Genomic DNA, 123,063 nt, shown 5'->3' with positions numbered 1-123,063 from the left:
TCTTAATCTGAAAAAGAAGTTGTTTGCTTTCATTCAGTTTCACTAAATAAGGAAGAAGGTCTCAAAGAATTGAGACCAATTTAGTTTATATATTGCTTTCCTGTGGAATTTTAAACAGTGCAATCCTTCACAGTCAAGAAGAGATGAAAACCGTATTTAAATTGTCACTAGACTCTTCTGAAGTCAGTCATCAAGTTCTTCAGGTTAATATTGCTTCCTATAGTAACAGTCACATCACAGTGAAGATGCAGCTTGTATTACAGCAATTTTTCCAACCTTTAGGAAGTGGTGCAGAAAATTAAGGGATTTATTTTGTTGAATATGCCCTTCTGTAACAAAGCCACATCATTTTTCTTAGGTACATTACATATATAGATATTCCTTGCATGAATGGAATTAACACAAATTAACAGTATTTCCATACCTGTAGATAGAAACAAAGGTTTTGAAACTATTCCTAATCTTTGCCATATATTTTACAAACATTGAAGGAAGACTGGCATTTTCTTTCTTCTTTCCTATATATATATATTTTTTTTTTCAGTAATGGACATAAATTGCAATTGTAAGAGTCTTAGGGCAGAAGGACTCCTGTTGCTTTAGACACTGTACAAATACAGAATAAAAAAGATGATGAGTTTCCTAAAAGCTTTAGTAAACCATTTGACACTACGGATCTGAGTCATAATGACATTCACAGTTTCAGTTTCTGAAATTATTTTAATTCTGCTCTTCATTCATTTTTCTCAGTAACAAGCTTGTTTTACAGGAAGCATTTTTGTTAACATCAGAACCCTGAGCCTAAATAAGTGCTATGTAGCCAACCAATCTTATTTGATCAATGATGCTGATTGATACATCAATTTTTACTGGTTTTTGTGTAATTATTTTTAAAATCTGGTTAATGTTCTAAACTAGTTCAGTTTTGCTCCATAGCCATTCAATATTTATCTCATAAATCCCTGTAGTAGCAGTGCAAGGTATTCCAGAAGGCACCAGTAATCTTTGGGTGTATATGGACCACTTAGACAATTACGACAACCTTACACAATTATAGCAATCTTCTCCAGAGGTTTGTGTGCAAGGACCAATCTCAGCTGAAAATAACTGAGATCCAAGAACACTTCTTGTTGTCAATGTATACTGTATGAAGCACTGTCATATAGAACTGCAGGGCATCACTGTGAAGCCAGAGCACTGATTCTTGGAACAGAATCCTCTGGTTAATCTTCAGCTGTGAATGTTTTACACCAGGCCAGAGGTTCTTAACTGGTTCTTAACTGCTGAACCAGGAACAGAATATTTTTGTTAGTGAGCAAACCCTAGCTAAAATTATGTCAGGGAGTAAAGATGAGTTGCAATGGCAAAGAGTATTTCCTGCTGTGGATTTAGCCTAGAGGTTCACCTGAAACTGAGCTGAATTATTCTCTAAGCTCCAGAGTGCATTATTTAGATCTGTGTTTTCTGTACCAGGAGCTAAAATTTGTCTTATTTGTGCTGGGATTTATTTGTGGGCATGAAAAATGAAGGAGTTTTTAATCTGGATGTGGCTCTCACTGGGACTGTTACTTTGAAGACATGATTATTTTTTGTCCTATGGGCAACAGAGTATCCAATTAAGGAAAGATTAAACTGTAATTGATATTAAAACATCCCAACTTACAGTGTAATTGTTTTAGTCTGTTAATCATAAAAATGTAAGTCTCCAGCAGTTCCAAGAATTATCTGTGAAATAAAAAGCTCTGTAAGAAAAAGTTATACCAAATACTATATTTCTATTCTTTTATAACATCAAATATGGAAGATAAAGTGTTTCACTTCCATTCTTGAGCAGCAATTTAGCATCTTTTGTAAAAGAAACTGTGACTCTTCGACAGCTTAAAAAAAACATAAACCAATCAAAGAATATGTTAAAAATCCTATCATTGCAATGCTTCTGAGCTATCTAATAATACACTAGTAGTATCATCCTAAATCAATTCAGAAACATGCATTAAAAAAATTGGTGCTTTGAGAAAGTGTGAAAATTAAAAATTAAAAACCAATTTTTGACATTGCTCTTTGAAACATGTTAATCTACACTGGAAGTCATAGCAGGAAGCCACATCATTTCTTGACATGTTTATTATCTTGACTCCATGAATATTCATTAGAATTTACAATCTTTTCTTATTTAGCTCACTGAATTAGACATTTGCTTTTTCCTCCCAAGATCACGTTTTATGTATGTGGGTTTAAATAAATTAAAGGATTTTATATATATATATATATAACTACTGTGTTGTATCACTATTGTATTACTGAAACAAACCATCAAAAAACCAATGGCTGAATGATGAAAGTCTTACATTTGTTTACAAATGTTGTTACAGTGTTCTAAGGGAAACAAGTTCCCAAATTATAATTTTAAGAAAAGCCCATAGATCAACATCACTGTATCAGTATATGATGCTGTACTATGGCAAACTGAGGTACCAGTTTGTGTTGTAATGCAATAGTCTTTCACCAAAGGAAATAAAATGCCAAAATCTGTCAATCCCTGCTTGGCTCACTGTGCTCTGGCAATCTTGCTGAACTATGCTGCAAAAGAGGTTGCTGTGTCCTGGAAACAACAGCTCCAACAACTCATAAATGGCAGACCAAGCATATAATTGGTGCCTCCTCAAAACTCACAAGTTTTATCATGATGCATGGCAAATAAAACATGGGCTGACTTCAGTGGTTTGCCATTCAGAGAATTTCCTAATGACCTATCATTTGTGTGCATGCTTCCCTGACTAGCTAAGGATCAGTATGCCTGAGGGGGAAAAATGATAGGAGCAGTGACTCAAGGAGAAAGCTTTTGCCCTGAAGCTGTGGTGAGTTTTACTTCGAAAGTCATCCATATAAATGCAAAAAAATGACATGTAGCCTTATTATGCCTGCATACTCAGCAGTAACTGGAGGCAAGGAGTCCTCCAGGTACAGAGAGAATAATAAATGACTCTCATACTGTTTGTGAGAGGAACAGAAAAAGCCACATCTCATTTCATGTCCATTTTTAATAACATGAGGCTTTATGTCAATACTCTGATGTTACACATGGCAACTATAGAACACATGGACGCTCAAGTTTCTGATGCTAGAAGATACATCCTTATATTTTCATCAAAATTTGTCACTGAAGATGAAAAAAAAGTGGGGTTAAGTAACACAACCACATTTTGTAGTACTAATTGCTATTGCAAAAGTGTTTATAAGGTGAAGAGAGCAGTGATGCAGCAATACTTGGACAGAACAGACTTTAATTCCTTTACAAGGCAGGGTAGAGGAGTATCCACCTTGGATGCAGCAGACCAACCCTGATGGTAGGAAAATAATTTAGGAGCTGTGCTCTAATGTGCCTGTTCTAAATACCTCCTCCATCAGGAGGAGCCCAGTTTGCAACAGCCATCTACATCAGCCAGGCATGGGTTAGCTCAGGGACTTGAAGCAAACCGGACCCCCACCTGCCAGAGCAGTGCCAGGATCTGAACTCATGTGTAGTCAGCAGCTCCATACAGAGAACAAGAAGCAGAAGCTGACTTTGACTGGTCAAGGGTGGCCTGGGTGGCCCTACTGAGCTTGCTCAGGGATGGCAAACGGCCTGTACAGCTGTTCACTGTCATGAGCTCTATTACTCCCACCCTGTTTGCTCCAGGCCCTCTGACCAAAAGGTTACCCTTTTCTAGCTCAGTGCTGGGTGCTGCTTCCCTCACCACTGAGTCATTACTGTCCTGCACCCAAACTGTTGACAGGTGCTCCTGCTGTGTAGAATCCAGATCCCAAACTCAGGAGACTGGGGAATGATGTACCTTTGGATAAACCTGCAGGGATCAACCTGGGTAAAGCAGAAAATTGCTGACCTTTCAGGGACTCCTCATGGAGTCAGCTTCATGACTCTGTTCAGCCTCCCTCTGAATTCCAGAATTAAGAATGAGGTTCTCAAGACTGGCTCTGCACAAGAAAGAGCACATGGACGTATGGAATTAGGTCAATTCTGTGTAAATAAAGAATAAACATATTGCTTCTAACCAGTCTGCCATGTTACAGTGAGACCCCGGGTGTGTACTGCAGGTAGGCCACCCCCACTGCTCGGTTGATTCTACTGGAGCACGATACAGAAGTCCTTTTAACATTAATGCCTGTCAATCATACAAAGATTTGCTTCAGGAGACACCCAAGCATGAAAAAATAGAGTAGCTAAATGTCACATGCCCAATGAGAAAGAAACTGACTAATATTGTTCTTACTTCCTTTAGGCAATCCCAGTAAGCAAGTAGATTGTGTGTCTTTTATCTGGCCACTTTTCTCCCCCTAATAGATGCAAATTTCTGCTTCTCACTATAAAAAACAGTAATTGTATCTGACACAGCTTTCATATTGAATCTGCTATTTTTTTCAGAAGTTTAATTAACTTTTGATTGCTATAACACATTTCAGCATCTGTTTTGTAATTGTATGAAGGACTAAACAAAACACTAATCTATTTTTAATCATGTATTAAATTTCTGTAGCTTTCTTTAAACACAACTAGCGGATAAAATCAACTGCTCAAATCACAGAACTGTACTTCCACAACAGGAATACCAACCTTCACTGCAAACAATTCTGACATTTGTGGGGACACTAAATTGGCTCTGCTGGAAGAGCTAGAGGTGGACCGATTCTGATGCTACAGAACTGGAGCTGAAGAAGCCATGACCTTCCTCAGAGGTATGGTGCAAAGCACAAAGATAAAAACCACAGTACCATCCTCCTCTCAACTTCCCCCAGAAGTCTGCAATGGTTCTTTCAAATGCTAAACAGACCTGGGGGGCAGTTTGGAAGGCAAAGTGTATGATAGTCTTCATTCTGTGTCTTCTCTGGAAGAGCTGTTTCTGGTAGTCTGCACAGGCATTGGGCAATAATTGTGGTCTTTGACTGACAGGACTGTTTATTTCTGCTGCCTGACTTGTACTAGGGAAATTTCTTTATGCCCTCTTTGCTTTTCTTATTTAAATACCTCTGGAGGAAGGAGGATGATGGTTGGGAGGCAGACATAGTCCTAAGCTCTGGACAGTACTTCGAATAAGTCAGTACTAAATACAGTCATCATAACGTGTCTTAGACAGTAAAATTATTCTAACACCACCCGCTAATCCTCTCTGCACCCACACCGCTGTTGAGCAGTACCTTGTCTCTTCTAGCTAATCAGCATTTCAGCTAACACTTCTGAGGCTGCAGTAGGCTTAACTGGGTCTTGAACTAGACTGTGAAATAGGCTACAAAAAGTAATCACCATATATAGGAGCCAGAGAACCTATTTGTGCCATTTTTGATAAGGCAAGTAGCTCAAAAAGAGAAACAAAATTAGTAAACTGGGAGAAAAGAGGAAGAAAAATAGGTCATCCATCAACAGAAAGCAAAGGACTTGACTCAGTTCAAGATGTATGAGCATAACGATCACTTCAGAAATAAATCACACTAACATTCTGAGCTGTCCTATGGCAGTAAAAACATCTTGAACTAAAGATAAACAATATATTTTTTGATTTCTTTGATCATTGACCTGTTGTTTCAACATGGCCAAATTAAAATTGTACTTTATTTCAACATTCATCTTAGTTTACAAATTATTTTGTGGAAATATCTTTACCTTAGAAATTTGATAGAAATTTGCAATTCATTGTTGCAAATTCCACTTTCCAGGCCATTCTCTGATGATGAATCTTTTAACAGCAATCTTTAACAGCTGGCACAAGGACATCCATCGATTCTGTCTCACCCTTCACACCAGTTGTGGCCCCCGCCCATGATTTTTACTAAATTATTCTAAGTGATTGAAATTTTTTGGTTTGTTTTGGAAGGGAAGAGTTCCACATTTGGAAATGGAGAAAATGAAATGTTGAAATCTAATTCTTCCCTTGACACTGGAACCTTTCAGCTACATCTGTCCCAAAGGAGGTAGTTCTTCCAAGGCATAAGCCTTGCCAGCAACCTACTTTGTATCTTTGCTATCCAAGTGCTGCTGCAGCTTTGTATAGTTTCTCTTCAAAACAGATAGGGCCAACTCTGTTGATGTGATAGCTGCATGAAAGACCACTGATCATGTTTCAGACACCATAAACAAAGGAAACATCTTGTCCCTTCAAAGGTCCAGTCAACTCCTGCCCCTGCCAAACAGTATGCAACATCAAACTTAATAATAACAACAAAAACCCCCAAAAAACATCCCCAGGGAAGAATTCAACCACTTGAGATTATTTTAGTAACGAAAGAGAAGGAGAAAGCCAAATCCCCGCACAGGCAGAACTTCCTTCCACCATCCACCCACCTCTTGACAAAAGGATTTGTTCCAAATATGCACAGAATCATAGAATCACAGAATCACAGGATATGCTGAGTTGGAAGGGACCAGTTAGATTTTCCAACTCCTGGCCCTGCACAGGACACCTCAAGAATCACACTATGTGCCTTAGAGCGTTGTCCAAACACTTCCTGAACTCAGACACCTAACCATTCCCACAAAGGGTAAGGGAAAACACACCTCCACTGCAATTTGTGAGATGCCATCTGCCCCTCTGAAGGAGAAATGATCTGAAAATAACCAGAAATGTATTCTGGGTACCATTCTCAAAATACTTACTTTCAGATCCAGTGACAACAAGCAGAGAGGATACAGAAAATATTCTGGGACAACTGTCAAATCCAAAGCATGCAGAAAAATGTCTTTCTATAGTACTTGATAAAAATACCAGTATATTTTACGCATGGATGTATTCTTTAGATGTCAGGAGATGAGATTTTATATAAAACCCACAGACAAACCCAAATCCACACCTAAATTTATCCAGTAAATTTACTATCATTCTTTGGCATAAAAAGAGAGGCCCTTAATCTAACAATAGGGCATTAAGATTCAAGAAATTCAAGGTGCAACAGAATTATTTGGCTTCCCAAGGAAAATACAACATAATTCCACCAAGAATCCACAAATAAACAGTGATGTTGTACTAATTTTTCCTATGCAATGTTTCACAGGCATTTGTATTGAAACTTGCACATGAATAACTGTTCTCCATCAAATCTTGGTGTAAATAATGGCACAGCACCAAACAACAATCAATATCCTTATATATTAGTATCTCTCTATAATCTGCTGATTATAATTTGCTCAGACCGTAGCAAAATCCATTTTCCTTAACAATCAATTTAAATCACAAATATATATGGAAAACCCTCTCATTTTAAATGGATTTCTACCTCATTAGTCTTTCTAATGAGTCTGGGGATACTGCTTTCAAGTAAATAAACAGGAGGTATTTTAAATAAAATTAGCTGAGTTTAAATAAAAACATATTTTACAATACCCTACAGCTAGCAAAAATGAGCTACTTCATACACTAACAACCTAGTGCAATTGTCTGTTCTTTCAGGAAGGTTTGCTTTGGGAAGAGCAACCTCACAGAGCACACATCAAGAATCTTCTTTTAAAATGACAGACAGAAGCTAAACATATCCCTATGTGTAACACTGATTGTTTGAAAGTGCATATTGGCCCTTGCTGTTCAATAGGGATCTTTGGTAATCTTACACTATGATTGACTCCAGGAACTAAAATTCAGCTTCTTACACTGCTATATATTAACTCTTTTATTTTCAAAAAAACACTATTTTTAAAACACAGTTGTAAAAATAAAATCTTCAGTCATAAAATTAATTTGGAGAGAGATACTGAACTCCATATCATTCTATCCTGACTTGAAGGAAGACAGAATTGTTCAAAACTTGTCTTTGTCATAATTCATGTATGGGAGAAAGACAAAACTCCTTCAGTTTTGGAGCTGTCCAAGGAGTATTAGGTTATATGGCCAAAAACCTGGAAGATAATAAAAGAACAACTTGCAGTATTTTAACCATCCCCATTAGCAGTGGAAGTTCATTTCAAATCTATGCACTTCTTTTTCCCTGATGATTTGGCTCACTAGCTATCCAGATCCCTTTTAACTTTTCCGTTCCCTCTGCTCCAATGCAGTATCATTGAAGAGAAATACTCCAACTTGATAGACTGATCTCAGCCACCCGAAACACAAACAAGTAATGAAATAACAAACAATATTCTAATTTTCTTTTCCGTGCATAAACTAAACAGCATGCTTCTCTTATCACAAACAAGTAACATTTCCCCACCAGAAGACAAGATCTTTAATTTCTCACCAAACTAAGAAACCAAAGCCCGCTTCCTGCTAGCTACTGAGGCATCGGTAAGTAGAGCTGCGGAAACATTTTGTTTAATTCTGTTCCAAAGTTTGTATTTAGAGCTCTCCATAAAGAGGGCAGGTCAGAAACCCCTGTTTAACCATCCGCCGGCTCCCCGGGCTCCAGCCGCTGCCGCTGCCGGAAAGGCGTGGCCCGACCCGCCCTCAGCGCTGCGGGCCCGCCATGGCTGCGGCGCGGCCGGCGCGGGCCCGGGCCCTGCTGCAGCAGAGCCTCTCCGCCCGCCTGCAGGTGCGGCCGCCCGAGCGCGGCTGCGAGGCCCAGTGGGTGGAGGTAACGTGAGCCGCCCCTGCCCTCGGCATCGCCCCTCTCCCCGCGGAGCGGGGCCGCTCGGGGCGGCCAGCGGGAAAGCGCTCCGTCCCCTGCGCGCGTGCGCCGGCGGGGAGAGGGTGGGCGTTCGGCCGTCTGAGGGGAGCAGCCTCCGCTCCTTTTCCGGGCTAGGCTGCGCTTCGGGCGGGTTTCAAACCTCGTCTCTTCCGCTCCAGAGCACTCTCCTCGCCCCCCGGTTATCTGCAAAGGTTGCGGTCAGCCCCTTCGCCAAAGGGACAAGCAGTAGGAGGCCGAGGTCGGCGCACAGCCGTTTGTCTCTGCTGCTCTTTCTCCCTGTCGTCTGCAAGAGTCCTCCGCAGGCAGAAGTCTCTTCAGGAGTACAGCTGCTCCATGAGCAAACACTTCCCTTCTAACTGTGTTGTTCCTTCTTTTCTTAAACACGCTTTCACAGAAACACTGCAACCTTGGCTGGTGGGCTCAGCTGTTGGCCTTGTTTGTTGTGTGGTAGTGTTAACTTGAGGAGAAAGGCCAGGTAGGGCAATGGGACTATGGCAGCAATAGTTCTGATGTTGTTTGGATTGTTGGTTTTTTTCCAGGACCCTAAGTAAAAATGAAATTTAGCATGTAGACCACTACGCTAGTTAAAGAAAACATTGTGGTTTTCCCCGTTTCCTCCCACAGTCTTCTGGGTGTTATAAATTTGTATTGTGATATTGGCTTTCGCAGATGAATATTATATATTAAATACTTTTTAGCTATGCTAACAAGTCTTAAGTTTAAAAGAATTTCCTAGGTACAAGGCAAGGAAACTCCAGAGGGCAAGGACAGTGGGGCCCAAGTTGTTATCAGGAGAACAATAGAGCCCAAACTGTTATCAGCGGAAGATATGAAGACCAGCTGCCCTCAGGGGAAGGATGAGGGGCCCAGGCTGTTATCAACAAGTGACCATCTGCAGCAAAAAAGAAACCAAACTCCAAAATAATGCTGACCAGCAGAAAATAACATGATCCAAGAAGGTGGAACCAGGGAGGGGACATGCTTGAATATGCATTAACCTCTCACAGCAAAGATGGGATAAAAAGGACACTCCTGAGATACCAGGGGTGTTCCTGGTAACCCACCAGGGCACCCGGCCGTTTTAACCCTTTGCTTTATTTCTTTTGTCTCCTAATTGTCTTTTGTTTATATTAAATTCTTTTTATAATTTATTAAGTGAATCTCGTTTTTAAGATGGGGAAGGTAGGTAGCTCTGCAGGCTCTTCGGTCCATGTGCTGTGCATGCAGCCCAGGGCTCTTTACCAAAGCATGGAGGCTGCCCTTTGGAATGCACTGCCGTGATGTAGTAGTCATTATTTGTGAATCACCTACACTAGAATAACTTATTGCTGCCACTGTCAGCTATTTAGCCCATGGGGGTTTTTTTTATTTCGTCTTTTGACCTTTTTAAAGACTATTGCGACAGAAGGGGCTTAATACAGTCATTTGCATAAATTTTAAAAAGTAAAGGTTCTGGCATGGTTAAAGGGTTTATGCATTCATTCAACACATCTGAAGAGAGTTCACTATTTGCCTTTCACATTAGCCTTAAAACATTTCTCTATTTGTTCAGAAGGGGCAGGTGGATCCAGCAGAACTAGTTTCTGCAGTATGGTCTGGGAAGCCAGAATGTTTTACTGGGAGGAGATAGATGTCGTCTCACAGGTACTGTTTTCCCAGACGTAGTGGGTCTGTGTATATTGCATTATTAACCTATCAGTATAAGGTTAATTACAATAAAATTCACTGAGCCCAGCATAAATTAAGTATAGGAGAAATAACCTATTTCTAGCTTGCTAATCACAGAAGTAATTGTAGATCTAGTAAAGAAAAGCAGAAATGCAATTTTGCTGTCTTTTATCTTAAAAGGTACATGTTGTGGTTGAGAGATATGAATAACTTTGCTTCAAGGAGGTTATATATCTCTAATTTGCAAAATCAATAGTAAAGTAATATCACTAAAGCAATCTGAAAAAGATTTTGTTGGCCTCCAGCAGATATTTTTGAGACATGAACCTTACTAATATTTGTCATGGGTAGTTGGGAATCTTTCCCAGGTACCTGGGGCTTTTTAACAGAAGTCTGTTTTAACAATAACTAGTTACCATGCAGAAAAAAAAGGCAATTTTAAGTTCATATTTTCTCTAGTATGACTAATTTAGAGGACATTGGAAGGAAATTTTGCTGCTGACATTTTCTGGTGGGGTAATTTTACTCCCTATTTTTGCATGTCAACCCAAAACCACAAAAATAATCCTCATCAACTATTATTTACATCAACCAGTGCAGTACATCAACCAAACCTGATGTTTTATGACCAATTAAAAGTAGGACCTCACCTTGAGACATTTCTAGCATACTATAAATGGCATATTATGTGGGTAGTTTTGAACAGCTTCTGAACTGTAAGAGACCCCTGTAGGTACTTTAGGAACTTCAGAGCAGATGTTCTTTATCTGCAAAAAGGTTAGGAGTGTAGTTAATACATTGTGTTTTCATGATTAAGTTTTTTGGCCTGTTGATGGTTATTGTGCATAGGATGTCTTATTTATGGAGCATTTTAGTTACATACCCTCCATAAAAGGTTTAGGTATACAGCAAAATAGGAATTAAAAAACGAATTATTCTTGTAAAGGTAGGGGTGAAATAAGGTAAGGTTTGGTGTATTTCATAACTGTGGGAGAAAAATAAACATAAAATGAATATTCAGCTAAAAAGTATAAGTGCCTACACTTTATGCAAGGAAAATTGTCTTTTCCTTATCTTACTTCCCTTGACTTGTTTTCTGGTTACTATGGCAAAAAAGAGGTGCAAAATACCAGGCACAGACTTGTTCTGTGACCTGTGGCAGATGATGTAATCTCTCTTTGCTGCACTGAATATAAGAAATATGAAGAAATCTTCCCAGGGGGTAGTAAAGCTGAACTTGAAATGGAAATGTCACAGAATAATTTATGTAAATTGGTTTCACAAAGTGACTTTCTAAGAATTACAAAGTACCACTGTTTTTATTAGCCATTGCACTTTCCTGGAGGAAAAAATAGTAAAAGGTAGAGATAATATTTTGCAGAATATATTTCAGTTTTGCTAATGAAATCCTGAGAAATACAGATTAATGTATTTAGTAAGGAGGGTAAGGAAAGAGTCAGTTGTTTGTTTTTTCCTGCAAAAGAACTAAAAAGCATCGTTTGGAGGCAGCATTGCTAGGCTCTCTGTATGGCATTGGGGCTGGGTACTTCAGCCCTTCATGGTGCAGGTTGCCTGATCTGAGGATTACTTAAGCCAGCTGAATAATAAATGCCAGTGTTGCACAGTATCTTGCTTTTCTGGTTTGTTCATTGTAGGTATTTAACTGCTCACAGTAGATCCACATAGAGCACAGCTTTCCTGTTCTGTCACTGTTAAATTCCTTGCAGTGGCTGTTTGTACACCAGCATGTTGAATTTATGATCTTGTGTTATTTTGCTCTAATTTTTGTGCATTAAATATAGGTATGAGTAGCAGTCAACTAGGCTTTGATAGGTTACAGAGGACCTGCAGCAATGGTTTTGCTTTGGTTCAAAAAGTTTACACATTACATTGACAACGAGCACGAGTTTTAGACACCTGGAACACTCATACAAGGTCAGACTGACATATGTTATTAGGTTTGGTCTTGTAATTGCATTCAATTTTACATCTTCTATTCAACTAAGAACAAAGTAAGACTTAACAAGGGGTTGAAACATGGCTGCACATGTTGAACCAGTTTTCAGTCATAATTGAAACCTTAAGTTTCAGTTTACAAATAGTTGCATAGCTTTTAACTATATCATGGTTGTAAATGTTCTAGAAGACCATAAACATGCACTATAAATAGAAGCATCCTCTATCAGCTTTAACTTATCTCTGAATTGTTTTCTCATTTAATCTCCTGTCCCTCTATTTTTCTTCAATATGTTTGCCTCATCCTTGTGATAAATAGTTTATTCAAAAACACCAAATAAGGGCAGAGGCTGGAAAAATCATGATTTATTTTACTTAGTCTATATCTGTCTGGCCTTCAGACTTGCAGGGGTCACGTCACTTTTTAGTGTCTTTAAACAAGCTTCCTGCAGAATGTCATTATTGCTGTGAGACTGAACAAAAAAGACTCACAACTCTCAGAATTAAAATGATTTTCTGTGATGTGTGCTGTATCACAGTCACTTATTTCTAATGCTGGAGTTAGACGTATGCAATATAAATAAATTCTGCCTATTTTATCAAAAATATTTTTATTAGTATCTATTTGTGCATTATTGTTACTTAATAATATCCTGACACAGTCTGTTTCTGAAACTAATATTTAGCTAAACGTGTAAGGATATCTAATGTATGTCAGTCTGCATTTCTCTCCCTTATTTGAACAGATGATTTGAAACGTCATTTGAGGTTCCAGCCATCAAATTTCTTACAGTGTTTATGAAATATGGCTATCATTTGGGAATCTGTATAATATTCTGCAGTGGTCATATTGAGTTTTGAAAGGAACCATTTAAAGCTGTTGAAAGTTCTCAGCATGTGACATTTTGGCCACAAAGAGCATTCTCTTTTTTCAGAAGTTAGTTATTAGAAAAATAGTTGAGAAGGCATAGCTTTTCTCAGTCATTGCCTTGAGCATTTCATTTAATCTCTGCAGTAACAAATGGAAAAAATCTCATGTGTATAGCTAAGATTTCTTCACCAAAAATCTTTATTGTGTAAAGAACAGGGGAAAAAACAAATAGAGGAAATTGTTTTTTAAAAAAGTGGTTTTTTAGAAACTATTCACATTTTCTATCCTTTTGCTTTGACAGCATTGATATTAATACCTGTCCCAACCTATTTAACATCTCTTCAGTGGTATTTCACAAGTTGACATTTATGTTTCCTCCAACAATATTAAAAGTATACTTATTCTGGACAAAGAAGTGGGGAGGTTACTTTATATCCACTGTCTGTGGGTACTTTGGGTTTTTTCCCAGAGAAGTTAAGCCATGCAGGTATAGTTTTGCGTGAGACAGTTGCTGCTGGCTGCAGAGCCTAACAGTTTGGCTTAATAAAGCATGGGTTGTTGCATGTGCATTCTTTATGGACTAACCAAGTGCGCAGAAAAACTACACATGAGTTTTCTTATGCTTTCTCCTCAGTAGAGGCACAATTCTTTCCTCAAATATATAATTCTTACAAGTAGCCTCTCTGAATGCTGAAGATGTGGCATGTCCTTTATACCAATCAGCTGAAAGGTTCCATTTTGCCAGTTAGATTTTATCTAAGCTGATAAGTAGTATTTTGAACAACTTTATCGTATTCTGAACAAGTTCACATTTGTTGGTCGTCATATTTAGATATTTAATTACCAGACTGTGTTTTTTTCAGAATTATATTGTACTAGATTACTTTCAACATCAAAATAAAATGCAGTTCTTTGACAGTTCTTTGTGTTGTTTTTCATGTTTCATAATTGGAAATAATATTATAATTCACACTGAAAATTATTTTAACTGTACGTTTGATAGGAAAAAGTTTAAATTATTTCTTATACTGCATTTAAGTATACTAATTCATCTTCTCAACTCATCTATGTTAATACTGTATAGTTTACATTCCAGCTAAATTTGGCTTCACATGGAGCTAATAAATTGTCTTAATTGTATGTAGAAGCACTGTGCAGATAATCAGTATATATCTTATCTTCCACAGTGTGGTGTGTAAACTTAATGTCTGAAGTTATTCTCAACAACTAAAACTACTCTTTCAACCTTTCTCTGTTATGTGGTTTTGTCACTTTTTATACCAGATTGAATAATAAGCATGCATCATAGATAATGAGAAATATTGACATAGTTTTCTGTAATCTTTTATAGATCCAGAGAGGGCTTGTTATCTACATATGCTTCTTCAAAGGTGCTGATGAGGATCTTGTCCCAAAAATTGGTATGATATAATCCATATACATTATTGTATTGTTTGAAAAAAGAAGAAAAGCAGTTGAGGCAGAGAAGGTAGCAACCATTTGGATAAGCCATGAGATGGCATTATTCTACATCAATTACCTGGCTGAAAGAACAGTTTGTCTGTTTCTTTTGACATTGTCCATGCCTCTTTGTCTATCTGTTCATTACCAACCTAGAAAAGAAATTCCCCCGATCACTTTATAGAAAACAAAGAAAATGTTGCACCTTCTGTTTGTGGCAATAGGTTCAGTCCAGGACAGAGCTGAATTTCAAATAGTTCATGGCTTGATTTGATAGTATTTTAACACTGATCTGACTGTATGTGCAGGATATTTAACAGCCGGTAGAGGGAGTTGTATGGATAATGAAACAGTATCTTTCCCATCTCACTTCAGCAGTGCTTACATAGTGTTAGCCTGTGTAGTTTTCTGGTTCAGATGCAATAACAGCAGCGTCTGCGGTTCTTACCTTCTTCTCCACATGCAATTTAACATTTACGTTGAAGCAGAGAAGATGCTGTGGATAAGGTCAAATAATAGCAATTTTTGTCTTTACCCAGTGCTGTTTTGGCTTGATTTTTTTTTTTTTGGTTCTGTTTTTTTGTTTGTTGTTTTTTTTTTTACTTTTATGTCATTGCTTCTCCCTCCTTTCCTCCATCTGTAGCACTTGTTCCCCTGGGAAATTCTGTGATGGCATATATTCCAGATGAAAGTGTCCCTTTTCTTCCCTGTGGCTGGCTGGTACTAGTGATTTGGCTAAAGGTTGTGTAACAATATTGCACTATTTCAGTCTGTTTCAGGCTACTGGCTGGGACCAGTAGTGCACAAGTACAGGTGCTATTAAAAATGCTAAGAGCAACTCCTGAGGGTTCTCTCTTGGTCTTGGGGGGCACAGTCCTTCTGTAATGCTAAATATTTAAATCTATGATATAAAAATTTATTTTGTGCTAGTAAGATTTTGATGAGAGTATTGCTTGAGAATAATTACATTTTCAGCTGTGGGGCAGCTAAAACAGGCCAGAAAAAGAAAGTTCTGTTTCCTGTCAGGAGATTCCTCTAGGACCATCCACCTTGAGTGCCTGTTTTAGAGAATATTGTTTCCTAAATATATTTTGAATCTGTTTAAGTGTGTGGGTCTGGTTCTTAAATGACAACTTAGCTGTTTTTGCTTCTAACAACATTCCCCTGATTCTAAACATTTGTATTTAGAGTTTGGAGGTATGACTAGTATCCTCCCACCTTTTACAGAGTTGGGGTAATGATTTGATTTGTTATAGAAACATGAGAAAATCTAAAGTTAGTAAATGCATTGATTTTATTTGCAAGTTTATATGTTCTGGCTTATAAACTAAATTGCATGTAACCTTCCTGCCCACCTCCTGTGTCAAGTGACAAACTGGTTGCTGCATATCTCAAAGTGGAGAGCTGAAGGACACTTGCTCTACTTGAGACCAAACTGTGTAGCTGTGCCTTCAACTCGGTTCAGTGCTGGGTCCTCCTGCAAACACCTGCAACCAGAATGCAAAGAGAGTCAGGGCAGAGCACTCTCCAAAGTGCACTGAGGATGCTGTGTCCTATGGACTCCTGTGGAGTGTTGTGCAAATGCTGCCTTTTTTGAATATCAAGCAATTAAGGAAGGCTCACTAATTGCATCCTGTGTTCTTTTGGGGGTGTCCAACTAGAATCAACTTTAGGATTTTAGATAGCAAATCGCTTCCCCCCAAAATAGAACTTCAGACATATGCTGTTAATATCCTTCACATTCCTCACAATACTCAGACACATTAGTTGGTTAAGTATTTATTGATTGTCCACATTCCAGTTCATTAATAAACAGTTTCTTTTACACAGTGGTTTGTCACACATCAAAACATTTGTTGGATCTTGTTCATGATGTCCTGTTTAATTCACTTCAGTTATACTAACTCTTATTTTGTTTTTATTTGCAGTTGATACACTGTTGAATGTTAAATTAAGTGAAAACGAAAACGGCGAGTTTGTCTCTGTTCTTGATTTACCAGGCGACGTACTCATCATACCACAAGCTACCCTAGGTGGTAAACCAAAGGGAAGAAGGATGCAGTACCATGCAAACATTGAAAAAGAAAAAGGGTTGGAACTTTATTCTCAGTTTGTGACTTTGTGTGAAAAAGAACTGGCTGCCAGTGCCAAATGCATGGAAGCTGGTGTTCTTGTCAAGCATGGCACATATGGAAACAGGCAGGTGTTAAAACTGGATACAAATGGACCTTACACTCATCTGATCGAATTTTGAAAAAATAAATTATATCCCAAATACAGTACTGTTTTTGGGTTTTTTCTCCTAAGCATTAAAGTGCTTGATTGCCTTGGAAGATAGTTTTAAAATGACTTTCACTCATCTGCACTGGTTTTCCCAATCCCAGTGAATTCCCCCTTGAGACTGCCTTGCTGTAATGGGTACATGTTTGTTATTCATATGCATCTGAAGTGTGCGTAAAATATTTGTTAATATTGATCCAATAATTCAAAACATTTATCAACAAAGATGGGATAATGCAATCATTTTTTACTAAATAATAATGAAAGAAATATTACATGTATAGCTTGAAGAAGTGGTTTATAGGTGAAAAAAGAATACTTTAGATGTACTTACATCAATTTTTACCTTTATGTTTTCTATCTATAAAATGAAAGTGCTTTCTAACTAACTAATGTAGTTAAAACAAATTCACTGAATTTTAGCCTCTTAAAGAGTAAGTATTAAATAAGAAAATCCATCCCCCTCAACCTCAGTGTGTAAGGGTGGAAGATTTAAGGTAGTACAGGACTGATCATGGGCTATGCAGGGAAGAATAAGTGAGGCACATCTAGAAACCATTATCACTGAATTGCTTGCTTGAAGTTTGCATTTTGAAATCTCTGATGTGTTTTGATAGGCTGCCTGCTATAGCTTGGTCTATGTCCTTGTTACTGTGGTCTTGCTGTCTACTCAATTCTTTCATAACAGAGCCTCAGGAAAAGAACATAAACATTCATATGAAAACAAAATAAAGATGGTACAGTGTACGCTGCCATCTCATTGTTCCCTCTTCCCCTATTGCTTCCTTCCAGCTTTTTATCCATTGAATCTGCTAGGCAGAGACTAGCTTTCCTTTTATAGAAAAATGTATTGGTACATTTGGGGCCCCTTTCCCAGCTGGCCCCCTATGCAGTTCTGTTATAAACATTATTAACAGATGGTGTTAAGAAGATAATATGGGAAATTGTCTTGAAAGGAAGAACAGAACAGCTATATTAAAATGTGGCAAATTCAAAACTGATTCAAATGTGTTCATCCTGTGAATCAAGTTTCTTCAAGTTTTTAATGCAGCATTATGGTTTAGAAGGGTTCAAAGTGAAATCAGACATTTATATGGTTTGCGGCAATTATCCAGAACTGCCATTTGAATACAAAGTTATTCTAGAAGATATGTAAAAACTTATGGTTAGTGAGGATGGCACCTTGCACAATCCTAAATTGTAGGCGAGTAGTTACAAATACTCTGTCCTTATCTTTATTTTGTACCAAACATTGAATGTGTAATCTGTAGGCTCAAACTGTGCCATAACAATCACTTTTTTTTAACAGAAGAACTTTATAGTTTTGGTAAGAGAGTAATGAGATGTTTTTTAAGGTTAGCATAATATATGGTTAATAATTATCAAATAAAAAAGAATATTGAATTCCTGGCAGCTGACATTCTCACAGTTGAAAACAACCATTTACACAAATGGCCTGGACATATTAGCTTTTAGGACCCAAATGACATATTTATTCATTAATAATTAACAGTTATGACAGTCACAATATGAGTCATGTTCAAAGTTCCTACTAGCAGCACTTAAATAATATTGTCCTGATGCAAATGACTAATACAAATTCATTATCATCTGTGTGCTTGAAAAAACATTGTAGTTCCTCTTTCTGTTGGAGGTCAAATCCTGAAAAATGCTGAGTAATACCACTTTTCACTGATCTTATAGGAATTGATCCTTTGAGGTGTAATACAAAGTCTGCAGCTTTTAATTTATTTCATGTCTCCAGAAAGATCTTTGGCAGCCTGGCAATTAATTCTCTATCTTTAAAAGTACTCTATTTTTCTAAGAAGGATAGGCTTGAAAATGTTTAGTGAAAAACACACTTCAAACCGAACTCCATCTCATTGTGGTCTGTCATATAAAGTACATAAAAACTAATGTACATTTCAGTTGTTCTTAAGACCAGTTGGAACTCTGAAATTTTTGTAAAAAGGTGGATATTTGTTTATTATCTGCCCATTTCTGATTTATTTGTGTATCCATCTTGGAATAGTGATTTCTGCCATCCTCTGCTCCAGGGATTGGCAGCTTGTTGAATGTTGGTGCCCTTTGTACTGCTTTATTTATAACTACTATTGATTCACAATCCATTTACTGAAGAAAGCCATTTCTGAATAACATGCTGGACCATACTGATAAAAAAATTGATTAAAATGAGTTTTTCAAAGCCAAATGCTTATTCCCTTCAAGCATGAATATACACTTTAAACAAATGACTTGACTCTGCTTTAAATAGTTTCTGTAATATGACTAGACAAAAACTCAGATAATTATCCTGTTCTATACTTAGAGAATATCTATTAGAAGATGCTTAATATTTCCCACTTCCTTGAAATAACCTATAAAGTGAGGAGTTGTCCTTATGTTATTATTTTTCCAATTCAACTGCCATACAGGAATTTGCAATATCGGGTTTTTGTGACCTTGTTTGCAGCACACACACCCTGTGTGTTGAAGCTGAGCATGTGTGGACTATGAACTGGGATCATAAACAGTCACTAATGAGTTCAGGGGCAATAATCTGTTTTCTAGTCTCCTTCCCATGCCCTTTCTGGAATTTTTTTACCTCTGCTGCTACATAGAGTATGCAACATATGAATGTACAACATATAAATTTTAATCCAGAACTGGAAGTTAACAGCATGTAACCCAGTAATACTTGCAACTGTATTGCTACTCTAGTGACAGTCCACAGGCTTTGTCCCAAGTGTTCAAAGAGCTCAGGATGGAGGTTTCTCACAGGAACTTTCCCCAGACTTCTCAGAGCTTTGGTTTTATTTGATTTGGCTGCAACAATTTTTTTTCTAAGAACAGAAGACTACGGATAATTTGTTTTCCTTTTATGTATAACCACAGTTGTTATATAGATATTAATAATTAGTATTTATTCTGTGTAGAATTATATATTTATGACTAACATAGTGTTACAGTGTAAAGAAATATAGGCCTATTAAAACAGCAGGAACTTTGAGAAGCAAGGACACCAACTGCAGTGTAAAGTAGAGGCACGGAATAGTAAGAGATGGGGCACTGGCTAGCACTGGAGACTCCAGGACTATAAGCAACTTGCCAGTGGTCAGATGAAGAAATACAAACCTAGAGCTGGGCAAAACTGGAAGATTATTGTTGTTATTATCATCATTATGCCTATTATAGGTATCTTATTACCTATATAGGTATCTATCTTAGGGATAAAAAAAGAGAAGAAATAATGAGTATATGAGATAAGCTAAAACCAAAACACTGAAGATGAACAAAAAAAAAATAAAGTAACTGCAGTCCAGTGAAGAAAAAGCAAGGAGTAAAACTTTATTAGAAAATGTATAAAAAGAACCCCAAGTGAGAGATATTTACAAAAAAAAAAAAAAAAAAAGAGAAAGAAGAAATCATAAGCATCATACTCCTGCAGGCACAGTACTCCAGATGCTGATGGTCCACCATGCTCCCTCTACCAGGCAGAGGAGGTGAAAGGGCAAGCATGACACCAGGAAGAGGGGTAAGGGTAAGTACTAAATAGTGCATACTTAACAATTTTTACTGCACTATTACTATTGAGACCTTCTATACAGTTTCTTTATTTTTATTTTCTCTGTTTTTCTGCAATAATTAGATTTGGACTGATAATATTTCTTTGATTAAATCACTAAGGTTGCAATTAAAATAAATTTGATGTGACTAAACATTGGGTGGATTTCTTTTTGGCCATAACAAGATTTTTCATATAACAGTTTCTGCAGACAGTTGCTTCCCCATGTTAAAATGGCAGCCACTTGATGGGCTGCTGGATATCAGCCAGCCTTTGTGGTGCTTTTCACCAGGTCTTTTAATGCATCTGTGATGTCTGATCTCATTTACCACAAAAGCTCCACAAAAAATCTTCATTGTGACTCAATGCAACAACTGCTCCTTAGCTCCTCTTTGAGAACGAAGTTCCATATCTACTTGGATTTAAAAGTATGATCTGCTGAACCTCAATCTTACCTCTGGTATAAAAATAGCTTCTTTGGAGAAGGAGGGGTGAATCTTTTAAGCTTCTGTCATTTTTTGGTTTTGGTTTCTATACTGTCTTCTATATGGACTCCTTCAAACACATTGTTTCTCTTTGGAAGCTGGAGTAGCAGTATGCCACAGAGGGCTAAAGTGCTCTCCACAAATGTACAGGCATTCATTACCTGAGGTCTGCTACCAAACTCTATTGTGACTGGCTTTGTTTCTTAAATTCTTTGCATCTCAATTATTGTCTAATAAATGGCTATCTATTTTTGTTTTCAGTGTCTTGATTCTTAAGAACATACATTGAACAATACAATGACCATCACTGGTTAATGTAGTGCACAGCATGAGTGGGACAGGACTGGATTGTCTGGGAGATCCACTAGCTGCTTTATTGTAAACATCAGAGTCACAATTGCTGGACAAGAACAGAAAACAGAGCTTCCTCCTTAATGATTTTCTTGGGAAAACAGCACCCAAAATTTGAGACACTCTCTCAAGAGTTTGATGAATTTCATATTTCCTATTTATTACTTCTTTGTTTCTTGAAGCTTCTTGAAAGCAACTCACAATTTTGGAATCTCCCTGAGATTCCCAAAAGATTTTGTTACCAGAAGTGCCATGCAATTACAGCTGAAAAGTAAACAGTGTATGTGGACAAGAGAAAGAAACAGCAGTTAGAATAGCCCAAATACTATGAATGTATTGCACATTTTCTATTTAAACCAATGCTGTCTTCTAGTTCAATTACTGCCAGTGTGTGGCTTTGGGCAAAGCAATTTTCTGCTCCACTTTTTCCATCTGTGATACAAAGAAAGAGTGAAAACAGAGGAAAAAGAGGTTTAAAACCACTGGGTTTTCCCCCTTTCACTAAAAGCAAAAAATCATCTCTGATCCTCTTTTTCCATCAGAAGGCAGTACGCTTTCACCTCTCTTCACCTTTGTTGGAGCTACAGGAACTTGCCTTTAACTGCCTCCTTCTTTAGCCTCTGCCTCACCAATGTGACTTTAACTAATGTTCACTGAGCATTTTGAGTACCACAGTGCACAGTGTGGTATCACTACAAATAACACCTCATAGTATTTGTAAAATAGGAGTGATCCAGACAGCAGGGGAAAGCAAATAAATGGCATTCCTGTCTTTCTGTTCTAGTATTATACGTATTATACGTATAGTTCATATGTATTTCATTACTCTGAATTTAAAATTGCTTTCCATTCCCTTTAATTACATTTACTGGCATAAGTGCCACAATAGATGCCCCATTACATTAGTATGTGTTAAAAATGTGCAAGAAAGGAGTTTAATGCTATTTAAATGTGTTCCATTAGAAAAGAGACTGGGAATGAAAGTTTTGGATTAACACTGAATGTAAAAGGTTTTTGGGATGCCTTCGTATTTAGCTGGCAATCCATCCCTAGATCTTTCTTATTTCCCCCTTCCATTTTGGTAGCTGTATCTAACATTATCTAGGCATGCATAATACTTTCATTTGCATTTTAGGATTTAAAATAACAGCAGGATTGTGTAATTGCTTGGTAGGAATTCAGGCCTTGGATTTTGTGATAATACAAAAAGGAACTGTGTTGGGAATAAAAAGAAGCCTAGCAGCATTGTAGCATAAATATATAAAGTATAATGTATACATAATTTTTGATATTCAATGTGTAAAAAAAGATGATTGGTACTTTAAGCATTGCAAAAGCTAGGACAGGCCAAAATGTACTGGGTTCTAAATGCCTCCAGAAAGTAAAAGTAAATGGTTAATCTTATACTTAATTTAAAGACATCCCTTCTTAATGACTTCAAAATATATTGGAATTTGGTTTTTTTGCCATGTAATTATCTAGTGATGTAACATTTGATTCAAATCAGGCCATTGGTCTTGTGATTCATACTCATGTGTGGACAGTCCCACAGAATTCAAAGGCATACATTCTTTTTTCTTCCTCTAGAGTCACTGAGGATTATAAAGCTGAAAGAATGAAAATATTTAGCTCAGAGGCAAATATGACTGTATAGATATTCTACTATGTCTGGAATTTGTATGGCAGAACTGACTCATGCTCTAAATCAGTCAACCCACTTTACCAAAATAGACTAATGAGAAGACTGATCAGTAGGTTTGAGCATTTCAATTATTTGCCAGTTGCTTATTTTATAAATTTTTTATTGAAGCACAGTCAGGACTAATGGGAAAAAGAAAAATTGAATTAATACATGGTGAATGCATCTAATTGTCCTATTTTTTCTGTTTTAGAACAAATTACTGCAAATTTGCACAACTTTTTTTTAAAAAAATTCACATTGAAAAGGGGAGAAATAAAAATGGCATGCATAACTGCTAATGTAGATGCTAATTTGAATCAGTGCATGGTTAACAGTCTGTTGACCAATTTAGGGGAAAATAATAGTAAAATCAAGGTTAGCTATAAATCCAATGAAGACAGACTCTTACCTTTTTGTAAGCACTGTTGGCACAAAGCAACCCTAAAGCTGATGTACCCAGAAACGGAAGGAGCATCCTGTATCAATATGCCTTGTTATTCCACTTGATTCATACCATTTTAGCATTAACAAAGCATTACTTAGATCTGATATCATGTGTCCTGGGGGGCTGGGCAAGATAATTCTTGGGAAAAACTGAGCAAGTCTTTACTTCTTAATGAATGATGTTTTGTCTTGTCCTGTGTTGATGTAACACTCAGCATTATGAGATACTAACTTGGAGTGGGACTCTGCCTGCTACCATAACAGAGTGAATAATAGGTATAATAATGATAATAACAGTAATAATATTCCAAAAATGATTCTAGAATTGGGTTGTTTATTTGCTCCTGAGTTGAACTGAACATGATCAATCCTTCACAAATATTGACAGGAGTTTCTGTCAGCCCTTGTTTTTCTGGAGTTCCTTATGGAAAAAGTCATAACAAAACAGTCTTTGAATATAAATTGTTCAGCTGACCTTTCTCACAAGTTAATTGCAAATCACTGTATTAGTAACAGCAATTCAGCTCCTGGTCAAAATGAGGTTAACTTAGCAAATAATTCTTTCCTGGGAATATATGTGATTTTTGAAAAAAGGTTAACACCTTTACATCACTATGAGTTTATGGAGTTGATTTCCATGAAACATAAAATGTAAATAATTTCCCGCTTCAGGTGTGAGGCATATTCTTCATTACCATATCCATTGCCAGAATTTTTTTTCAAAAGGTCATTGCATCGGTGCTCATGTTTTTTTATCACAGTCAGTTTAGTAAAAATGAAACCAGTGTCCATATATGGTAACACAGCCTGGTGCTCGGGCATCTACAGCACAATGTAATCAGGCAGCCCTGCATGTGCTCTTTGAAATATTTCTCAGCAGTATCATCTGCATAACTGAGTACAGATGTTCACAGAGGATCCCCTGCATGTAAACTTTACATATTGAACCTAAGTGAAGTCGCATGTACAACTTACGTAAGGTTTAGACATAATTTCTGCTCCTGTGGTTTGTGTGCCGGGCATTATTGCCTCACCACAACGGTTCCCTCTCTACAGCTGCCTGGAGGGAGGCTGGAGCCAGGAGGGGATCGGCCTCTTCTCCCAGAAAACCAGTGAAAGTACAGGAGGACATGGCCTCAAGCTGTGCCAGGGGAGGTTCAGGCTGAACCAGGAAGAGTTTCTCTATGGAAAAGGTCATTAAACATTGGAATGGACTGTTCAGGAAGGAGGTTGGGTCACCATCTCTGGAGATGTTCAAGAAATGTCTGGACATTGTGCTGAGTGCTATGGCTTAGTTGACATTGTGGTGATCATTCAAAGGCTGGACTCAATCTTACAGGTCTTTTCCAGTCTTAATGATTCCAAGATTCTGTTTGCACAAGTTAAAAGAAGATAGTCCCAGAAAACACAGGCTTATGGAGAGAATTCTGGGTCCTGGATTCCAAACATCGCTAGGCATCAGCTGGAAAACTACAATAAGATTATTGTTTGTTTATTTTAAAACTAAAAAAATACTTTCATCTTATTAAGAGAGAACTTAAACTGATCGCAGAACACATTAAAGAAAATACCTCCAGTGGATATTTTCTCATGACCAGTGAGTTCGCTAATGAAAATTTGGAAGGGTGGAAGTAATCCCCAGAGACAAAGCAAAGTCCTCCAGTTAGTCCACCTATGTAGTAGGAGAAACGAGGTGAAATTCCTGGAGGAGTTTTAGCCGACCTTGTCTGTAAGACGCAGAATTACTCCTTGACTTGGGATTCCATATCGATTTGGGATCACAGCTTACACTGATGAAACCCGGGAGTAACAACTTTTGCAAACGTTTGGTTTGAGAAACGCTTATTACAAAGGGCGTGTTCCTGTTACTGTCCTGTTACTGTGCAGCGCCCAGGGGCCCTCCCAGGGAAGTTCGGACGTGGATGCCTAAGGGGTGGAGTGGTAATCAGAAGCCATGGAAGACGCTGATCACAGCCAGGTACAAATCCCAGCAGCGCCAGCTGACCTACCTCCCCAAAGCATCACCAAGAGGGATCTTTTGTTGCTGTTTTAGGTGGGGCAGCGCTGAGCGCGAGCCCCCGGCTGAGCCCCCCTAGCGCAGAGCCGCTCATCGCCGCGGAGGCTGCGGAGCCTCGGAGCGCCCCCGGGGCGGTGACTCCGTCCCCTCCGGCACCGCCACACCTCGCCCCGGGCTGCGCGCTCCCCGGGCCGCTCCCGCCCGCCTCGGGCGCTCGATGGCTCCGGGCCCGATTGCACAGTCCTGAGCACCGGAGTCGCCCTCATACTCCTCCTCCCGCCTTTCCTCCCCCCTCCCCGCCGGCGGGCGGCGGCAGCTCGGGCGCAGGACCCGCCGCGCCCCCGCGCCGGAGGAGGGCGGGCGGGCTGACGGGGCCGAGCCCGCAGAGCAGCGCGGGAGCGCGGCGGCCGGCAGGTACCGCGGGCTGAGGGAGGCCGGGGGCAGCAGGGGCTCTGTGAAGCGGCAGCGCGGCCGAGCGGAGCTGGGAGTCCTGCGGGGCTGTGCTTACCCGAGGCCTGCGCCCGTAAAGTGCTGGATCACCCCCGGAGCCGGCAGGCGGGTGGGTGGGTGACACACACACAGCCAGATCTAAAGCCGGCGGCCGGGCGGCTCCCGGGCTCCTGCAGCCCGTGCCGTGCCGTGCCGTGGTGTCCCGTTCCGCGGGGCAGCTCTCGGCGCCGTGAGGGAGGGCAGGGGCGGCAGGCCGGGAGCCGCCCGGGTGGGACGGGAGCGGCGGCCGAGCCCCCCGGCGCGGGCTGGGCGGCAGTCCGTGTTCGCCTGGTGCCGGGCGGCAGCCCGTGTTCGCCTGGTGCCGGGCGGCAGTCCGTGTTCGCCTGGTGCCGGGCGAGACGGATCCCGAGGCTGCCGGCGGGCGTTCGGCTTTCGCTTGCGACGAGGTTCCATCATTTGGGGGTCCGGTTTTATATTTTCTTATAAACCTTGGTAATTAAGAATATTTGGGGAGGGGTAGCAATGTTGGACATTCTGATATCTGGAAATGTTATAGTAAGCTTTTGAATTCCTGGTTGTGTGGATAGGACGATGACTGAGTTTACACCATATAACTGGTAAAAACCTTGCACAGGGACGTAAAACGTGTAAAGTTGCATTAGTGTTGACATATTTTAATGTGGGAAAGAGTAATAGGTTTTGTAAGTTTAGTTAAGAATAAAGTTTATTGATATGGGTGGAAGGATGATAGAAGATGAGAAAGGCAGATAAAAGTTGAGTCCACTTCTGTGTTTCTGTAAGTGAAATTTGATAGATTTTGAATTTTGGATTCATTAATTGTAATGATTCCTTCTTTGTGGTGCTTGATTTAGTAGGATTAGGTGTTTGCAGTTGTGACCATGAACTGTACATGTATTTTAGTCTCACATGCCAGAGATATTTTCCCTGTCTTCAGAAATAGTCAAGCTATATTGTATGCTGTAGTGTTTTGCTACAGGATAGGTAATAGTCTCAATTCACGTATGAAATAACTGTTGAGATGAAGAAGATAGATTGCTTCTGGTTGTGTGATGAATGGAGCTTGGGTTTCTGTTCCTGATGGTTTGACACAATGAAGAGGATGTAGGGGGGAGGAAACCAGTTTACTGTTACACTAAGTCTAGCCAAACATTGAAAACTTGTGCTTGATTATTGAACATAGGATTGCTTTTGTAGTCAGTAAAATATCTGACTTACTGACTAGTTCATGATGTTGTATGCCTACACTTCAAAAACTTAATTAATCAGTGCAGGGTGATCTTCTGTTTGAAGATTCAGAACACCCTAATGAGGCAGGAGATTAGAAACATCTCACAAAAACATTTTCAGATTGCAGGATGTTTGTTCTATTCAGCTTTTGCCTGTGTGGCTTTTACTGGGTTCAGGTAGCAGAACCTTTAAAAAGACATGCAGTGTATCTATATCTACACTGCAGACAAAAATGGCTTGAAACCTCTAGGCAGTTACATTTTTTGAGCTGTTTTGGAGTTTTCTTTGGGAAAGCAGCCACGTAAAATAGCTAGAGAATGAACCATTGCAGTGAGGTATGTCAGTAGTTTGTGCCCAGATAGTGATCTCTGATCTGCCAAACAAGTCTCCTGCAGAGTTTGCATCTGTGAGGGCTTCTGCTGCTGCTAAATTTCTGTGTCAGTGTTTCAGTGCAGCTGAAGTCTAATCATAGTAAAAGCTATAGTGATTTTCAGAAAAAATATGTACCTTTTTCTGGATTTCAGTATATATTCAACATTTCCCTGTGGCTGAATTTTATGTTAAGCCAGACTGGATTCAGCATTTACCTTAACAGAAAATTCGTAGCTAAAATCAACCCGCTTTTTGGATAATCCATATACATATATGCATATATATGTGTATGGATATCCATTTCCATATACATATGATGTATCACCTACTCTCTAAGTAGGTAAATTTACTCTAAGTCAATTTAACATTTTAACAGATAATTTAATTTCCTGAAACTTTTGTCATTGTGACCAAAGAAAAACAAACAACAAAATAAACAACAAGCCCCACCCTGTCAGCATACTTAGTTTGGAATATTTTGTCTATATTAGATAAACAGTGTCATGTACAACATTCTCAGGACTAAAGATATGTTCAGATATATATTGAAATTGTTATGTATTATTGTTAGTAGGTGGATGTTTATACTTCTGTGGTTTTCATGCACTTGCCTTGCTTTGAAAGACCAGGTTTCAAATCTGCAAAGAAATAAACCCAAAGCGTTCTATGCATTTTTATTCAGACTGGAGCTAGTTACTGCTTTTTGAAATTTACTTAGTCCAGTTTTTGGGAAAAAGAAAATGTTTGAAACTCACTTTGTCAGTATCAGATATGATACTGCTTTTCTGACTATTAGAAGGTTGGTTAATTATTTATATGCAGTTTGCCTGGTTGACTGTAAACAAAATAAGGTTCTGAGATCCCTATTTATCTTTTGACTGAAACTTTAAGAAATTTACCTAAATAATATTCAAGAGCTGTGAGGACAGAGTGTGCCAGTAGTGCCCACTGTGGAGCCCAGGAAATGGCTGTTTATATTTCTCTGTAACTGAGTGTTGCTGTTTCTTGGTTTCCTGGAATAATTCTCACGTGGAGATAAAAATTAAAGTGATAATAAGAAACATGAAAGCAAAGTGTATGGACTTTTTAACACAATGAATGAATGAATGAATGAATGAGTGTCTTCCAATTTATTTTTTTTAAAATCTTTAATATTTTGTATTGCTAAAATAGCTGTTGCACTTTCAGGCACTTTGTTCAGGGTATTTTTTTTTTTCTCTAATTATGTCAAGCTTTGTCCTCAAAACTTCACAGAAATCATTCAGCATTCCTAGAAGACATTGTCTTGTTGTTTCTTTCACACTTCAGCAAATGTATATTGTGTGGTAGTTCTTTTCTATGTCACTGTTATGTGTGAGGATTGTGGGTGGTCACATTCTTTGAGTGAATATTCTTAAAACCAGGAAGCCCAGTGCAAAAATTCTGATAGATTTCACATGGGTCTTTGTTGCCTTTAAGCTTTATTGCACTTTCAGATATAGGGTAATTCCTCCAAAACTTGAACATCAATAACATTTGATAAGCATTTCGGTAGGAAAACCAGTCATTTGGAACTGTTCCTGTGGGAGTAAACAAGTACTTTGTGTAAGCATCATTGTTCACAAAACGTCAAAATATAAGCCCTTTGTTTTGCAACACAAATGGAAGTAGCTTAGAAGTTAACAAGAATTTTGTTTGAGCTGCATGATATTTGTTTTTTAGTAGAGGCTGAAACACTCTGGGGACACGGCAAGACCTACATACGTGGAGCATGCAATATATGAAGATGTACTTGGATTACGTCTTTAACAAGTCCCTGCATAAGTGCTACCAAATTTTCAGTGAGAGAATAGACACATAGCATTTCTGTGGCAATCTTCAGATGTGGCAGTCTTCATCCAGAGCACTATTAAGAGGAAAGACTGAAAGAAAAGTGTCTTGTTTCAACATCTATGATTTCAGAGTTGTGTTTCTAAGCAGAGTAATTGCATACAAAAATATGATGTAAGTGGAAGTTGTCCTAGTCTGAAATCTTCAGCCGTAATTAGAGGAAGTGGTTCTGCAATCATCTGTTATTTTTTGTTACTCATAGTCAGACAGATTCTTCATTGCTTTTTGCTGTTTGGGATAAGCATGTGATGCAAATGTGTACGTGTTTTTATTTTAAAAGGAAGATTTGTGAGGGAAGCTGAATCCCACTGTAGCATAGAATATACAATAAAGCGTATGAGTACTCATGAGAGTACTAACTGTAATAACCATGAGACTTTTTTGCTGTGTTTTTCACATGCTAATGCACTCAAAATTTGATATTAAGAGTTATAGTTCTGCTTGATTTAAAAGCCTCCAAGTTTTGGACCTTCTCCTCTGTGGCCTGGTTTTCTTTTCCATGTGCTCTGAGTTGTGGTCTTATGGTGACTTTCTCATGTGTCTTGTTCTTGCAAACTGCTGTCAAATGTTCCTGTTGGTCCCATCTTCTCTGTGCTTGGCTTCATATTTCTCTACTGCTGACCAGTGTAACATAACACTGCAAAATACCTGCATTTTTTATGGCTCTCTATTAATTTTGGATGAAAAGCACTTGTCAGTTTGATGCCAAGGGTAATTTGGCTCAAATTGATGAGACCAATCAGTGACAAATTCAGGTATGTGTGTGTATGCATTGAAGGACTGGGCTCTGGTTTCATAAGTTGTTCTTAAACTTTTTCATGAAGTATTGAATCAGTCAAAGAAACCAGTATTTCTGCTAAATAAACAGTTCTCAGGAGAGTTAAATTTCTCTTTGTCTCTTCCGCCCCTCTCTTCTTGTCTTGGTGCTGAAATGTCCTACATTTGCTCGTATGTTTCTTTGAAAATATATACAAGAAAGCAGTAAAAGGGCACATGAAATTCCCAGTTGTTTTATTTTTTGGTTGAATGAAAGGCCCAGAGTGATAAGCACTACTGAACATAAAATATGTACAGAGGGGTCACGGTTATGTTGGGACCAGCAGTTAGCTGCTCTTGCTTCGTGTACCTCTGTGGAGCAAAAATTTAAAGCTTGTGTATATAGAAAAAAGGTGTAAGTTGCCTGACTGATGGGGATCCTGCCACAAAAGGATGTGGAAGTACTGATTCATTTGCACTGATGCTTCTATTTAGCTTTGCCTTCTCTAACTGAGGATTTTGAGGCAGACTTTGCTTCTGTGAGTTAGTTGGTGATAGTTTGTAGAAGTCAGTAAGCAAACAAAAGCTGCTCTGTCTTTCCAGTAATTATAAACATATTTATGTGTTGAATATTTCCATTCTGATATATTTCCAGTGTCTAAACTGCAGACTCATTTAAGCTGAAATTTTAGTTCTTTTTTATTCCTTATGCAATTGCTGAGATTCTGTAATTGTTATTTATTTAAATCAGATTATTTCTGTGTGTGCTATAAATTTCCTGGGCAGTCATCTCTCCCATTGGAAGTTGCTGGAATTTGAACCTGCACTTTATGCCTTCTCCAGACCTGAGGGCCTCTTTATTTTTGTCTGCTATCATAAACAGTACCGTGTAACTGTTGGATTTTGGTCTATGTTTCATTCATTAGTAGCTGTATTTGGCTGGTGCTTTAAGGTTTTTCCTCCCAGCTGGCAAAGACCATCATACTCAGTTTCTCTTGTCAGAAGTAAGTCCAGGGGAGCTGGGCAGGAGTTTTGTTTATGTTTGGAAGGCACTAAACAGGTACGTGCAGGGGTGTAGCAAAGGTTGGAGCATCGATGTGTGTCCACGCAGTCAGCTCAGATGCACTGCTAACGATCATCCCATTAAACTTTTAAACAGTGCTGCAGGAGTAACATTGATCTCAGCTGTTAATGGCTGGAATTAAACGTGTCAGGCTGGAAGGCTTTCTCTTAAACGAATTGGTTCACTTGTTAGGCAGATGATAATAAATCTTGCTTTCTGAAGAAAAGAGTGTGGATTTGAAGTCAGTTAAAATAAAACAGCGGTGCAGTGAGAATCATCTTGAAGCTAGCAAATGTGCTTCAGCTCTGTTTTTCAGCAGTGGGATGGTTATGGCATTGATTGTGTAGTCAGCCCAATGGCAGCTGTTATGAAAACACTGGTTGCTATTATTACTGGTTATAATATTATTACTATATTATTATTTTCATCTTAATCATTACTATTATTCATTATTCTTTTTTTACTGTTACTCATTACTGTCAATGAGTAACAGCAGTTACTTAGAGGAATAATATGCAGTTGTGTCTCTACTAGATTAGTCATTGGTACAAAACTGAACCCAGATTTACTGCAGAATTATGCTAATACTTTTGAAATTAGAAAAATATAAATAATTATTATTAAGGTAAGTGGTACTTTATTTTCTTCACTAAAAAGTAGGTGTAAAGAACTTAGACGTTCATTTAGATTGTGCGTTAGATCCTCGCCTGAGCATCATGCTCAGAGAACTGAGGTTGATCAGATTTCTGCTTGAGCAGCACTTGTTTGTGGCAAAGAGAGGCAAACTGCTGGAACAGAGATTAAATGTGAAAAGTTTTAAAAGCAAGTGAATTCATAAGTATGAACTTGGTCTGTGTGGTAGTTTCCATTACTTGTGCCGATCTTCATTAAAATAATGAGCCCTAATTCTAAGGCTGATTTTTTAGTGAGGGATCAGTTAGGAGTCTGCTTTATTGCAGATTACTTTTTCTTGGTACTCATTTTTATGCATAAGCAAAATATGCCAAGAGTTGGAAGGAAGAAGAGGAGTGAAAGTCATTAAATTGCCATTATTGCTCATAGCTTTTTCATTGGTGATGTTATAATTTTTGACTTAGACTTCCATGTGAAAGATAATACAGCAGTCTATTGTCTGCTTCCCTCATCTTTTAAAGCCTGAGGAGATTACCTAACTTGGAATGGGCTTGATCCACATAACAGATCTATTTAGGTGTTTTAGTCTGTTATAACTTTATCATGGGTGGTCTGTTGGTTCTCATATTTGAAAGACAGCTGCTAAACACAGCTACTTAGATCAGTCTTACCCTGGATAAGTCACCTTTTAAATTAAGACTACAGATCCCTTTTTTCTCAATGTGGTTTGTCAGAAACTTCAAAAATACGATTGCTGTTGCCTTTTAATGCTTGATGTACCCTGTATTAATTTCAATTTACAGGGTGGCATTCCGTCTCGTGCTTGCTCCAAGAGCTTTTCTGAGCTCTTTTCTGACCAGTCTTAAACAATACTGCTTGTCAAATTGGCAGTTGATAAATCAAAAAACATTTTTTAAGTAGTAAGTAGGAACAACTTCTGCCTTGGTCAGTAAACATTGGTGCCAGTTTTGTAGCATAGTGTAAATTTTAAATAAGCTTAGCTCACAGGAAGAAAAAAGAGGGTTTTTTGATTGACTTGTTCTTCTAATACTGATGGGAAAGTAGTTCTAGTAATTGCTTCAGTTACCTAAAGACAAAACCAGAAGAATGGTGCATCATGTTAGCTGGCAAATGAAGATTTCATCAGGCATGTATGTCTTTTTTGGCTGATGGCATAGTATACATCTCAATTAAATTTCACAATTTTTCCCCAGATTTCTTTTTCATATTGAGAAGCATAAAAATTATAACACCAGGAGAAAAGCACTATCAGATAATTCCGCATTTCTAAACGTGGGCCTCTTGTAAATAGAGGTGCATCTTTACATGCTTGGGTTGTACTTGCATTGGTTTACTGGTGCTGATGATGGCCAAGGAGCTCCAGCTGCTGAGAGCACATCCACTCTTTCCTGATGCTTGACCAGCCCAGAGAGTGGCTGTGCCACACCTCCAATTAGAGCAGTCTCACCCGTGTCTGCAGTGTTTGATGGTTTCTTCTGCACTTAGAAATTGCCTAGAAACATCTTGTATACATAACAAGGACATATTCATTGTTATAAAATGCAGGTAGTCTCCAAGTTCTGTGCTTGTGTTCAGCTTTGCACTGTGAGCACTGTGCCTTTTGCTCTGTTCTCTGCAAAACCAGCATGCTGCAGGAGAATTTGTTGCCCTACATTCTTGCCCTGCTTCTCCCAAGTTTGTATGCATGTGCCCTTCTTTTATCACTACTTTTGAAACTTCATAAGTATCCCTGGTGTGCAGGCTTACAGCTTATTGAAGAGAACCTCAATAAGAGTTTGGAATGAGTTTTTTGTATAGGGTAGGGAGGACGCTGCTTTCTGTACAGGTTTATGGAATCGAAGTTTGCTTGTTGATCAGCAGTGGAAAGAGCAGGTCTGGGACCTTTTTAATTTTTTTTTCTTTTTTTCTGCATGGACAGTTCTATTTCTACAAAACTAATTCTTGCATAATAAGCAGTCAGCCTTTGTAATTCAGTCTTCATAGTCTTTTCTTTGAGAAGAAGTGTTTCTGACCATGTTAGCAGGTGTTCATTATAAACATTAGCAACTACAGTAGAACATTTTTTCTTTCTTTAATTTAGGCTAAAAACAAATAAATAAATTTATATTGGTTTTGCAAATGTGTGTTTATACAATAAAAGTGTTTCATTTAGAAACAAGTTACAATAATAACTTGAGATGGTGTTGCTTAGGGCTTTGTCCAGTCAAGTGTTAGAAACCCCTGAGGCTGCAGGTGCTGCAATTCTCAACATCAGTACCAGTGGCTGATAATCCTTACAGTGGAAATATTTTTTGTTTCTTTATCAAGAGGGAAGCTTCCTTGTTTTAATTATGAAGTAAAGATTTTGTCTTCATCCTCTTGGTAACAATCCCTTTTGAAGGGAAGGTTACTTTGAACCTGTTCTTCAGGAGGCTGAACAGGCAAAAAGAAGTTGGATTACTCTGATATCTACATGTGCTTTTTATTTGTTTTCAACATCAGTCTTTTGAAGAGTGATTGAAAAATGAATGCTTTTAAAATAACATGCAACCTGTATTTCATGTCTACCAGAGTAAGTTCAAGTTGAATGAGTTTTGAAAGGAAATGTTTTTGCCCAGGAATTCTAATATTAAAAGTATATCTGGAGGCTAGGAGAATGGATTGATAATCCTCGTGTCTTGTATTGGTAGTGTTGTACATTAATTTTTCAGAACAGTTGAATCACCTTTGTCAGTTCTGCTTGTTATTGGATAATCTTTCTAGAAAATTATTATTGTTATGATGCTGTTTGAACTTACTTTTTACTGGTTTAGAATTAAACTGAGTTAACAAAACAGAAATGAGAAAGGTGATTTCAGTAGTTAAATGAACCCAGTTGTATGGTGTACATGGTAGGTCTGCCAAATTTAAATGTAGCATAAAAAGAGCTAATAATATTCATGGAGGTCCAGTCTTTTTTGGGTGAGCTATTACTTAATAAACATTGTTGGTATTGCAAGACTTCAGAATTCTTGTTTTCTGTAGAAACACTTGTATCTTATGTGCTTTCATTCCTAACATTGATCTTTGTATTAATTATTTTCCTAGAAAATTGAATTCTTAACATCCTTTATCCAAAAGCCTGGAGCAGCAGAGAGACAGTTTTTACAATGAGGAGAAATTATCTGCTAGGTAAGTTAAGTGCCAATGTCTGGCAACAAACTGTGATCTTTTCAGTTAGGGAAAACAACTGTGAGTTGTAATCCTGAGATGGTTATGTAAATTGGATAAGTCACTGTGTTAGGTGGTTTAGAGATGGTAGACATTAGAACAGGCCTTGGGTGAGGGGCAAAAAGGAGCATTTGTGACCTATACATGTAATTTTCATGCTGAGCAGTGATGAAACTCTACACTTAATCCTACTTTTTTTACGCAGCACATTATGCTACGTGTGTTTAGATTTTCTTGTTGTTTTCTAGTGTGATGCTTTGTCAAGCTGCTTGGTATTTCAGGTAGATTTGAGGTGACAGTTCATCATAATAACTTATATGTGGCTAATTTTTTTTGTGAGTAAATTTTACATAAAAATGTGTAGAAAGTGGTAAAGGTAACCTCCTGCTCTGTGTTTGATGACAACCTGAGTACTGAATTATTTACCAAGGCTTTATATTTCACATCTACTATTTGAGGGATCATTTTACACTGTAATATTGTTACTGCATAAGAAAAACTGTGTTCAGCAGTCTTGGTGACCTCTGAAAAGGATAACTTGCATGGGAGTTTAAAATATGGTTGACAATTTACCAGAATCTTCCTGACTGTTTTTATTTGTGAAACCTACAGAATATTCTATTCTTTATTTTGAAGCTATGTGGCATTTAGATATTGGGGGGAAGATATCATTAGAAGTATTTTCCATCTTGGTTTGCTTATCCACAATGTGGAAATTCCCAAAATAGTCAGAGAAATATAAGTTAATATAATGTAAAACATAACTTCTTTTGAACTTTGTGTTTTGAAACAGTCTTTTCAGATTTGGGTTGTTTGGGGTTTTTTTTCCAAAAGAGATCATTAGAGGTTTGCTCAGCAATGAAATTCTGGGGGCTTTTTATGCCTTGCTTGGCACTGGGAATACCTAAAGTGTTTGAATAATCTGTCAGCATTTATATTTGTGAATATAATTAACAGGAGTTTGTTAATTCTTGGTTGCAGCTTTTGCTGCACTTTGTTCTTGATAACAAAATCATTATGTTGAAGGTCAGTTGGTCATTACTTTCAGGTAAATGATTAAGGACTAGAAAACCTCACTTCTTGCAAAACAAGGTGAAGGAAAATCAGTTCTGATAGATTTGGAAGTATATTTAACTTCAGCTGCCATATTATATCAATATCATTATCTCATTTTCAAAAACTTTTAGTATTACTGAGGACATCTAAATAAAACTGCTATAATTTCCTCTTTATATTAGGCTTTCCTTTGAAATTTTCTTTTTAGTAAGTCAAGCATGAATATTATATATGATATGATTGTTGTCTTTTTATTAACTTTTTTTTTCTTCTTTCTGTTTAGATGTTCAAACTTCTGATTTGCCAGATACTAATGAAGAAGAAAACTGATTAATATAGTTTTGGTAGTTTGTTGGATTTTTTTTAAATTTTTTTTTTTTCATTCTGCACTGTTGGGAGATTTGAGGAAAATTTCAAGGAATGGAGTTAGCTCACAGTTTACTACTTAATGAAGAAGCGTATAACCAGCTTGGTGAATTTCAAAAAGCAGAGTTCATTTTTGAATGGTTACAGTTTCTGGAAAAACTTTTACCAGTGACTAGCAGAGTAAGTGTAACGAGACTTGAGAAGAAAAGCCTGTCTTTCAGTTATTTTGTGTAAAATCAAAGAGCAGTATGTAATGTTATTTGCCTCATGTCTTGTATGTACAAGGAGTAAAAGTATATTCAGTGTTAGCAGCAGGTTTCTAAATGTTCTAAGTTCTTGGTTACAGCCCTTCTAGTGGCAGAGCCACTTGTCCAATGAAAGGAATTTTAATTATTTTTTAACTCCTATTATTACTGCAAGATTTTGCAGCCCCATTATGAAGAATGTCAGTAATGCTTCCATCTAGTGTTGCACAATTATTTAATGCTTCTCTACCAAGCAGGAATGTAACATCTTTCTCTGTTGTTTTTATAAAATTTTCCTAGTCAAATGATAGAAGATCTGTTTCCAGTCAACTCTGCAATTGTTTGATTCACTGTTTGATATATACTAACTAGGTTATGTAGACATGTTTTGAGCTATTTAAGTGTTGTTATTTGTGATGAAAATATGAAAATGAAAAACAGTGCCAGGTTCTTTTTTTATAAGGGTATTAAAAAAAAAATTATATAAGACTGGATAATTGTTTCAAAGGAAGCTCTTTCTTTTCTAATGCTCAAGTTGAAACTCAGCTTCTTCCTCAAAGTTCTCCTTTGCTACTAAATTTACTATATATCTATGAATTCTTTTATTTTAATGCAGACATAAAAAAGCAAGAGAAGGCAGCTGTGTTTGAGAAAGGTTTAAGTATAGACATGCCACAGGGAAAATACACTTGAAATGCTACTAGCAATGATTGTGCTCTGAAAAAATAGTTGGGTTTTTTTGAGAAGAATAAAATAGTCAGATCCTTAAAAAGTCTTTTCATTAAGTATAAAAATGCAATAAAATGTTCATTTGTAGCTCAGAATGTCATTGTAAGAATAGTAATAATGAAAAGTAAAGATAGTTACAGATAATTAATGTAAATTAACTTTTAAATTTAACTGACCTTTAACTGGTTACTGATTTTATTTCCAGGCTGATATAAGGGAAAACCAGAAGAAACTGGTTGAACAATTGACTTCTTTATTAAACAATTCACCAGGACCTCCTACCAGACGGCTTCTTGCCAAGAATTTAGCTGTACTTTATAGCACTGGAGACACTTTTTCTGTTTACCAAACAATTGACAAATGCAATGAACTCATTCGGAGTAAAGATGACTCACCAAGTTATCTGCCTACAAAACTGTAAGTGTGTTTTTAGCCTCAAGCTTCACATCCTGTAATAACAACACAGGTTTATATGGTGAGATGCATCTGAGTTCACTGCCACAAAATACTTAATAAAACAAAGATTGTGTTGGTAGTCCATGTTATATATGTGCATTGGGAACCAAAAGAGTAGAAGACGCTCCAGCCAGACTATTGAAAATCAGGCCAGGGAGAATACCAACAATGGATAACAGAGTTAAGAGAAAGCCTTGTTCAAAAACAAGGAAACGGTAATAATAGTGCTGAGAAGAGCAGTAAAACAGACAAGTAAAACTCCAGGTATAAGAGACAGTTGCTGAGTACTTTTCTTAGTTCAGCTGGGAAATTGGATATAGTAAAAAACACCTGAAATATTTGTAACTAAATACTGAAAACCTAGGCAGCAGAGCAGTGAAACATGAACTGTTATTTCAGAATGTGAAGCCAAATCTTTATGTGCAGAGATGTTATGAGTAATCTTCATTCCTGAAATTATGCACAATTCTCATTATAGTGAAGCAAATTAAAGGTAAAGGTAGTAAAGATGAGATAGTAAAATATCCATGTGCATTAATGATACGGTCTTGAAAGCAGAGCAGGATGTCTCTTCCTCCTTTACTTCACATGCTAAATCTGTTTCTGGCAACACAAGAAAAGATGCCTGAAAACAGATTTTGCAAGGAGTCATTTGTATTTTCTAATACTAGTTTTTTGTTTCCTTCTTGTTCCAGTTGACCTCTTGTGCAGTCCTTTGACTTAAGAATAAATTTGGTGTAAAGGGTCTTAGTCTTGCAAAGTAAATTACTGCTATACTACATTCGTAACAATGATATGCATTAACATTAGAGTTGAGGTGTAGTATGGGACAGAGTTCTGCAGGGCTTCCTGCTTCAGCTGTGATGTGCCACGCTGGAGGAAGTGGGATGATGTCAGCACAGCAAGGAGCATTGGGGGAGGCTGTTGGCAGTAAAGCAGAAATGGGAGATAACCAAAGCCAGAATGCAGGGTAGCAGCTGGGGGAGAGAAAGAGAGGTGGCAGTGCACAGAATGTTCCTGGGTATGTAAGCAGTGGAAAGGAGAGGAAAAAAGAGGTAGAGAAAAAGGTAATTGTGAAATATGATTTTCTTCAATAAAGTTTTGGTAAAGGGATTTCTGGTAGAACTGACACAGATACAATAGGCTACAGAAAATAATTGGAACTGCAGAACTGTGTGTTAAGTAAAATCTTTAATCCTAGGCTGCAAATATATGAAATACTTGGTGTTCAGTGTAGAAAAACTGCTTGTTTTGTTTTGTTTTGATCTTGGTTAAAATGTTGTCTTTGCCATCTGTCCATATTTAGCATGCATGTTCATGTTGTCTCGTAGCAACACTTCATCATCAGTGTTCACAATATGTTGATACACCTGGGAATTCCTTTAAATACAGATTCCAGTGAATTGGTCCCTTATCTCATAGATTATCACTTTTCTTCTTTCATATGGGTGGAAGATGAAAATGCTTTAGGCAAGCATTTTAAACACAACCTTAGTTAGGTGCTCATCTGCTGCTAAAACTCAGTGTGATGTGAATGCTCTATCAAATCAGTTAAAGAGGTCATGCAGCTTATTGCTTTATTAAGGAGAGTACCTGTGACCATCAGATGCTCAATTTAGAAGGGAAATTGGAAAATTGTAATTTTATGCCAAGGCATATAATGAAAAAAATGTAAATCCAAATTGTTGATGTGTACTGAGTTGGATAAAAGCAGTAACAAAACCAGGATTTTTGATGAAAATAATATTGTGGTATGATAAGAGATAAAGGATACTAGGTTTTTATTACTGTGCATTTAGGGAATTGCTGTAAATATTAAATGTATTTTTTAAATTAAGAATATATTCAGTGTGAGAATTTAAAATTAAATATGTGGAACTTGTATTCATTTGGGAATAAGCAAAATGTTGTTCTGTGGAAGGGGATGCTGAGTAATGTCTGCATATTTAAGTAGGTCTGGAAAAGAGCTGAAAGCTGATTAAACATATAATTCTTTTTCTCCTTGCATTCAAGAAATTAATTGGTTTAGTTATAGATCTGTCAATACAAAACCAAAGTGTTTGCATTAACTAATTATTCAAAGGAAAATGGTCTTTCATTAGGCACCTCTTTCTTTATTTTTTTTTTTTTCCTCTAAATATTAGCATTTTTTGCCTTTGCTAAAGGAAAGGCCAATGAGCACACAGAGTCCAGTTATCAGGTATTTCACCTGAATATTAAATTCAGAATCTGTCTGCAGTGAAAAGTACATGGGTTTATAGTCTTGTTTCCTTCAAGGTATTTCCTGTATTGTGATACATAAAACATGGCAGAATTGTAATTACTAGGCCATTTGCAGGCTACTGTCAACCATCAAGTTGTAAATAACCCTGTCCCTGACTACTTCTGGCAGCATCTGCTGCAGCATGACTCAGAGCGTGCTCAGTAAAAAATGAATGTTAAGGTTTAAAGGTGGATATGAAAATTGAATTCCTCTTGTAAAATGTACAGGAAGATTGTATTATCTGAATTCTTGTATTACCCAAGTTACTTTAGCAACTCTTGTATCTGCATTTCTTTGAGAGGGTATGTGCCACATACAGACCATTTTTTTTCCCTTTTGATGATCCACTTACATTTTTGGGACATTCTGTTCACTTATTTTGCTGTTTGCACATTGATTACTTCAGTCGTCTTAATCCCTTTCATCTCTTACTGCATCCATTTTCACGCGTCTTTGGATTTGCTTTTGTTTTAGTGCTGCGGTGGTATGCTTGGGCTATTTATACAAAAAATTGGGAAGAATTTTGGGAAACAGTTTTACTGACACCGTTGGGAATGTGCTTAAAGCAATGAAGAATGCAGAGGTATTGGAACAGCATGTTTAAAAAATGACTGGAAAAATAAAAGGATTTTTACTGTTGGTAGCTGGACCAATGAATAAGAGAAAATGCATGATAACAAAATAAAAAAAAAAAGTTGTGAAAAGTCAGATAAAAATCAGTGTCTAAATTCTAAAGAGGTACTGAAGTTAATGGATTATGACTATAAAAGGATGGATCACAGCTTTTCTTTGTCTGATTTCATGAAAGCAATTGATACATTTTCTAATATAATTGCATTATTAATGAGAACATTTTTTTCTCTACCTCATACTTTATGTTTTGGGTTTTATACTTGTAATTATTGCTTTTCAATAGAACATAGAATTACTATTTTCATTTGCTTGTAGAGTTTTGGGGCAAGTTATCTGCTTTAACTTATTTCAGTATAACTAGATCTCTAAAAGACCCAGCCATTTTTTACCTATTTCAGTAGTTGGTGTTTTGTATTTCCAAAGAGCTTAGGGTTACAAAACTTTAACATTTCTCTTTTTCATTTTTCAGTCTCAAGGACGTTATGAAATCATGCTTAGTTTACAAAATATATTAAATGGTTTAGGAGCTGCTGCTATCCCCTGCCATAGGGATATTTACAAAGCTGCCCGATCATGTTTGACAGATCGATCCATGGCTGTCCGCTGTGCTGCTGCAAAGGTAAACTGCTCCAAGAACTGTTTTAAGTAGCTCCCTAAAACATAAAATTCTGTTCTAATGATTAATGAATGCAGAAGTAAAAATATTGTTTGCTTACCTGTGTTTCTTTGATATTAACTTAGCAGGAAAAAATCAAGTAATTTTAGTACGAAGTAAGGTGCTTCTTTTTGTTAGGGAGAAATCAGTGTATTATGTAGCAAACTAAAATTTTTACTGAGTGCTTTTCCATGTCAAAACACTTTTATTTCTCTTTTTTTGTCTAGTGTCTTCTCGAACTTCAGAATGAAGCAGTATTTATGTGGAGTACAGACCTGGATAGTGTTGTTACCTTGTGTTTTAAATCCTTTGAAGGTTCCAATTATGATGTACGATTAGAGGTTTCAAAACTTCTAGGCACAATATTGGCTAGAGCTCTAACATCTAAGCAGATAACAGGTAACATATGTGCTTTCTTTGCTGATTTCTCATCTGTAAAAATCTGTCAGATGGTAAGAAATTTTCAAGGTCTGTTGAAGCCTGAAGTAAAATCACATTGTAAGCTTCTTCTGACTGTTCATATCTCTGGTTTGGTCTTTTTTCTTGTGAAGTGCTGTGCTTTTGGTTCATTCTATCTATCTATCTATCTATCTATCTATCTATCTATCTATCTATCTTTATAAAATAACTAACAATGGAAAGTAGTTACTAAAACTTTTTCTCTGCTATGAGATTGTTGTTGTATGGAGAGAAATTAGTAACTTCAGGAATTTAAGAGCAAGATTAATTTAAGCAGTTTAGAAATAACTAAGATCTGAGGCAGTCTCTCTGTCAAACTAAAAAGTTAAGGATACCTTCCAAGTTGTTTTTCTGGAGTAATTGATACAACATCTGGATTGTTGGTGGAATGCAGTATAAATATGATCAGAAGCAGAAATCAGCAGGCAGTTTTGTTCACACAACAGCCATGTAAAGATTTTTTTCGGACAGACAGTACTTGAATTAACTGAAGCATCCTGGCACAAAGATACCTTGTCCAATACTTTGTGTGATTCAGACTGAGCGGTTTTAGTCTTAGAAGCCCCAAGCTAAATATCTGACTGTAATCTAAGCAAATTATAACAGGATACAGGATAGGTGTGATTCAGACTGAGTGTTCTGTTTTTAATGGCAACAGAGAAGACCTTCAGTGCAACAACCAGCAAATGACAAAATGACGTGCCTTTAAGCCCACCTTCCAAAGTACTTGAGGCTGTGTATGCATTGTATGCAAATGCATTGTAGACTCTGAAGTCTTTGTTTACAATGTATTTCCCCCAGAAATTTTGGGAGAGATTTACTGTGTTACAGGAAAAAAAATCACTTATCTTTTCTCAATAAAATAAAAATTTCATATTCTGATCTCTTTATAGGCTCATTAGTTTCCTTTAATATATGTAAGCAATGTACTTGATATTTCTTAGACTCTAAGATAAGGTTATATAAGAAGCTTATAAATTATTTGGTTGGCTATATCAAGGAGTTTTGTCCTTATTTTAGTTATTTTTAGTTAAAAAGAAGTCAGAGCTAAGTGGGGCAGAAGCTATATGGGGACTAGAAGGGGCTGGGGGATAGGTGTAGGGAGCAGTACACAAAGAAATTTGTAGTCCTGAAATTTGTGCATTGTGTCTGATAAACTGCTGATGTGGAGGGGGTTTTGTTTAATTTTTTTTCTGGACATCTTTATCTCAAATTCTGTCATTCCTGTTCTCATTTGTATCCTTGACAGAGAATGAAAAATGCAGTGAAAATTTTAGGTCAGTTTGCACAGTGTGCTGTTATTGTGCTAAGTTTACACATACTTGTCCCAGCATGTATTTTAAATGAACTTTCTATCAAGAAATAAAGCATTGGAATAGGAATTGGGGATGGATGATTTTCCTAAACAACTGCAAGTGTATTTTATTTTTTTCTCTTTTTTAGAGAACTGTCTTAATGCTCAGGTGACTTGATATTTTTTGTAAGAGACCCTATAGCTTTGTCCTTACATGGCTAAGTGTAGCAGAGAGGGATCTGCCTGAGGTTTGGAATAGAGGTTGTCTTTGCTGGTAAGCTGGACTATGTAAGAACCAGGGCTTTCATGAAGCTCTGGGTGGTAGGAATAGACCTTACCAACCTTTTTGCAGAGGGAGCATAAATGGTAAATACTAAGGGAGGATAAATGTAAGTATGTGTATTAAGTAATGGTTTAAACTACTTTAAGGTAGTTAAAGCAGAAAAACTTGGGAAATATTGTGCTTTGCTGGAGCAATGAGAACTAAAATGTCCTAGTTTCTGTTCTGAAGTTATGATCAAACAGTATTTGGATTTGACTGTGCTACTGAGTTTGTGCAAATTATTTTTACTAAAATTAAGAGAGTTGAAACTCTGTTTCTAAAATGTAGCAAGATTTTTGAACTATTCCTCTAAAGATGTGCATCTATTCTTAGCCTCTACCAAGCAAAACTTCCGCAGAATCTCTTTGGAAGATGTGATGGAGCTATTGGGAACTGGATTTCTGCGTGGAAGTTGTGGATTTCTACGAGCCAGTGGTGATATGTTGAAAGGGACCAGTTCAGTCAGCAGAGATGTTAGAGTTGGAGTCACACAGGTTTGGATTACATCAGTTATGATTTTCTGAGATTGCTAAACATTTGTATAATTGCTTTTCTCTGTGTGTATCTCTTTTTTTGTCCTTTTTTTAGTATTTGTCATGAGATGTATATATTTGAAAATAAGGATTTACATCTTGAGTCAGGCTAGAAAGAAAGGAAGAAAAGATTTCTGATGTTGCTTATTGTTTACCCAAGAGTTTGACATATTAAAAATTAAAACTTCACGTGATATGAATTTCAGATGACTGAAATAAATAAATTCCTCAATTTTTAAAATTTAAAACTGATTTTGTAACAGTTGAAAATTAAAGGGAAAAGTTACAAGAAATGTTTGAACTTGAAATAGTTTCCTTCTGTGTAGGGAATTCCCAGTCTAGTTCTGAAAGGATGGTTCTGCTTTGAGTAAGTGCATGAGAAGTAAGGAAAACAGAATTTAGTGGAAAAACCCCAGCATCTGTTTTGCTGTGTTCCAGGATGCTCAAAGCATAGAATCTTGTAAACTGAAAAAGGCTGAAGGCAAGCCATGTAGTGCCTACTGGTAAAAACAGTATAAATTTTTCAGATAATATCAGGTTGGCTTAATCCTGCAAGTATTATCTTAAATGTAAATTGTACATAATTTATGTACCATTTACATTTATAAAGTTATAAATGCTGAATTGTACATATTCAAATGTGAAACCTGTGAATCAAGACTAAAGGTAATGAACATTTATGTATCAAATAGCTGTGATTATTTTAGTATGTTACAGTCCCCCACCTCTGTGATAACCACCTTTGCCAGTAAGGCAGTTTGTCAGTACATTGCAACTTCTGTGCAAAAGATCATTAAATTAGCTTGAATTACTGATACAAGCTGCCAGATTTTGCAGTGAAACAGCTACAAGGTGCTACAAATTGTCTTCTGTGCTCAGGTCATGCTGAGTGGAAGCATAACTTTCAGCAGAGAGAGCAGAAAAGCTGGGGAACAATAATACCTTGACTGTTATATGCCTAGAAATTGCATGCCAGGGATTTCTAGGGTGTTCTATATACATGGTAGTTTTATTAGTTTTCCAGGAATATATCAGATATCTCAGTTCAATGTTTTGACAATAGTTTTTGAAAGTTGCTCCTTTTTCAAGCATATCTATGTTAACACAGTAGTACCTGTGCTAGATGGTACACTCAAACTGTACCAGAACAGTTTAAATAGTGCAATGTCTCTACAAAAAAAAACTTGAAAAGTTGTGAATTTATCAGTAGTTGTGAGTAGAAGATGCTTGCAGATATAAAATGTATTAATTAGTGAGTTGCAGCTTATTATGAATATAAAAATAAGAAAGGCTCTGAAGATGACTTCTTACATATGGAAGATTTTATATTTGTTCATGCCAGGTTCAAGACAGAGTTTAAAATTAAGCCAAGGCAGTATCACTCTTCACAAGTCTTTATCCTGTTAAATTCTTCAGGTTTCAAATCTATAAAACCAGCGTAATGTACTGATGCATTATGAGGCTAAAGTAGTGTTTGTCAAGACCAGTAGGGTGCTAACAGGATCTAATAGTACAATTGTTTTGTCTACAGTAGTGCCCGTTCTTGTACATGAGTAATTTTGTTGTCAATGTTAGACACAAGATAAAGTATGTTTGAGGCAAATACAGAAATGGATTGATATAAGCAGTAGTTGTGAACTACTAACGAGGAATTCTGTGTGTTCATTTGCATATTCTCATTTTTGGTAATTCATTTGCTTGATCTATTTATTAAAAAATCCAACATATGCACATAGAAGGCAGTTGTAGGGGAGCTTATTATGTGGCAAAATAAATGGTCTTGTAGTGATCAGATTTGTAAAGTGATTCTGCATTCCTTCTCTGTGTGGTGACAAACATAGGCTTTTTATGGTACCGCCATTGCAAGGCAAACTATTAAAATTCATTGTAGAAGAGTGCTTGGGGGCTGCAAATATTCCCTGATTCAGACCCTTTAATAACCAAATTTTCTCTGGGTTATGGGTTATAGTTTTGTAACATAGTAGTTCTTAAAATGCATTCATACATTAAATTTGGGTTTCATGTGCAGAATGTTAAATAGCTGGAAGCTGTTGTTCAGTGGGACCAAACACAATGTTTTACATAACAAGTGCCTGTGCAGGGTAAACTGCCATTTCTCACACTTTGCAATGAGATGAGATGGGCAAGCAGCTTGAAATAACTTACAGTCAAAGCAGGCTGCAATATTACTAGTGCAGAATCACAGAATATGCTGAGTTGGAAGGGACCCACACCAATTTTGATAGTAATTTAAATTATTTTTAAAAATTAAAATAATATATAGATATAAAAAATTTCAGATACCTCACAGGGAGAACATATGTGATTTATGGATGCAGAAATGTATAAATCATTTCAATTTAGTATTCTAATTGTGACAATGTGAAGATTTAAAAAAATAAGTATGTAGGATAGTTAGCAGTGAATTTCTGGATATTTTGCTCTAAAATATGTTTATTTTCCAATCTCTTTCAGGCATATGTGGTATTTGTCTCTACATTAGGAGCACAATGGCTTGAAAGGAACTTCTCTGCCTTCCTAGCCCATATTCTAGATCTTGTGTCTCAGTCTCACCCTAAGGCTGTTCAGAGTCCCGTGGACGCTATCGGCTGTCGCCGCTGTGTCTCATTCATCCTTCGAGCTACAGTAGGAGGCCTGCTCGGGGAAAAGGCTCAGATTGCAGCTGCCAAGGAGATTTGTCAGGCCATCTGGAAACTGAAGAAAGTTGTAGGTATGGGTCTAACAAGATTATCCATTTGTGCCTCTGCTTTTCCTTTTTTAAGTGATTGTCTAAATACCTATTCCAGAATCTGCAGAACTAGAATATGTAGTGCTGCTTTATTACCATGATAATGTAGAGGGCTTTTGATGGGCTGCTTTGTTTTTAGCTTGGGCTGGTTATTTGCTTGTGTGTGTCTTTGTTTTCGTACGTGTGTACCCACACAAGTATATACAGATCTTTTAACACTCCATTCCTGGCAAATGTAATTTTAACCACTAACAAATGAAATAAATGCAGTAATAACATACGGATAGTATTGTAAAGTAAGTTTAGGTTGGCAGATGATGCATGTCTAGTCAGATCCTGCCTTCCTGTTCAGAGCAGTTGACACTACTAAAGGTTCGAAAAAGAAACATTTGTTCCTAAATGACAAATGAGCATTTCTTCTGCAGAAAACAGATCTCTTGCATGATAAGATCTTGTACATTGCTTCCAGAAAAAGCCTCCAATCTTCCACCATTGTCCTTATGGAGGAGAAGAAAGAATCCTGGATATAACCTGTTGTCTTCTGGTGTAGAGCTGCATGTTGTATCTGATTTAAATATGTAAATGTTTTGTTGTCTAAACAGATATAATTATTTGTGTCTCAAAAGATAAACTTTCAAAAAATAATATTTTTCCCTCTTCATCCCTTCTTCATCCCACATCTCTGCCTTCTCTCTCGTTGCTCTTGAAAAATTTCATTCTTTTCTTCCTTTTCTTTTTTTTCATAGGATGCAGTAAAATCTGGGAAGTTACATTGAAGTTTGTCTTCAAGTTACTTTTGGTAGGGCAGATGATAGGACTCTTCTTGCTAGCTACTGTTCTCCATCATATATAGATAAGCAATTTAATAAATTTTCCATTTATCCACACTCTTACCCTCACAGATGTTACTACAGCATCCTTTCAGTAAAAGAAATATATTTGTCTCAGTGAAGGTAACCCTTTATGAAAACAATAATAAAAATGGTAATGATTAAAGCTCATTTAGTAATATAAGCAACTTCTCTTGGCAAAAGCCTTTCTCCCATCTGGTTTTGGTAATGATTTCATGGCAATTTTCTTGTACTGTGTTATCAGATGCTGCAATGAGTGACGGTAACTTGGAAACAAAAATTAATACAACAGATGTAACAGCAAGTCAGCATGTGCTTGTATGTGCACTTCAGGAACTTGGAAGTCTCATTCATGGCTTAGGAACTACAGCAGCACCATTGCTGCAAGACTCCAGTACAGGTACAAGCCCTGAGTTATTTTGTGAGCCAGAGTAGAAATTTAATTTATATTCATTTGTTCACTGTGATCTTCTTTGATTTCTTATGGCTATTCTTCTTGTGCTCAGTCCCCTAACCAGGATCCTCCATAGTTCTTGTATTATTTTCTGTTTTCTTCCAATAAACTTAAAAAAAAAAAGGGGGGGAGGAGGGAAAGTTGACTGCCTTACATGCTGTAGGAAGATTTCCAATATTGCCCAGAAAGTTCTGTATCTTTCCTAACCTGTACAAGTATGTCAATTAAAAAAAAACAAATGTTTTTATCAAATTTTGCTTCATTAAGGGTTGTATTTAAGGTCCAACACTTCATAATGTTTATAATAAAACAGTTAAATTGAGATGGGTACCTTTATTATTCTCATTTAGCTGCATCCATGACATGGATCCTTACAGAAGCTTACAGCTATTTTCTATGCATTTTGGAGGATAACTGTGCAATATGTTAGGTTTCCTCCATAGTCTTACTTTTCATCCAGGATAGATTTTTCTAAGAAGAACTTAATTACTTCAATTTGTTACAATTACTTAAAAATAAAAAACAATAGTACTTTTTCAAGAGAAATATAGAAATTGGATTGTGTTATGTTTGCCAGTCCAGCATATACATTTTTGCTTCTTTGACAATCTGTTTACCTCTTTAAGTGTGTTTATTCTTTTGATTTTTCAGGTGTTCTGGAAGCAGTAATTTCTGTCATTCTTCATCCCAGCATTTCAGTTAGACTGACAGCAGCTTGGTGTTTGCGCTGTATTGCAGTGGCACTGCCCTCTTACGTGTCCCTGCTGTTGGATCGTTGCATTGAACGTCTCAGCACATTGAAACCCTGCCCAGAGGCAGTAACTGGCTATAGTTTTGCTGTTGCTGCTTTGCTGGGTGCAGTAAAACATTGTCCTTTAGGAATTCCACATGGAAAAGGGAAGGTATGGTCTGAATACTTTACACATAGGCTGTTATATTTTTTTGCAGTGGTATTTGCATGTTTTCTTTGAGATATGATCACAATACCCAGTGATACTGATGAGATACTTTGGTTCCTCGAGAAGAGGACTTTGAAGCATACCATGACCCAAATAAACATGTGTTTTTCTCACATGTGTCAGGAGCAGATATTCCTGTTTCTTGGGAATGACTTTCAAGTGTACAGTTTAGTCAGTGCTTACAGCAATGGCTGCAGTTACTATCTTGAAAATCTTTGGTCAAGTCCAACAAATGCACACTTTAATTTAGTTATACAGAATATAACAGAAATCAGCTTCTTGCATTAACTCAGTCTAAGATCTCCTCACTAGTGCAGATAGAAAATGCTGTGCTCTAAAGTTTTAAGGACATGCAACTGTAGGAATAAAGGCTGGGGGAAGGAACTGTTTCCATCTTAATGGAAACTTTATCCACCGAGTTACTCATGTTTGGAAAAACCATGGTGGATCACAAATGTCAGCAGTACATGCTGATTTTTTGCATAATGTACAAACTTGCATTCTTTCTTCTGAAAGTAACTATTTCAGTGTCAGTGGATAGTAAGAACATTCTGGACATTCAGAGTCCTGACTCATGAACTTTTCCTTGTGTTTGCTGAAAGATCATGTGGAGAGAACAAGATGAATGTAATTTGCCCCCTTCAATAGATGAGAAGTGCCATTCAAATACTATGCACCTAAGCCGAGCTGAATTTTCTGTTCAACAGGGAAACGTAATTCTTAACAAAGATTTCTTTTAGTGGAATATAATAGGATGAAATTGGGCTAGGGAGGAGGTATGGGAGGGCACAAAAAATATGGGAGGAACACTGTATTCTGTACTAAGTTGTCAGGGGGAAGAACAGAACAGTTGACAAAAGCCCTTTTCTGCTCTCTCCTAGGAACATTGCCAGATTCCAGACTAGCTCCTCTTCTGAGGAGTGGAAAGAGAGCAGTTTTGAGGAGGAGATATCAAACATAGACAATAGTGATCTGTAGAGAAGCTGTTTTATATAAATGGATTGTCCTTTGAGAGGGCAATTAGAGTTGCAGGTGGAACGTAAAGAAAATAAAATTAGTGAGTTTATGTATATTTAATATTGAGTCCTATTGCTTATAATTAAGTTTTAAAAAATTCTTCAGATATAAGGTATTCCTCCTAGTATGTGGAGAAAAATTGTCAGAAATCATTAAATTACATCCTTTCTAGCATGTATGCTTTACAGGTAGTTTAAGTATACTAAGTTTATAGTGATTTTTAGGAATAAAATTTTTAAAAGGTACCGTTTTACTTTAGAATCAAATGTGTTAACTCTATTAGGAATCTATACAAATATAGATTTGGTATGCATTATGGAATTGGGGAAACTAATACTTTCATATTGGAAAAAAAGATTTCAGATGAAGTTTTGGAAGTGTAAACATCTCAAACATTCATGAAACAAAGTTGCATGTGCAACCTTTCACAATTTTCAAAATTTAAGTGTGGAAAAATTTATATAAGGATATTTTCTATACTGAAGCTTTTTAATGATACTTTTGATAATGGCACTTCTTACTTGGAATGCTGACTCATGAGCAGTTTGTTTTGGAGACTGGACATAATGCAAGTTGTAAGATATTTTTTTGTGATATTTATATGTGAAACACAATTGAAGCCAACTACATGCAGAATACTTATAGCATTTGTAGCCACACTGTGGTAATTGTGCATGGACATAAGGATGTTCCTCCATGTGAGTTGTACCATGTAAGGTACCTTTTGGTAACAAGCAGAATCACCTTGTATTTAGCATATAATGGGCATGTGCAATTATACTGGAGCAGCTAAAATAGGATTAATTCAAACTATACTATTTTAATTTATTTGTCAGTTATACCATTTGTTGATTTGAAAAATGGTCAGAGAGAATTATAGGCTTTATTCTTAAACAAGGATAAAAAGATAATTATCACTCTCACCCTTTCTTCTGAGCTGTAATTCATAGATGTCATACACACATTGTGACATAAACATACTAGCAGAACACTTCTATCCTTCCAGTGCAATTTCCTGTGGAAATTATCAGTTATCATTTTACTGTTAATAAAAGAGAGGGTACAAAGCAGCAAAGTAACTTACCTAGTACTCCAGAGAACTGCTGAGGCCGTCCTAGACTAGTACTAAAGTCAGGAATTGCAACTTCATGAGCCTGAATTTGTTGCCATAGTGTAACAGGAAGATGGCATTCTCCTCTGGGAGCAAGAGAATAGGGTTAAGCATTACACCAAATAGTATAGGAAAAAGAAATGGTAGCTATCAAAATGTGATGCTCTTCTTTTTTACTTTTTTTTCCTTCTCTTTTACTTTGAAGGTAATCATGACAGTAGCAGAGGATTTGTTGTGTTCTGCTTCTCAGAACAGTCGCATTTCACTGCAGCGAATGCAGGCTGGATGGCTCTTGATAGCTGCTCTCATGACATTAGGTAGTAGCTTTCTACATTTTTTACTAATCTACATTAAGGTGTTCAGTGTTCTGTCTCTGATTTTTAGTTTGAGATTTTGTCTAATTTACTGCTGCAAAATAATTAAAAAAGCCCCAAATGTTGGAATATTTAGAAAAACTTTCTGAGATAAAAAATGTTATTTCTTTCAAATTTGCTATTAGTTCATTGAGAACAATTTCTGAAAAATAGTGATCGGAGTGGGACTGCTATTAATTAAATGTAGATAATAAATTTCAAAATGAATCTAACCAAATCTCCTAGTGGTGATGAAGAATTTTAAAATATTTGTCGCTGGAAAAAATGAGCTAGTCATTTATTTTTCCCTTGTGTCAGGCATTTGAAATCTTACAGAACTTTCTAAGATGTATTAATGGTCAGATTATTGACTGTGATCAGTAAATTGCTAATGAAGAATATATTTTATTTGCTTTGGTCATATTTTTAATGTTTTCATGTGCTACTTCTGCCCAAAAACTTCCCCTTCTTTTTTTCTTTCTTACATTGTTATACTTAATTAGCCTAAAACAAATGTTTGCTTTTCTAAACGGCACTATTGATCCTTGCATCTCTTTTATGCTGGTCATGCACAGGGTCTGTACTTTGTAGAACAGAGATTGTATTTGTTTTGGTAACGTACTAGTAAATGTGTCAATGGGTGTTTAGTTTTATATGAAAATGAAGTATCAAACCAGTAAATATTTGAGAAATTACGTATGAGAAGGCTGGGAAAACAGCATATGGTTTTGTTCATCCTGTAAACATCTTGTGAACACAATAAAAAAAAGAAGGAAAGAAAATTTAGTTTTATTAATCCTTGCATTAGCATAACAACTGCCAAAATTTACAGGTCCTGCAGTTGTCCAACATCATCTGCCACGAATGCTGTTACTGTGGAAGTGCATCTTTCCATCATCTCCTAAAGACCTAGAAACAGAGAAAACACGAGGAGATGCATTTACCTGGCAAGTAACACTGGAAGGTCGTGCTGGTGCCCTCTGTGGTAAGCCAGATTTACTATCTTTCTCTGCATATTTAAAATTGGGCTCTTAGTTAATTTCCCTTTTGAAAGGACAAGGACACTTCATATTGATTTTTTTTCACTAGATGGTAAGGGTTATATTCAGTTCCCAACATACTTGCTTATAGATCAATATTTACATATATGTTTCATTTTTGTGAAAACAAACAAACCAACAAACCAACCAAAACAAAAGCCCAAACAAAAAAACCAAAAAAAATCCCAAGAGTTTTTCCTCTACTTCATCTAATCAGTTGATTTTCAAGCAATAAATGATAATCGGGAAGGTTGCTTCCCTTGTTTAGCAAACAAATCACGATGACTGAAGGTCCAAAGCAGAGTGTGTTCTGTTGTTTACACAATCTGTTACATTTGGAAGTTCTGTTGCCTAACAGGTAACTCACTATAAGCAAAATAGAATTGTGGGTCATGCAAAAAAGTTTGTGAAAGTGAAAGGACTTGGGTAAAAATTACCATTAGGTAGTTGCAATTCTCAGGCAGGAAAGAGCACTTTGAATGTGGCTGCTCTCTGCTAGGTTGCAATTTTTTTATCATGAAGTACTGTGAATTTAAGTTTCCAGGAAATTGCCCCAGTGATCTTCAAATACTTAACGTGTTTCAGTCTTGTATTCCAGAGTACTAAAGGGTACTTGGCTTTCTGGAAATGTGAATGCTGCTGTAGTAAGCACCTCTCTCACTATTAAGATACATCACAAAGCATGGAATTCAATAGTAATTTCATTTTAGAAGTACCTAAACAATTAACCTTTAAGTATTTTTTCTTTAGAAAATAGGTCTGTTATACGGTATATTCTCTAGATGCTTTTGAAAATTAAACTCAAGTTTAGTTTTCTGTAAATTATACACATATTAATAGGTTCTCAGAGTACAATAATTGAACTAAATTTTAATGGGAAATTAGAAAAGTAAGCGCTAAGTCACTTGATCATGCTTCTGTTTTCTTTTTATTATTGTTGTTATAGAATTATCATGAAGTTGAATTACATACCATCACTTAGTGCATAACAAAATTTAAAAAATAATTGCATTTACATATGCAATTAAAAGTCAGGATATGAATGTCTGGGTTAAAACACTAAAACTGTGCATCTGAATTTTTTCATTTCTACTTTTATACATTATCAGTGATGTAGTGATGTAATTACTTTGCTAATGTGATTTTTTTTTCAACTTATCTTACACTAAGTAAATTGAAATCCAATTCCTTTTCTAGCTATTAAAAGCTTTGTTTCCCATTGTGCTGGTCTTCTTACGGATGAAGTTGTTCAGAGACTTCTTCCTCCTCTCCCAAGTGCTGTTGATTTATTGACACAGTAAGTGTCTGTATAAAACTGTTATTTGAAAAGCTAGAGTAATCTGTATTTGATTGGTGCACTTTATAAAGAGAGTTTGTGTTTGCAGATTCCAGTGTCATGTGAAAAATCTAAGGAAGACTTTCTTGCAAGGGTGTTTTTTTTAGTCAGTTTTTATGTACTGCTTTTTTAATTAAAAATATACGTTTGCACTTATACACCATTCTTTTCTATTAAATAAGAAACTAAGTTCCAGGATATGCTTGGAAAAACCTCTTTTAGACATGGATTTAATTTCAGATCTAAGCTGGAAAGGGTTTTATTAAACGTTTGCCTTTTGGATATAGAACAATTCAATGCATTTGTGTTCTAAGCTCTAACTTGGGGAAATATAGCCACAAAATTTTGTTGTCATAGACATAGGTAATTTCAAATCAAAGGAAATAGAAAGCTTGTTTATTTCTCCAGTATTAAATGAAAATTACACTTGGAAATGGACAACAGACATTCTGTCACAACGTGTGAAATAAATTGGTTTCCTTTTACTATTAGTTATGCAAATCAAAATGTACTTCTAGTATGTATAGATTTTAAAGGCATGTGGTACAAATGCAACTGGAGCGTTACATAAAATTTGAAGTCCCTGCTATCTCTGACATGTTTTTTTATATTTTAAGGCTTTCTTCAATATACAAATCATATGGAAATTCCTTAAAAACACCGTCAACCGTTTACAGACAGAAACTTTATGAATTACTAGCAGTATTGCCCCCAAAGTCCTATGAAGGTATGTATTTACGTACAAGGAGAAATCCATTAAAAATTCTATGGTTCATTTTTAAGTTTTTGTTCATCATGTATTCAGCCAGCAAAAATTAGTTCTACTTTTTCTAAAAACCAAATTTTATTCCCTCTATTTAAGTCTGATGAATTGTAGCAAAGTCACTGTGGTTTTGAAGAGCTAGTGTTCATGATCTTGTTTCCTGTCTAATACCAACACACACCTCTGTTAGAAACAGACATTTTTGCTACATTTTCGGTTGAAACTTGACAATGTTTCAATTTCAAACCAGTTGAAAAATTTCTTTCCTTTTATGCCTAATTAAAGTCTAATTGCCACAGCTGTAACTTTAGCTTAAACTAATTGTATGAAGACCATTGAAAGAATTCAAATTAATTGATTTAACAAAGCGTATATTACAGATATATTAATCTGATCCTGTGCAGATTGTGGATAAAAGGTTTGTATTTAAAGAACAATTTCAACAAAATCTGGAGATTGACTTACTTTTTATAGAACATCACAAAAAGAATCTAGGCCTCTGATCCATTAACTATGCACTGTAGTTGGATGGGTCTAGCTTTCAGCTCAAATATTTAATACATTTTTTGTCTTTAAATCGTTTGCTGTACAGTAGTTTGTGGACTACAGTAAGGAACTGAAGTGTTTTTGTCAGCTGTAAAGAGAAGTACAGGGTACTCTTCAGGGCACAGACAATATGGTGCAACAATGCTCTAAATTAGCTGTGTATCTTGGAGGGAATCCTTACTCAAATAGTCTGCTCCATCTAGTGGTAACTGCTAAGAGAACTGGGACAAATCCTTGACCTGTGCCTTAAAGCTGTTGTCACGTTAGAAGTATGTATATAATGAGGCATAGTGTATAATACTCATTTGTGGCTGAAAACTGCATCTTCACCCCTAAGAGCAAGTTATTCCTTTTGTTCTTGTATTGCAGGAGCAACATGTTACAGAATACAAATACATGGGTATGGCTGGGTTTGGCAGTTTCTTGGTGTGTTTGGGATTTTTGTGTATGCTCTAACTTCATTGAAAATACACAGTGTTTTAGGGTGTGACCTGCAAAATGTACCTCTTGTGAAAGAGCAGCCTAGCTGAGGATGCTGCATTCTAGTCCAATAAACAAAGAAAAAGCATGAAGAGTTTGTTATAAGTAAGTGAGCACACTGCTGAAATCTTGAAAACAGCCTTAGAATCAAAACAGGTGTAGTCTCAGAGGTGTCCACTCATGTGTAATACAGGAGTATGAGAGTGTGGAAGGAATGGAAATGCATACATTGCCGAAACTTATTTTTATGTATCTTAACATATAGGTATGCATCATTTAAAAATGCAGTGAAAAGTTTCCAAGGTAAAACTTGAAACAAATGCCATTCTTTCCATATCATTTCCAGTATGCATGAGACTTCATGCAGAAACTGTGTGTCTTTGCAGCTACTGGGAATTTTAAAAATAAAATGATTGGGGAAACAATATCACTATGGAACTCAGGATGTTTTTTTCAATGTCTAAATGTAATCATTTTAAACAGGGACGATATTAGGAGTATTCTTGTGTTGCACAGCAGGGCTCATTTTACATGGCTCAGAGCAACATGCTGATTGAGAAGCTTTCACCAGTTAATGATTTTATTTCTTTTGATTTTTTTTTCTTCAGCCCAGGTAGTTAGACAGATGATAGAAATGTGTAAATTGTTTCTTTTTGAGAAAATTGATGATGGAGACATTTACCAGGAGCTGTAACTCAAGATTTTCGTATTTGTAAATTATGTGTAAAACTTGTTTTCTTTAGTACAAGCAGAACAAAACAAAATAGCCAGGAAAATAAACAGCTGAAAACAGACTATTCATAATATATCCAAGCTTATTTTTCAATGTGTGCCTTTAGATTTCCGAGGCCTGAGATATTGTGACTTGTTTTGGCTCTGCTTGGTCCTTTCCTGCTCACTTTCTGCCTCTTTGATGTTTCTTGTATTGTTTTGTCATCACTAAAAATCATATCTGATCAAACAGCAGAATTTTACTAAGTTTTACCATGAGTGTGCATGAATCGTAATTGATTCTTTGCATTATTTCAGCAGTGACAGTTGTGAGAAGAACATATTAGGTAAACTTGAACATCAGTGAAATACATTAAGCATGCTTTAGTTGCTGTCTTCCATTGTGTATGAATTGTTAAGACCTGTAGTTTATCTGGTCCAAAGTATGAATTTGTTAAGCTGAGGAAAGCTGGTTCTAAGATGACTAATCATATTTGTGATCATTTTCATGTGTCATTAGTTTTGGATTATAATGTATTCATGTTTTCAAGACATTTATTTTTTGTGTGTTAATATAAAAAGTCTTATATTGTCCAAATAGCATTCAAGCTACTGAAATTATTTTCGTGAAATTTTCTATTAGATTTCTTGATGTTTGCTGTTGTCTGAATTTAATATGTTTTGTCAGATGCATTAGGGTTCTTTTCATTCTTCAGCTTTTTGTGCTTGTTATGCTCCACTGTTTAAACCATAGAATTGAATACAGGCATTCACTTTGCCTTTTTAATAGGATGAGATGAATAGCTAGAATGCTGAAACAGCATTCTGGCTTAAAATTTAGAACTTCTTTACATTGGGGTAATACTGTTTGAAGTGTTGAGGATTTTCAGCTGTCTGGGACTAAAATAAACCTTTATTTAGTTAAAAAATTCTGGGTATCTCCATGAAATTTTATTTCAAAAGCTGGTATTTTTCATAGGAAGGAGATTTTTTTAAAAAAAAAAATTGTCATGATGAGTAATAATGAAAGAACTGTTTCTAGTTGTTACCTGTCATTGTTTTTTTTTAAAAGCTCTATTTCTATTCTTTTCACATGTTATCTGTGTACCTTGCAATATATTTGATAATGCAAATATTTTGCATTTAGATTTGAGTAAAGTATTTTGGGAAAATTACATACTTGCTTAATTAGGGAAGCAGGCAAAGCAACAGATAGATATCTGCAGGGGAAAGAGGCTGATAGGGCCAGGAGTTAGATGGGTAGGAGAGAGAAAGTCAGTTTCTCAGAGTATATTCTGTTTCCAAGAAGGGTTAAGTAGCTGGTTGCAACTACCAGCTCCAACTGTGCTAATAACTTTGCTTGTGCTCATGAGGTGCTGAAAACTCTGTTGTCCCACTTTTTGAAACTTCCATGTGTTGAAAACTTATAAGCAGCTTTAATGCAAACATGTAACTGTGTGATCAGCTAACAAAACTGAATGCAAGGAATCGGTTATATGGTGTTAAGTGCCCATCTCTCCCCCCTCCCCACTTCTTAGTGCTCATAATTCCCAATTCAGGAGGACTTGACTTTTCAGTCCTAATGCTCTGGAGGTGAATTATACATAATTGTATAAAGACTGAGTACTTTCTTTAAGATCAGTTTTGCAGTGTTTTTCTACACAATTGCGAACCAGTGCTTTCTCATCATAAGTGATTCAGCACTGGAAATGTTCTGTCAGTACAAACACTATTTTAATGACCTAAATAGCCTGAGTCAAAATGCTCGGTGTTGTGGGGTTTTTTTTTTGTATTATGTACAACCTTGTCAGAAATATTATGTGAAAAAATATGTGGAAGTTTTAACTACCAGTGAAATTTAGCATGATGTAACCTACAATATACTCCTTCTGCCTTGGTTTTTGCATGCAAACTCCTAAAATAGGGGACTGCATTCATCAGCTTTTGCTTATTTATCAAGCCTATGGATGTTTTAAATTACTTCTGCTTGCCAAGTTCAAGTATTCCTTTGATTACATAATACATTCCACAGCATTAATTCTCAGGAAATAGAAGAAAATACATCTGTGTTCATAACTGCCATTTCCCCTCTACTTTCTTTGCAAATGTAACTAATTTACTGGCTTATCAGTTGTATAGCATTATGCCTTCTGTAAAGAAAAGAGTCTGTGTTTCAGCTTCTAGATTGCTGTGGGTGCTTAGCTTGCTTATGTCAGGTACTGTTCTGTGGTTCCCCCTCTAACAGTGAGTCTTCTCTAACTATTTGAAGATTAAAGAGAAATGTTACATGGATGTTACTATTTCAGTATAAATATATTGCTTCCTAAGTTGCTTGTGGCAAGTAACTAAACCATAGTTTTGAATATTTTTTCTTTAATTTAAAGGAAACTTCAGTGCTGTTCTAAAAGAGTTAGTGACTGACTTGACTGTCACAGATAGCCAGATTGATGCCTCTGCATCTTTGCTTCCATCCCTTTGTCATGAGAATGATCTCCTTTTACTCGGTCCCTTACTGCAGGAAACTGACCACCGATTTATTGAAGAGCAGGTACTTTTTGTTCTATTATAAAGGTATTATTGTATTTTCATACAGTTGTAGTTACTTAGGTCAGTGCTCATTTAGACTTGGTCAAAAATATGTCTATCACTCTTTTCCTTCTTACAGCTCCTTTTGGGTAACAGCATAGCTGGTGGCAGCCTGGAGTATGACCCTTATTCAATTTATGAGAAATTTGCAAAAGGGGATTCAGTACCTAAACCACTACCTCCTGCAGTATCTGTTATCAGTGCAGCAACTCGACTTTTTGGAGTTGTGTTTGCCCACATAACAGAATCTCACAGGTAAAGTAGTAACTAGCTGCTGGGGAATTTAGGAGATGTTGTAAGATGGTCACGGTGTTTGACATTGGATGCAGAAGGAAACTGTTCTGAGAAAATAATGAATTTCACAAGTGGAGTCTGTAAACCATCTGAATAGCATAATTCTGACCACCAAATTATTGGACTTTTCTCTTTAAAGTTGCTGACAACAAAAAGGCCCATCCAGCAAGAGGTTACTGTCATAGCAAATCTGTGGATGCAGAAAAAGAATGTTACATTATGATTGCCAGATCAAAATGGAGATATTACACAATTTTTGTGGTGCTTAATACATAATACATTCTTAATATAAAGTGGGTGGGGAGAAACAAGAGTGCATGTCTCAACACAGTTCGGTCAAGGTACAAGAATACTTGAAAGAGATCAAGACCTTCTCATGGGTTTTGTCTATGTATTTTCTCACTGCATACATGGCATTTTGGTTTGTTTCACATTTATAAGCATACTGATTGCTAAGGCATAAAATTTCTGAAGATATTTGAATGAGATTTTCTTCTTCTGTGTGTTTCTGTGTGATATTATTTTTGAATGCAGCTTTAGAGCAGATGAATTATTTTAAAATTAAATAGCTTTATATTTTCAAAGCCTGCTATAGTTAGACCTCGATTGTTAGATCACGATCATTGTAGCTGGTGAAGGTTTTATGGTTTCCTGTGTGGGGTGAATGTTTAGTCTTGATGAGTCCTGAGTCTTAATGTCTTCACAACTTTGAATGCTTGGGGTTTAGTGTAGGTTCCAGGCAGCTGTTTGTTTATGAGAATACCTGCCAATAAAATTGCCAAATGATTTATTTGTTCTTCTGATCTATCTTTACTTCTTTATTCTATCTTCATTGATTGCTTTTATTATAGATTTTTTTTTCGTCTTTTTTTTTCTCCCCCATCTGTCACCAGTTTCCTGGTTGGTTTTCTCCACTTATTTCTCAAGACCTGAATTAATTGCTGCGGATAAATGCCTTTTTATTTTCTTTTTCCTTTGCCTTTTCCTTTCTCAATTCTAAGTCCAAAATGCATTATTCCCATACATAATTCCTTTTAATAATGTCTGTTCAATGTTACTTAGATACAAGTGATTATATGTGAATACATATAAGGTAAAAAATATAAAATGTTCATGTATGGAAGTTCATATTCTAATATGAAATACACAAATTTTTTTGTAGTAGACAGGGATGCCAATTGAAGGAAAAGGCTCAAGAGTTAATTTGTTCCATGTCTGGTTTTATATATAGACTTTGTTATGAGTTTTAAAATGAAATTTAAAAGCTTGATTTATTTCCTTAATTGTCAATAATGTGGTTTCTTTTCTGTTCTTGTTTAAGGCTCCAGGTGTTAGAACAGTTGTTGAATTGCATAAAACAAACAAAAGGATCTCGACAACAAATAGTGCAACTACATGTTTTGTCAGCCTTTTCTACTTCCTTAAAGGTAATCTGTTTTCTCTCTCTCTCCTTTGTTTCTCTTTCTCTCTATGTCACTAAACCATAGCATCTCTTGGTTCAAATACATCAGTTGCTGTGGTTTGAACCCAGCCACACAGCCACTCATTCACTCTCCCCATAGTGGGATGGGGGAGAGAACTGCAAGAGTAAAAGTGAGAAGACTCCTGGGTTGAGATAAAGACAATTTAATAGGGAAGACAAAAGCCATGCACACAAGTGAATCTAAACAAGGAATTAATTTCCTACTTCACATCAGCTGGCAGGTGTTCTGCTGTTTCCAGGAAAGCAGGGCTCTACCATGCCTAACAGTCACTTGGGAAGACAAAAAATCATCACTCCAAACATTCCCTTGCCTCCTCCCAGCTTTATATCCTGAGCATGATTCCATGTTAAAGGAAGAACTGCTGTCTGAGCATTCTCACATTGTTCAAGGAGCAGCACACAGACCACCTGAGATAAATTGCTGAGACAGAAGCCTCTTTGCAGTGCCCAGTCCCAGTGAGCAGACAGCTGTCCCCTTGGTCTCTTCATTGTCATATACACTCACTCTCTAGTGTGCTTCCTCCTTCTTCCAGCTTGACTCTGGATTTCCCATAGCAGAGTGTCAGGTATCAGATTTAAAAAACAAAGTTATTTAATAGAGTTATACAGCAGCAGGTCAGCTCAAGCTGAGGGCTTCTGGAGAAGTACTCAGAGCAAAAATCCCTAGGCAATTAATACCCTTACGATTTATGCAACTACCTTTCATATGCTCTTTATGTCCAGTGGTGATTTTTGGTAAGGGGTCTTCTAATATGTTATTGGATTTTTTCCCTGTGTCTGTGCAAGTAGGTGGTTCTTGAGGAACTGCAGCTTCTGCTGTCCTGATCTTCTTGTGCCCCTGCTCTCTGGCAGAGCACAGAAATTTAAAAATCCCTAGACTTCAGATAACCATTACCTAGCAACAATTAAAACACCAGTGTGTTATCAATGTTCTTGTACTAAAGACAAAACATAGCATTGTACCAGCTACTAGGAAAATTACTCAGAAAATTAACTCCATTCCAGACAAAAAACATCTCTACATGTAAGTTCAGAACTATCGGCCTAAGGCTTCTTCTAATCCAGCTACTCATGTTGAGCCAGTAAAGCTGGGCAAACAACATCCTAAATCACTGAGTATTTTACCTCTGTGTAGCTCATTCTACTTAAAACTTACTTATTCTAAACAGCTATCGCTTGACAGCCATGTGGTATGAAATCAATTGGGGTCAGCTATCCCAGCTGTGTTTCCTCCCAATTCCTTGTGCATCCCCACTCTGCTCACTGGTGGGGTGGCACAAGAAGCAGAAGAGGCCTTGGCTCTGTGTAAGCACTGCTCAGCACTAACAAAACATCAAAATATCTCAGTATTGTCTACACTGTGTTCAGCACAAATCCAAAACATGGCACCATGACTACTACTACTGTGAAGAAAATTAACTCTACCCTAGTCCAAACCAGCACAGTACACAGAAGTTTTTGTTTTGCATAACAATCAAGGTGATCAGTCTTGTTTTCTGTGGTAATATGTTATTTTGTGATGTCATAGCAATGAATCACTATTGAGTATTTCCCCTTTTTTAATATTAGTTTTAGGGAAACCTGTTCTGGTACACTCTAGTGTACTAACATCCATACTAATGTCATTCAAATGAGAGAGCTATGGAAAAATTGTTTGTATAATTTCTGTCTTTGTTACTGTCTTTTGTATTTCTTACTGTATAAATAAAAAAATAACAATTGATAAAATAAAGTGATCTCATAATTATCTGCTAATTTGTTCTTTTCTATTTTCCTCTGTTCATGTGCAGTTTTCATTCTTCTCTTCTTAACCAGATGTTTTGGACTGAGATTTGTTTTTCGTGTGTTAGTCTGTTCTCACTGGTTTTCTTCTTCATATTATTTTTTTAATTTTATGCTAATATGTTGGTTTATCTGGTTCTACTGCAATCTATCTAATATTTCCTAAAATCATAATGTTGCTACTAAAATGTTGTGCTGTGATGTAGAGTAATGTAGTGTTAGACATCTAACTCTCGTAACAGCAAATTGAAAGAGAGGAATTGCTCAGACAGAGGGGAAGAAAGTCAAAATCCTTCTGCAGTTCTTGTATTTTTTGCATGACTGACAGAAAAGCACACTCTGATTACTGTCTCTTTAATATATTTAATGTTTATTTTTAGCACTTGGCTAACTGCAAGGGAAGTTTAGGTTCAGAAGAGGTTAGAAGATCTGCCCTGATGTTGGTAATGGGTGCCTTGGAAAGCAATAATCCACTTCTAAGATGTGCTGCTGCAGAGTGTTTGGCCAGGTTGGCACAGGTGGTTTCTGACAGTGCCTTCAGTGCTGGATTAGCGCAAGTCAGTTTTGACAAGTAAGTTCACAATAAGCATGAAAAGGTACTGCTTGAGTTTATAAAAATATTTGAGAAATCTACCTGGCACCTATTTATGATAATTGTAAAAAGCTGGTTTCCTTTATGAGCTTGATGTCATTTCAGAAATTAACAGGAAAAAGCACTGCCTGAGTTCTTAATGTGTTTCTTAGTGTAAGATTATCTAAGTAAGCTTTCCTTTACTAAATAAGCTAAGTAGACTTTCAAATTAATTAAATTAGCCGCTGTTCTAGCAACATCATTTAAGTGTAGCTAAATATTTTGATGCCGTCTTCAGATAAGAGACTATATATGAATTTGGAATTTTGGGAATATAATAGTGTCTAATAATTTTTATTTCTGATTATATACCAGAAATTTCATTTGTAAATGTGCTTATTACATAGTAAGGATCTTGGTGATTAAACTAACAGCTTTTTTTCAATTAATAGGCTAAAATCTGCTAGGGATGTGGTATCAAGAACAGGTCATTCTTTGGCTCTGGGATGTCTGTATAGGTACCTAGGAGGAATAGGTTCTACTCAGCACCTGAATGCATGTGTTGGAATCCTTTATACTTTATCTCAGGACAGTACTTCACCTGATGTACAGGTACTTGTCACTTATATAAAAATATTATGTTACAAATTAACTGAATTGTATTCTGGAGTTTAAGGTTCTTGTAAGATTAACAGATTCACAACCTCCTAGGCATACCTCATAGGTAATGGCTGGAGCAGCAAAGGCAATGTGGAATACAGCCCCTGCTCAAAATCAACCTTCAACAACTTCCACAGCAAGAAGTATGATGAGATGTGGAAGGCTCATATTCAGTGATTTGCAAGACTGATAAGGCTCACTTCAAAAACAGTATCTGATGTTTTAGGGATTGATTAATTTCACATTCACCTGTACCTTGACTTTGACTGGATAGTACTTAGGATTTTTTGTCTGAGGGATTTTTTTTGTTTGTTTGTGTCAGTTTTTGTCTCTTTTACATTGTTTACCTCACAGCATATTTTGTTGAAGGGTCATATAGTAAATAAAAGGGATTTGTAGCCTGAATGCTGTAGAATTTGGTGGATATACATAGTTGAGTAAAGCAAGAAGTTTTGAAAACTAATTAATGTTCTTTCTCTGTGGCTAAAACTGTTACCTATCAGAATAGCTTTAAGAGACTTTGAGTGTATTTAATTTATTTGTCTAAATATCAGTTAAAGAATTTTTAAAGCTTTTTCCACATTATCTTTGCACAAAGAGGAACTATTTGTTGAGATGAAACAGATGTGGCTATTTGTGCAAAGTAACTGTGGCTACAATGATAAGTTATTTCAGAAAAATTCAGAAATTTTTTTCAGAAATTTTCACAATTTTCTCCTTGCACAAGGAACTGTAAGAAATTTTTAAAATAATAGAATAGAATAAAGGAATAATAATCACTGTTATTCCTAAACTAAATTCCTAAATCTAATTTACTATTACATTCAGTTTTTCGTTTATTAACAGTGACACATTTAAAATGGTTGTTTCATTGCACAACATACAGTTTCTTGTAAAATATTCAAAATGGCTTACTCAACATCAGATTCATAAAGTTTCTTTGTATAACCTCTCTATTCCTTTGGAACCTAAAAGTGCAACTACTATTACACTTCATCACTGAATTTCACTTTTAACTATCAAATTTTTTAAAGGTCTTATGTATATCATATAGAGTTTACATTACTGCTTCTTACTTTACAGGCATGGGCTCTACACTCTCTGTCACTAATAGTAGATCAGGCTGGGCCCTTGTATCATGTGCACGTGGAACCTACCTTATCTCTTGTTCTCATGTTGTTGTTGAGTGTGCCTCCGGCTCACGCTGAAGTTCATCAAAGCCTTGGTCGCTGTTTAAATGCACTTATTACCACTCTGGGCCCTGAGCTGCAAGGTATATAACATACAAATGTGTCAGCTTTGTTTGCTGTAGCAACCAAATTGCTAAACATTGAATGTGTGTGATTGCAGTTGTAACAAGTAAGCAGATCTAAGTTTCTTTGTTTAGTTGTAAGACATTATTTCATAGGCTATGACTTTATGCAATCAAGATGACATGACAGCTAGTTTTCCAAAAATAGTCTCTTGACGTCATTTCCTTTGTTTGAACTGGTTCTCCGAGCCTTGCCTTGGGCTGAAATTTCTTACATGAATTTTATGTTCTACATTTCTTACGTTCTTACATCTTCTGACTCTAGCATGAGAACAGAAGGTGTTCGTATTTCAAGAGTTAGGAGCCCATCTATGTCTTATTTATGATATAGACATTTAAAATTTGCATCTAAATCACCAGAGAGCAATGTGATCACTATTCATCAATAGCAAAACATGACACAGATACAAGGATCATCCTTTAGGAGATTACGTTATGGCTGACTTGGGAAAAAGACAGGTTATCATGTTTATTAGAAATAAATGTATGTTTTAAAAACAAACAAAAAGTAGCCTTCTTTATTCTCAATATAGGCAGCAGTACAGCAGTGTCAGCCTTAAGAACTTCCTGCCTTTTGGGCTGTGCAGCGATGCAGGATAATCCTGACTGCCTTGTTCAAGCTCAAGCCATCTCTTGCCTTCAGCAGCTTCACATGTTTGCGCCTCGACACGTCAACTTGTCTAACCTTGTAAGCTGCCTCTGTGTGAGTATATATTTACTAGTTTATATCCATGTGTTTTAAAATTTGTTCATATTTTTCATAAACACCAAAAAAATGCAGATGTTTCTTTAAGCAGAGAATCTGATCATTGTGTAGGGGTGAGGTGTTTCATGTTCTCTTACAGGCAAGTATTCTATATATCTTCTTTTATTTTTCTTCAGTTTCTCCTTCCCCTTTACAAGATGAGCACATTCTCTAGAAATCTTGGCCTTCTGAGCTGCTTGCAGGTGCATTCTGCTGTTCTTACTAAGGCCAGTTGTCTGGCAGGATATACCATTCATTACAACTTTTTGCTGGATTTTTACCAGCTAGTTTATGTTGGCCAGTTTTTTCTCTCTGCTGCTTTTTATGCCTTGGTTTAAGGACTGATTTTTAAAAATTGTGTGTACTAATTACTGGGAATTGCTTTGTTTCATTTTGTTTTTTCATGATGCTGAAAAATTGTAGATTTGTAGATTGGTAATTTCTGTAGCATTAATGGCTCAGTGTACTGAAATTTTGAAAGTCAGTAAAAAAATTTCTAATACAAGCTATAGTCAAATCAAATCTTTGGATGAAATAAACAAGTTTTTCAGCCCTGTTTGAGAAGAGGTGGGGGAATTTATTTGTTGGGTGGGGTTTGTTTTGTTTTATTTTGACCCAGTCTCTCTCTATCTTTGAATAGCTGCTGTTCTAAAGTACTTACTTCTATTAAAAAAAATAAAAAATTAAAAACAAAAGCAAGATAATTTTCTAGTAGCTATTAGCCCTGGTAGATTTGGGGGGCTCACTGGGGGGGTTGGTTGGAGGTTTTTGAGGGGTTTGTTTTGCTGGCTTTTTTTTTTTTTTAGTACCTTCTTGTCTCACTGTCAATCATAGAGAAACAAAAATCCATAGACAGTAAAGCTTTAATCTGATCTATTTCAACACAGTTCTTATTCACATTTTCCACTGGGTAGCACTTGTGTATCCATACTAAACATACATTAATTTTGTTTACAGTTTAGATTCCTTATGTTTTCTTTATTTACTTTGACTAGAAACATGATTGTGGGAGCTAGGGAAAACTGAAGAACGTTTTTCTGCCCCACACTGTGGATCTGCTAGTTGCAGAAGTGCTGGAACTGATCTGGTGTTGCTTTAACATACATTAGCAATTATTTTCTCTTTGTTGGGTAAAACATAGTTTTTCATACATTGATAAAATCACAACAAACCATTCAGTCAGTCTCTTGCTTGGAGAGTGTGTCAGCATTTAGGAGCATTTGTAAGTCCATGTACAGTCTGCTTCTATCTCTCTACTCATATCAAATACCTACTAATAAGGAGGATGTCATGATGAACTTGTCTTGTCTATGTAATGTTACTGATTTTTATTGTTTTTACAAGTTGTCTCAAAGCACTTCATACAGCAGTTTATGAACTTCATAATAGTAAATTATTCAATTAAGAAGTAGGGGTGAAGGCTTGAGTATGTGTGTTCGTGCATCTTGAGTGTCTTCCCCTCTATCCCAGAAATGCCTGTAAGACTTCCTGGGAGAGGATTCCACCAAAATCAGTGGCCTCACATGGGTGACCTTTTCACATTCTCATGAACTTGTACAACTAAGGCCAGTATTGCTGGCACTGACAATTCAGTAACCTCACTATCTCTTTGAAGAGCGTCATAAGCAAGGTTTTTTCAGTGTGTGCATTGCAGGTCTGTGAGAAGATGACTGCACAAGCAGAATTCTGCATTTATAAAACTCAATACCCATCCATGTAGCTTCCGCCCACTAAATCACCATCTCATTAGGGAGGCAGAATGAGTTACTGGATCTGAAATTTGCACTCCACTGTGCTGTTTACTTGCAAGGTGACCCTCAGCTAGTTATTTTTTGTGAGTTTAAATGTCTCAATTTGGAGAACAAAGTGTGATGGTCCCCCTTTGCATTGCATTTTGAAGTCTTAAGGGGAAGTAGCATGCAAATCTACACTCTAGATGGTGTGGATAGCCACCATTGCATTCTTTATTTAGGGAAGAAAAGTAGGAGAGGCAAAGAATCCGTGGTCAGATGAGTGATTTTCCCCCTCCATCCATAGAAAGATGAACTTTAATTCAAAATCTGGAAAACAAATGTGCAAACAATTCTTTTTTTTTTTTTTAGTATCATTTGAACCAATGTACCTCTCCACCCTCTTTGCCCAAGGATTATGTTAAATGCCTGTGCCTTCCAACTTGCCTTTTTAAAATTCTCATTTTTCTGCCATTCCTCTCCACTTCCTCTTCACCTCCTCTATTACCTCCCTCTGCTCTCTCCTAGCCCTCCCTCTCCTAGCCCTCCCTCTCCTCCCTCTCCTCCCTCTCCTCCCTCTCCTCCCTCTCCTCCCTCTCCTCCCTCTCCTCCCTCTCCTCCCTCTCCTCCCTCTCCATTCTCTCCATTCTCTCCATTCTCTCCATTCTCTCCATTTCTTTTTTCTATCATAAGGCAAGCTAACAATTTCTTGTGCAGGCAGCTGCAAGCTGCCTCCTACACCTGTCTTCCTACAGCATGAGATGGTTCAGGTCTTCAATGTATTTAAACAGTTCAGTTTGTAACTGTGCTAGCACTAGTAAAACATGACTTAAGCAATGGACACACTGCTTCCCTGGCTCATGTTTTGTGGTTTGTTGGTTTTTCTTTATTTTGGTTTGCTTTTTTTATTATTATTATTTTATTAAATTATGTACATGTGCTTGTCATTATCTAGCTTCCCTTCAGCTTCTGAGAGTGTTCCCTGTTTGGATTGTTCATGGGGCTTCCTACAATATTGCATATTTGTCCTGCTATTTGAATTCTTGGCTCCAGCAGAATACAAATCATATGCTTTTAATCATGTCTAAAATTAGCTCTAAAACTAACTTAGGTGAGCACAGACTTCTAAAGAGCTTACCTCTGTAAGCTTGTGGTGTAGTATTCTCAACACAGTGAATACCAGTTTTCAGCTCTAAGATATTAACAATAAGATCAATATTGAAACACAATAAGTATACAGTGGTAATAGCATTGCTGTGCTGTTCTCTTGGTACTGTTTAAGTATTTATTTTAGGGGCAGTTGGATTGGAATTTAAGTGTGTTCAACTGAAAAATATGAAAAATAAGAGAAATGAACTAAGCAAATTAGGCTTTTGGTATGTTTGAGATAAGATTCTGAATTTCATTATATGCTGAACTTACATGTTACAGTCTCCATGTGTGGTTGATATCACTGTGATATCTATTTTGGTTTTGTCATGACTGGTTGTCGTTTGTTTTTGTGCAGGAAATCTTGTTGGATAATTCTGTGTTGGTAGGTCCCTGTGCCTTGTTAATCCTAAACTTTTGCAGTTTGCAGTGGTGTTTTTGTTTCATCTTTTATCTTTCTTTTTAACCATTTTAATGTAAATTCTTTTAGCATGTCAAGTGATATTTTATTGTCATCCTAACCAGAGCCTTCCTAACTTTCTGCAGATGGCAGGAATACATTTATGTACTTAGTTAGAGATAATTTTGTTTTTAATGTGTTAGATACAGACAGGGAACTGTTTGTACATTTAAGTTTTAATGTGATGCTTGCATTTTGTGTCTATCATTTAGTCCTGTCCCCTGCTTAGAATGTGAGAGAATAGAGAGATAAAAAATATGCATCTTGCATTATTTCAGAAGCCTCAATTGGGCCCTCTGCTTTTCCCCTATTAAAATTTTGCACGGAATTTATGCATGTCCAACTTGAAGTAGAATGTGTAGCCTGCTTGCATAAATGTTGCATTAAAAGTCTCACTTGTTTCTGAAGTTGCAATAAAAGTACCTTGCAGACATAGCTAATGAGTCAGGTTCATTTCCTTGTAAGAGAATTATGCAGAGAGTGTATCTTTTTGTGTATAATTACGTAATCCTGAGTATTTTAGATTCATGTGCATGAATAGAATTTCCCATGAATTAAAATGAAGCTTAGTTTTGTTAATCTAACAAAGCTAAAATTCTGTATTGCTTGTTCTTTTTGTCCTTCAGTTGCTCTCTTTAAGCATATATTAACTAATATATGTTAGTCATTTTAACTAACATATATTGGCCTGTTGCTGACAAGTGAGGAGCATGGCCTAACATAAGGTTTTCCTGCAGCAGACACTCAGCTCTATCTATTTTAAGGGTGGTAACAGCTAAGGATACACAGCTGCTTAGTTGTAGAGAATAATTATTTTGACAACCTAATCTTAATTTAGAAGAAGATGCATAGATATTGGTGTAACCATCTTGCCTGACCACACAGCTAGTTTATCATATCTTTAGGATTCCCTTCAGGATTGTCTTAAAATTGAAATAAGCAAAAAAACCCAGAAAGCTCCACTCTAACAAAAACTCTTTGAGGCTATGGCTTGGGTTTTTTAAAGTGTTTTTTATTGTTCCAGTAATAGTGAATCTATGATCATATATTTTCCAGTAAAATAACCCTCATACTGGCCTGTTGGTGTTAAAATATGATGGTGCTATGAACTTTTTGCTAGAGACTGCTCAGGACAGCTGACCTGTCTCAGCATCATACTTTGACCAATAACTCTCATCCTTTCTCTCACCTTTTCTAAAACATAATTTAATGTAAACTGAGTATATATTTTTTTTTTTCAATGAAACTGCAGCAGTGTTCTCTTCACCCTTTCTTGTAAACTTCCTTTCATGCATGGAGTTCTGTTTTACTAAAGCCTGATGGACTCTCTCACCCTTGGTTTCACTGACATTTCTCTAGCCATCTAATGATAACTTGTACTGAGTTTTCAAGCCTGTTGTATGCATATACCCAGTAGTCAAAGCGTTAGTTGTTCCTTGAGACCACAATTCACCTGGCATTGAAGTTAATGGTGGTTTTTGTACAATATTGATTGAGAGGTGGATTCAGCCCCAAACCAATATTGTAAGTTGCCTTTTGAGAGAAAATGTTAAAAGTAGTGATATTTTTTGTAAAATTGACTGCAGGACTTGCAAAACATTTCATTTGGAGGTGTAAAAAAAGAAAAAGAGCTGAGCAAAATGACCATCAATTACATGTTTACTGACTTAACAGATTTGCCATAGCTGCAAGTGTTCAGAAAATACCAGCCTTACTGAGGTATTGCCACAGAGGTTTGTTAGCCATCTTACTGTATCTTCTTGCATGTTTCAGATGAATCTCTGTAGCTCATACTTACTACTGAGACGTGCAGTGGTAGCTTGCTTACGTCAGCTTGTGCAAAGAGAAGCTGCTGAAGTATCAGAATATGCTGTTGCACTAGTGAAGGAAAGCAAAGAAGATTTTACTCCAGGTAATGTATTGAAATTTTGAGATCAAAGAGCTCAACATATTTACAGTGAATTTTAAACACACTTTGCTATGAGTGTGAAAATTTGCTACACTCTTGAAATCTTAAACTCAAAACATTTTCTACCTCATTTGTCTGTATGATATTGATAAAAATGATATTTGTCTGTATGAAATTATGATAAAATATGGAAATGCAAGGGGAGTTCCAGGGAAGTCTAAGCCTATCTAGCCAGTAGCTGTTGTATTAACTTTCTTCTAAAAGTGATCACTAGTTCATCCTCATGTGCCTTTCTGTGAGTGGTGTTAAAAATTTATTTCACTTCAGCTTTCACTTCAAGCTTATTTGGAAATTTTCAGAAAATATAGACTACAGTCATTTTTAAAAACTGCTGATATTTAAAATTTGTAATATTGGCCAAATAAAAATTGGTCGTATTAATTTAACAAATTATTTCAATGTGTTTGATTTTGTGCTTTTTTGGATAATAGTTTTAACTTCCATTTCAAGTTAAAACATTGTTTTAGAATTACCTTATGAAGTAAGGTAAGTGAAATATTTTTTTTCAAGAGCTAGATGCTGTGGTAATGGTAATGCTGTGAAATTCAGAGTAGGATTCTTATTTTTTGCTGGGATAGCTTTCTTCCTGTTGTTACTATGTTTTTGTAAAAGCTCAACATTTGTTTTGTGTTCATGTGTTAGCTCTAGTGTTACAGTGAAAAATATAATTGTTTCAAAAACATTTCAGGGCTAGTAAGTACTTGTTCACAAGATACCCTGTGTGCAACCTTCCGTGGGGTTTCTGTTGTCATTTTAATGCAGTTTTGTGATGTACAGTGCTCAGCTCACAGACTTTGTTCTTAGCAGATGTGAACATCAGAGAAATAGGCCTGGAGGGGGCATTGCTGGGCTTGCTGGACAAAGAATTGGATCCAAGATTGTGCCAAGATATCAAAGAGACTCTGACTCATATGCTTACTTCAATGGCAGTTGAGAAGCTCTCATTTTGGCTGAAGCTTTGTAAAGATGTTCTTGCTGCTTCTGCTGGTAAGTCTTAATACACTGTAGTTGAGAACACAATCAAAATAAGGCCTGCAGGAGTGTACTGTGTCACTAAGGGAAAGTGTTCAAGTTTCTTGAATGTTTGCCATTTATGAAGTGTATAATTGTCGTTCATATTGAAAGATTGGATCCTTTAACTTAGTTCCTTCAGAGGAATATGCCTTTCTCTCTGATTGCCCTTTCCTCATTGAACAAATTCTTGTAAGCATTTTAGGATGTGTTGCCTGTTCATATTCTTGTTGCTTTATACTCCTAATGTTACTTCATTTCCATATGGAAATACAGAATAGGTTTGAGCTCATGAGTCCTGTGCAATTACCTGCAAGAAAAGTATTCTGATCAATTCTTCTATTAGTAATAGAACAGATGCAAGCCTATTATATCATAATGGAACTCTTGAGCACACAAAATCAATTACTGTGCTGAATTTTGGCGGGGATGAAGGAAATTATTTTACCTGCAGTGCAGGAGGAAAACTTCTTGCATTTAGATTTTTTGATTTGGAACTGTACTAGCTTCTAATGCATCTCACTTATTTTAAAAGGTTTCTTTTCTTTTGCTTCTTTCTCTGCAGCTCTTAATTTACTTTCGTGGTATTGATCTTGTCTTCCAGCAAGTAATATCAACCAAACATTGACAGTTTCATTTTATTTGAATTCTGGCATTTACTTTTAAGATACCAAGATTGAAGGGAGTCACCATGAATTTGAGGCTAGAGATAGACTTTGAAGATATTTCTTTCTGTAGGTTTCAGTTACAGTAAGAAAGAATATTATGTTTGGTTTTTTCCCCTCTGTGTCCTAAATACAGATTTCAATACAGTAGCATCAATAGATACCACTCAAGAAGAGGAAACTGCTAAAGGGGATGATGCATCTGTATTAACATCTGACAGTGATGACAGGTTCCATCCTTTCCGAAATCCACGATGGTCCACCAGAGTTTTTGCTGCAGAGTGTGTTTGTAAAATTATAAGCCAGTGTGAAAATGCAGGTAGTGCACATTTTGACATAACTTTGGCTCAGGAAAGAAAACAACGTGATTCAAGAGGTATGTGTTAAGTGCTGCAAGAATTTCATAGAAGGCAAAGTATGCTTAAAATAAGTATTAGCTCTTTGTATTTTAATGGAATTCATCATAAATTTTTTGTTTGTGATCAATGAAGCCTCTAATTACTCTGATTGGAAGCCTATATTCTTTAAGGTATAGAGAAATTTTTATTTGCGTTTTTATTTGCAAAAGAATGGCATCTTACACTCAGTTTCCTGGTTATAGTACCATGTTGTATGCGTAGGAAGGCGTTGTTTCTGTATAAGCACTGGCAGTCACAAGTGATAGCTGCCACCAGCCTACATCATCACAGGTTGGTGTCTGGGAGTATGACTTAAAAAAAAATGCCACTTTTTTTCTTTCTATAATTTGCATAATCACCAGTAGAAATACAGTGCCATTTTTTACTACCTCTCTGTGTTTATCTGGAGGTGTTTTCCTCAACATTCATTTTTAGAAAATCTGTCTCATACATAAGGATATTTATACTTTATTCTAAGTACTTTCTTTCTACATTTAAATGGAAAGCAGACTAGATCAGCTAACATAAGGTAGCCAAGAAGAATTGATCTATGTCTTAGCTGCCTGAAGTGAATCCTTGATATGTATTAAGGTAAAATGTAAAATAGACATTTTGAAAACATTTGGAACAGTCTTATAAAACACATTATGTCTGAATTTAAATGTAATAAAACTCTTTTCTTTTTTTAATTTCTGTTTTCAGATGACTTTTTGGTATTGCACTTAGCTGACTTGGTCCGTATGGCTTTTATGGCTGCCACAGATCACAGTGATCAGCTTCGTCTTGCTGGGCTTCAAATGTTGCAAATTATTGTACGGAAGTTTGCGGCTGTTCCAGAACCAGAGTTTCCAGGTCATGTAATCCTGGAGCAATATCAAGCCAATGTAAGCACCACTGATAATACCTTAGAGAAATTTAGAGTTACAGTTAATTACTAAAAGAAACTTGCATTTGCAGCATGTAGGTACAGAGCTAGGTTTCAGTTATTTTGTTACTGATGTATTGTTAATTTATTCAGACTTAACTTCCTTAGAAATCACCTCTTCAGTTGGCATATAATTTTTTAGCTCAAGTTTTTCAAGTTTCAGCATTTTTCCATCTTGAATACAACAAAACCAAAATAGATCATTGGTAGGGTTTTTTTGGAAAGCATTGGTTTCAGAGTGTGAAACTATTGCAAGAAGTATTAGGAATAACTATAAATTTAAACTCTGCTTAGAAATAAGTAGCCATTGCACTGCAGCCATCACACTTGGAGATCTTGGCCAATAAACGAGCCAGAGAAGTATGGATTGTATTCATAAGGTCCATTTCCATTAAGTCTTGGTTTAGATTAAGAGAAAAGATATCCTGGTCATTTAGCATTCCAGACCATACCTGTGTTAAATATGACAGCTGTGTTAAGCCTCATATAGCTTCAATTTCTAGCAGGCACTGAATAGGTCAGATCACTTTCTCTCATAGAATTGGAGAGACACTGAAGACATCCTGACCTACTTTGATCTTGTTTTTGCCATTATAATTCTATTTTTTTGGCACTCCTTTGTGGGAAGGAAGTGCCTTGGTCTAGTCTGAAGCTATCAAGGGAAAAAATAAACTATCTGTCCTTGCTGTCCAAAACCATCAAGCAGGTCACAAGTAAAGCTAATAATTTTCCTTTTAAGCTTCAGTATCTTTAAAGTGTTTTGCTAATACTGTGCATAGATCTCATCAGCTGTTTAATATATGTTTAAGAAATGTGAAACTGTTAAAAATCAAGTCTACATTGTCTGATTTTTTTCCCTTAAAAATACCATAATAATCCAGAAAAAGATGGATATAAATTTTCTGGACTTAAGTAATATCTTTCTAAAATCTTGTTCAGAAGTTCCAGAAATGAAGTCTCAGCTTTAGAGGGTCTTTAAAAAATTGTCATTAATTGCCATTAAAAACAAATCCACTTATTTCACTTTCTCTTCAGGATGAAAGTGTAGTACATCAAACTTAAATATGGGTTTTCAAATACATGCTAAAGCAGCTAGGGAATTAATCTTTTATTAGCCTTTAGTGAAGTGGTTTTCAGCAGTGAGAGTAGGTAAAACCTCTGCAGCCCGGTAACTTCATGTTTGTGTATTCTTTATTAAGTAAATGGTGTTTGTGCTCTCCCTTTTTTTCACTTTCTAAAGCTGACCAGCTTCAGTTGGTTGTTTTCTTCAGTCTGTATTCTTTCTGAGTAAGGAAATGTCACTCACTACTTGTCTTGCAAGTCTTTCATGGTTCAGAGCATTGCTTTTTCTTTTGTGGGCTCCTCATCAAGTCAAGGAAGGAAGACATTACTGTTTGTGTTTTAGACAGTGCAAAAAATAGAGTCAACCTTGAAGACCCCTCTCAAAGAGAAAGATGTCTTCAGTGTAAGCAAAACAATAAAAGTTGACTGAAACGGTTTCTTTGCTCTTTAATCTCACTGAATCAGTCTGTGAAAAAATGACAAAGGAACTATGCTTTATAAAGGAAAACTGTGACAGTCCAGTTATGAAAAATAAGCCTTTAGTTGATTGTTCACTACGTATTAAATATTATAAAATTATAACTTCTCTTTAGGTTGGAGCAGCACTTAGGCCTGCCTTTGCTCCTGAAACTCCTCCTGATGTCACAGCCAAAGCATGTCAGGCAAGTGTTGAAAGTCAGAAGTCTCTTAGGTAATAGACCCTCTGAAATTTTTTTTTTTTGCTTGATACGCAACACAAGAAAAAGGAAATAAGTCCTCTAACTTTAAATCCTCCATTCACAAAAATAATGTCACTTATGTTATCTCTGTGTTGTGGCAACTCAAAGACTTTTGTCACTTTAAAGTCTTTTGAGAAACTTTATTGCAGTTGATATTTTGGCTATTATTTGTGACAACCCACTGATGTTTTGGTTTTCACTACTTAAGTGTACTAAACTGGGATGTCATTTAACATTTGTTACTGTCTGAGAATAACTGTATCTTGGTAGAAATTAAATCTGGCTTTCATAATTTTACAGATGGAAAAAAGATTATTTAGTGGTGTTTTTATCTTGTTCCTCATTGTTTCTGTTTCTCAACACTAGGTGTGCAGTGCCTGGATAGCAAGTGGTGTAGTAAGTGATCTGAATGACCTTCGAAGGGTTCACCAGTTGCTTGTGTCCTCTTTGCTCAAAGTGCAGGCTGGGAAAGAAGCACAAAATCAGCAATATAATGAAAGCACCTCAACTATGGAAGTACTAGCTGTCCTTAAGGCTTGGGCAGAGGTTAGTGTAACAGCTCTGTTACTAGATAGTATACTACTGTTGTGGAGGTGAGTTAGAACCTTTCAGACAGAATTTTCAGGAATTTCTGATATGCTTCTTTAAATAGAAGCTGCTGACCCTTTGCTTTGCTTTGCTACCTCTAAAAGTAAAACTATTTTACTATACATTAAGAGCAATGTATTGTACTTAAAAATATAAATTCCTTAATATATTTGAATAGTTCAATATTAATTTGAAATTGTGTGTTATAAATGGTTATGGTGATGATCCACTCAATGTACTATTTTAAATAGGTGTCATTTTTCTCATTGCCTATTGGCCTTCCATATCTTGGAATTAGATCTTTTAAATTAATATTGTCAGTTCACTACTGCTTTAGTTAAATTAAAGTCAGCTCATGTGAACACTTGTTTTAATATGTGTAAATGCCAGGTTAAATATTTAAAAGTCAAAAATGTGAACCATGTTCACCACCTCCAAAAAATGTACATTAGAATGTAGTGATAATGCCCTTGGATGCTAATGGTTGTTAACCAGCTAAAGTTGAACATGTTATGAAGATGGGTATTTCAGTGTATAATCAGAAAGGTACTTTGGAGGAGAAAGTAGGGAATAGATAGTTTTTATGTAAACATTTTTAGAAAATTATACCAATGTTTCATGTGCATATTTGAGAACAGATACTGACAAAATAGCAAAGACCTTGGAGACAAGCTAGCAGGTGGGAATAAAAATCTTGAAAATATGCTTACATTGAGAGATTTAAATAGATTGGTCTATTTAATCTATTCAGAAAAAGATCAAGTACTGTGATCATTATAATAATTACATAAGGGAAGGTTTTAATAGCATATAGTAATCTTTCACTGATCAGAAGCCAGGACAAAATTCGGACTAGATGTGAGGCTCACCTGTCAAAAGTGAAGATCTGTAAATTGTTCCAGCCTATAATTAAGATCACTAGAATTCTTCAAAGGAAACTCTGTAGAGCTTCCTTTAAGCTTTTATGACTGTAATTTACAAATATTTCACTTAAGCCCTAGGCAGTTCCTTCTCCATTAGAATCTTACCTATTTCTTGTTTACAGAAATTGAAAGAATTCCCCCATCCTGTTGCTGCAGGAAGGTGTGAGACAAGGGCTTGGTGTATGTTTAGTTGCTGGTCTGGGACAACCCACTGCAACTAGTAAACATGAAAAAGATGTAGAAATCCTAATTGTAGGAGACTAGTATTCAACAAAGCTCACTGAGATACATTGAATCTAAATGTGCCCTTTATAGTTGAGAAGAGCTTCCCTCCAGGGGCATTTTGAAGAGACTACAGAGAGCTGTTTGTCTGAAACATTCTCAGTTCTACTTTTTTGATAACCAGAGAGGTACCTAGGAAAATTAACTGAAATTAACCTATAGATGGTAACATGCAAAGTATGCAAGAGTGTACTCTTCATTCTTTACTGCTAACATGAAGTAACACATAATTTTGAGAAGTCAGTTTCAAGTGCCATATAGAACTTCAGTTAAAAAATATTTAGGAATGGGTTTACTGTTGTTTCCGAATCATTATTATCAGTATATTATTTGGTAGTTCTTCAGTCTTGTATCTATAACAGGGTTTGATGGTTGGAAGCAGAAACTGGACAAATAATACATCAATTTTTAAGAGCAGAGTACTTAATTCCAGATAGGAATTTTTGTTGTTTTCCCCTTTTTGGGGATTATTGCATCATGATTATCTGGGGAAAGGATTCAGAACATTTAGAGAATAAGTGCTTGTTCACCCAGGCTTACTGGACTTGAAACAGAAATAGATTCTAGGAAATCTCATGCCTCTTCAACAGGCAGTCATGTTTGTGATAACAGTATTTTTCCAAGTGTTAATATTTGTAACTCTCTATCCAAATATATCAACAGGTTTACATAGTTGCCATTGAAAAGCAGAAAAATCAAAGTGATACACACAAGCATTGTTTAAAAATTACAAACTCCTCTGAAGAAAGCCTCAGAGATGTAACATTTTCAGCCAGTGGTCTTCTGGACTTGGTACAGGCAGATCTTGGAACACTGAGCAGGCTGTGGCTTGCTGCACTTCAGGATTTTGCTCTCTTAACTTTGCCTCCAGAGTATGCATCGCAACTACCTGCTGAAGGTAAAAAGGCAAATGAATTGTATTTTTCCCAATTCCCTTAGCAAACTGACTTGTGTTAAGATTATAGTAGGATTAAATTCTATAGAGAATAAGCCTACTTATGGACCTATTTAAAGATCAGGACTGCCTTTGAGAGCAGAGGTTTCATTGATGTGAAGAGTGGTTTGGTATTCTTATTTGTTGACTATTTTTATGGTTGAAAGAAGAAATAGGTAATCTTTTGCATTCTGTCCAAGTAAATCTAAATCAAATGCCCTGATTGGCCTGAATTTTAACACTGGACATTAAAAAACAAAAGTCATACATAGAACACAATCCCATTTTAAGAATGAGAAAATACAGTAGTTGAAAATAAATTACACCCTTAAAACTAATTTCTTTTCTTGTAGGTGGTACATTTTATACAGCAGAAACAATTGAAAATGCCAGACCTCATTACTACAACTCCTGGGCACTGATACTTTATGCTACAGCTTTATGGCTCACTAGCACAGGTTTCATTGTTGTTGATCCAGATGAAGGAGTTACAAATCTCTCCAGACCTGTTACCCCAACTACCATGTGTCAAGATTCTTCTACCAGGCCCTTGGTGAAATCTCCTGAGGATGTGAATACTGACAGATTTCATCTTATCTTGGGTTAGTGAGTGAGTGCATAGTCTGCCTAGATGCTGTAACTCAAAATGTAGATAAAGCTGTTAGCAAATAAATGATGAATTATTCAAATTTAACTGCATCATTCAGTGTTGCATCTTTTAAACATACACTCAGAAGAATTTTAAGTCCTAGTGGGAAAATTGTAAGGTACTTTCCCAAATGTGGTGCAAAAAACACTGTGAGCTGAACAAGCCCTAAACAAACTCTTATTGCTCTGCTCATAAACATGCAAGTTCAAGGGTGGATTTTACAGTGTTTGTACCAGTACACTTACAGAGTGTATGGATTAGTTTCACTGAAGTACAGTTTTACATCACACAATAGTTTCTAGGTTGGAAAGGACTTGAGGAAATTATTTTGTCCACTTCCTGCTCAAGCAGGGTCACATAAATCAAGCTACCCAGGACCATGTCTGGACAGCTTTTGAATATCTGTGTGGATGGAGACTCAACCTGTGCCAGTGCTCAGTCACCCACACAGAAAATAAGTGTTTCCTCACATTCTTATAAAGCTCTGTTAAGCCTCCACTATGGAGGAGCTAATCGGGTAGTTGAATTCAGTCCCAGTTCTCTTAAGTTTACACAATTAGGCATTCCTGGTTCTATATTTTTCTTGACCTCTCTTTGGTATCCTTCTTTTGTTATCCCTCTTTGGAAAGAGTTTGTATGACTTTATTGCATATGTCTTTTTTTGAATGGTTTTTCTGCAGAGAGACAGATCCCTTTTGAACTAGACTGCTCTTTCAGTTAGAAGTGGGACTTTTGATACAAAAGCTGCTCATTTCCCCTGTTTCCTCTACTGCTCAGTGCATCAGATTTCATGTACTTGACTGTAGGCATCTGGCTTGTATTTTGCTTTTGAATAAAACAGCATTTTAATTTTCATTCCCTACAAAGAATTTAAAACTGCTGTTGCACAGCTGTTGTTTAGTGGACATTGATTGGTTTCCCAAGTCATCACACATTTTGGAATTACAGCTGTACAACTGGAGTGAGAATATGGATTGCAGTTTATACAAAAGTTATCTCAAATATTTTGAGGAGTCCTGAAAGCTGAGAAAAAAGATAGCTCTTATCTGCTCTAGGATTTACAAGCTTAGGCTTCTTGTAAATTACTGCTGGTTATCTAGCTGTGATAGTTAGCATTTTTAGCATTTTTTTTAAATGGGAAGATAATGCCTCAGCCTTAGAGTTTGTGAACTACTATTATGTTCAGCATTTCCTTCTAGAACATAAATCAGAATGATTAGAAAAATATTCTGCTATTATTATATTCTGCTACTCATTATGAATTGTCACGTCTGTTTATTAGATCCCGTGTTTTATTCAGAAATTTCTGGGGTTGTATTTATGTTAGTAGCCAGTTATAATTCAGTCTTATACTGTCTAGAATGTGAAGTTTCTTTCATTGTTTTGATGGAAATAGAGGTCTTGCCCCAAGATATTTGCAATAGATGAATTCACTTAAAATGCTACTTCTGTGGTTGCTCAACCTTCTGTGAGGTTACTTAGTAGTGGAAAAAGTACTTCTTAAAATTTCAAGTACACATGGAGGTTTTTTTCTGATACTTGCAGGAATTAGTGTGGAGTTCCTGTGCTCTCCTCGATCAGATGCAGCAATGGAGAACATTATTGCCTGCTTACGTGCCCTGCAGGCTCTCTTCGATGTTCCATGGCCAAGGTCTAAAATAGGTGGTGATCAGGTAATGCAGAACGACCAAATGCCTCCCAGAATTAAGGCATAGTTTTAGTCTGAACAGTATCTTTACAATCTTATATATTTTCAGGAATCTTCAGCATATAAGTAGTAGGTAAATTATATGCTTTACCCAAGTCCAAAGCTGTAGATGGAGGAGATAAAAAAGAACACAACGTGGAACCTGTAAGATGAGGGGCAGAGAATTTGAGGGCATTTCGTCAGGAAGGAGAAATTAGATGAGTAGGATGAGAGCCAGGTAAAGGCAAAATTCTTGAAAAGAGAGTTCTCTTACTCTCTCTCTGTCAAGGCATAGTCGAATTAATTCTGTTGTAAAAATCAAAGTTGGTAAAAGAAAATTGGACAAAAGCAGTGATACTGAAAAAAAGAAAAAAGGCAAAACAAAAAAACCCAAACAAACAATACCACAGCAGTCATCCTGAAAAGAAGTAGAAATCTGAAATTATTTATTTTTTTCTTTAAGTTAAGATTTATACCATCCCATGTGCTATGCAATTGTCTAACCCAGTGAAAATGATAAAACCTGTGGACATGGCTAAATTCTGCTGATTGTTGATGCTCTGTCCAAGGAAATGCATATAGTATAGGAGGTATACAGTGTAGTGTCCCCACCTTCAAGAGTTAAGATGCCAGAAGATAAAGATTACTTTGGCTTTTTTAGTTAAGTGCCGTATATCTTAAATAACTGTGATAACTGTTTTGTTGGGAGAATTGATAGGGACTGCTGTTCTTGGGAGCTAGGTGCTGTATGGTGAAGAAAATGCCAATTCCTATGATTGCATCAATTACATTGTATTCCTTAGTGAGATCAATCAGATTAATACTGTTGGCTTTAACAAGTATCAACAAGTTCTTAAAACTCCTGCATTAAAATGAAAATATATTAGATGTTTTTCTTACTATAGGAGTTGGGTGTAGAGCTGCTGAATGTTTTGCATCGACTGATACTGACCAGAGAGTCACCTGATATTCAGCTTGCTGCCCTTGAAGTGGTTCGCTTGATTCTGTTTGCAGCTCAGGAACACGTGAAGGAAAAGCGGAGAAGTGCAGAAGGTACAGTACTGTATGAGATGTTTGAATAGCTGTTATCAGGGTTAAAACAATTCTTTCTTGGAAAACTGAATTCCAAGATGTGTCTTACTTGAAGTGTTTCACAGTTGGATTATAATTCTAGTTTACTTAAGACAGTCCACGTTCCTGACATGAGAAATTCAGGTGATAGGATAGATAGCAGGTGGTTTAGGTGTTGAACAGAGGGCAGATAGTAAGGAGAAAAACTGCAGCTGGGTGGTGTCAGGAGTCCTAGTGAAATCTGAGGTCAGCTGCAATTGAGCAATGGACAGACTCAGCACACACAGCTGTTACAAGCCAGGTTCCAATAGTTATTCTGATTCTAACTTACTAAAATTCATTTTCTAAAAGGAAAAAACTAGGAGAAGAACCAGAATGCTTGTATCAGTGACACCATATTGGCTTGGTACCTCAGGATCTTGTATGTCAAAGTCTATTGTGCACCTTTTTGCCTTTTGGCAGTCACTGCATAGTTTGCTTATTTAGAGGGATGGGTGTTTGCTAATACAATTTTGGATACATACCCATGCGTGTATATATTTGTCAGGATTATGATTTGGTGCTGAAACAGTCTTAAGAAGTAAACCTTTTGGAAACAAGTCACAGCCTGCAGACTTCTGCCATATTTCTTGTTTTTCTTTCAGTTGATGATGGTGCTGCAGAAAAGGAAACATTACCAGAATTTGGAGAGGGCAAAGACACAGGGGGTCTGGTGCCTGGGAAATCATTAGTCTTTGCAACACTGGAGCTGTGTGTTTGTATTCTTGTCAGACAGCTTCCCCAGCTCAACCCTAAATTAACTTATAGCCCTGCAGTTCCACCTGGAAAACATCTGTTACTGTCAGAAGATGGAAGTAGATTGGTAGCAGCAGCATTAGTTATTCTCTCTGATGTTCCTGCAGTCTGCTCTCCTGAAGGTATGCTATTTCATCACAAGAAAAGATAAATGAAAGAATATTAGGCCCTTCTCTCCCTTTGTTATTGCCTAATTTTCTTAGCTAGCTAAGTCTGGCAGCAAGTTTTGTTGATTTGCTTGTGACAATTTCCTTTTCTAATTATTTTTGGACTGTCAAATTGCAAAACAAGTTACAAAACTGAAGCAATTAAATGAGTAGTTTGTCTTTTCCTCCCACCCTCTAGCACTGCAATTAATAGATTCATTTTGTACTGGAAAGTATACAACAGCTAAATGATTATATGCTACTTAAATGGTCTATTCTGGAATTCATAATGCTGACATAGATTAAATTTAAAAGGGAAATGTGTGATGTTACATTTCCATCATTTGAACATTAACAAATGGCTGCAAGGACTTATGGTTGAATTCTCAGATTAGTTGACTTTTATCCATGATTCATTTTGGATTCTCTCTAAACTTCAGGATGTTCCCCACCACCAAGCCTCAATATCATATTCATACATATAATCTTTCAGTACTGTTACAGCCACACATACAAACCATTTCTGCCCTATGCCTCTCTTCCCACTTTAAGTATTGTTGTTACACCCTATGCAAATTTTTGGCATTTACCACACTTGAAAATTTCTCCTTTTTTTAAAAAAAATTGTTCTCTGTTAAATGATTCTTCTGTGGGGAATGACACTCCAAATGAAATAGCTGGCAGCCCTTGCAATCCTTGTATGTTTTCTCATTTCTATCTGCAGCCCAAAGTGAAAGGAAATAAATATAGCATCACTTACATCTGAGGACTATTTTGTATGAAAAATAATCTGTGATTTTTTTTTTTCTCACTGTAGTTGTTTTTGTCTTTAGCTGTCCATGTCATTCTACAAACAAACAGCTTGCAGGATCAGACTACAGGGAATATTTGCACTAGAGAAGTTAAGCATTTTGTTCAGGTGACTAAAAAGAGGAGCTTAAGCTTGCTTATACAGTCAGTTGAATAAGGAAGCAACTCTAGAAGTCGGCTCACATTATCAAAGAGATGAGAGTTCCTCTGTGGAATTGCATCATTTTTTTCCCCTTTATTCGGTAACTGAAGTTACAGTCCTGTGACTGTTGTGTCTCTTACTTCAGGCACCTGTCACGATATGTTTACATAAAAAAATTTGCAAGTAAATTATATTCATGACCTATATTTCCTACTGAATTTCAACAGTAAATTTTCATAGACTTGGCTGTTCAAAAATAGATGTCCTCAGCTTCAGAAAATACTTACGCATAAGTCAGAGACCCTCGTTACTCAACAGGTCTCTCATAAATATCAGTGTATTAAAATCTTAAATAAAGCATTTTGCTGTTTAGGGAACGAGATAAACATGTTAAGCCATCTGCTTACCTCTGTGCTTTGCTGAGTCAAAACTTAGGACAGGAGCAACATATAGGTATCCAGGTTTCTAGATTGCCTCTATGTCACGTTAATCCTGTGAATTTTAAAACATTTTCAGTGGTCTCTTATTATGACTAGCCAACTATTAGATTCTCAGGCATGAAAGTTTCTTTAGTAGCCTATGGAATAATCTGCTTGTCTCCTTAGGTCTTCTGTTTTCAAAGATATTTTTAGAGGCTTCTATTTAAATTCTAGGGGTTTCTATACATATATTTTTTCTGATTCTTATTACTCTTACTAAATTCTTGACTTCAGTGATTTCCTGGAGCAATGGCATCCTTAGCTAACCGCACATCATATGGTAGTATTTCCTCTTGCCAGTTTTGAAATTGCCCTGTTAATTTGCTTCACTGGATTGTCTTAGTGTGCAACATATACTTAGATGCTTATACTTTGTTTTCTACTCTTCCTTCCATTTAGTAGTATATACAAAGAACATACTATGTACCAGTATATATGCAAGTATACTGTATTTGCTAATGTGTACACTTCCATGGCTTCTCTTCCATGAGAACCACCTCCTCAGTGGCACTCAGTTTTCTTACTTTTCTCTGAATAAGGCATAATTCCACACTTCATGTAGTAAAACCATCAAGGAAAAGATATACAATACTTATTTTAAAGGGGAAGAGGTTTAAGTTCATTTAAGCAGTCCAACTCCCTGTTTGCTATTGCAGGTCACATGATATTTCAGATCTTTTCTTCAAATTACCAGTGCCTCTATTAATAGATATGCTTAAAAATAATAAATTATAAATAAAAAAAAAGAATCCATGAAAACTGCCTCTTTTTTTTTTTTTAAATGTAAAAGGTACCTGCATTTTTTTAAATTTCTGTGAAATTAATTTGTATTGTTTTACAGGAAGTGTTTCAGTTCTTCCTACTATTTTGTACCTAATTGTCGGCGTACTTAAAGAAACTGCTGTGAAATTACAAGATGGCCAGTTACCTCTGACAGTTGCTGCATCTCTACAAGCTCTTAAAGGACTCTTGTCTTCTCCAATGGCTCGAGCAGAGAAGAGTCAGAATGCTTGGACTGATCTTCTGCGTAGTGCTTTGTTCACAGTGCTTGATTGTTGGGATCAAGGTAAGCACAAATAGTGGGTTTGTGGTTAAAAACTGAGAAATGTTTGTGTGAAACATTGTTTTATGTAGATTGAATTCATGCACATGTAAAAAAAGACTTCTCTCTTAGTTACAAGAGAATTAGCTGGTTACCAAGTACTGTTGAAACTATAGTGCAGTCTTGTCCCTACAGTCCATAGGAGAAGTCATCTTCTGTATAAGTAGAAGTGTGGATGTTGTGATTTAAGCTCAGCTGGAAATTGAGCGCCACACAACCACTCGCTCATCCCCCGCTCCCTCTTCCCCCCATCCTACTGGAGTGGGGAGAAGAATCAAAGTAAAACTTGTATGTTGAGATAAGAATAGTTCAGTAATTGAAACTAAAGTAAAATAAAGTAATAATGGTAAATGATAGTAACAATGATAAGAAAAAGAGAAAAACAAGTGATGCACTGTACAGTTGCTTACCACCCTCTGACCAATGCTAGACCCTCCTTCCTGATCCCAGATCATCTGCCCTTCCAAGTAACTCCCCCCAGTATATTTACTGGGCATGATGTGTGGACTATCCCTTTGGTCACTTCAGGTCACCCATCCCAGCCATGCTCCCTCCCAGTTTCATTTTCTTATCTTCTTACTGGCACAGCATGAGACTAGGGGAAAAGCCCTTGACTTAGGATAAACACAATTTAACAAAATCCAAAACATCAGTGTGTTATCAGCACCATTCTCATTCTGAATCCAAAACAGCACTGAACAGCTACTGAGAAGAAGTTAGCTGAAACCAGGACAGTGGGTTTGCAGGCTTACTCTTGTGCTGTGTAGTGCCACAGTGTAGTTCCATGGTATGAAGGCATAAACAGGAGCTATGGCTTCAGTGTACAGCTCAGCATAAAAGATAGGTTCTCCACTAAGAGTTAGTGTCTCTAGTGAAGCAAGGGGCATTAAAACAGTAGTGCAAGGAAATAATTTTTTGTCTTGAATCACTTTGCTGTGTGCTGCTGCTTCAGCTTCCTGAGTTTGTAGTATTTTCATTGTTCCTTACGTTTAATCTCTTATGTTGTAATTTGTTGTTGGAACTTTTCTTTACAATGTTGTGTAAAGCTTTTAGCAAAAGAATATGTATTCTAAATAGAAATTCTATAATATTCTCTAATAGATTGTACTCTGTCATACCAGCTCTTCAGAGATATTTATTGTACTTTATACAAAGAAACAATGGAATAGGAGTATGCTATAATTTCCAAATATGCATGTGATCACCCCTGAATTCCCATTTTGGTCTTGGCTTTTATTGCAGTAAAAGTCCGTCTCACTGTATCAGAGGATGTCATGTGTTTGGAAACAGAGATTCCTAAAGAAATGTAGACATTGTTATTTCTATTCCATCTCTTTGTACCACTTAAACTTACAGCATTTTTAATGCAAATCTAATAATTTTATACTTTGTTGATAGTAGATGGCCTTCTCCAAGAACTCGATGAAGTCAGCCTTCTCACTGCTATTACAGTATTTGTTATGTCTACCAGCCCAGAAGTTACTACTGTTGAGTGCCTTCAGAAGCGCTGTATTGAGAAGTTTAAAGCAGCCCTTGACTCAAAAGATCCTCTTGTAAGTACTGGTGAAGTTATTAGAATGTCACTACCATACTGAATGAATATTAGCGTATCTTAGTTGTTTTGCTAGTCCTGTGTGTTGATGGAAGCTAATTCTCTCCTGACTGTATCTGTCGTATTTTAAAATACAGTTTGAATAAGTCAGCAAAAACATGTCCAGCAGTGCATTCCATCATTGTTCTGTATGCATATCTCTACTCCTAATTTTTTTTTACTGTGTAAGACTCAGAGCTTTGTACATTGATAATTACACAATACAGTTGTGTAGTGTTTCAGGCACCTGTCAAATTTTATTTATTCATTTTATCTTCAACACACAGACAGTGTCTTTTGCACAGGAAATCCCTCAGCTGTGAGTCTTTGGGAGCTGGAGCAAGTACCACTACAAAGCCATTACTGTCTCATAAGCATCAGCTCCTGGCCACTGCTGGATGCAGCTTACTGAGCTAGATTAATGCTTTGTTCTGACCTAACATAAATGTTTTCATGTAGTGGCATTAGATTGTAGTGTCACAGTTCATATATTACTGTCCTTCACCTAAAAAATATAATGTATCCGGGAAAAAAAGGCATTTATACAAAAGACTTTTTTAGGGGTTGGAACTACCTCACTTTCAAAGGTCAGCTCTGAAAATAACAGGCATTAGATTTCATATTTTTTAGAATTCACTGTAAGCTGTTTTTCTTGCATCTCCTCTATATTTGTGTATTTGTGTAGTAATAAAAAAAATTAAACAAAGTTTCATTTACTTGAGAAGTAACTGTAAGATAATACTTTTTTATGTATCAGTACATTCCTAATATTGTTGACTTTGGTTTTCACTGTTAGGAACTGAAAATGCAAAATATGACCACAAGGAAGTATTAGCATGCATTTGCAAATTTCATCCAAGTATTTAGGCATCAGAGCTGTTCAGAAATTATGTAGGAACTTGGCAGTTTCAGCCATATTGACTTCTAAAGAGATGCAAGCTACTGCACCATTTAAGGCATTTTAAAATTGTGCCTACAGTTTGACAGGGATATTGCTTATATTTTAAGCACCGCTTCTTCAGTATTACTGCATTTTTGCTTAGAAGAGAGTATATTCAAAATAATACTAATCTTCAAACAAAAATATTATTATTCCTTAACTCAAAAATATTGGAAGATATAAGACTTGATGGAAAGAAACATAATGTGCGATCTGATTTCTATTAATAATTGATTCCAAGTTATAGAGCTCCTATAAAGTTTTATACATGAGCAGCCTACAAACTGATGAGTTTTCAAGTTGAGAGGCACATTTTTCCCCCCTTCCCAAAATTTTTTTTTACAAGCTGTTAGATTTGGAACACCCAGAGATGAATTTTTGAACTGTAACACTTTGTAACTGCAAATTTTGTTTTCCCTTTAGGTACAGTGTAAATGCTACCAGCTGCTGCACTCCATCTTTCAGCATCCAAACAAAACTGTATCATACCCTTATATCCATTCTTTAGCACCATCCATTGTGGGGAAACTGCAGGAAACAGAAAGAGCAAAACCTGAAAATGCTGCTGAACTTCAAGTCATTCAGGAGGGAATAAAGGTGGTTACAGCTCTGACAGCTGCTGCTGAGGAACAGCACCGTAAGTTACTTCCATTTCTTGTACCCAAAGCATTTAAGATGCTCAGAGTTGCCATAAATAACAGACTAAAACCAAAATGACCACCAGGAATTCAGTCCTGAACACTAACTGCCAACAAAATTGCTCATAGGAATGTTGGGGTTTTTACCCTACAGTTCAGCTAACATTTGCAGTTCTACAGTTTGGATTAAATGTTAATTTAGAGAAATACTTCCAGTTAGAATTTGACACTATTTTTAAAAATTGTTTATTGAAATTCTCTTTTCAATGTCTATAGGTGCTCAGTTGGTGGCCTGCTTTCTTCCCATCCTCATTTCCTTTCTTTTGGATGAAAATGCACTGGTTTCTGCTACAATCTCGGCAAAAAATCTCCATGAGTTTGCTTTGCAAACTCTGATGCAGATTGGTCCACAGTACTCATCAGTTTTTAAAAAAATAATGGCCTCCTCTCCAACTATGAAAGCCAGGCTTGAGTCAGCTGTTAAAGGCAATCAAGAAAGCATCAAAGTGAAGACTACTAAACATGCAAAAAATCCTGGGAAAAGTTCAAGCATTCAGCTAAAGACCAATTTTCTTTAAAGCCCCATATTGTCATTTTATGCACTTTGATATCAACAGCAAAAAGTCCCTTTAAATTTCTAATCACAAATGATTGTCATGAGTTGATCTCATGTATTTCAGTTTGTGCTGAAGTATTACAGAAAGTTTTTAAGAGAAAGCAAGTCTCTAGACAACTTTTCTCTTAGCGTGAGACTTCTTAAATATCTCTAAGAACTATGAGTAAATCAGAGGTCATCAGATCTTTATTTTTTTTATTATTTTGGACTAAAATATCAGAAATGCGCATGCCTATATTTAAAAAAAAAGTGAACTTTATCATAGATATATTAAGGAACATCCCACACATAGCCATTAAGGAAAGTTAATTTTTTTAAAAAATCAGTATTCGTCAAAAATTAGTTAATGTAATTGGGTTTTGGATTTAACAGGGACATAAATTTACTTACAGATTGTAATCTATGCTAATTACTAATTTAACACACTGCATCATTCATTAAACAGATTAAATATCCTTGTAAGCCTTACAATAGTTTATTGTTGATCTCAGAAAATTCAACTCAATAAAGGTAATATGGATAGCTTTAATCCTAATGACATCTTGAGCTGGCCAAGGTGTAACAAATGCTGTGAAATACAGCTCTCCAATGCCTTTCTGGGGACTGTGGTTCTTTCCAGAGTGGGACTGTCATGCATATGTGAGGATTGACAGGCTCAGTGCCTTGCTGCTTGACACAGTCTCACTTTTCAGGATGTGTACTTTGATAAGTTTGTGTTAGGGGAGCCAGGCAATAGCTTACATATCCTGTCCAGGACTGGGCAGCAATTTTAACGTACTGTGCCTCAATTCAGACCTCTGCTCTATCTGGATGGATGATCCCTGATCTTTGAATGATCACTGATATATACATTTAACTTAATTTCTGTGTCTCTGCAGTGAGAGATGGAAGTATTTGAAGTCACCTTGTCTTGTGTCTATAAATAGAGTGCAACAAGCTCATAATAAGTATGTAATTAACATTTTTAGCAAGGAACCTATTTTAATATAGAAAAATAACTATCAAAACTGCAATGGCTGTGAAGTATTTTTTAAGTACAATGTATTGACTTCTTTCTTAATACCAGTATTACCTAAACCAAACACTGTCAAACTGAGGATACTATTTCCTTCTTTAATCTAATTGCTTTAAAAGGAAGAAGAAAAAAATATTTACAGAACTGAGAAACACACTGTGACTCAGGAAGAGTGTGATGTACTGTATTTTATTAGAAGTTTTGTATATAAATATAATTGTAAATTGTACAGAATTAACAATTTGACCAAAGTTCTAACAATTCTTTTTTTTAATTCACATAAATAAAGCTAATTTTCTTCATTTAGTATTTGTCTTCGTTCTTTTATCCAATAGCAGAGGAGCTCTAAGGACTTGTGTATTAGAAAGAAATCGTATGCTGCCTCAAGGCAACTAATAATAAATGTTTGGATTGGATGCATCAAGGTCTGTGACTTAACATTGCAGGTCTTCCTCTGTTGTGAGTAGCACAGTGAGTAAGTAAGTAGGACCAGGGAGATTTTTCATGTGTAAATCCCTGTTTTGTGCCAAGTGCTGAAATGTGTGAACTGTGGGAAGGTGGTTGAGATGCCTTCCATCTTTCCCTGGAGAACCGAAGTCCTGTGTTCCACCTCTTCATTGAAGTCAAATCTGTGGTTGCTGGCTGTGTTAAAAGGCACTTATATTAGCTTTGGCAGTTACTCATCTTCATCTCTGTAGTATTTTTTTATCATGATGCTTTACTCGTCCAAGTTTACTGATGGGGTTTTTTATTTTGTTTCCCAAGGCTGCTTCTGGAAAATCATAGATTCTTATGTAAATTAAAACTTATAAATGAAATTCAAATCACATTTGCTATCAAAATGGCCAAGTATATTGCTGAGGAAGTTAATTGTACAAAAGATATTTGTGGCTACTTTTTTTTTGTTTGTTTTTTGTCATGCATAGCAATGTACCAACATTTTTTTTAATGTTGATTAGACAATCTGTTGAAAACCTACTTCGCTCAAAACGTTGTAAGAAGCATAATCAAATTGCAAGAGCACCAAGGAAAGCTGCTAAAAGCCAAAAATTAGTTTAGTGCAGGTTAGTCCTAGATTTCTTAGAATATTTTGTTGCAGTAGCTCACAACTAAGCCACTGAGAAATGCTGTGATTATATGATTTGACATTTCTTGATCAAGTCTTGTGGCCACATGTGGAAAAGTACCGTTTTCAGCATATCTTTGTATTGTGGAAGCAAAAATGATTCCAGTAAAGAGAACTGCTGCTATTTCTTAATGTCAGTTCTAAATTAGGACTAACATGTGAGCTTTGTTTATCCAGATAATTCATTTATTCACATAGTAAAAGTACCTGTGCCCTGAGTTCTGCTTTCTTACATACACATAAAACATTGAGTTGGATCATATGAATGATACTACTAATTTAAAATTTTATAAAAGAATCTTACAGATATTATCCTGTTTCAGTTATAAAAATATTTTGGCCTTTAATACCAGGTGTCTTTGATGGAGTCTTACAAGAAACTTGCATAAGTCTTTTTTTTCCTGAAGAAATAAGGAAGACCACAGAGCAGTTTTGGTTTTAATTCCCCTCATCCTTTTTAAGCATTGCTTGACATGCAAGCTCTCGTTTTTAGCCAAGCAAAAAGAGCCAAACATATGTTTAAGCCATAAACCAGAGCCCCACTTCTGGCACTCCTGCTTCCTGTGTCCCTTGCCTCCTTTCTGATTGTTTTTTGTCCCATTTCTCTACAAGAACCAATACATTTTTTCCAGTGAATTGTCTTTGCAATGAAGTATGTGGCCTGCATGCATGTTTACTTTGTATGTTTCCACTGTTTATACAAGAAGTTGAATGGGTTTGTGTGACAAAAGATCCTGTGTCTAACCTCAATTGCATAGATACACGTAGGATCATGGAATGTACTATTCAAGTGCTGTGCAGAAATTATTTGCAGACAGCTTTCTGTTGACTGCAGTAAACCAGAATTGGTCGAAACTGTGCAAAAGCATCACACAGCTGGGATGTGGTTCTAACTGGATACAAGTCTGTAGCACTGCAGCTGAAATAGCAGCTTTTCTGTTAGTGTTGCTTAGACTAGAATGAGTCTGAGACTGACCCAGTATGTTCCAAAGTGCAGCAGTCATCTTCAGGCTGACAGAGGTGTTAGTCCAGTGATGCACATATCACCATAAAATAGGATTATCAAATGCATAGGAAGCATAGCAGATTTTTCTATTAATGAATGTCAGTTACTAATTGGAATTTCCAGGGATTTTTCCCTCAAGACTGCCAAAGCAGTATCAAAGTGAGTTGTTGCAATTGCAGGAGTGGTGGAGAGATCTAGGCTCATTTGCTGGTTTATCAGAAGTAACAGTAATACTACTTAATAGGGAATCAGGTGGAAAATTCAGCAGCATTTCAATATAGCTTTAATTTGAATAAAGTTGGATGTGTCTGTGACAACAACGTATGAGGGGTCACTGTGACAGTGTCCTCTAAAGCTTCATTCCTAATCTCAACACTAGGTGTGTATACATGTTTTGTTTTCAGGTTCCTGAAATATAACTCTCTTATCACTAGATAGTCAGTCAAAAGCAGTTTCCAAGAAAAGCATGATGTTTCTTGACCAGTACTGGTCTACTAATAAACCATTGTGCTTCCTGACTGAAAAACCTAGCCAATGATACTTCAAACTAGGCAAGAAGGCGAGGGGGAAAAACCTTAGACAATTAACACTTTCTTTAGGAAGAACATACAGCAGGGTGAATTACTTGTCTACTTCTCTGCGGTGTCAAAAACCACTGGAAGAGTCACAGTACTCTGTCTTGAAAGTAAAATTGCTTGGCCAGCCCTGATCCTGTGGGTGTTCCTAGACACTGCTTGTTGCAGAACCTCTAATCCTAAAAACTGGCTGATAAACTGACTTTCCTGCAGCCAAGTGTTAAAAGAAGTGCTCAGATTTGTCTGCAGCACTTGAGCGGGAGCAACCCTGGAGCTGTTGTGTAGATGACATTTCACAGAGGGCTCCCATCCAATTAGCTGAAGTATGTGGCAAGCAGTTCAAGCTGTTTAATGACAGTGGCTATAGATTCAAATACATAAAAATTAAAAAGCATATTTGGCCACACATGACATGCTCTACCTGCTTCTAACATACTTAAAGTAATGAATACTGTAAGTTGATCAGGCAAAATGAAATAAGGCAGCTGCATTTGATAAATGATGTTACCTGCACAAGGAAACCCTAAAGATGTCAGTGCTATGGCATCAACTTATCCAAAATGTGTGGTTTTCACTTTGATTTTGATGTACAGTTGTGGATTTTTGAACCTTTTTTTTTTTTTTTTTCCCTAAAATACTCTCTGGATTCTCTGGGGAGCAAGTGGTTTATTCCATATAACAATGAAAAGGGAAGTTACATCTAAATATAGCAAAAATAGGGCTGAAGATACTGTCTGAGAAACAGGTCAGTGCAAAAGAAGGCCTTTAAAACCTCCTGCAGGAACCTGTGGTACATTAACCCAAATTCACTCACTCTGCAGCCAGATATCTGTTTTGGTCTATGGTCCTATGTCACTTCCATACTCCTGTTTATCTCAAGTGCAAAGTCTGATTCTAAAAGAAAGAATGTGGCATCAAATCCCCCTCCTCTGTGCTTGCATTCCAGAGCCTGCTGTCTGTGTGCATATTAGTGCCTCTGCCAATTTGCCTACTTATTGCACAGAAAAACTTAGATAGATAAAGAGGTTTGCAGATGAAGAAAATCTGTTTTTAAAAGTTGCTGATAAGGAGCTAAATTTAGGAATGATGCAGATTGATAAAGTTACATTCTAAGCTACACCCTTATCGTTTGCAATTCTGTAGACAAAAAAAAATACATTTTTTAAACTAATGTTATTATTAATGTATTAAAATTTATGTGAACTATCTCACTGCCAATACAGAATTATCGAGAATCCCAGTTGCTACTAGTGGGAATTTTTTTCTTATTATAACCTCTGGGGACAATTTTGTTTATGGTATTTTTGTAAGCATTTTTTTCTTCCCACTGCATCAGTTCTCTGTGTCCTTTTCCACAAAAAAAGAAGGTTTTGTATGAGACACATTTTCTGTGGAAGTACGAAGTACAGGCCTCAGGGATTCTGGAAGCAATTTTGATTTATCTCTAAAAATAGAAATATTATGCAATTTGAAAATACAACCTGTCATTATGAAGGCAAATGCTCCTAACCTCATCTTCCCTCATGTAAAATTCATGTCAAACACCAAGAAAAAATTGTCACAAATGTATGCATGTTTTATGGGAAACACAAGGATAACTGGTTCAAGCTGCTGCCACCAAATTAACCTGAAATTCAGTTAGGGAATAAAAAAACTTGCTCATAAGAAAAAATCGGGTACTTCTTCAAGTGCATTTATTAAATAATCAAGGTTGGGATGAAGAGGGGAAATAGAAGAGGCAGTACAAGTGAATGTACTTTCCTCTCCTTTTTGAGGCACAAGGCAAGCTGGTATTCAGCTACCAGGCCACATAGTAATGTGGCCAGGGGGAGGGTGGGAGGGTATAAAAGCTTATTTTTATTCCATTCCTCCCTGTTCCCTTCTGAAACCAACAAATCTGGATATAATTTACTTTCATAGATTGAGACTCCTTAAGCTGGTTGGAGAGAGTCTCAAGAAGGAGTGGTCTTGAGCTGGAGCCACAACCAGTTGGAGCATAGTTCTAGGCATCCTCTAAACCATACAGTAAATGCAGATACATGCAGACCCTTGGGGCTTAAATAGTTGCAGTATTCTATCCTGACTTTCCCACATAATTTTGGAGATGTGTCCCTGTCTGGTACAAGGAGGAAAGACAGTGAGCATCGTATGAACCACCAAAGTAGTTTTCTCTGTGTGAGGGCAGCTGTACCTGGGGAAGCTATGAGTTAATTTTTTCTGAGAAGGCAGTTTCCTACCTTTCCAGTAGGTTTTCTGTAGCCACCTGCTCCTCACTCAGGCACCTCTTCTGGCATGCTGCTGGTCCATGCAGCTACCGCTGCTCAGGAGAGCTGAGCTGTGTGTGGGTGTGCTTGTTACTCAGTCACTGACAGTGGCCTGGATCTGTGCTGAGACTGTTGCTAGCCAAGTGCTACCAGACTTTGTGGATAAAATCAAGTGATACATGGAAGTGAGCTGCTCTTCACATTGGTCTGGGCCATGATGTAAGCATTTCTCTCCCTGAGACCCCTGAGAGCAGCAGTTGCTGAAGCCTGTCAACACACATGTATTTATCCACACAGTGTCCTGCTCATTCTCTGCACTTGCAACAACATCCAGCACCATGAACTGCAATGATTTAGGATAAGCAGCAGTCAGTCCTAAAGACTTCTGGAGATTTTCCTGGCCAAGACAGAAGAGAAATGGATGTTGAATGTACTGGCTATAAAGCAGAGAGACCACAGAAGCAGCTACAGCCTGTGGAAACCAACTGTTCCAGGCTGTGGTACCTCTTAGCCGGATCAACTTTACATTTGCTGGGCAGGATTTGAAACTATATTCTTCACTGGCTTGTTCTGGAGTTTACCTAAAGGAATGGCCTTCAATGCTGTAATTTTCTCCTTCAGGAGGTAATGAATATATTAACTGTCAGGAGTTCTCTCTCAGCCCTCTGGGTTTGTGAAGCTGTTCCTAGAATCCCCCAAAACAACTGAGTATTTTTAATATTTTTATCTTTCTTTTAATTTTTTTTTTATTATTATTATCTATGTATTTCTAGTAAGTGGACGGACTTAGGCAGACATGCAAGCGTCTAAAGTCCAGTTCCTCTTGCTGAAATCCCAGAACGAGAACTATGTGCAGCTTGCTGTTAGAGATCTTTTCTGCTTGTGTTCCTTATGTTCAGGTAGCCAACACCCAGCCATGACTTGCTGAGTGACTTCTGCAGGGTGCAGGTGCTAGAGGACAATGTGCTCCAGTGAACCAGGAGAGCAGGAGCGATGGCTGTGGGGACGGGGCAGGTCAGAGGAAAAAGCAGCAGGAAAGGAGCAAATACAAAGGCTGCTGAGGAAGCAACAACGTTCTAGGCAGCTTTTTCAAATCAAACAAATGCTGAAGGATTAGGACAGGACAGAAATGAAGGAATGAGGAAGCAGAACAAGAGACACACGCCTGGGTAGTAAAAGACAGAAGAGAAAATAATAATTAAATCAGTCACCTTGTTGATTCATTGCTTCAAAACAGCCTGTGTGAAATATCATAACTTAATAGTTGACTGGAATCTTAAAAAAATATTTTACAAATTAAACTGCTCTGATTTGAAAAGTTCACACAATTTTCTGTTACATGAGGTTTTCTTGTTCTATTTTGTACTGCCTATTACTTAGGAAGAGACTGCCAACCCATGTAAATCAAAGCAGAACGCTGAGTAGTAGCAGCACAGGATGAGACAAGTTAACAACATTGCTATAAAAAGTAACAGAGTTACTTGCAGACAATACTGGGAGTCTCTACCTGTTACTAAAATAAAGCCGCCGCAACAGGATCCCTTTCTGTACAGCTTCCAAGTAAGCCATGAAAACAACCCCTGCAATGATGGAAACTTCATCAGAAAGCACTACTTGTTACACACACACAAAAGGGAAATTTTATATATGATACAAAGTAGGAGGACAAGTTAGCAGTGATGTAACTCGTCAGCTGCAAGAGCAGCCACACGCCCTGGTTTCCATTGCCTTTTCAGTACTGGTTACAGCACCTGTGCAGACGCGCTTTGGATGTTGACCTCTACAAAGTTTGAAATTGCTTATAAGGAGCAAATTGAATGGCAAAATTTTCACCACTCTTCTTAGATCAGGATTTTGACTTAAACGGGTGGGTAGCCTTTGGAAATGTAGACCATTCCTTGGTGGGTGTTCAGAGGCCAGAGGAAAGGCAGAGTTGGGAAGTGGCACTGTTCAGTGGGAGAGGAGCTTTTCTAGGGCAGATAGATGGGAACAGAGTGCACTTACTGGTTCCTGGTTACTGTGATCCCAAGGAACTGCCAGCTGCCTGTAATTGCTGGCAACAGCTCAGTCCCTCCAGGGCAGGGAAGAAAGAATAAATACCTTCAGCCTTTAATTATAGCTTGTTCTTACTCCCCAGTTAAGAAGAAATGGAAGCTGCTGATAACACAGTCTGCACAAAGTAGGCCTGAGATGGGAACTGGTTTCTATAAACACAAATAAATGTACTTGTTGTTCTTTTATGGGGAGAGAGGCACTGGAAACAAATTATGGAGGTGCCAGAGAAAACATTCTGTGAAGAGTAAATATTGCTGTGCCCTTTTTTGTGCCTCCCCATCCCAACCCCACAAAAGGGTCTAGTTATTTGCAAAGTGCCAGCCTTATCGACCTTGGCAGACATGCATTGAGGCCACATGGAGCACTGTCATGCAAATAAGGTTCTTGCTGTACAGGTTATCTGCTTAAGAAGTCCTAATAGTAGCTGGTAGCAAATGCTGTCTAGAAACCAGAGCCTCTGAATTTCTTCACAGCTACAGCAAGGCTGATGAATTGGCATTGGTAAATGAGTTGCTCCATGGCAAAATAAAATCTATGGAGTGGTCAAGGTTTTAAACTTTTCCCACTTCGAAATACAAGATTATCCTGTGTTTTAGCTGAACTGTCACTGTTTGTCACCCTGAAAACTAAAGCCTTCTGATAATGTTTTCATAGTTTTAGTTACTTTCCCATGATAGTTCTATAACCATAAGTTGTTTATCACATTCCTTCTAAGAAACGTCTTTTGATGAATGTTTCGCATGACCAGTGTGATTGGGAAGGTGGTAACTTAGTTCTCCAGTCCCTGGTCCTTGTTGAGAATCTAGAAATACTGGAGTCAGAGAACAAAGGTTGGTTCTTTCCTGTTCTAATGCTGCAAGGTGTTCATATGAATCATTTCATGTCCTTTAGCGACAAGTGTTGGCTCCTGTTCTACTAACTAGATCACTAAAATTGGTGAATAAATTTTCAGTAATTAACATTGTACCAAGGTAAACATTGTACCAAGTAAGACAGAATCCTGAAAATAAAAGAAACCTGGGAAAACCTCCAAAAATTTAATAACAATTTGGTGTTATTTATAAACTTGAGAAAATTTACTATTTACATGGTAAAATGTTTATATAAGTGTAGGGAAGCTTTTTTTCCTGGTTTGTTTCTGGTCTAAAATCATATTATTCCATTTCTTCAAAGCAGATTAGACTCAGAACCGGATGGGATACATTCATGAAAGGGTGGTAATGAGATTACCTTCATCTTTTTCATTTTGGTATCTGATCAGTCACTGTAATTTTTTGGTTTTCAAGCTGGAGTTTGTAGGTTAGTACAAGTTACAAATTTAAGTTTTACAAACATGCAAGTTTTACGTACTGAAACATACAAAGATATGTTAACCATTATTTTTTTTCCTGTAGATCCACCATTTACTGCTTTCCTCAGACATCTTCTGGTGTGATCTGAATTTTGATGTAAGGCTGAGCTTTAGGTTATCCTACAAAGAGCATTCTGATTCCATGGTTCTGAAAGCTGAAGGCAACACTTAAGCACAATTTAAATAAAATTCAAATGTTTTTATAGCCAAACCTTGAGTTTAAATACTGGAATTTCCTGGAATTTAAAGTAATTTTTTGACTAAAGCCTTGTCTGGAATGAAAATGGGAGGAAGAGATGAAAAAAGATTGGACAGACTGTCAAGGAAAATTTAGAATTTACTCCAAATTTGGTTTAGACATGGCATCATTTCTGGGGAGAAAGAAAAATAGTGCAGGAGACCACTTTTCAGAAATACTGTATCAGTGGTATTGAGATTTAGAGAGTTTTTGAGGAATGTTTGCACTGGCCTTGCTACGCCCATCACCAGGCCTGAATGAAGGTCCAGGGGGTTCCTGCTGGGACAGGGGGAAAGCAGGAGCTTGTGGGTTGGGTGGCAGAGGACAAGTGTACTTGGGAGTGCCTGCAAGGTGCAGGGGGTACCCTGGGACTCCCAGCTCCCTCCTATCTGTTCTACTTGATCTTAATAGAAAAACTTTATGTGTAGGATATGTCTGTCATGTGCAGGATGAGGTGGGAGAGGCCTGTTTGAAAGATGGAAAAGCCAATGAACCATATTTTCCATGTAAACTATAATTTTGGGAAATTATTTTAAGGCACTCTGGAGACCAGAAAGTGTTTCCTTGAATATCTTTTAACCTTCTGTGACAACTGCACCAGAGGGTTGGCGTTAGTGGTATGAGAAAGGGGGGAGAGAATGGGAAGCTCTTTCAAAGGATTGCTGGGACAGGGGTTTCTACAGTCCCAGAAATTCTCTACATCTGACACGAAAGCCCCGAGGAACAAAATATTTTATCATCCAGGTTTGGCCTTAAATTGACCTTGCTAGATAGCTCTGACAATGGGGGCTACCTGAAAGGAAACCCAGCAACATCACTGTGAAGTGATACTGAAACTTTCATTCCTATCTACATAATTTATACTAATAAAATTAATTCTAATATTTAAATTATCAGTCTTATTTGTAAGTATCTAAGGCCAGAAGGAGAATCAGAAGAGACTCCCTCTCTGATGCAACTGCCTATTACAGATCAGTAGTACAAGATAGATTAGTTTTGCACGATTTTGTATTCTGCTATTCTATGTTTTTATAAACCACAACTTGTACTGGCAGGACTGCCCTTTAATATTAATTATTAAGCTTGCTTTTAATCCTCATCTGTGATTTGTGCTTACTCTTGACAGCATAAAGCGTCACAGAGCTAAGCCAAGAAGCATCAGCATACACCAGCACTGTGTTGGCTCCTGCCAGTGTAAAAAAGCTGATGAATTTAGCTACAGAAGCAGAGTGGAGGTAGGGAAACAAGCCTGGAGATAGTGCAGAGCCAGCACCACCATATTAATGACATACTTACTGAGGGTGACATTTTCTCTTGTTTTAAGCTAAATATGTAATGTACCTCATGTACCATTTGAATGCATGGTACCATTCAAACGAGCTAACTTTTCATTAAAAACAATGAATGCAGATGTGGTAATGGTGGTGGTGTTTTCAAGTCCTCTTATTTTGGAATGTCCCTACTAATGTCCCTAGTCAACTGTGATTTACAGAATACAGTTGATAATGACAAACTTTCTCTACCTTTCAAATTCTGCTTCACAGCTAAAGCAGCCGTGTGGGGTGTCTAAAACTGCTGTGTGAGAGCACAACGTCACCTTTGGTGCAGTTAGGTACAGGTTAATACTGGAAGGCAGTAAGGAGTCCGATATTTAGTTTATAGGAGACACAAAACTATCATTTTACAGTTGAGAATGGTTTGATGGTTGCATCTTCTAACCGTTTTAGGAGACACCAGGGTATCAGTATCTACCACAACTGTTTATCAAAGTACAGAAGAAAAGTAGGTAGGGCTACATTCTTCAAGTCTTCATTATCTTTATTATCTTTATTATTTAAAACTGGATATTCTATTGCTACAGCAGAGTTCTGCTAAAGAACTGCCTATACATGAGGCACCAGACACTGAACACAAAGATCTCATCTTTCTTGCCTAACACCACAGGAGGAAGTCCCTCCAATGTCCTTTTGGGTTAATTTCTGCCCACATTTACATGCACAAGCACCTACTGATTGAATTTCATACATTGGTGGTATACAACACTGTTATGGAGGGCTGAATTTACCTCCAAATGTCAGTCTTAAGCCTGCTTCCTAAGGTTACCTGTTTGAGATAACTTGCAAGTATATTTTCATATAACTTCTGTGGCCAGTGATGAACTGTTTTTCTCAAAACATTCCTTACTGCTTTCCTATCAAGTTACAAGTACTGCTAAACGTTGGGCAATCTTACCAGCCCTGCCTCTGAGATGGGGCTGGATTCTGGCTTTGATTTGTAAGTTTCCCAATAAGGAAAGAAGCCCTGATTTGGTGTGACATTGGGAAGGCCAGCCTCACTCCAGCTGTGCTCCCTTTCTTTCCAGTGCTGAGACAGAATCCTTTCCTCTAGGTGCATATTCCTTGTCTGTGGGTCACCCCATGGCCAGGAAGTGCAGGCTAGCTTGCAGCCATGATCCCTATAGAAGTGCAAATGCAGGTTTCCTCTTGGCTTTCTTTGCACAACCAAAAGAGTTAGTGCAATAGAATTGGGAGACCACTAATATGGAGACTTTGGAGTTAAACTACTGAGCATCTTATCAGCATGGGCTGTGTTAGTCTCTGATCTGTTTTGTAGCCTTTGTCTGAATTTTCTTTTTACTGTTAATTCTGAGGTGGAGATGTCATCTATCTCATATGTACAGTGAGGCCTGAATCTTCACTGGGGCCTTTCAATATTTAAAATGTCTGTCAATGACACTGGTCCTCCACTGTGAAATAGTTGGGAATTGGGAATCATTAGCATAAGATTCAGCAGCCCCAGGCTATTCCTTCTCTCATCAGAGTGGGGACTGGGACATAGACTAATTGTTGTATGTGAAATGTTACTGCAAAAATGACACAGACAAATGTTTCTCCTCTAAAATAACTGCTGACATTGTCAGTGCAGCACACCACTTACTTTGAGAACATGTTGTAAGCAGATAACATTTCTCTATCAAAATAACTGTCCAATGCTCCCTTTATATTAACTTGCAAGAGGCAATCTCAATGGTGCTTCTCACTGAAATATGAGCAAAAAGTCTATCAAGTCTTTGCACTCTTTTGATCTGCAACTTGCTGCTTTCTAAATGAACAGAACTGCCACTAGATCTGGGTCTGGGTCTCACCTTAAAATGTCAAGCCAGCTAAGAATCTTGTACAAAACTTTAAATTTCTGTAGACTCAGTTTAGCTAAACTCCTATAATCAGTGCTAGTATTAGGGCCCTATTAGCTGCTGGCCTAAACTGGTGAGGCCTTACTGACATCTGTAGAATGGCATTTCTTTACAAAGATAATTTGGCCTGCTGATCTAAAGGCTGGCCCTGTATGAAAAAATGGGTAGAGTACATTCTTGCTTTGAAGAAGATTGACACACAATACTTCATCATTTTAATAAGTTATCTTTGTCCACTGAGACCAGTGTTTACACAGAAATTTTACATACAGAAAAGCCCCAAAGAGCTTTTACAGTAGGTTTTACAGTACAAAAATATAACCTTGTAACACAGAAAACTGACTGAGAGAAAAAGCACATGCAATATGCTTGGATAAGAAAATAATGCTAGTGTCTTACTTTATATAACTTAGAGTCAATCAGAACACTGGTATTAAAAGCTTAGCTGTGGCAACTTGGGCTGGAATTGGACTGGAACTACTTTACAGCTGACTCCATTTTTTGAGGTATTGGTACCAGGGGCACAGGAACTGAAATATCAAATCCTATGCACTTGTGGGAGTAATCTGTGGCCTCTTCATGGATATTCAATTTTACCAGCATAAGTCAGTGGGTCCAAAATGGGTAAAATGTTGGGTACAAAAAGAAAAATGGATATGAATAGTTTCTCCTGTGCTACTCACTCATCAGGTGGATCTCTGAACTCCTAAGGAGTTAAACACAGGTGATGAAACTTTAAAAGAATATGCTAATAGCCATGCCTTTAAAAAAGAAGTAAGTTGTAGTTTCCCTTATGTTTGTGTTAGATAGTTAACTGAAAGCTCTTAGGCAAATGATCTGATAATTATACCAATTTTCTTCCATGGCCACTTATTATTCTCTTACAAAAATGCAGCTCTACCACAAAGCTATCCACTATCAGATCAAAAAGGTCTCCTTAATTGGCCTGGGTCATAGTTTGAAATGTAGTGAGCAAAGATGGTGTTTGGAACATTTATAACTGTATATCCACAACTTTCTCCCACTAGAAGTGCTGTTTAATCTAGTACAGCTTACTCTAAGGACATGTGAGACACAAGAATTTCTCTTTCACAACCTGCTTCTTCTAAGATCTTCCCTAAACAGGAATGTGTCAATTTGTTTTTAATGTCTTTGTTGAGTTTCTCATTGTTTTCCTCACATTCAACATAACAGAATGAATTTCAGGTCTTTGATCTTTAGGGGTTATTTCTGGTATTTAAAAAAAAATATTTCTGTTAAGGAAGTTTTAAAAAAAAATCAACAAAATGAAAACAAAAGCTAAGAAAATAGGAGGAATCCCCACAGCATCATTTACTGCATTCACTAGCAATGGGCAGAGAATGAAAAGCTACCCTGTTTGCAGAATCAGTACCCCATTTTCAGCCAGTTCTATTTAATACCATTTGAAGCCTGGTAGTAAATTCAAAGGTTACAACAGAGGGCAAATCCCAATATATTCACAATGTGATCTTCATTTATCAATAAAAATTAATGAAGAGAAAACTTGGTACACATTTTGTTGCCTCTAATAAAGTCCTTAAGGAATGTACATTCTTTCCTTGCAGAAGTATAGACTGGAAGATCTGCAGAAACCTGGTTTCACATTGCTAGAACAATTCTAAACAAACTATAGATTTAATTTGTTTGAATGGCACCTTTCATACAAACCCAACTGTCCAAGCTCAATTGAGATTGCAGAATGTTAACTTTCTGATCAAACAAACCATCAGAAATACATCACTTTCCCATTTTCCCTAAGTGTCATCATCGGGGCAAGGAACTTTCCCTCTTTACAGTAGTAAATGATAACACTTTCTTCTTGTGCCCTTCTCATGTGCCCTAGGACAGTGCTATTATTGAATTTTGCCATGCTCTACCACACTATTCTGATTATTTTTCCTGGTTTGTGTGACGATGTAGTTCTTTTCAATTAGCAATTAATCTAGAAATGCAGATTTTAAAAGCTTGAGACTGTTTCTTTTTGTGTGTCATGATATTCAATGGTGGTGAATATGGCATAATTTCATTACAAGAATAGTGAAAGGCATTAGTAAGCTTTTAAGTATGTAAAACAGTCTTTTCAATAAAACTCTAAAATGGATTTTTTTAATCCCACAATACAGAAGAATCATTTTGTCATAAATACACTTCCTTCTTATTTTAAGTCCTCTCATCAACAAAATAATTCAAATTAATTAATAATCTTCATTGGACTTTAGGGAGACACATCAAATGCTTGATAGGACTACATGTGTTTTACTCTTTTAACAACTGAGTAGAACTATGAGGAACAAATACCAAATCTTAATTAACCTTCTGATTCAGAAAGTCACAACGTAGTGTGTGCCATTAAAACAGCAAGAAGTCCTGTGATCTGAGTCACTGATCTTTCCTTCCACTTGTCTTGGATCAAGATTTATTGCTGTTGCCTATGGTACCCGGAGACAGGGTAGAGCTAGCAGCCTGAAATAGCGAACTCTTGCCTAACTTCTGTCTTCCCTTGGCAGTTGGAGGTAGAAGGGACATGAGTAAGGGCAGCTTAATTTCTATTTTCTGTCCTAAGTAGTGATACAACTGAAGCTAAACTGAGGTAGAAAGTAGTTAACTGCTACAAAGTTTACTTACTTCTCACTCTTCAGCCTAGAACATCAAAAAAGTAAATTTGAAATAAAAAGCATTCCAAAACAAACAAAAAAAAAAAACCCACATAAGTGAGTTTACTTAGGAAAAAGCACTGTAATGCATATGATTTTGAGCAATAATTTCAGGAAGAAGAAAGATAATTTCAGAGTATTTGCAGATCTCTGAAAAACACGCTCTTCTGTAGTCAGTTCTGAGGGTAGCTGACTGAGGAAGAAGCTTCCAGGAAGCTGAGGCTCTGCTAAGGAGGAGTCCTCCTAGCTGAGCAATGACTCAGCCCCGTTCCCAGTAAACACCAGCATGTCACTGGCATTTTTGTCACGTCAGCGTCACTCGTGTGCTCACCACACGGACGCGTCATTGCAGGAGCTGGCCTCCCAAAGAGGAAACCTCTCACCCAGCTCCTGCTGCAGGCTTGCGTCAGAACCACCTCGTAAACACACCTGGCTGTGCAGCAGCACGGGAATGTTTGCTGATTGCCGGGCCTGCAAAGGCTGGCACCTACTTTTGGAAAGTCAAGACGCTGACACTATGTTTGTGCTCCCCAGGCTTGTGCAACAGTGGAGTGCCTAAGAAGAGACTATGGTAATGTAGGAGGATTTAAATCCAAAAAGCTTTTCACGATTGCATTTCTGAAAAAAAAAAAATAAAAATAAAAATAAAAATTAAAGGTTTTCTGTAAGAAAATGTTAACAATATACTTAAATTCTATAAAACTAAATTTTACCTGATATAGCAAGAAAGCTTCTGTAATATTTTATCTCACTGCTTTGAAATGTGTAGCAAACATTTAGTAACTTTTTTTTTAGAAGTATAATATTCATCCTAAAAAGAGAAATGTATGGAATTATTCATCTTTTGGGTTTGGAGGAGTCGGTACTTTCAGTGTTTTCATCTAGGTTATTGTGTGGGTGGCAGGGATAAGAGTGTTAAAGCAAAAAAATAAATAATCCATAAATAACCTAACAGTTTTATTTCACTGGGCACAACTCTGGTCTTCAGCATAAACTACTCCCTTAAATTTATGGAGGTGTTCAGGGCCTGCTTATATCACACTCTGATCTATTTACTACAGAGGAGTGATATTTTTAGGAACATCAGCTTGGCATGTACACCGAAGTAGGCAGATAGCTAACAAAAACATCAGTTATCCTGGCTTCTAGTTGCTGTATCAATTAAAAAAATATGAAGGAATCCAAGTCTTCTTGTTTTGTTTGAATTGTAGGTGTATTTCAGCTTGATTTTTGGTCAGTTTTGTATTTTCTATAACAAAAGTCCAATTATTCCAGTCTGAAGCTTTCAATCCTTACTATCACGCAGTGCCATTAAGAGTGCCCATGACATTTGTCCTGCTATCAGCTAAAACTCTATAGAAAACACCAGCCTGAATATAATATAAAGGCAGTAATAAATGTTATTCTTTTTGGAGCTGTAAGTGAAAAAACACTTAGGATTTTCCCATTGTGAGACAATTTTCTGGAATCCTAGCTAAAAGTGACTTCTTTTCCAAGAGAATTAAAACCTTTTGAGAACACCTGCAATGCCTTCTTGTTGAGAAGCTGTCTCAAGCAGGGTGTCCTTTACAACACATCTCAGAATCTCTGTCTGCAACCCAGTCCCTGATTCTTGCTACCCTTGGCACATTTTTCTGTTATCCATGTGTCCCTGACATTATTCTAGTAATTGTGCTGACATTTTCTCTTTTAAAGCCAGGTTTTAATTTTCAGGTAAATACTCAGCAAAAATGATGGTAATTGCTCAATATAACACTCTACAGAGATCAATCTGCGTTGACCCTATGTGGCCTAATTTCCAAAGGCATTGTCAGTCACTTACATGTGTGGTCTGCTCAAGTGTAGTCATAAATATATGGCATTATTTAAGACTTAATATAGTAACATGCCTCAGCAACTCACAGTTCCATAAGTGCTAAGACATTTCTGACTCCAGCATTACTATCTTCTTTTGTAAAGGAGGAAACAGAGACACACAGTGATTAAGGGATTAGGCCAAGGTCATACATGAAGTGCGTGCCAGCTACTGCTAGCATTCAAGTAATTTTCTAGCTGAATAAAAAATATGTACCTTGCACAAGCACAGGGAACAGGAGTTGTTTTTGCAAGTTTCACACAATGCTCAGTGTGGTTTTCTTCAAAGCAGCTACGACTGTCAAACTCCATTACTTGTCATTTCAATATATGCCATCACTTGCCTTCCCCATCTGGCTGCAGTAACCCACAGAAAGTTCTTCCTCAGAAGGCTTAGGCCCAGCACTAATGGAACGATAGTCATGGGCTGGAAACTTGGGGGTCTGAACAAACCTTAATACATGTGAAAATTCAAATGAATGTGAGTAATTCAATGCAAATGCGATTCTAATGTCTTTCTTGTCTGCTAACTGCACTCTTACTTGCTAGTGATTTCCTTCTTAGTAAGTATTATAGAGCAGCCACTTTTGAAGAGGCAGTTCTAGTTCGGTGCTGTATGCAGAGGGAGTTTGAAACAGTAACTTCAGGGGCATCACTTGCTGTGTTGTATTTCAACGGAGTACTGCTTGACACAGAGAGAGTAGAAAATAATTTGATTGCCCATCAGCACAGGCAGTGGAAAAAAGTATTAATCAGTCAATGAACATACATATATTGTAAGAAGTATATAATCAATAAAGTGGAAATGATCTGGTCAAGATTATTTTCAGATTTGTTCTGGTGAGAAGAAATCACATAACGAGGAGCAAAAATCACTGGCACTCTTAAATATTGTATAGATGAAGAAAGATCCTGATTCCTGATTGAAGCTGTAATGCTCAATGTACTTCTTTAAGAAAAAAAAAAAAAAAAGGATATATGAAATTGGGCAATTCATGCAACAGGACATTGAATATTTATGTTTCTCCTTTTAGAAATAACTATGCAACTGAAAGATATTTCCAGCATTTAAGTTTTGTACTCCTGCTTAATAATACTTTAAATCCATGATTCACATCCTTTCCAAGTACAATAGTTAAAATTTTGATTTTGTTCCTAAATTAATCTGTATTTTTATATACTCACATTGTCCACAAATAACCAGACACCTGAACCAGAAACTGCATTTTTTGTGAAAGGAGTGAAATTTTTGTTTGATTTCAAAGTCTTTGGTCTTCAAAAGAAAATTTTATTTCTTTATCTGAAAGTTTTCTTCACGAAAAAAGTGAAGGCAACTGTTCTATCATCATGCAATAGGATCACTTAGTAGATGCAGGTCTCTTAAGAACGGCCTAATTCTGCTGCTTCTGCGCTGATGAAAACTTAAAGACCGAGTTTCCAAATTAAAAGGCTGCAGACTCAGTCCTCCTTGTGTCCTTAACTTGAAACATATCAGAAGTCTTCCTGGCCTCTGAAGGACAAGCACAGGCAAAGGATACACATGTAAACCTCGTCTTGGCTGGAACAAATTGCAGTTAAGAGAGACGTAATGTGGTAAGACAGAAAGGCTAAGCTGCCTTAGAAATCAGAAATAGGGACGAAAGAACTACTGTTCTTGTCTTCTGAATAAAACCTGCACCAATAAAGAGAACACTTTCTAGAGGTGTTATTGCAATACAGACCAACAAAAATGTTGGCATTCGGCAAGTTTTAACCAAGCATGACTGCTATTGCCTTTTTCTTCAGTGTGTAGTTTTAGCCTCCTAATTACAGGAAATGTCTATGATGTCGGTACGAGTGACATTCGAATGTACAATAATCTTATTTACTGTACTTATATTAATAGGCTTAAATTCCTTTGCAAAACATGTCATACTACAGAGAATAGAATTGTTTTCAAAATCCTTAATTTTAAATTTCTAGCAGTTTGCTTCCTTTGTCTTGTAATCATTTGCAAGGTAATTGCACAGCATTTTGCAGCACGTGTGGGAGCGGACGATTCTACTGCAAAAGGTGTCTCAAGGTACACGGCGTAGTTGCAGCACTTCAAACTCTCTGATGGGTAAGAGCAACCTAAAACCTCCGCTCTGTGAGACCAAGCACTGCGGCGCTTAAATCCGCTCACCAGATCCCTTTAACGGAGCTGCTGGGGGCATCAAAGCGTTTTCAACAGTGGCCCCTGAAAAGTATAGGCTTCACCGTAAAAGGGTATTGTATTGAAGTAAATAATCAGAATACGGCAATAAATAAAATGGCCTGTAAACCATAAAAAAATAAATCCGCGTAGCCAGGGAAAGGCCACCGGAGCCGGGGAGGGCCCTTGGCCGGGCAGGCCGCGGCTGGGGCTCCCCGGGACCTCGCTCGCGGTTCCGCAGCGGCGGCGCGGGCGGAGCGGGCCCGCGGAGCGGCCCCTTCTCCGCGGGGCTCCCGCAGCGCCCCCAGCGGCCGCTCCGCCGCCTCAGCTCCGCCCCGAGCTCGGCTCCTGCCCCGCCCGCCCACCCGCGCCGGGCGGAGCGCCATGGATGCCGCTGGCCGCCGCCTGCCGCGGGGCTCGGGCTGCCGCCGCCGCGCCGCTGCCCTGGTCTCGGCGTGGCGCTGAGGAGGGCTCGGCTCCGGCGAGGAGGCTGCGGGAGGCTAAGGTGAGCGGCGGGGGTGGCGCGGGGCCTCTCCGGCCCGCTCTGGGAGACGGCGCCTTTCCCTCGCAGCCAGGCCGGGTCACCCTGCGCGGCCTGCGGCTCGCCGGGAACTCGAGCGTCGCTGCCCGGGCCTGTCGGAGCGGGCCGAAGCTGCGGGCGGGGGGGAGGCGGCGGGTGCCGTGAAGTCTGTGCGAGAGGCCGGGGGCAGAGCGGGGCGGCGCTGCCGGGGAGCCCCTCACGCCACCGGGTGCCCCGTGCGGGGGCGGCGAGGAGGGGGAGGCGGTGCCTCCCCTGCCCCGGGCGGCGCCGTGTGGGGAAGGGGCCCAAAGCGCCGCGCGGGCCCGGGGCCCGCCTGCTGTGTGCGAGCAGGCCCGGGCGGCGCGGCATGAGCTGGGCTGCGGCCTGGCCCCTGCTCCGGGGCGGCGCTCCCGGGGGTCCCGGCCGCTCGGCACGCTCCTGTTCTGCGCGGTGGTTCCTGTACAGCCCGTCTGGGATGTGAGAACAGCAGGTGCCTGCGTGGAACTTACCCCACTTTCGCTGTCTCTTAGATTTCTTATTTGTCTCGCTATCGCCCATCTCCCCGCTCCCGGAAATAACGATTTCGTCGTGTTTAGGAGAACTAGAATACTTATTATACGATCCCACTTTTACTGTCTGAAAGTAGTTTTATATAGGATTAGAGCAGAAAATGCAGTCTGTAAACATCTTGGAGAATTATAGGCATTGTGTAAAACACAGAATATCAATTTACTAATATTAAATTACTTTTTAGAGTAAGATAACATCAAATATATAACTGGCAAGCAGTAGTTGAGTGAACTGTAATATTATGGTCCTAAATCATATAAAAATCTTATCTGTTGTACTTCTGTCACATCTTTGAGTTTGAAGCTATTGTGAAACAGCTGATTCAGTGTATGTTTCTTCATATAATACTAATTTCTGATTCCCTTTTGTAGACATGCCCTTGATGGAGTTATTTTTTAACTATTAACTCATTAGCAGCAAGTAAACAAGTAGGCAGACTTTGTCCACATTAAGCTTCTTCCTCCCACATCACCTCCCCCCTGTTTGTGGGGACACTGTCCAGCATTTCATATTTACCTATCAGTTTGATAAACTAATTCTTCTTCTCTAAGCTGTATTTTAAGGGTATTATTTTTCTTGTATGTCTAATTTGGAGAGATTGGTTTGTAACCTGTTAGTTTTTGTATGAAAATAGTCATGTTTATTGTGTTTTTGGGCAAGGAAGGTGAATTTGAGTGTTTGTTAAGCACAAAGTAAAAAGCAGGCACGTATGCCAAAAATATCTTAACATTTTAAAGGGACTTTTTTGGTCTTCAGTTTGCATGTACAACTGTGGCATTGGGCCAGCAAATAATGTTGTTTTCCTTATATGTATGTGAATTATTTAAATTATTCACTGGATTTTTTTGAAAGGTATGAATTATTTTTTTTTTTTTCAAAGAAGTCCCCAAATAATCCAACAAACTTCCAACTCTTGAAAATGGAAGAGATTTTTAAGTTGTCATTTTTTATCCTTTGACATGAAAAGTCTATTTTCCTTATATTTGAATGCTATTTTAAGAGATGAAGGATTCATAAAATGTTTCCAGAGATTTTGCAAGTCTGTAATTGTAGATCTCAGTCCTTTATTTTATGGATTTCTATTTAAAATGTGAAATCCATTATCTTTTTGTATTTGGGTATTTTCATCAGGAGGTAATCCATCTCTCATAAAGCTGAACACTTTATAATAAGATGATATTAAAAGAGGGGGATGGGCAAGACATCACTTTCTTTCTCTTTGCTTTAAGAATACACAAAACGGTTAAGCATGACTCTTCTAGCTTTAATTTTGAGTTATCCTCAAAACAGAACAAACTCATTACTATTTACTTGCTTATAAAGCTTGAAAAAAAACCCCATTTGCTGATAAAACATGTGAAAATTTCTTTAATTCAGCCCAAACATATGCTATACGTTAGAGAGGAGCAAATTCAGAAAGTTCAACAACAAGATTGTGATGATGATTACTTTTTTTACTTTTTCTTGCCAGGTGAAAACTGCAAAAGCGTGAGGCTGACTGAAGAGAGAAATTAATTGTGCTGAAGTTAGTCTGGCTTCAACAATTAAAGGATATTTTGGGTACTTTTTAATTGAAGTGGAGGCGGCTTTGTTTTTTTATAAAAAACCATGGCAGATGTGGATCCAGACACGTTGCTGGAATGGCTGCAGATGGGGCAGGGGGATGAAAGGGATATGCAGCTAATAGCACTGGAACAGCTCTGCATGCTGCTTCTGATGTCAGACAACGTGGATCGCTGTTTTGAAACGTAAGTAGTCCTGGCTCTCATTTATGGAATGTTATTTTCCCCTTTCTGCAGCCGAATGTAATATTTAACATTCCTAGAAACTTTCAGCCTCAAAGATGTTTTTACAGTTTGAACTTCAGTTTAGATCACTGGACTCAAGTGTTTCTGTTAATGTCACGTGGAGTACCCTTGTCTGATTAAAAATGTAGTGTTGTTTGGGTGATACGCAGTGCCTGCTCTGACACAGGAGCTGACTGCAACTCTTAATACATTTCTTTAAATTAAATGATGTGGATATGTGTGGTGGGGTGGTTTGTTAGGGTTTTTAAATTTTTTTCTTTTTTTGGGTGGGGTGGTTTTGGTTTTTTTTGTGTGTGTGTATTTTGGTTGGCATTTTTTTTGGTAGAGAAAAACTTTTTTTGCACTAGGATTATAATGATCACCTAGATATATTTAAGCATCCATACTCACAGTACTTTTATCATGGGATATAGTAGCTTTTTTTGAGTTCTGTAAGTCCAAGCTGAAATCACAAATAACTCCTGTTCACACAAATATTTTGCCCCTTCTTTGGAGCATGTTGCTGTTCATGCCACCCTCCTCAACTGCATTTGTGCATGTCATATAGCACAGTCCCTGCACTCAATCTTTTTTATATTTCTCAGGGCACAAAGTGACTATGTAGTCACTTCTGTTACTTATTGCTGTGCTTGTGTTACACTTCTTTCTGTGGGAGCCCACCACTAGTCTGGAAGAGGTAGCAAAAGTGTAAGGAATCACAACTTTTACTTTTTTAGTTGGTTTCTTCAGTTCTGATTTTCATGCTCTTGCCTGTCTTCCTTTTTGTGTGGGTTTTTTTTTTCATTGCTCTCACTTTGTTTTCATAGTAAAATATGGCTAGTCTTTTTCAGATACATCCTGCTTTTTAGGTGTATATGTTCAGAAGCATTTGAGAAGGTTACACTGTTTAGTTTTGTAGCTATGAAGGAAACAGTTTTCAGACTTGCATCTTAGAAGCTCTTCTCATGACTGCATTTGTTACAGGAAATGTAAAATTCATACATCTCTAAAATTTGTAGTAGTTGTGGAGCATTGAGCATAATTTTGTACTGTGCTTTAGAAGTTGAAGCTGCCTGTTCTTTGCCTTGGTGAGCTTACAGGTAAAATTTTGATTTGAAGAGCCTTACTGTAGTGAGATCCATTTGATTCCCTGCCTATCCTCATACTACTGATACTGGGGGAGCCTCAGAATTCACCATGGTAAAAAAAAAACTTGGTAATTAAGAATGAATTTTTCTGATGTATCTGGGTGAACTGCCTGCTTCAGGATATTCTGTTCAATAGTGGTGTAGAATTAGACATAAGCATTTTTAAGGTTATCTTCTGTGTATTTGAGAGTCAGGAATGAAATGTCAGCTTTAAAAAATACAAACCAGTTGTGAGTTTTATGCATTTTATTTAGAACAGTCTTTTATTTCAATATAAATGAATTAAATTGTCCAAGTGCTTCTTTTTTTCTTAAAATTATTATAATTAATGTTCTGTTATTGCACTGTTGTAGTTTAGAAATTATTTATGTCTGAAAGAAGAAATATTTAAAATGCCATTTGGTATTTTTTCTTTTCAGTGTTGGTATAGTTTAATTTTACTCGTCTTCTAAGTTCTCAGTTTCTTTTGCCCTTGTAAGTTTTCCTCAAAAAGAGGAGAATGAACTGTAAATAGGGGAAGAAGTTACCAAAGTTCTCTGCCTGTTGAAGGAATTTTGCAATAACGTTGAAACTGCTACTTTTTATTGGCTACCATGGTATTTGGTGAGCTGACATGGTAGTTCATTACCTTCTTTCCATTTATCATCCACCCTTTTTATTCCTCCCAACTATACTCTTGTTCCTGCCACTGTCAGGGCTTACTGGACTCCTCTAATTCCCTGAAAGTGCAAGTTGCTCCTTACACCTGCTGAGGAAGGCTTTTAGTTTTCTGCTGTTACAGTGAGTTACAGCATATAGAGAGGTGTCTGATGAGCACTGGAGGTGGAACTGCATAACTGGAAGTATGGGAGAAGCAGAGAAAGGTATCAAGTCTTCAGTGGACAACTTCTCAGTGGTTGTCTCAGGTGCTTACGGGTGCCTGCATTTCAAGGTGGCTTTATTTATCTTGGAGCTCTGTAAGAAACAGATGATATCTTGAAAAGTATTTTTAAAGTCTTTCCAAATGACAGTTCAAATAGCCAAAAAGTGTAACATGCTGAGAGGGTATAACTAAACTAATAATAGATAATATTTTATAGTTCCTTTTCAGCTTGTTTTTTAAAGGAATTGCTGTTTACTGAAATAGGAGATTTATTGTGTGATGGAAAGGCTACTAAACCCCCATTTTTCAGGAACTAATTTTGAAAATATTTTCAGTGCATGCCTGATTGAGAATATGGATGTATTTTTCTGTTGGTAAGAAAACCAGCCTCTAGACTTTACAAACTTTTTTTCTTCTACTAAATAAGAACGGCATTTCCAAATTTTTGAATGCTGTGTGCATGTTATTTGAACATCTTGGAATTGTTGCTATTAGTTATATGTTAACAAAACTTTAAAGAAAATTTTTCATCTGTGAAATTCAACAACTTTGAGATGGACTTCTAAAACAGTTTCTTGGAGAATGAAATGGGATGTTTTTCACGGCTTAGAAGTAACTTTAAATATTAAGTATTAGTCCACTTTTACGTAAGAAATTATTTGCTTTTGTGATGTAAGCTAAGAAAAAGCCCGTCATTTTAGTGAAGTATATCTGATGATTAAAAGCTGCATAATAAAAGTGAGAACTGGCAAAGCTGTGAAACAAGACCACATTAAAAATACTGACATGAATGCTATGCACCATCTCTAAAACCACAGAACAGTTTCCATACTGCTTTCTTAAGGAGTTATGGGCAATACACAATATTACTTGGCAAAGAAAGCACAAATTTGAATGGGAAAAGAAGTGCTGAAATGTTGGATTCAGAATCTTGCACTTCATTTTTGCAGTAAAGTAACACCGTTACTTTGCAGACATGTTCTGAGGGGAATGATATAGGTCATGATAACAGTAATAATTTGCTTTTGTACAAGAATATTGGATATTGAAACTAGTGTTACAGGTCAATTCCAAACCGGAAGCAGGCCCACATGCAGGGTGGTGTATTTCATAATGTTCTTGCAGAGTTCTTGCAGCATCACAGCAGATTTCACGGTATGCAGCTGATTAATTGTTAGTGCTGCCAAATAATTGATGTTTCTTTACTTCTTTCCAGATTTACATATTACATCCAATTAAGTTATTTTGGAAGTTACTCATATGTTAACATTACAAAAATCAGTGGCATATTCATCTTCTGGTGATAATGAGTCACAGACACTGCTAGTCACTTGGCATGAAGAATGGCTAACATTTTAACAGCAGCAAAAACCACTTGGTTGAACTACAGAAACTTAATGAATGAGGAGAAATGGTTTTGTTAAGTATTTGAGTTGGAGAAAAATGGCAAAACTGTTGTGATTATAAGTGTTAGTCCCAAATTGTAGTTAAACTGTGCACTATTAAATCCACTTGAACAGGAGTTTAGTATTGCATTTAGTATAAATTTAATTGAAATTATGGGCTTTCTTTTGTCTTTTAAATTACCTGTAACAGTTTAAATGTGTGTAGAGACTATTAGTTGCAATCTCACATTATAAATGTAGCACTTCTCCACACAGGTGTTTCAATTTATTCCTTTTTCACCTCCTGTGACTGTTTCACTTTTTTTTGGTGAAATAAAATTAGAGCTCTTCTGGTCAGGCTTTCTGTTGCTGTCTGTCAGAGTAAAAGTACTTAGCAATTAATTACAATGAAAATTTGTAGATTAAGGCCCTAAGTATTACAAAGTAAGACCTGCTTAAAACCTTTTCTACACAGCGGATGAAGTAGGCCTTATTAATGCTCAGAAGGAGAAAACATCTTCCTCTTTGGCTGTTCTGTGGGTTACCTCTGTAAATTTGGCATTAACAGATTTGGTAAGCAAAAAATTATCAGGAGTTACCAGCCCATTTGACAAATAAAACCAAATTGTACAAAGGGTCATATGTTAGGGTTCTAATGTGTAAAATAGAAATAATTTCAGTTTATTTTTTAGATCAAATATGTTTACTTTAATTCACTCTAAACCTTTTTTTTCTCCAAAATATCTATTCACTTGGGAAAAGGCATATATCTTGTATTTGCTGACAAGTCTAAGAAGAAATTCTAGTGAATTTCACTCACTCACTGTTGATGTGAGACTGTTAGAGTAATGTGGAACAGCTTATCTTTAGCTGCCTCTACCTGCTTAAAACAACATTCTCCTTTCTTTATCAGGATTGTAAAACTCGAGTAAATCAAAGTTACATCTATAGACAAAAACAATTTTTCCTTTAGAGATAGGGATAGGAATCCAAAGTGCTGGTTTTCAGGAATATATTTACAATCTGGCCTGCCTTTAAAAGCATCTTTGTAATTCAGAGAGTCAAGTGCCCTTTAACAGGTCTGACAATTGTGGAGAAACTAGCAGGCTGAGAGAGCACCTCTGTTGGTGTTGTGTTGGTGATACCTCTGTTGGTATCAAGGTGGTTTCATGTTTTGTTATTTTAAGGAAAAAAAATAAAGATCATTGGAAGGAATAATCATGAGGAAAAAAAAAATTGATACACTTTTGTGATGGAGTGCAGCAGTGAATAAAGTAGGAATGGTATTGCTGTCAACAATAGACTACAGCTTTCATTATTTTAAACCATTCGAAGCATATGTTCTTAGTGAATTATTGGTGTGCACTAATGTAGACATCTCTCCCAAATTTTATAACTTTTATAGTGGCAAGTCTCATGTGATTCCTACTAAGCTTTTTTTTCTTTTAATGAATGCAGAGCAGTGAAATACCAGCACTAATTTACTTTGTGACCTCCAATGTAGTGGGATCTTCAGCATCCTGTAGAGTGGTTTTCTGAGATGGAAGTAGAGGTGTACTCTGTATTTTTCAGGGAGCTATCTTGTTACAATGTAATGTTTAGAATTACTCCTGATTTTAGGGCTGTTTTGTTGTTGTTGGGTTTTGTTTTTTTCTGTTTTTCAGTTATAAGAATTTTAAAATACTAATGTCTTTCTGGTCGCTCTTTGTGAAATGGGAATTATGGCCTCATTGTTGCTGGTATTGTGGAGATTAATTAACCTTGTGTACTTATTTTGAGAACCACAATGGTTGCAAAGGTCAGAAGGGAAGATTAAGTCTAAATAGACATCCTTTCTTCTGTCCTGGCCCTTATATTTTATATGGTTATTACTGGATTGAGCATCTTGTTTGATGTAAGCATAATGTGTAGCTTATGCTTCTGAGAGGGTGTCCTACCTAATTTTACCCTCTCTTTTGCTATTGAATCTGCTACCTAAGTTGTCTTTGTTGAAATTTGCTTGCTCTTTTCCATAAGAATTAGCCAGTCTCATGAAATCTGTAGACTGCAGTCAGTTCACCTTTTCCTATTTAGATTAAAAGCCAGTAGTGTTCTTACTATGAATGTACTCTACACACATTTCATCAGCTCTTGATCTTCCTCCCCTTCTCTAGTTCTTCAGTTTACAAGTTCTTCAGAAATACTTTCCAGTGTTGCCTTCATCCATGCTCTTTATAGTAGTGCCTGTGACCTACTGTTAACAGTTAAACATGCCAAGTTGAGTTAGATGTTTCCAAAACTTTGTAGTGTAACTGTGGGTTTTGTTATCTGTCTTCAGAGCTGTTTTCAAGGATATGAGTGCTTTCTGGTTAGGTATGGCTCAATGACTTGACTGAGGTCTGTAACTTGGCATTTGTGTGTGTTAAAACACATTTTGTTTTAATGAGCCCATGCCTCTGGGTAGTCCAGACAATTCATCACATTGTCACTATTTACTAGTCTGGCATTTAAAAATCTTTTTTCTAGTGGAATCGTCAAGTATCCTTTGTTTTGTTCAGAATTTTGTGTGTGAAATAAAACTGAAGTGATTCTTGCAAGTACTGTGCAAAAGATGGGTGCAGAATGTTATTTGCAGAAGGTATCAGGTTAATGAACTTTTGAAAGTGTCAGCTCCTAACAGATTGGATGAGACCAATAAAAGATGTTACAGGAATTTCAAATCAGGGGCTTCCTTTTCTTGCATGACTACTGGTCAAGTGATTTTTAATATTGGCCTCTAACAAGAGGTGTAGATAGCACAGATGTTAAGTAGATTGCTAATAGGGAAGTGGAAGTTTTCTTGCGTAAGTCAGTTCTTTTTTAGAGCACCTGAGAATCTGGTAGAAGTTTGTGGGGACATGTGCATATTTAGGCACACATACAAAATCATACTTTTTATTTAAATTGTTTATTTCCTTTTGAAATGTTGACAGATGTAATATGTACTCCAAGCATTTTCTGTTTGCACATTTGAGGTTGCTACTAGTGGAAATCATGGGCAGGAAGACCTGTAGACTCACATTCTTTAATTTATTCAGCTATTGTGGACTAGGTGTCTGTAAAATATTTACAAAATGCTGGAGATTGGAGAGCTAACACGTGGAATTATTACCTTGAGGTATGGCATAGCTTTTATAAGATGCTGAAAAATACAAAAGGCCCAACAAATGCTTCATAAATTTAGGAATAAAGCAAGCGATAATTTATTTAGAAATACAGAAATTATCTATGCTGTGGAAGCTGGCATTTTTCTTACTTTTCATTTTACACAACTGATATTTATTGAATGTGTAGTTGAATACTAAATGTCCAATACTAATTGTCTTCCTGCCTAATAATGAACTCTCAAAAGAGGGTTCAGCTCTGTAATTTATTTAGCTAAAAGAAAGTTTGAAAGTGTTTTTAAATGTCAGATTTGAGTTCTAAATTGCTTTATTTTAGTTTTTAATAAAGTAGGGTTTCTACTGGAATTAATACAGGATGGAATTGTTAGTTCTTCACCTTAATTTTATTTGCCTAGGCTGTGACTGCAATTAGAAATTCAGAGTTGTGCAAGTTTTAATGTTTTGTAATTCTGGTAAAAGTATTTAAATTGCCAGTTAATTTTTAGTTGCTTTTTCCTTGTACCTTTAAAATATGGTATGGTGTGTCTAAAGTCTTATACATGAGTGATGTTTTCTGGACTTCATTTGTATTGTAAAAGTGTTATATGAAAACAGTGCAAAATGTGTTTTGGTAGTGAATCCAGAAGAATACATACAGGCAGTGCAGGTGTGTGGATTCTCTTATGGATGGTCTTGATTACTCTGCTGCTGGTTTTTGTTGCATGTGGAAACAAAACAGTCTTCCAGTGAAAGAAACAATGAGAGAAAGTCTGAGATCTCTTCCCTTAGAAAGAACTATAGAAAGGAAAAACAATCATTAATCAAACATGAGTTGGAACTACTTTTGCTTTAAGAAAAATTTGTTATGCAGGATGTTTATAAAAGTTTCAAAGTTGTGTGACATGTTGTTGTAAATGTTTATCTGGTATATTTTTCCTAAAAACTGTTATTAATAAGAGTTAACTTAAGTATTTTAGTTTTTATTTAAAATTACTATATATTAAGTAGTGTATATAGACACATATAATTCCTTATTTTCCCACTTTTAACTGGTCTCAGCAGATGGTATGCATTTAAAGATCCAGCTATTGCTGGCAGGCAGCTGAGCTTGGTTTTCTGCCACAAGTCACATGTCTTGGACCAGGCAGCTTCGCTGAAGGCTTTGTCACATGCCAGGGGCTCCGCATCAACTGAGTCCAGCGGTTACATTGGAATTGAGTAACACACCCTAATGCTAGCAGTACTTGTTAACTATTTTGGGGATGAATTGAACTGGTCTTTTTTCCATTAAGTTTTTTTTTAAGCAGTAGTGTAGTCTTCACTATTATTGTTTCTGTTTTAGCTAAGGATTTTAAGTGCATTAAAATATGAAATGTAATTACAGAAATGAGTTTACAGTGCCTGTTTTTACTTCCTTGGTATCTTTTTACATTGGCAAGCTGTAAAATCAGCTGAGTCACTTCATTGGAGTTTAAGGGATTAGCACTGGCAGGAGATTACTGCTGTAGCTATTTAAGAATTTTGTATCCCTATGGATATATCTGTTCCTAAAGAGGTGGGTGTGTGTGTAAAGATTCAGAAGTGTGTCAGCATGTGGAGTTAATGCTGATTATGGTGCTGTAAATTCTGTAGTAATACAATTATACTGACAAATTTTTTTAGCCTTTCTTGACATCAAGATGATTATGATATTTTGAAAAGGTTTTTAGATCAAGTATATTTTTTGCAAAGAAAAGAATGCATATTAAAGAATTTGTGTATTATGCTCTTTACAACCTAATAACTCATTTTAAGACTGAAAGTATGAATATATTTATTTAAATATAAATTAGAATCAGCACTTGTTAATGTGGTTTACTTATTGAAGTCAGTGCAGGAAACAGAGAATGCTCTTGTATGCTAATATAAATAGATCATAATATAGCTGGGAAATACTGATAATGAATATTACCTATTTTGGACAAACCTATCTTTCAGCAAGATCTTTGAACCATGGTGGATGGAAAACTTGGAAGATAGTAACTAACAGCAGCTCTTCTGTGGGCAGTACAGGAATGAAGTTGGGTGGACATTGAGAGCTGCAAGACTTAAAGTAATTAGCGAGAGCTCTAGTGTGGGTTGTAGAGTAACCTCATTAACTTGAAGTCAGTCTTTCACTAAGGAGTAACACAGAGTGACCTCATTAATTCACTAAGTAGTCCCTAATCAGTCTTCCAAAGTACACATTTGAAGTACTTTAGGAAGTGCCCAATGTGATATTAATAAAGCTCCCTAGAAATAAAAATCTAAAAAGATCTTACTTTCATTTTCATGTTTATTAGAAGAAGGGCCTGAATAGAAAGCTGAACTTTGGAGGTACCTATTTGCCATTATTTTCTGATTTGAAAGAATAAACACTATTAAAGAATGGCTTTTTCTGTAGTAAAGAAAATTTCCCACTATCTTTTTGCTTGTTCCACTGCAAATAGGTCATTGTGAACAGTGATTCCTCACCTGCAACTTTAGGAATTTTTCTGTGAGAGTTTCTTTTTTTTTTTTTTTTCTGAGATGTATTATAGATGTATTATTTCTGGATAAAAACAACATGTGAACCTGGTTTTGATACTGGGATGATTTAGAAATTATGCACTTAGCTTTTTTTTTTTTTTTTTGGTGGGTATTGATGCTTGCAGTAATGGCAGGTTTATTCGTGTATTTTTCTCTTGGAAACCAAAAGCATCATTTGTCAGTAGATGGAAGTGTACTAAAAGCTGACCATTGGTTGCTATCCTGTCACATCAGTTCATTCAGTGCTGTAGCTCTGACCTCAGTTTCCCTTCTGTCCCAGGAAGTTTTGACAGCCTTGTTTTTCCCATGTAGACTCTTTTCTAAAGGTGAGTCCAATGTTCAATTGCCTTTGTCTGTGTTATGGACACTCCTGGAATGTTTTGTTTTACTGCCCAAAAGACATACTGTCAAAATACAGTTTAGTTCTGAGCATAGTCTTAGTTGGAACAGCAATAAGTATATTACTAAAGGGCCCTAATCTTCCTCAGCCAGTATTTGAAGCAGTTTTAGGTCCTTTGGCTTGCCTAAGAAAGACAGTAAGGATTTACCTTTGGAATTATGGTGTAATAGTACTGCATACTTAACATGATTTGTCTGATTCACTCTTTGGTTCCTGCTGGTCTCACTTGGTGCTTCATTAAAAAGAGGGGCTGGTTCTGAGGAGGTGCTGTGCTTGGCCTGCTGGTAAGCAGTGGATTTCTCTTCCCTCTGCTGCCTTTTCACTTGAATGCCTTCACTTGAGGTTAGATTGAGTGAAGACTCAAGGGCTGCTCTGAAAACCAATTTCCACAATTCTGAGGCATAAAGACCATCAACTGAATAAGGGTAACACTTTCCCTCTCTTTTTATTGGTCAAATGCCTGCACAGAGAAGTCCCCAGTGGAGCTGCCTGAGCAGAAGGGAGAGGTGTGCTTTGAGCATCTGCTACATGGCTCTGATGGTGTTGCACCCCATCTCTCATTGTGCGGCTGGTGTTCCCACCTACCTCTGTTAGTTCTTTCTCTGGCACTACTCACACAGGCACATTCTTCTCCCTGAGACAATGTAGAGCTGATGCTCACAGTTTCAACCACAGGAGACCCATGTCATTGCTTAGTCCAGACTTGGGAATTAAAGGGTGATTGCTAAAAAGCTGACCTGTGTCCTTTTGTTTGTATGCAGTTATTGATAGAAAAGTTAGCTACAGTATAAAGACTGAAGTCCTTCAAAATGACAGCTAAGCAATTTTATGCTGTAATTTTTTAGCCACCTGTTTGAGAAGATCATGACTAGAGCACCAGGGATGTGTTCATCCTTCTTGCCTGCTATCACAGGCTGAACTGTTGATCTATACTGTGTGTGAATGACAGAACTGATACTTGTGCTTTCTTGTTTTCAGGAACTTTACACACTGATAAGACCTGAGGGAACTTCAGCAAGCCAAAAGAATATGAATTTGTCTGTATGGTCTATGTGTGCTTGTGGGTGTAATCTGTATATCTCCAGAGGAGACTCCACAACCTTTCTGTTTGCAATTGCTGAGTCACACCCCATGAAAAGTCACTGTTGTCCCAAGTTACTGGAAAAGGAAATATTGAACCCTTCTATAAAGGTAGAAGGGAGAACCCTGGGAACTACTGCCCTGTCAGCCCCCTTCTGTGCCTGGGAAGGTCATGGAACAGATCTTCCTAGAAGCTCTGCTAAGGCACACAGGGGACAGGGAGGTGGTTTGAGAGAGCCAGCACGGCTTCACTCAGGGCAAGCCCTGCCTGACCAACCCTGTGGCCTTCTGTGATGGGTGGCTCTGTCAGTGGACAGGGGAAGGGCTACAGATGTCATTTATGTGGACTTCTGTGAAGCCTTTGACAGGCTTCCTCCTAACATCATTCTCTCTAAATTGGAGAGAGAAGGATTTGCTGGGTGAACTGTTAGATGGATTAGAAATTGTTTGGAAGGTCACATGCAAAGGGTAGTGGTCAATAGCTCAGAGTCCTGATGGACATCAGTGACAAGTGGTGTCCCTCAGCAATCTGTTTTGGGACCAGTGTTATTTAATATCTCCATCAAAGACATAAACAAAGAGACTGACTGCACCCTCAGCAGCTTTGCAGATGACACCAAGCTGAGTGGTGTGGTTGACACACCTGAAGGGTGGGGTACCCTCCAGGGGGATGGACAAGGTTGAGAAGTGGGCACATGGGATTCTCATGAGTTTTAACAAGCCCAAGTGCTGGTGCTGCACCTGGGTCAGAGCAACCCCCGGTACCAGCACAGGCTGGGGATGGACAGATCAGAGCAGCCCTGCCCAGCAGGACTTGGGGGTGCTGCTGGGTGAGAGG

General features: G+C 37.1%; 3 protein-coding genes and 2 long non-coding RNA genes across 67 annotated transcripts in view; 3 read left to right on the top strand and 2 right to left on the bottom strand.

Moving 5' to 3' along the window:
• The window catches only part of LOC111930870 (uncharacterized), an 8,398-nt gene extending 97 nt beyond the window's left edge, over positions 1–8,301 (bottom strand). The window contains exons 1-4 of one of the 6 annotated variants that reach the window (XR_015288532.1): positions 6,003–8,291; positions 3,885–3,975; positions 1,664–1,725; positions 1–276 (exon numbers count right to left, since the gene is read on the bottom strand). The exon at positions 1–276 is cut by the window's left edge and continues 97 nt beyond it. This is a non-coding gene — a long non-coding RNA (uncharacterized LOC111930870). Of the gene's footprint in view, positions 3,976–6,002 lie in introns of all 6 variants that reach the window. The other 5 variants (XR_015288533.1, XR_015288528.1, XR_015288529.1 and 2 more) reach the window with 5 other exon arrangements.
• Positions 8,302–8,409: 108 nt separating this feature from the next.
• Positions 8,410–16,839, top strand: DTD2 (D-aminoacyl-tRNA deacylase 2). 6 transcript variants are annotated; one of them, XM_086894813.1, is made up of 5 exons: positions 8,586–8,842; positions 8,999–9,079; positions 10,157–10,248; positions 14,451–14,520; positions 16,489–16,839. In XM_086894813.1, the coding sequence occupies exons 3-5, from the start codon at positions 10,195–10,197 to the stop codon at positions 16,812–16,814; spliced, it is 450 nt and encodes a 149-aa protein (XP_086750939.1). In that variant the 5' UTR covers positions 8,586–8,842; positions 8,999–9,079; positions 10,157–10,194; the 3' UTR covers positions 16,815–16,839. The 6 variants fall into 6 exon arrangements, with proteins under 6 accessions (XP_086750936.1, XP_086750934.1, XP_086750935.1 ...); XM_086894810.1 differs by having other exon boundaries at positions 8,410–9,236; positions 9,778–10,248; XM_086894814.1 differs by lacking the exon at positions 8,999–9,079 and having other exon boundaries at positions 8,611–8,842.
• Positions 16,840–24,509: 7,670 nt separating this feature from the next.
• Positions 24,510–90,600, top strand: HEATR5A (HEAT repeat containing 5A). 15 transcript variants are annotated; one of them, XM_023929167.2, is made up of 38 exons: positions 24,510–25,344; positions 34,862–34,945; positions 36,324–36,586; positions 37,586–37,797; positions 40,574–40,682; positions 41,202–41,351; positions 41,615–41,786; positions 43,796–43,956; positions 46,471–46,726; positions 47,840–47,995; positions 48,701–48,951; positions 51,342–51,453; positions 52,322–52,474; positions 53,727–53,826; positions 54,483–54,592; positions 58,750–58,913; positions 59,031–59,206; positions 60,567–60,672; positions 62,891–63,081; positions 63,534–63,693; positions 64,825–65,014; positions 65,587–65,756; positions 69,036–69,062; positions 70,911–71,049; positions 71,914–72,093; positions 72,919–73,158; positions 73,883–74,064; positions 75,761–75,829; positions 76,253–76,432; positions 78,343–78,577; positions 78,967–79,215; positions 80,808–80,935; positions 81,855–82,002; positions 82,665–82,937; positions 85,234–85,458; positions 86,893–87,047; positions 88,449–88,662; positions 88,940–90,600. In XM_023929167.2, the coding sequence occupies exons 3-38, from the start codon at positions 36,461–36,463 to the stop codon at positions 89,239–89,241; spliced, it is 6,171 nt and encodes a 2,056-aa protein (XP_023784935.2). In that variant the 5' UTR covers positions 24,510–25,344; positions 34,862–34,945; positions 36,324–36,460; the 3' UTR covers positions 89,242–90,600. The 15 variants fall into 15 exon arrangements, with proteins under 15 accessions (XP_023784935.2, XP_023784938.2, XP_086750927.1 ...); XM_086894796.1 differs by lacking the exon at positions 24,510–25,344 and adding an exon at positions 25,663–25,797 and having other exon boundaries at positions 86,896–87,047; XM_086894795.1 differs by lacking the exon at positions 24,510–25,344 and adding an exon at positions 25,663–25,797.
• Positions 90,601–100,709: 10,109 nt separating this feature from the next.
• LOC111930875 (uncharacterized) lies at positions 100,710–109,049 on the bottom strand. 2 transcript variants are annotated; one of them, XR_015288446.1, is made up of 3 exons: positions 106,849–109,049; positions 105,491–105,588; positions 100,710–105,395 (listed from the first exon to the last, which is right to left on the bottom strand). It is a non-coding gene; the product is annotated as an uncharacterized LOC111930875 (long non-coding RNA). The 2 variants fall into 2 exon arrangements; XR_002865354.2 differs by lacking the exon at positions 105,491–105,588 and having other exon boundaries at positions 102,284–105,395; positions 106,849–108,607.
• Positions 105,109–123,063, top strand: part of HECTD1 (HECT domain E3 ubiquitin protein ligase 1) — a 64,696-nt gene continuing 46,741 nt past the window's right edge. For 23 of the 38 annotated variants that reach the window (XM_086894457.1, XM_086894451.1, XM_086894458.1 and 20 more), the window contains exons 1-2: positions 109,050–109,309; positions 111,366–111,642. In XM_086894457.1, the coding sequence (XP_086750583.1) occupies positions 111,503–111,642 (140 nt within the window). In that variant the 5' untranslated portion in view covers positions 109,050–109,309; positions 111,366–111,502. Of the gene's footprint in view, positions 105,349–108,628; positions 108,733–109,021; positions 109,310–109,618; positions 109,815–111,365; positions 111,643–123,063 lie in introns of those variants that run through there. The other 15 variants (XM_086894452.1, XM_086894436.1, XM_086894431.1 and 12 more) reach the window with 9 other exon arrangements.

Source organism: Cyanistes caeruleus, chromosome 6, assembly GCF_971803275.1.
Source record: "Cyanistes caeruleus chromosome 6, bCyaCae1.hap1.1, whole genome shotgun sequence".
In the NCBI taxonomy this organism is placed as follows: domain Eukaryota; kingdom Metazoa; phylum Chordata; class Aves; order Passeriformes; family Paridae; genus Cyanistes; species Cyanistes caeruleus.
This window is presented reverse-complemented; position numbering and strand designations above follow the sequence as displayed.

What these genes read in the sequence shown, in the direction of transcription:
- DTD2 (XM_086894808.1), top strand. Translation starts at nt 8,443, where the DNA reads ATGGCTGCGGCGCGGCCGGCGCGGGCCCGGGCCCTGCTGCAGCAGAGC. An exon ending in GCGAGGCCCAGTGGGTGGAG is followed by an intron (nt 8,551 to 14,450) that starts GTAACGTGAGCC and finishes AATCTTTTATAG; the next exon opens with ATCCAGAGAGGGCTTGTTAT. An exon ending in GGATCTTGTCCCAAAAATTG is followed by an intron (nt 14,521 to 16,488) that starts GTATGATATAAT and finishes TTTTATTTGCAG; the next exon opens with TTGATACACTGTTGAATGTT.
- HEATR5A (XM_023929167.2), top strand. Translation starts at nt 36,461, where the DNA reads ATGGAGTTAGCTCACAGTTTACTACTTAATGAAGAAGCGTATAACCAG. An exon ending in ACCGATTTATTGAAGAGCAG is followed by an intron (nt 58,914 to 59,030) that starts GTACTTTTTGTT and finishes TCCTTCTTACAG; the next exon opens with CTCCTTTTGGGTAACAGCAT. An exon ending in ACCTTGTAAGCTGCCTCTGT is followed by an intron (nt 65,757 to 69,035) that starts GTGAGTATATAT and finishes GTTTTTGTGCAG; the next exon opens with GAAATCTTGTTGGATAATTC.